The sequence below is a fragment of the Podarcis cretensis genome (genome assembly GCF_951804945.1).
Source record: "Podarcis cretensis genome assembly, chromosome: Z".
Lineage (NCBI taxonomy): Eukaryota > Metazoa > Chordata > Lepidosauria > Squamata > Lacertidae > Podarcis > Podarcis cretensis.
In genome coordinates, this window is record NC_137184.1 from 43,590,451 (window position 1) to 43,734,629 (window position 144,179).

Sequence of the window (144,179 nt, forward strand, 5' to 3'; positions counted from 1 at the left end):
CTTTTCCTTTCCTCCTTTAATCCCCACGATGATCCTGTGAGTTAGGTTAGGCTGAGAGGCAGTGATTAGCCCAAGTGAACTTCATGGTTGAGGGAATTTGTAGCCTGGTCTCCAGGTTCTAGTTCAACAATCTAGCCATTCTACACAACATATGCTGTGCACAGGAAAGTTTCTAATGCCCAGTGCAGTTAAGTAATGCAATGAGCATACAGAAGGAAATGGTAGAACATTGTATGTTGCACTCTAGAACCAGAAAATGATAATGGTAAACAAACATCTCCTTTCCCCAACTCTCCTCCAGCCCCACCTGTTTGAGAATAGATTGATGAATTCTGCTTTCCCTCTGTGTGTCCTTTGCTCTGTGTAAAACACTAAAATAAGAAAGGAGTTGCTTTCACTTCTATTTCAGAACAGCAGCTGTTCTGAGCTATTATACCCAAAATCAAAACATCAAAACCAAAACCTGTGTACTTATTGGAGAGTAACCCAACCAAGCCCAGTGAGGCTTACTCCTGAACAGAATTTCCTCCATAAGGTGGGGAAATCTAATCTGTGGCAGTCACGTGCAACACTACCAAATCATTCAGACAACCACAGTGACCCTCAACAACCAAATGATGCAAGTGATAAGTGCAAGGCACTGGTGTAAATGACAGGCTTTCATTGCACCTAAACGATGGCAGAGGTAGTGCTAGGTGGAGCTCTCTTGTGAAGCTGTGTCAGAGGCATGGGCATAGCCAAGAGGGAAGGGCAAGGGGCAGCTGCCCCCCTAAATAAATAAAAAATCAATAAAAATACTTAACTAACTGAGTTTCTTCCCCCCCCCAAACACTCCTCCCAACAAAAATCCTGGCTACTCCCATGGTCACAGTTGGGGTGCAACTGCAGAAAAAGGCTTTCCCTCAGGAGCCAATGACATACACTTAACTGGTGAGGGGCTTGCATGGACAATCTCATTAGAAAGGCAGACAGCCTCTCAGAGCACACATTGTTGTCGCTACTGTGCAAATACAGTTATGTCTATAGACAGAAACAGAATTACAGTGAAACTGACATTCTAAGACACATTGTTATGCTTTGCTTTGATTTTTTTTTGCTTCAATTTATCTGTTTATCTTCCCATTCCCTCTTCTGTTCATGTTTTGCACTTTGCCCACCCAACCAAAACTCAGGTGTCCTTCATCTTGCAGCTTCCTTTATTCCCTTTGTTGGCTGTCCTTAGTGGCATCTGTGTAATGCTGTGTTTTTAATGACACATGTAGCATGTAAATTGATAAGATAAGCTTGAGAAATGGCAGGAAAAAAAGGCAAGGCAAATCTGAACTGGGAAAAGCCTGTGGATTTTGCTAATGGTTGCCATAGTGGGACCTGCAATTTAACAGTACAGCTGAACAGACTATCTTCCCCTGTTTTCTGTAAATATACACATATTCTTACCACCCAACCCCAAGAAATCCCTAAATATTTAGGCTGCATGAAATACATGCTGGCTAAGCCTCTGAGTGCAGTCCTATACATGTCCACCAAGAAGCAAGTTCTAGTTGATGTCAGTGGGGATTAATTCCAAAGCAAGTAGGCAGAGTGAGGGTTTGAAACTGGATCTTGATTCTTATCTCCCCCACCCATCACAAATTTGACAGGTGAGTAGAGCCACCAAACTGTCAATCACCTGACATTATAATGACAATGTAGGCGTTGACAGTCAGCTGGTTGTGCATGGGTCTTTGGAGGCAGCGCCAATCAGCTGGTGAGCAATACCAACAACCCCCCATTTGGCTGATGGGTTGGGGGATCCCAGCTTGGGGGCATAAAACGGCTGAGCTAGCATGCAAACATACACTGCACCATTGAGTTTCAGCCTTTCTGGTTTGAGTGGAAAGATGCAGAACCATGTTCTTTATCACAGAAACATAGAACTGTAGAGTTGGAAGGGACCCAAAGGGTTATCTAGTTATTTAGCAGGAATCTCAGCTAAAGAGTCTTTGACAGAGCCAAACTCTGTTTAAAAGCTTCCAATGAAGGGGAGTCTACCACTTTCTGATGTAGTCCATTCCACTATTGAACAGCTCTTTTCATGAGAAAGTTCTTCCTTATGTTGAGCTGGAATCTCCTTGCTTGTAATTTGAATCCATTGATTTGGCTCCTGCCCTCTGGAACAGCAGAAAACAAGCATGTGCCTTCTTCCACATGACAGCCCTTCAGATATTCATGTTATTGTGTTTAATGATTTTGTATTAAGTTTTTATGTTTTACTGATTCACACTTAGATTTTTCTTGTTTCAAAGACAAAACACAGTTGCATATTGGCAAGCCTTCCAACAAATTCCAAAATAAACAAGTAATTTGATAACTAAAATTATTTGTAGTTGCAGTTGCTTTCATTGAAAGATAGTGCACATTGCACAATGACAACCAGAGGTTATGTTTTACTGTTGATGGAAATTTGTTTTAATTTCCAGTAAAACACAGTGAATCCATAATGTCATCATATCACGTCAGGTGTATCATTGTGGTGACAATAATATTTGTCAGCAGAGCCAATTTGGCAGGGTGGGCAAATTAGCAGAAGAAAAAATGATATTGAGATAAACAGCAATGAAATGATACAAAAGTATTCACCCTGGGTGCTGAAAGTGGCCCAGATCTGGTGGTGCTTTTCAACACACATGAAGAGAGAAAAATACTAATCATTTCAGTTCACCTCTAATTGAGTCCCAGTGGACTTGTTCACCTTGACTGGAAAGATGCAGTGAATTCCTAATAAAACTAAAACAGAAATCCAGGTAGGTAGACCTGCTTCTAGAGCCATGAGTGTTCAAATCTATGGAAATTTTTCTTGTGCAGATTTTAACGTGGACCAGAATGAGAGCACATTGATACACATTGCTGAATTTTAGCATCACAAAGATGATGCAAAACCTCCCAGTGAGTTGGACGAAGAGAGACATGTAATTGATTAGAACTCTCCATTAAAATTCAAGGCTAAAAGTCCAAATTGGTCACATTGAATGCCAAGCTAATAAATGATTTTATGTCTGCACCACCTTAACAGTGTCTCCAGACCTCACGTAGTGTTGCCTTTGAAAGCTGATATGTATTCCAAAAGATGCCCAAACTGAATGGACTATTTCATTAGGCTGATGAGCTTCAAAGCAGTCAGGGGGCACCTTCCAAGTTTGAAGGCCACTGAGCATAAAATTAATTCTATTGCAACTGCAGGTAAGTAGCAGATAACCTGTTCCCTATGTGAAATACTTAATATGATGCTTTGTGTGAAAGGGCGGGAAAGCAATCTATGACTCTTCTATAGTTATTTACATTAGGAGACCAGAAATAAGGAGGCAAGACAAAAGTTTCGGGGCAAAACTAGAGCCATTTCATTGAATAACATGAGAGCATAATGAATGCATAGGGGGTAAATAAAAACCATGTGTGAGAAGGAGCCCTGAACTCTTCAGGTTTTGAAGCCTGTTGACTAGATGAGCCTACCCTGAAGGGAGTAAAGGTGGCCCTAAATTCCAAGTCTTCCCATCTGCCACACCCTTAAAGTGAAGGAGATCTTCCTGATTCAGAATCCCACGGGGCTGTAAAACCCCAAGTCAGAGACACAGGTTAACTTCAGAAGTTATATATATACCCTGCCCCATATGTCACAAAGCCTTATGTGCAAGTTTATTGCATCACTATTCACGTTAAACATGCTGCAGATACTCACCATCTGTCTGAATCTCTTCCCTTTACCGCACACACCTTCCAAGTGACAAAGGCTATTAAACTAATCAGTCTAATTATCCAGCACCCACAGCTAACTGTTTCTTCCCAACAGTACAGTGTCGAATAGGCATTTTATTTTCACCATTTTCTACTTTTTCGTGCACTTTTGTACACATATATTTGTATGGATCACTACACCACTCAATTTGGAGAAATGCAAATAGGTTTTGTGCATTCCCTCCCCCTCCCCCAGGGCAGTGCAAATAAGGTAGGTTTGTACAGTAGTACCTCAAGTTACAAACACCTCAGATTACAAACTCCACTAACCTGGAAGAGATACCTTGAGTTGAGAACTTTGCCCCAGGATGAGAATGGAAATCATGTGCCGGTGGTGCAGTGGCAGCAAGAGGCCCCATTAGTGAAAGCATGCCTCTCGTTAAGAACAGTTTCAGGTTAAGAACGGACCTCTGGAACAAATTAAGTTCATAACTCAAGGTAGCACTGTATTAAAATTGGAACTGAACTGAATTTCTCCCCTCATCCCTAGATGTAAAGACAAGGTTTTAAGCTCTGGTGCACTGTTCAGTTTGCAGGAAGATGTGCTGAGAACTGCTCCCCTGCTCCTCAGCTGCAAAGCTAACTGTCTGTGCTGTCAGAAAGCTGGCCTTCCACCTCTCTGCTGACTTCCTCTCTGCTCCAAAGGTACTGTACTTTGGGCCTCGATGTCAGTTACATTTTGGAGAGATTCTGACTTAAACCCAGAGGCATTCTAAATTCAGGGGGAACCTCATCATTTCTTCCTCTCCTGAAATGTGATTCATGTCAACCGAATACAATCACCTTTAATTGGGGAAGCCAGACTTTTGAACTCTGAAAGGCTAACGTGTTGCATGAAAGATACTATTTCCCTAACATGTAGAAGCAGGAATCTCTCCCAGGAGGAAAGCAGCAAGGTGGATTCCTTTCATAATTATTCACGGCTCCTTACAATTCTGACAGTGGGGGGGGGGGGAGCACACTGCAGCATCTCCTGTACACCTTGGTAAAAAAAAATCTCTTTCGAGTGGGTCTGTGGAAATAGATATTAAAAAGCAACACTCCTGCTATAAAGAAATGCAGCACACTGCAGACAGTATGCCACACTATTTGGTTGCTTGAAATGTATTTTGCATGATGTGCAATGGCTCTGTTGGGCCCCACAGGATGCAAATGTTGCTTAAGAAGACATTGTGTGCACGTATTTTTAAAGGCAAATCAGAACTGAATGATCCCCATGCACGTTGCAGTAATCTAAACCATTGTGATAAGGCAATCACAATTTAAACCATTGTGATAAGGTTGCTTCCTCTGCTGTGAGAGACAGATATCCTTGCAGGCTACAAAATGCTAACTTTGAAGGAGTGAGGGGAGAGAGGTTTAAAAGTGAGAGAGATTCCAGTCTAGGAAGGTTAGAAAATCTGGTGCTGCCAGTAGGGGGCGAGTTTGCCCTCAGCCCCTCTTCCTCTGCAAATATGACTCTGGGGTTTGCGCCTGGAGGGAAAAGGTTGTGGGGGAGACAGGTGATGACCACCAGACAATGGACAGGGGTTTATGCCTGACACATTGGTGAATGAAATTAGAGCATTGGTTTACTCTAGGTCAATTTAGTCTAGACAGGGGTAGTAACCCTGAGGTCCTCCCTATGTTGCTCAAGACCAAATGCCATCAGCCTGCATGGTTGCATGGCCAGTTGTCAGGGATGATGAGATGTCCAAAACACACCTGGAAGGCTACAGGTGCCACATCCCTCATTTAGACTGGCAAGCAGAGATTATGTTGGGTTTTTGAAAGGGCCGTTTCCCAGCCCTGTCTGGAGATGCCAAGGATTGGATCAGGGACATTCAAAGCTCACATTCGTACCCTCCAACATGTCAAAGTGAAAAATCTAGACGCTGTCTTCTGGGGCCATGCTCCAGTGTGAGTTATGTGATTCACGCAAGATCACAGCCCCCCCAAAAAGTGCATTTTGGGTGTGAGATCGTGGTGTGCTCATGCACGAACAATATGGGATGTCCTGGGACCGTTGATGAGTATGCATCTTGTGGATCGTTTTCAGTTTAGTTTTCTTGATTATATGGGCAGGACTCTTGTGATGATGTAGTGACGTCTTTTTGTCTTAACCCTTGCCCAGCCTGTTTCCAGTTGTAAATTCAGTTCCTCACATTATCACTTTAAAAAATGTAATCAAGTCTATTCAGCAGCATTCTACTGCACATTTTAATGCAAGTTTTTCTTAATATACACATGCTTATATGCCATTTTGCTGAATAGATGCTTTTGCAAATCAATTTTCCCCAGCATAGTTCATTTCTATATGTTATTTTCACTGATATTCATTCTTATGCACACTTTATACCAGCACATGCATTTTTGTACATATGACTTAGGTGCACTGCATTGTAAAACTCAGAGTGGTGTGAATTTTGAAGGATTGAAATGTTTTGTTTCATGTTCTTTTTCAGAAAGTATGAACTAATAGATTTACATTTCCATGTGAACGGAATTGAAGTCCCTAGTTGCTTCTCTGAGCCATTCTTTTTGTTTTGCCTTTTTTTGTCACAGAGCCCTGTCTTCACTGCTATGTTTTCCAAGTGTATTGATATGAAACGGCAATCTTGAAATGTTTATGATTCCTGGGAATAAAAGACCCAATTCATCTCACTAAAAACATCTACAACCAGAAAAGTCCTCCAAAACACTAATTAAGATCTCATTTCACTTGACAGTTGAGCCACATTATTTGTTTTCTGTGCTATGTTGATTAAGAGGTCTTCACTTTGGTCAAACTTCACTGTTTTTTCCACGACTGACAGACAACAGAGATGACAACCATGGGAAGAGAACAGAATATACTGCATGCAATTTGTTGCTGCAGGCCTGTTCGTTTACTCTCACAGGCACAAATCAATACGTTTATAAGTGAATGTAGCTGGCTGCTAGAATATTACCCGAACTTCTACCTACGGTTGAGTTTGATCTTTCCACCATACTGGCATTCACTTTGGACACTTGTTATCTATTGTGCCTAGCTATATGTTTGTAAGTAAGCATTTCCAGAGAGCAAAATATTGATCACTATTTTTTTTTTTTAAAGGTACCGGTATGTATGATGAGATGGGGATAATGGAATTTAGAACTTTTTGTGGGATTTGTGGCGTAAGTGTGTCTCTGCCACTTTCCTAGTTGGACCAACTCTGAACTCCACAAAAGGCCAGGCATAGATGTCACTGACCCTGAGTTACACTTGGAATGCTGTGTAAAGTCCTGGTCATATCACCTCAGAAAGGTTCTTGTAAGGTTGGGAAAAGGTTTAGAAAAAAGCAACCAAAATGATGAGGGGGGTAGAACAAGTTCCCTATGAGTAACATTTGCAGTATTTGGGACATTTTAGTTTAGAGAAAAGGCAAGGAAGAGGCGACATGATAGTAGCTTATAAAATGATGCATAGCATGGAAATGGGGGATAAAGAAAAAGCTACCACCCCTCTCTCATAACACTTCTTTCTTTCTTTCTTTCTTTCTTTCTTTCTTTCTTTCTTTCTTTCTTGATCACTCATAGCCGAGTAAGACTGTCTTTCATGAACACTGTCTTAACAGTGAGTCCGTGACTGTGGAGGCTAATTCTGGATCCACACATCCTTCCATAGTAGGGACATAGGTTTCCGGGTGGGAGTTGATCATGGTGCGGATTTGCCAAACATGCCTTCCTCTTTGCTCATTTCTCCTTTTTGCCCTGAGTTCGTGCTTCTTCAAAGTCCACCTTTGGTAAAGGCTATTCTCCAACTGGAGTGCTCGCAGGCCAGTGTTTCCCAGTTATCAGTCTTTAAGTCTACATCTAGTCTACATCTAGTCTACATAAGTCTACATCAGTCTACATCTTTAAAATATATTTGCATTCAGAGCATCTTTAAACCTCTTTTGTTGTCCACCAGCATTTTGCTTTCCATTCTTAAATTGAGAATAGAGTAGTTGCTTTGGAAGACAATAAGCAGGCATCTGAACAACATGACCAGTCCAACAAAGTTGAAGTTGAATAATCATTGCTTCGACACTGGTGATCTTTGCTTCTTCCAGTACGCTGACATTAGTTTGCCTGTCTTTCCAAGTAATATGTAAAAAGTTTTTGTAGACACCGTTGATGGAATCTTTCGAGGAGTTGGACATGGCACTTATAAGTGATCCATGTTTCACAAACATACAGTAAAGTTGGTAGTACAATAGCTTTGTAAATGAGCATTTTGGTTTCTGTGCTGGTCCCGGGGGGAAGGTTACCGTTGGCGTAGTCAAAGTCCGGTCCTGGGTCAATAGCCTGGAAACAGTTCCGAAGGAGCGGGGCGAGGTCCGAAACAGGAAGCCGGGCGGGGACAGGAACACTGGAGGAACAGTTACAGATAGGTAGCCGTGTTGGTCTGCCATAGTCAAAACAAAATAAAAGAAAAAAAGCTCATACCTAGAACTAACCTAGTTGGTCTTTAAGGTGCTACTGGAAGGAATTTTTTTTTCTTTTATTTTGTTTTGACTGGAGGAACAGGACTGGATGCTGGCCGAAACAGCTCTTCATCGATGTTGCTCCCACAACCTGGGACCGGGCTGACTGGCCTTTATCTTCTCTGAGGCCGGGGGCAGTCCCGGCCCCCAGGAGACCCGCCTCTCCTGGCCTTAAGGCGAGCACTCCTCCTGGGAGAAACCAGTTCCCTTCACCTCTCTGCCCTTCGCCTCTGCAGTTCAGGAGAGGCTGAAGGGTTACTGGGCCCAGGGGGAGACTCACCTGCAGGCACTGAGTCCTCAACCACCTCTGGAGCCAGAGTGGAATCACCTGGTGCCTGCTCCTGAGGATCCGGCACAGGTGCAGGCGCTTCAGATCCAAGGCCCTGCCCCAGTTCAGCCGGCCCTGGAGGCGGGGACTCCTGTGCAGGCTGGGATTCCTCTGAATCAGCCTCTGAATCAGAATCCCAGGCCATCACAGTTTCCTTGTGAATGTCCTGATCCTCAAACACTCTGTGCTTCAATTGGGAGAAAGCTGCACTTGTAGAGCTCATTTGATGCTGCAATTCGGCATCAATGTTGGCCCTTGTGAAAAGATAACTGCCCAGCTAGGGCTCCAATAAAGCTGGATCTTAGAAGATTCAGGACACATAAAAAAGGAAGTACTTCTTCATGCAATGTAGAATTAAACAATGGAATGGAGTCCCACAGAAGGCACCAACTTGGATGGCTTTAAAAGAGGATTAGACAAATTCATTGAGGACAATATGATCCATGGCTACTGCTCTGTTTACAGAGTTAGAGGCAGTAATGCTTCTGAATAACAGTTGCTGGAAACCATGGGAGGGGAAAGAGCTCTTGTGCTCAGGCTCTGCTTGCAGGTTTTTCATGGGCATTTGTTGGCCAATGTGAGAACGGGAAGCTGGACTAGATGGGCTACTGGCCTGTCCCTATGTTCAGGGCAGATGGTGGGTCATTATATTCTGTCTCTTATCCATATGCATGGTATGCATGAACTCTAAGGCACAGCTTGTCTTTTCACATACTTTAGAAACTCAGTTATCAGCTTCTGATAATGCATTGTAGGGTAAACAAGACAAACAATTGCATGATAAATGAACCCAGCATGTTGGAGGTGGGGAAATATAGGATACACAAGTAAATGCAAAATATAGGATGTGGGACACCTAGCTTGACAGAAGGAAATATGAAAACCATCTAGGGGTCTCACTACACCACAAACTTAACATGAGTCAACAGTGGGATGCAGAAAGAAGAAAACTATAGCAATTCTAGGCTGCATTAACTGCAAGTGATTTTAAGTTTCTTGAACTCTTTTAGAATGTTTCTGTTTTGTACAGTGGTACCTCTCGTTACAAACTTAATTCATTCCAGAGGTCCATTCTTGACCTGAAACTGTTCTTAACCTGAGGTACCACTTTAGGTCATGAGGCCTCCCACTGCCACTGTGCTGCCACCACATGATTTCTGTTCTCATCCTGAAGTAAAGTTCTTAACCTGAAGTACTACTTCCGGGTTAGCGGAGTCTGTAACCTGTGTTCGTAACCTGAGGTGTTTGTAACCCGAGGTACCACTGTATATCTGTTTGATCCTCTGGACTCCTTCAAGATGAAGGACACGCTATAAATTAATAAATATTAATGATAATTATTCTTGGCTTTATCTATTCCTGAAATTCCATGGTTAGAAACAGCCTCTTCATTGTGAGTCTATATCACAACCACCATCAAGTGCTAATAGTGAACTTGTTCTCTATGTGGTTCCTTCTATAGTAAGATAGAGAGAAGTTCCTGCACAGGAATGACTTGGGGAAATACAGGGGGGGGGGGGGGACTTAGAAAAAAACTCTAAGGTGGAGGCATAAATTGACAATGAGCATGTTCAGTAGTCATGGAATGCTGACTGACAGGAGAAAAACAAGGGGGAGGAGGAATGGAATGGAATATCTTAGAAGAAAGTATGGCTGATTGGTTGAAACTATCAATCGAAACGCTCAACAGTGCAATGTTTTGTTGCAGGTCCCACTTATAGCTATTATTCTTTACATGAAAACATTTCTGTCAAATGTGTGTGTGTTGGAAGGGGGAGATTCCTCAATCCTCATAACAATCAGAATAGACCCATTGAAATTATTATACACTACTACTGATTGATAGACAGAATTCATTTCCATGGGCCAGTTCTGAGTATACAGAGGAGACACACTAAAATGAATGGATCAAAGGTAGACATGCTCATTGATTTCAATGGGTCTCTTCTGAGTAGGAGTGAATAGGCTTCAATGGAGGGAAGGTTTCTGTGTAGGGATATTTCTCCATGTGTTGCCGACATTGGTGGAATTTTGACTTCAAAGCCAAGCAGGTAACACGTCTCTGTGCCTAATGAAACCAATGGCCCATCTTTAACTAAAGTATCAGGTGTGGAATGGAAGAATAATGCCTGCAACTGTTCTACATCCGCTTTGATATACTTCATTTTTGATCTTCACCACCTGCTGGATGCAGCACCGGCTTTGTTCCCATTTTCTGCCTCCTGCTGAGAGATATTTAAATCAACCAATATGCCAAAACCCTCAAAAAGTGCAGCACGCCAAGGGAAAGGGGGTTCAATTTGTGGCAAAGATGAAGGCAAACTTTGTTTGTCATCTCTTGAGATAAAAGCCAAAATTTTCTCATTAAGATTCAGACATATACAAAGTGATGGCAATGAAAGCATCACAACTGGCTATGGTGCACATTGTTTTCAAAAATTCTAGATTGCTTCCATAAAATATTTATATTACATATAACAAAAGGAGATTAAAAACAAATGTATGGGTTAATGTGAAAATGTATTATGAAAATGAGAGGAGGGAGCTAATTAATTAGAATGCTGGTACTCTGTCACCATGCCACGCTGATTGCAACCCCCCCCCCACATTTGTGTTTTCTTTTAAACAATTTGAGGGATGCATTTTAATGATGCAGGCAGTGTAAATCCTGCACATGGGAAACAGGGCAATACAAGTGTGAGGGGTAATATAATCAAGACCCAATGCCACTGGAGAATGAAAATAAATAAATAAATAAATAAATAAATAAATAAATAAATATTTGTACCCCGCCTATCTGGCTGGGTTTACCAAGCCAATCTGGGCAGCTTCCAACAAAGATTAAAAATACATTAAAATGTCACACATTAAAAACTTCCCTGAACAGGACTGCCTTCAGATGTCTTCTAAATGTTAGGTAGTTGTTTTTCTCTTTGACATCTGATGGGAGGGCATTCCACAGGGCAGGCGCCACTACTGAGAAGGCCCTCTGCCTGGTTCCCTGTAGCTTTGCTTCTTGCAATGAGGGAACCGCCAGAAGACCCTCGGCGCTGGACCTCAGCGTCCGGGCACAACGATGGGGGTGGAGATGCTTCTTCAGGTGTACTGGGCCGAGGCCGTTTAGGACTTTAAAGGTCAGCACCAACACTTTGAATTGTGCTCGGAAACATACTGGGAGCCAATGTAGGTCTTTCAAGACCGATGTTATGTGGTCTCGGCAGCCGTCCCCAGTCACCAATCACGCTGCCGCATTCTGGATTAGTTGTAGTTTCTGGGTCACCTTCAAAGGTAGCCCCACGTAGAGCGCATTGCAGTAGTCCAAATGGTAGGTAGTCTAAAAGGTTACTTTTAGGGTATCCAGCATGGTGTCTCACCCCCTAGATGCCCTCTCATCAGCTCCATCCTGCATGACCAGTGGTCGGTACAGTGGGAGCTCTAGTCCTTGAACATCTAGAGGGTGCCAGGTTTCACATTTGACCATTTGATCTGTCAGGTTCCTTTTTTCATAAGCCAAAGCCCCAAACACTCAGGCCTTTCTTCAGAGCGGAAGCCCTTCAAACTCCTGTCTCTTTGTGCACCTTTTCAGTCTATGCAGATTTGTTTTGAAACGTGGCGAGAAAATATGCACACAGTATTCCAAATGGTCTCTTTCTCCTCCTGCCTCTTTCATATATGATAAGGAACATCAGGTCTGGAGGGCAAATGCTTTTCCATGTGGCCCTCAGTCCTACCCTGCAGCTAAACCCCTGACTGATCCTGCTATGCTTACACACAAAGGCACACACTCACACACCACATTTCAGCCAAAATCTCATAAGATGGGTCCCATCTTATAGTAGTGCATACAGTAGTACAAATCACAATAGAATCAAAACTGACACAGAACAAAAAAAGGAGGTAAATGCCATAATTAAAAAGCAGTGGCAATAAAACAGCAGTATTCAACTCAGCACAATATCATTAAAACAAACAAAACAACTGGCACCTGATGAATTAGCAGCAGAAATATTATTCTTATCAAGAGAAAGCAATTTGGCAGAAAAGGGTCTTGATTAACACATGACAAAACTGGGAGGTTTATTTTCAATCCCTTTCCTGACAACCCCTAGTATGGCGGTTGCTTTTTTCTCAGCTGTCGTTCACCAAGTTGGTATTTTCAACTAGCCACCACTGCCCAAAATCCTCTCTTTGACTAATCACCTTCAATATGAACCCCTTATTGGCATACCTAGTTTGGATTTGATTTATTATATTTCTGTGCTGCTTTCCGTTCTAGTGAATCCCAAAACAGTTTACAAGCAATAAGCAGCAACAGCAGCAATAAATGTAATCAAGTATCACAGCTTTAGCACAAAACATCAAAACCACGATACCTGGGCCAGAGCAAGCTGGCCCTCCCAAGTCATATAATCCCATTAACAAACAATAAAACAATTAAAAGTAATTATAATCTATAAAAGAATATTAATCTTACTTATGTGCAATACTTATATTTTTATGATGAATTGTAATTGATTTTTTCCCAGTGTGTGTGTGTTTGTAATTGCTACATACACCACTTAGGAACTTTGGTAATTAAGCAGTATAAAATAGCTGAATCAAATAAATTACAACAACTAAAAAGTAGGCTAAACAATGCATGTGAAATTGAAATGTGTTTTACTTTTATTGCTCCAATGTATACCACTTTATATTTATTTACACTTAACATTGCTTGTGATTTTGATGTCTAGCCTGGGGGGTGGGGGGTGGGGATAGAATTCTGGTCTTAATTTCCTCTGCTTGCCAGTTCAAGATACTTTGTGAGCTTTCACCCTAGAACTCATAAACATCTATTGACTGTTGGAAGATGCAAGGCAGATAAAAGAAAGTCCTTCTTCATGGAGGACATGGTTAAACTATGGCACTTGTTTCCACAGGAGGCATTGATGACCACCAACTTAGATGGCTTTAAAAGAGGACTAGACAAATTCATGGGGGGGGGGGCAAGGTTTTCAAGGGCTACTCACCATGATAGCTATGCACTGGCTTGGTTCAGCAGGCTCTTCCTTTTTACTGAAGCTGCCTGTAGGGTTTCTTGTGGGTCCTGTGAGCAAAAATATTATGAATCAATCCCCTGTATCCTCACTTTGCATATTTTATACAGAGCAGGTATGGGGAACCTCTGGCTCAGTGCCTGAATGGAGCCTCCCCCCGTCCCTCTATCTGGCCCTCAAAACTCTCTGAGGTCATACCCCTTCTCCTCAAGTCGCAACTACGCTTTGCATCTTCCTTGAGTATTTTTGCCTGCACCAAATGCATCCCTCTACCTGCCGGTCTCACAATCCAAATATAATGCATTCTCAGGAAATTGTTAGGTGAGTATTTCAACTGAGTCCTATGGGGAAAATTCTAATGTGTCCCTGACCACTGAATTTTGACCCCCCAAATGATGAAAAGACCTGGTAAGACCCGAGGAAAACATCTGGAATCTTGTGAAAGGCAAACAAGGAAGGAAACGGGGAGGAGGCCTCTTATTTCTCCCCCCATCCTGTTTTCTGGCAAAATGGCTGCCATGAACCAGCAAAACACAAAACGTTAGGCAAATAAGATAATTCCCCAATTTCCCCTTCCCCCTGATTTCCCTCAACTTCATCTTCTCACTTTTGATTCTCTTTCTGCCTACCACTGAAATATGGCCTACAGAACCATATTTATAAGGGAATGGGGTCCTCAGGTTGAAAAAGGTCCCCACTTGTGATCATGCCCATATCATTTTCCTCAGCTCTCAATTTCTTGAGTGCATTGAAAAGGAAGAGGAAGAAAAAAAGGGGGGAAAGGTGCCTTACACACCAACACCCCACTAACCTGCCTACAAAATATATCTATGCACAATTTGGTGGATTTAGTCCACCTTATAGTTTGCAAATTTCATCCACATGCACATTTGATGCTTGCAAATTTCATCCACTTCTGTGAATAAAGTTATGGCTGCTATACATTTCCCACCGCATTGCATTGAATGAGGGGAAATGATATTTGTTTTTAACAAATCTGATTAGGTCACAAATGACAAGCTGAATTGGAAAGGCACAAAATGGCTCAAAGCCAGCTTGGGCTGTTTTGCAAACAGATAAAAGTTGAAACCTGTAGCCCATATACACATGTATGAGTTGCTGTCTGCATTGTGCAGGAGTGTGACTAGATGACGACCATGGTGCCTTCCAACACTATAATCAATGCCATTTAGGATAATTTACAACTTGCTTCAAATGCTATTTTTGCTAAGAACAAAAATTGTTTCTGGGAATTGGTAACCAACTGTCTTAATGAATATCATTTTCCTGGAAATTCTGAATTTTCATGTAATGGCGCATGGAATAGGGAGAAAAAGAAGATTATCACCCTATCATCATTGTACCATGAAGGTTCTGCAGTAAAACATTCATATATGCAATTGTATTTCAAGCTACTTTTTATAATAGCATGGTTGGGAGGACTTTAGATATTATCTAGTCCACCAGTTTCCAAAATGGTATTTGATTCCCACAAGTAGGTTATGAGATGCTTGTGGGTTGATAGTTGGACTGTTAGCAGTGGGCATCCAAGCAAAAACTGCCAAGACAATATCACTCTATCCTTTATTATTTCAGCTTGGTCTATATGTGCAGCAGAACATGATGGTAAAGAGGGGGTATACTGGACTGTACAAATGCAGTCTACAGGTGGGATGTTACATTTCTGAACAATTCACTACAGAAAATAAAACAGCAAAAAACAGCAAACAGAAACCCACCACCATCAACAAAGACAGTAGAAAGCTGTCTGCTTTAGAATCTTTCCTTTCTGATGAACAACTTAAAAACAAAAACCAAACCAACAACAACAACACTTACAGGAAGGAGTTTCTATGAATATTTTTCAAAAATGGCACCCACCACTCACAAGCTAAAGTAATACATAAGAATAGTCCTGCTGCCTCAGACACAATTATACTCTGGTTTTGCCACCAATTTTTGGATCCTGCACATTCCTGAAAGGATCCGTAGCTCACTTGGTCTGGAGCTAGGGATGGGCAAATCTGTCAAGCTTGGTTTCTTCCAGTTTCTTATTTTTCCAGTTTTAAATTCCCACATCAATTTGTGATTATTATTTTTAAGTCCTCATTAAAATCCACCAGCATTATATCGCAAATTTCTCCCATTTCTGCAAAACAATTTCCCCGTATATATATTTTGTTTGTTATTTTCAATTATTTATTTATTCCTAATTTATACCCCACCATTGGGGGCATCTTGTCCAACACCCTGCAATGCAGGAATCTCAAGTAGATCATACATGACAGATGGCCAGCCAATTTCTGCTTTAAAATCTCCTCCTGAGGGAGACCATTCCATTGCCAAACAACTCTTACTGTTTGAAGTTCTCCCTAATGTTTCGTTGGAATCTCCTTTCTTGTAATTTGAATCTGTAGGTTCTTGCCCTACCCTCTGGAACAGAAGAAAGAATGCTTGCTCTATTTTCCATATGGCAGCCCTTTAGATTTTTGAAGGTGGCTATCATATCTCCTTTCAGACTCCTCTTTTTCAGACTAAACTTACCAAATTCCTTCAACTGTCCCCCATGAGGCTTGGTTTTTCAGACCTTTGATTAGGCAGAGGGGCTTCTGAGTAGTAGCACCCACCCTGCTGAATGCCCTCCCATCAGATGTCAGGAGATTGTTAACCTTTAGAAGACATCTGAAGACAGCCTTATATAGGGAAGCTTTTTAATGTGTAATGCTTTATTAGGTTTTTTATATACTGTATGTTGGAAGCCGCCCAGAGTGGCTAGGGCAATAACATCATCATCATCATCATCATCATCATCATCATCATCATCATCATCTTGGTTGCCCTCCTCCACACACTTTCCAGCTTGTCAGTATCCTTCTAAAATTGTGATATCCCAGAACTGAACATAGTACTCTAAGTGTGGGCTGACCAAGTAAGAATATAGTGGTACTATTACTTCCCTTGACAGGGTCACTAGACTCCTGTTGATCCTACCTAGAATAATATTAGCTGTTTTTGCTGCTGCATCACACATTTTTGCTCACACTTACCACTTATCTATGCATTTTTTATTTTTTTCATTTTACACCATGGTTGGAGAACTGCATTGCAATATTTGCAGAAGTGTGGAATTTGAAGGGCTGCTGTGGTTTGGTCCTTGTGTTGTGTACGAAGGTATGAATTAGGTAGGTTTGACTTTAAATGAGAATTGAATCAGATTTCTCCCTCATTCCTAGCTGAAACCTTTGTGTTGCAGCTTCCAAGGGATGTGACCCTTCCCTCACCAGCTGTCCAGATTTCTCTCAGCTAGGTTTTATTTATTTCTTTTCATCTTTATAGGGAAAAGCAGTAGAGTCACTTACTGGAAGTGGGGCTTTCAGTTACGACAATGAACATGTAAATAGAGTACTTATTAATTTTAAGTGGAGAAGACAGCTTTTGTAGTCTCGTTCCAAGCGTAAATCAGAGGTTCTGGGTGAGTGTGCAAGGGTTTTTCTTTTTAAAGAACCATTAAAAATGCTTGTGAATATGGATTATAAAAAAGGAAGATGAATTACTATTCCAAATATCTTCCCACAAGCAAACCTTGTAGGTCTAGTGAGGAGTCATTCACACAACCAGCAGGATGCATAAGTACACAAGGAATTTGCATGTGGCGACCTTTAGCTTTTAGCCCATGGTGAATTGGTTGTTTGACCATGACTTACAAGGTCTAACTATATACTAAATTGTGAAATGCATCACTACAGGGTGCCTGTGTTGGTCCGTGCATGTTTCCATCTTGCTTCATGAGGTTTTCAGCATATGAAAACAATTACAGAAGCCAACTTTGACTCCTGTCAACCCTGGCTAACATAGCCTGCATGGGAAGGAATTATAGTTCATTAACATCTGAAGGGCACTATGTTGGAGAAGGTTGGCTTATAGTCTTTCAAAGGGATCTCCCCTTCCTGAACACTACAGCATGTATGTCCAGCTTTGCCCCTGTTATGTAATGGAACATGAAGGTGGAATAAAGATGCCTACCTAGATAAGACAGAATAATACCTTTGTCCGGTGCTGTTTTATTGGATTGAAAATTGCACTTCACAGGTAGGGAACAGAGTACAATTTCCAACAAAAGAAAGCCTCGCATTATAATGAACATTAATTATTCATGGAACGGCATGGCGCTTCCTGGAGCAAATCTCCAAAATGATATCCCATTTCATGTAACTGAACCATTTCAAACGCCTTCAAAGGCTCCTTTGGAAAGAGCTCATTAACTCCTTATCAGAAGACAAACTGGATTGTACTGCTGCAGCAGCAAATATGAAAGCCCCCAGAGCTCTCTGCAATGAACAAAAAGGAAGAAAGTCCCACTTCTTTTGGATTTATTAAAGCAATTGTGTAGGGCCAAACCATACAGTCCTTAGATCTAAGGGACTCAATGTGGGAAGCTCATATATTTCCATTGCCTTCCCCCCTCCCCTTACTAGGGGATAGCTCCTGTGAACTCACTTTTTCTACTTCACCCCTCCTGTCGTCCCCCCCCCCACACACACATAGAACCTGTCTCTACCTGTAGTTAGCATGATGGGCTGCACTTTCTTTTGAAAGTCCCTGTCCCCCCAGTGCAGGCTTCCATTTTTGTAGTAGGTTCCATTTAAGAACCCAAGAAGAGACAAATCCCTGGACCACCGCTATGGCTCATTTAGCCATTACTCTATTCTCACTTCCAATGGCATTCTAGGAAAACCCCGAAATGGCTAATTCTAGGAGCAGCTGCAAAGTCAATGCTTTTCCTCCACTTTCACCAGCAGGAAGAATTATTGTAAGAATTAAAAAAAACCAGGGTGGGGTGATGACTCATAGATGATAGCGTGTTCCTTTACAAAATATTCATTCATTAATGAAACACAGAACAAACCACATATTCATGAAACAGTGGGTTCTAGTATGTTCAGTGGGAATTTGTCCCAAGGAAGTATCCACAGGACTGCGGCTTTCATAAGGTTCTATGTAGCAAGCATTAATGTAATTCCGAAATGGGGGGGGGGAATCATGCAAACTCCCTCCAACCCCCCACCACAAAATTCTTGGCTGCTCTGTTGCCCCAGTTCTCCTTTAATACAGATATGTTTTCTATTAATACCCATCTCCAACATGAATCCCACCAAAACAGATCTTACTGATGTTAATGTCTGTTAATGCAAAAAAAAATTTAAAATAATGAAAATGTTATCAAATGAAAATGCAGCAGCGGAAACCCATTTAGGATTTAATATGGATGTCTGTATCTTTCCGCCTTTTATTTTAAAATAGAACCCGCACACTGAAGGCCAACAAGGAATGTGGGAGAATTGGTCTTGGTTTCCCTGGGTCTCATCTAATCAACCTTGGTTTCAATCTAATGAATCCTATACATTCCTGAAGTGACCTATCTCGAAAGAGGTTACTGTGTGGGTGTATGTGGCTGAAGAAATGATTGGAGACCTAAAACAGATAATAAAACTTGTAGGGTGGGGGAGAGAACTCTCCCATGAACTTATGTCCAATCTTACACTGTTTCCTCATGTCTTAAGCAACTCTGAATCTTCCAGATAGAAATTACTCATCTGAAGTAAAGATTTTGGCACCAATTTACTTTACTTCTTACTGTGTTGCCTTTATTTGCTAAGTTCTTCTCCCAGCTCAATTGGATTTTATCTGCTGGAGCCCTCCCCTCTTTCTATATCATTTAAGAAAAATAGATTGTTGACACTTTCATCCGTTTAAGCTCCTTATCTCAGGGTCTTTGTACAGACTGCACTTTTTGCCTGCAGATTCCATTAAGAGACGCTGTTTTTTTTCACTCTAGTACATGTTGGTGAAAAGGCAGAGGAATGAGGGAATGCTCCATACGCTTTCAGAACAGGAAGTCTCCTAGGATGCAGTTGTAATCTGGCACAAGGGGAGCAGGGAGGCCCAAGATCCTCTCTCGGCCACTGGGCGAGGTTGGGCAAGTCACGCCCTCTCAGCCTTACCTTCCTCACCCAAATCATGGCTTTTGCCCTTGGATGCTAACCTCAAAATATAGTAACATTTTGATATGGGTGACATTAAAAAGCACAGAGAGAAAAGTTGAACACTTTGTTATAGGAATGTATTATTATTATTATTATTATTATTATTATTATTATTATTATTTCTATACTGCCCTTCATCTGAGGATCACAGGGTGGTTTGCCATATAGAAACACAATTTTTTTACCATAATACAGTTTAAATGGCCATAGATTGTTTAATTAGCCAAAGGCCTGGGTGAAAAGGAATGTTTTTGCCTTGTACCTAAAGATATGTAACGAAGGCTCAAGAGAAACCTCCCTGGTGAGAGTGATCCACAAGCTGTGAGCCACCACAGGAAAGGCCCAAGTGATCACCCTGGATGCCGCATCAAGGAGAGAAGGGGGTGGGGCTGGACGCTACATCATTCTAGAAGGAAGAACAGGGCAAAGGGAGAGAGAGTTTTGACAGGTTCTGCAAGATGGAGAAACAGAGGCTTGTCCTGCTCTGTACTGGACCCACAACTATGGATTGAGGAAGCTTATGGGAAGGCAATATCTGTTGTGTTAATGCTATGAGACCTTCCATCATATGTTCAGGTCATATGGATCATTAGGTCCAGTCGTGGCTGACTCTGGGGTTGCGTCACTCGTCTCACTTTATTGGCCAAGGGAGCTGGCGTACAGCTTCTGGGTCATGCGGTCAGCATGACTAAGCTGCTTCTAGTGAATCAGAGCAGTGCATGGAAACACCGTTTACCTTCCCACGAGAGCGGTACCTACCGTATTTTTCGACCTATAGGATGCACCGATCCATAGGACGCACTTATTTTTTTTGGGGGGGGAATAAAGGGGCAAAAAATTATCCCCCCCCCCCACAGCCCCAAGGAGCAAAGAAGCCATGACAGCGAGCAGGATGGATCCCGTTCGCTTTCCTGGCTTCATTTTTAGCCTTGGGGCTGGGGGTCCGGGAGTGAAGGCGAGGTTGCGCAACCTCACCATCGCTCCCTGAGCTTGTGGGGCTGGGGGCGGAGGAAGCCCGAGCTTCCCCCGACCCCAGCCCTCAGAACGGGTCGGAGAGCGATGGCGAAGCTGCGCGTAGCTTCCCCATCGCTCTCGGAGCTTGCGGGGCAGGGGAAGCCCGTGCTTCGGGCTGCAGGCTGCTGCCCGCAAGCCTTGCGAGCCCGCGGGAATCCCGCCGGGCTTGCAAGGCTTGCGGATAGCTTCCTGAAGCCTGGAGAGGGAGAGGGGTCGGTGCACATCGACCCCTCTCGTTCTCCAGGCTTCAGCGAAAGCCTGCATTCGCCCCATAGGACACACACACATTTCCCCTTCATTTTTGGAGGGGAAAAAGTGCATCCTATAGGGCGAAAAATACGGTATTTATCTACTTGCACTTTGACGTGCTTTAGAACTGCTAGGTTGGCAGGAGCAGGGACCAAGAAAAGGGAGCTCATCCCATCGCGGGGATTCGAACCGCCGACCTTCTGATTGGCAAGTCCTAGGCTCTGTGGTTTAACCCACAGCGCCACCCACACCCCATTTCAGGTCATATATGTGTGTATAAATAAAAATATACATTGTAAAGACACCACAGTCTCCATTGACCCTCATACTAAGAAAATCAAACCCTAGGTAAGTAGTACTGTAAGGGAAAGTTGAAAAGAACTTTGAAGAGAGTTCAAAGGGACACAGGAAATGTGGTGTACAGAAGACCCACTCCCCGCCCTGCTCTGGTGGGGGCCCCAAGTCCTTCTGATTATAGCTTGAAGCACAGCCCATGGACTGTGTGAGGCTGGTGGAGGCCCCTGGCATGCCAGGACTGCGTCTTCTCAGAATCGGGTTGCTTGGGAATGCAGCCCAAAGCTGGTGGTAAACTCCATCTAAGGCTAAATATGGGCACAAGACCAATAGTCAACAACCCTGGGTAAGTGCTGGAGCCCCAGAAAACTCTCACTGCACAGACATTGGGGTGCATGCAAATATACAGAGGCGTTGTGCTAAGTTCCTGCAATTAAAAATTGTTGTATGTACCAAATTGTAAGAAAGAGGAGGTGAACAGAAAGAGTCAGATGTCACAAAGACTCCTTGGGAAGCTTGACAGGCAATGGGATTCTCCCCCCCCCCCCATCTTTATTTTTCTCCACAATGGCAAGTAATTATCACAAAGGATGCTTAACTTTGGGGAAAGAAAGGAAGAAATGCTTTACAACATGCTGAAACAATTGTGACATGCTGAGGAGAAAATGAAGACATATGACATATGGGGATATGAAGAATGCAATATGCTTTGATAGACTTCATTGTCTGACAGTTAAATACACCAACTGTTTGACATAAATGGCAAGGCGCGTGGAGGTAGCAGAACAAGAAACCTGTCTTGTATTCCATGTGGGATTTCCTTATATAAATTGTACAGAATACTGTTTTTTTTTTAATGTACAGCTATGAGCTAAGGACATACTTGTAGGGTTGAGAGTTTCAGCAGGGCTCATGCAAAATGTCCCTCTGTGACTAAGGCTACCTTCACACCATACATTTAAAGCACTATCATACTGCTATTAAAAGTCACGGCTTTCCCCAAAGAATTCTGGGAGCTGTAGTTTCTTAAGGGTGTTGAGAGTTCTTAAAGGTAAAGGTACCCCTGCCCGTACGGGCCAGTCTTGACAGACTCTGGGGTTGTGCGCCCATCTCACTTAAGAGGCCAGGGGCCAGCGCTGTCCAGAGACACTTCCGGGTCACGTGGCCAGCGTGACATCGCTGCTCTGGCCAGAGCCAGAGCCAGAGCCAGAGCCAGAGCCACACACGGAAACGCCGTTTACCTTCCCGCTGGTAAGCGGTCCCTATTTATCTACTTGCACCCGGAGGTGCTTTCGAACTGCTAGGTTGGCAGGCGCTGGGACCGAGCAGCGGGAGCGCACCCCGCCGCAGGGATTCGAACCGCCGACCTTTCGATCGGCAAGCCCTAGGCGCTGAGGCTTTAACCCACAGCGCCACCTGCGTCCCTGTTGAGAGTTCTTAAGAGACCCCTATTACATTCCCAGAGTTGCAATGCGTGGCTTAACAGGCAATCCCTCTTTGCATTGAACTCTGGGAATTGTAGCAGAGGAAGAAGCCATGGTTCAGAGCCTTCCCAGTAAAGCCCCTTGGAGTCAGGCTCTCCACTGAGACTCTCTGCAAGTCTCACTGGCCAGTTTTCTCTTGGCGTTAGAGTGAGGAGGCAGAGTCATCCAATCTCAATGAGGCCTCTACTTTGTCATAGGTACCTGGTCCAATACTGTGGGGAAAAGGATGCTGGACTAAGTAGGATGCTGGACTAGAGTAGATCAACTTTTGGTCTGATCTAACAGAACTCATTTTATGTTCTGGTGTTTTCTGCCTAGATCAGCTCTGTTCTCCTTGTCTAAGAACAAATGTGAGCAGAAAAGCTGACTGCAGCTTAAGGTCACCGGGACCCCAAAGGACGTGTCACTAGTGCTTTGAATTTTCTTCCTTTTATTACCCAAAGGAAGCATAAACTCTCAAACCAGAAAGCAAATGTTTTGGTTGGGTTCATGGTGCGGTTAGCATACAATTTGACTTATAGAAATGCCCACTTCTCTGTGTAGCTTCCCTTCTCTCTCTCACATACATAGTCTTGGAACAGTGCAAAGTCTTTATGTGCATAGGATACATATGAGCTGAAGCAACTGCTTAGAATTTAAATGTTCTTCACAAATCTTTCAAGATCTATAGAAATACATCCTAAAGCGAAAGACTGCTCAGAGACCTTTTGTATCCCACTGTTACGCTGTTCCTTGTGAGATGGGTTAAATGTAAACTATCATTCTTTCCTTCTTAAAGCAGGCAAATGTGTGAGCTCTTTCTTGATTTATTGGATTCTTTTATGAACTCCATTCAATAGTAAGTTTGTTCACATATTACACTGAAGCATGTGCTGAAAAGGTACCTGCCTGGTTTCAACAGGCAAGGACTTCTTCTGAAGACTGATTTTGTTACAATGTGGAGCAAGTATTGTGAGCACCGGTAACCTTGCCATTTCTGTAGACTGAGGTAGTCATATGAGGAATAGAATTATTCACTCAAGAGGGAGAGAATTTTGTAAAGAAGACAAACTTTCAGTTAATTCATGTTTTCCCCTTTTCAAAAGTAGGGAGGCACAATACATTATGCACTCTTGATGTGGCTGTATGTTTGTCTGTGTTCCATGTGATTGTGTGCGGTGTTTTACCAACGTACTTGACTTCATTCAGATGCCAATGTAACACTGCACAAAAATAATCTTGGTGCAATGCTATGCTAGGTCACAACAGGACCAGTCAAAGTCATTATGCTGCCTGAGGCAAAGGACAGGATATACAGAAGCTGGCTAGACCAGCAGGCAATTCTTTCTTCAATAACTGAGGACATGCAGGGCAGGGTGTGGCATAGACAGGCCTGCCCTCTCTGCTGATGTCTCCTTGAATCACACTGAGATGATGATGATGATGATGATGATGATGATGATGAGGCACTGTTTTATCAATCTGTGTGCTTCAGTAACTTGTCGGGCAAGGGAGATGGTGGAACTGAAATCTGCATCAAATTCATGTTCAAATTCCATAATTCATTGTGGTAACAAATGAGGCATGCAAGAAATATAACAGTGCAGTGTGTTTCAGGGTTCCAGTCAATCAACTATGCTCCTTTCTAGGATACACCATTCTCTTTCTCCTCTCACCTGATCTTTGGTTCCTCACCATCAGCAAATGGTCTGCTGGTAATCTAGGCCCACTGAGCATGCTCAGTCCTCATTAGGCTGTTGCAGAAATTTCATCTTTCCCCTTAGTTTTCTTTGAAATAAAAATATTTTGCATTTCTGAAAAATATTGTGAATCCCTTGAACCCCATGCCCCTTGTCCTCAGGTCTTATGGATGGCTGTTGCTGTCTAATAATAATAATAATAATAATAATAATAATAGAACTTATATACCACCCTACACCTGGAGGTCTTGGCAGTTCACAGAATAAAATCAAAATAGAAAACCACAGACTACCATAAAAACAACAACCCAATAACCCCCACCCAAGCTATCAGGACCAGCCTTCAGCAAATTGTGGTTGCTGTTAGAAGGCTTTCCTAGGAAATTCAAGGGGAGTTGGAATGCCAGGGGGCAGAACAAACTCAGGAGACAACAAAGGAATAGAACTGGGGGGAAATTGCTCTTTCTAAACTGTATGTATTGAAATCTTGGATAATGCTCCAGCAAATATTTCACTGGTAACCTTTACTGCTTTGACAATGCTTGACAATTTATTGCTGAAAGAATAAGGCTTCTACGCAACTGTCAAGCAATTTTTCTACCTGGATTGCACTGCTTAAATATGTATTGTCTTAGATGCTTTATGCTGACCCAGTCAGGATTTTTCCTGTGCTCAAAAGCTTTGTTGGCTCTTCTGTATGCCTCTCCCCCTCTCCTTGAAACCTGCCTATGGTTGTCTGCAAAGTAGCTTTATTTTACATTTTGTCTTGAAAGTCACTCTGCTTCACGTGTGTGTGTGTGTGTGCGCGCGCGCGCATGCAAGCATGAGGAATGACACCTAGAATTCCCAGTGGGCTTCCTTCTTTGCTTCAAGGGAAATTTACTGTGCAAACTTCCATGTATGTGTTTAAGCAGCATCATGTAAGGTTTGTAAGAGAGGCAGACTTAGGCCATTCACACCATATGTTTAAAGCACTATGGCACAACTTTAAAGAGTCATGGCTCCCCTCCCCCCAAGTATTCTGGGAGCTGTAGCTTGTGCTGAGTGCTCAGAATTAACAGAAAGCCCCTATTCCCTTCACAGAGATATAATTCCCAGAATGGTTAAACAGGGAACTCCACAAACTGTACCTCTGTGAGTGGGATAGGGGTCTCCTAACAACTCTGAGCAGCCTTACCAAAGTCTGCTCCCAGAATTCGGGGGGTGGGGGTGGAAGCCATGCCAATTCAAAGTGGTATCACAGTGATTGGAATGTATGGTGTGAATATGGCCAGAGACACAGTCAGACACATATTTAATTGTCCCCAAAGATTTTAGAGCCCGGGTGGGGTGGGGAATGCGGCCCTCCATGTTTCTCCATTTGTCCCTCAGGAATCTCACCAGGCAATACATTCACCCTAGCCATGCCTCTTCATTCTAGACCATGACCCTCATCAACTTGACACATTGCTCTTCTTGAGTGTTTCTAGTTGGCTGGAACATGTCCTTGAACTCTTGTTTGCCTGGATGGTGGACAGAGTGGTGTGGGTGTATAGAAACCAGACTACTGTACAAAGGTAAAAAAAAGAAAAAAAGAATTCATTGCTCCATACACTTTTGCCTCTCGCATGCTGCCCCTAGAAGGTTGTGAAGAAGGGAACATGACTTAAGTCATGTTCACTGAAAAAACAACAACAACAGCCTGAAGTCCATTCTCTTCAAAAACAACATTTGTTCAAATTTATTTAAAGTTATTGTTTATTCATGGCATATAGAAATCTCACCCTTTTAAAAAATAACTCAGGGACCTATACAAGGGCTTCCTTCTGTTTATTCCTCACAACAACCCTGTTAGGCAGCTTAAGCTGAAATAATGTGATGGTCCCAGGTCTGCTTGTGAATCCCATGCTACCTATATGAGGATCTGAACTTAGCCCTTATGCATCTGCCTTCCCTAAGCTACTATATCAATTAGAAAACCACATATTCACAGCAGGTCCATGTTGCTACAAAAAAGCTGATCCAGCATAATTACTGAGACTTAAAAAAAAAGAAAAAAGCTAGCTGGTCAAGATTCTCTCAGCCTCCATACATCCCTTTCTGCAATATTAGATTTTATTTAATTAGTCTAAAAAATATTTATATGCTGCTAGTCATAAAAAAACCCAGAGTGGTTTACAACCGTTATGCATAAAACCATACAACAAAAACCATATAAAATAGTTCAAGTCAGAAATTTTCTAACTCTTGTGGAAAGATGTATTTTTAATTGCCTGAATAAGCCTGATTGAACAGAAAAGGTTTCAGAAGGCATAAGTTGGCATGGAAGGTGCCCGCTGAATATTTCTCAATAGTGGGCCAATGACATTAAAGGCTCAGTCTCTTGTTGTTGCTAAATAAGCCTCACAAACTCAGGGAATATTAAGCAAATGCTTCTGCCAATGATATCAGTGACTGAGCAGGGATATAAGGGTTCAACGGTGGTCCTGGAGCTGACACAGGATCTTGGGGTATGGGAACTAGGCACGTCCCCCGTATGCGCCCAGCACCCTGGCACACAAGCGCGCGCTGTCAGCGGTGGAAACTGGGTGAGTGCAGAGGACTTGCTCTGTGTGTTCACCCAGCCCCTGCCTGGCACGTGAGCACCCTCTGCATTCTGTCCCCACCTTAGCACCGGGAGGGCATGGAGGGTGCTCTTCAAACTCTGCCCCCTGCCCCCACCCAGCTTGTGAGTGCCAGCCCATTAGTGCCAGGGCTAAGTGAGCATGCAGAGGGAGCCCCCTGTGCTCACCCAGTCCCCATTGCTGATCAACATTCGAAACTCCCATTGTTCTAGGGAATTTCATTAATGCGAGCAGTTTCTGAGCTCTGGGCACAATACCGTGCCTAAGATTTAGAATTAGGATTAGAACTGCCAGTGCTGGAAGGGCATTTTCAGCCACTCTCTTAAGATTGGAGAAGGGACCCTCTTAAGACTATTAGGGGGTGGGCAGGGGAAGTATGGCTTTGTTTTTTCCAGTCTTCAGCCGCAGTTCATTCATTTCCAGCTTGTATTCTTGTTATAAAAAAAGTGCACCCAGGTACTATGTTGGGGGACTCATAACTTAGGTTTAATGTGCCATTTAGCTCCTAGCTTTCATATCTCAGTTTCTAACACTGCCGCTGATGGGCAGTCACTCACGCACCAGGGATGGGAACAGGTGCAGAGGAAACTCTGCCACCATTTGGCAGCGGCAGCAGCCTTTGTCCCTTGACAGTGGGGCGTGGGGCAGTAGCCTCCATCCCCCCATGGGAGAGGATGCTCCTGCTCGTCTGCTATGGGTGCTGGGGTGTGTGTGCTACACCACTGCAGCCAGTGTAGAAGTTTAAACAATGGTAGCACATGTTGTTGGCCAGATGTCCCTGTTGACAATCTGCCCACTGCATTCTCCGCCAAGTGTAGCTTCTGAACAAGACCCTGGGGCAGTTCCACACCGAGCACATTTCAGTAATCTAGCCTCAGAGTTACCAGTGCGGGATTACAAAGTTGAGGCCATCCTGACCAATATGTTAATAATAAAACAAATAATATAAATCCCAGAACATTGTGAATATGTTGTAAATCCTAAAACACTGAAGACTATAATCAGCGTAGTGATATTTATTATAGCTAATGAGACATGTTTTGATCATTTTTTCATTAAAGGAAGCAAAAAGGAAACTAAAATAATTATAATAAAGCATCGCACAACCACCCATCCCAGAGTATAATTCCTGCAAACTCCTGGGCATCAGAATGTGGAAGATTAAAATATGTTTTATTTATTATCTCTCACATTAAAGTAATGTAGGGACCAATTATGTTTTGTAGCACATAGCTGAAACTTAAAAGTCTATGTGTGTGTGTTGGCTGGTTAGAGCTTTTTGTAAGACTGATGCTAGGGTTAGAGTCTCAGTGATTAAGATTCTGCTTTTGAAAATGTGGAAGGTGCAATTTGTAAATGTAATTTTATTTCCTTGTCATGACAGCAAGGCAGAATGAGTAATACGGTTCTTGGTGGACTTCCCCATGGTGAAGGTGGGCCTCACTGGGTCATGTAGCCTCCTCTCGATGCTCATGATGTTGTGTGTGTGTGTGTGTGTGTGTCGCTTGTGTGACCTTACACAAACATGACAAGCCCTCCCACCATGTCAAGCAGAACTTGGTGCTTCTGCCTGAGGGTCATCTGGTCCACACCCACCCACCCACCCTGCAGTTCAGGAATCTCAACTAAAGTATGAGCAATATTGTGAAGAGTTTGGAGGATCTGCATCTGTACCAAAGGGACATGGTTGTCATGTTCACTTCATGGCACTGTATGTTCTGATAAAGCAATGTCTGACTGGCTTTGAAAAAAAATATGAACAAAGTTCTATTTGGTTAAAAAAAAAAATGTTCGAAATGCCATGTTTAAGTACCTCTGCATTGGGTAAAACCATGAAGTTTTATATGATTTCGAATTTTTCATATTGAATTCGCAATATGATCTTGATTTTTCCATATAATATTAACACATCACCATGACAAATTGAATTATTGTTGAATTGGTTAAAGTAATAATGAGTGAGCTCAACTAGACTCAAATCATATTGTTTCTATGGCCTCCCAGCACCACTGGAGGACAATAGGGACTGAAAGAAACTAGGGTCCTTAATCTAAAGAGGATTCAGTTACTGAAGCTGCCACACAGATGGAGCTGCAGCTCTGTTTAAGGACCCAGCCTGAGTTTGCTTGTAATTCAGGTAATGCTTGAGCCTGAGAGTCATACAGACTACGTGTTTCACTTTCAGCAGGGACTGGCTGTACAGATGACATCCAGTGCAGTGGCATAGTGTGGGTTGCCAGTGCCAAGAGCTAGGGAAGCATTGCACCCCTAAGACAAGTAATGTGGCCCCTAACCGGTGCCTCCATGCAGTGCTCCATGCAGTGCTGCTGGATGGAGCTTTGGAGCAGTGTTGGGACATGTGTGTACGCATTCTTGGGCTGGGGTGCCACCACCACAACTGCCACAATTCTTGCTGTCCTCCTGCCTCCCCAGCAAGCAGGGGATGCCACATGGCCAAGGAATACAAGGGCCCATCCTTTCTCAGCTCCTGAAGTGAAATAGGCAGGCAGGACACAGAGCGCCTCTCATCAGAATGGCAGCCACAGAGGTGCACCCATAAATTTCTTTGTGCTCAGGGCAATCACCCCAATATGACCCTCCCCTCCCACACACCACACCTCTGGTCCAGTGTAAGGTTGGGAAACACTGTTCTGAGAGTGCTCCAATTGGAGAATAGCCTTCACCAAAGGTGTCATGGGCTTTGAAGATGCTCAAACTCAGAACAAAAGGGAGAAACGTGCAAAGAAGAAGGCATGCTTGGCAAACCCTCACTATGAACAACTCCTGCCCGGAAACCTATGTCCCCACTGTGGAAGGATGTGTGGATCCAGAATTGGCCTCCACAGTCACTTACCAACTCACTGTTAAGACCGTGTTCATGGAAGACAATCTTACTCGGCTACGAGTGATTGCTGAAGAAGAAGACGAAAGAAGGGGTGGGTATGACTCAGGGAAAACTTCTAATTGGGCAATCTTAATCATGCCCATGGGCCAGAAATTCCCACTAATGAGAAGGAAGGAAGGAAGATAAAAGGTGCCATTATATTTTGCTTGCTTGTTTTCCTATGCTTTACAAGATATCAGATTATAGGAGAACATGCATTTAAGAACCAATGAAAGAAAGAAAGAAAGAAAGAAAGAAAGAAAGAAAGAAAGGGAAGTCTAGGCTTCTATTCCATCCAGTCACAGCAAGTCCCACCCTCTCCTCCTTCTGTACCTCTTATGTACCAAGAAACTTATCTGGATTGCAGCACAGTGAGATTCTGAGCTGCATTTGTGTGACCCCAAACTGGACTTTGCAAGAGCACTCAAACTGCAAGATCAACCAAATTGCAAGATATTAACTTAAGGAATTCCCCACCCTTTTACCCCTCACCCCACCCCACATTGTTTAAAAACATTTTGAACAGCCACAATCTCTTCCTATGAAGATGTAAGTCCAGGTAACAATTTCACACACTACGGCAATTACTCTTTTGTGGCAATCATGTTAAAAAATGCATTTAACAATCCACACACCTTTAAGATTAATGGCAGAGATGTGATACCAGGAAAAAAAAATTCTAAAGATTGATGTCAGATTTAAAGGAGAGGTCAGAGAGAGAAGGAAGACCTTTTCTCATTAAATGAGAGTTGAAGGATGAATATCAGGAAATAATGAGGGAAAATAAGCCAGATTTTATGGACAGTGAAAGCTTCGATCTTTTAAAGTTTGATAAATAGGCATAGCAGGGTGGTCTGATCAATGCGGATTAATAATGATGCCTTTAAAAAAAGAGGACACGGAGTTCCATGCATATTTCTATGACACATAAACATTTATAGAAAAAATGAAGCATGGTATCTTAAATATAAAGTGATGGAAAAATAGTCGTGTTTTTATTATGAGATCACCACAAGGCCCTCACACTGCATTAATAAGAACTTGGTTTGCCGCAAAGAATGTCCCATGTAATGATGCAGCTTATTTTCAAATAAGCTAAACTCAAAGATCAACATGAGGGATTAAACATTCACAATGAATGAGGAAGAAATTCAGTTCACATTTAAAGGAAAAGTATTTTTCTGAAACAATATGCAAACCCAAACACAGCTACCCTTCATAATTCACACTTACTGGGATGAAGGGTTAGCATGCAAGCCTAATGGCTGCCTAGTTGTTCCAATAACCACAGGAATTCAAAGTCTTCTGTGAATGATCAAACAGAACAGACCTCGATTAAAAAGAACCCACAGGATTGGAAAGGGGATGCAGAAGAGCACGAGAACCCTGCAAGCAAAGTTGCAGAAACTTCACTCAGACCAACGTAATAGAAAAGCAAACCACAATGGTGTGAGGTGGCTCAAGGGCAAGGCAGGGCTTGAAAATGACTTACATGTCAGATGAGCCAGTGAATATATTTCATAGGTTAGGCATGCTCCTAAAGCAACCTGGACAGAGGCCTGTCAGAATCTTGAAACTAGAATAGAAACCCCTTCAGCTAAAATGCTGGATGTAACTAAGAAAGCTAATGGATCTGGAGACAGTCTGAAATGGAGATTCTCAAAATGACAGTGCAGGATCTAGAGCTCATGCTTGAAGATCAAATCAACTGTGAGTGCCTCAATAACTTTTGCTTTGGCGTGCACGGCAGTGTGTGTGTGTATGTTTGTGTGTGTATGTGTGTGTTCTATCAGATGCAGGGGGAGAGGAATGCTTTCTTAGTAACATTAATCCCAGAACTCACCTCATTCTGATTGATATTGAGAGAGTGTTGGACGTGTCTTATAAGGCCAAATAGTGGTCTTGTGTATGGGACACAGCACTTTCAGAACACTTAACCCACCACTGTTTAAGGGAATGGCAAAACATGACAGCATTGACAAAATTTGATTTCCTTTTATCCGCTTTAGAAGCAAACATAATATAAACTGTTGCCCTCCAGGGACTCAGACTTCATACTGGAAAGATTTTCTTAAGTCATGACTGGGAATCAGCTTTTCTCATCTTGGTTGCTTTAATACAGTGTTGTGCTTGTATGTTTATGAACTGTTGTTCATGCAGTGCCCGTGTTATGTTTACTTGTTTTATTAAAAATTAAAAACAACACATTTAATAATAATAATAATTAACACTTATCTGGATTTTGCAGTGCCATTCTCTGGTCAAGCAATGTGTACAAAAATGCATATTTTAGCTAAACTAACATACAAAGATACATTATTATATTAATGAAAATGGGTTTACTAAAATGTGTGCATTGTGAGAAAATACAAGTGTATTTTAGAATAAATCTACACCAAAATGTTGATGAATTTCTAAAGATTTCTTTTTAAAAGGATGTAAACTGGTGTGAAAATGTGGAGCACAGAATTTAAGATTGGAGAAATGAGAAAATGAGAGAAATGCAGATTGACAAATTTAGATTTAGGTGGGACAACCAACTGATTATGCAATCATTTGATAGGAAGTTATCAAGTGCCATAACAGATAACAGAAAATTAAATGTATGTATTCATTAGGTCTCTCAGGACGAAGTATAGATTTAGTTAAGCTAATAAAAGCATCATGTAAAAGACAGAGAACTTAACTGTTCCATTCCTAACTGGGGGACCAGATTTATGTTTGATGCATTTATGAGATGTTGGGCTCTGTCAAACATGCATGCCCTCAATAGCTTCAGATCAAATTTGTAAAAAGTCTCCACTGGGGGAAAAAATGAGTTGGATCCAGACCTGCAGAACAATGCTAACTATGCCTACTCAAAAGAAGTTCTATTGAATGCAATGGAGTGTACTCCGTGGTAAATGGAGTTAGAATTGCAAACTATATTAATCATACTTTAGTCCCATTGTTTCAATTAGTCTGAGATTATATGGAAGTTGTACAGTGGTACCTCGGGTTACAAACACTTCGGGTTCCAGACTCTGCTAAACTGGAAGTAGTACCTTGGGTTAAGAACTTTACCTCAAGATGAGAACAGAAATCATGTGGTGGCAGCAGGCCCCATTAGGTAAAATGATACCTCAGGTTAAGAATGGTTTCAGGTTAAGAACAGACCTCCGGAACAAATTAAGTTCATAACCAGAGGTACCACTGTATCTATGATTCAGGTAGGTAGCTGTGTTGGTCTGACACAGTCAAAATATATAAATACTATCCCATGCTTTTTCCTGTAGGACTAATTGCAGTAATTAACAGTCGTCAACAGGTTTACCATACCCATTGAGTCAATCACCCATCTCTTACTACCCGCCTGAGAAAAACCCCACCCCACCCTCCCACTATATATAAAGGTCTGGTGAATTCTGTTTTAGTGTATCTGAAGAAGTGTGCATGCACACAAAAGCTTATACCCAGAACATACTTAGTTGGTCTCTAAGGTGCTACTGGACAACTTGTATCTATGATGTTTAGCTGATGTTGCAGTAAGCATTCATACATATATTAACCAACCTTGAGTTCTATGGAGTACTGTGTCCAGTTTTGGGCACCACAGATTAAGAGGGGTGTGAACAAACTGCGACATTTCTGGAAACGGTAACAAAAACAGTGAGGGCTCTGCAGATCGAGATCTCTGAAGAAAGAGTGAAGGAGTTGTGATTTTTTCACCTGGAGAAGAGATGATTAAGTCATCATCTAATATTTGAATGTCTGCATTTATGACTGAGCAGATTTGTTTTATGTTGCTCCACAACGCAGGACACAAAGCAATGTGTTCAAATTACCAGAAAAAAAATTGAAATTAAGAAGTATTAAAAACAAAATCATGATGGCGAGCACTTTGACAGTGGAACAGAATGCCTTGTAAGTTGTACTTTCCTTTATTGGAAGTTTTTAAGCAGAAGTCAGATGGCCAGCAGTCAGAAATGCCATAGTGGTGGATATCCAACGTTAACTGGGTTGAAAGGTGGATTAGATTGCTACTGAAGTTACTTCTACTTCACAGTGCAATCCTATGAGTGCCTACTTAGAAGTCTGCCCTTTTGAGTTCAGTTAGGTTTACTTCTAGGTAAGTGAGTATAGAATTTCAGCTTCCATCTCATTGAAAAAAGTAGGACTTAGTGAAATAGTTACGACTGGCTTGTAATCTTGACTTCAAAGACACTGGGCTATGATTTAATTAGCTGTCTCTGGTTCAGTGCCTGGGAGTTTACCCATTTCCTCCCATTGGCACTTGTTTACTATTATAACTAACTTTTCTAGAACAGTGCCTTTCCTACGATCCCCCTAGAGGCAAGGAAGCCCGATTGCCAGCTTTACCAGTTAAATTCATGCCAATAGTCCATTCTTGCAGATTTGGGAATGATGATGTGTTTCTTTCAAATGCCTAAAAAGGTGCTTGTATTGGTGCTGTGGTGACATGCAAGTGTATGTTTTACATTTAAATGAATAACTCATGATGAAACAATTGTATATGATTAATTTTTCATTAGTTGACAGTTCTAATTAAAAAGAAAATATACATTTTCAGTCCATGCTCAGGAGGCAGCCACTGTTGGAAACAGGGTCTGACCTTTTTGACTACTTAAATATTTATGGCTGTACAGTGAATTTCTGCTTATAAAAGATGGATTTAGTGCATACAAGGACCTGGACGTGTCCTCAGGCATGTTGCCTACAAAGGAAATATTTCACTCCCACCCTGCACTTGCCAGCACACTGATAGAAATCATTTTGATAAAGTTAGCTTGTTTCTTTAGTTTGTTTTCCAAAAGTCAGGCCAATCTGAATCCTTTTTATCTTCTGTTTTATTCACATACCTCACTCTAGTTAAAATACTTGAAATGTAACTATTCGGCAGACCCTCAAGTATGATGAAATCCTACTTGCATAAAAAAGTCCACCACGTGATAAAAAAAACTTCATTGCAAAATGGGGAGTAACCTCTTCTTCTGAGACTTGGGGCTAGAAGATGAAGCGAGAGGAATAAGCAGAGCTGCTTCCAAGCAGGTCAAGTTGGGTGAGGCAAAGTCTTGGCAAAATCAAATGAGGCAAAGTCAAGACAAAGCTTTTTAAGGAGTTCAGGACCATGGTCAGATCCCTGTAGGCCCTGCTAGCTGAACTGTGAATGATCTCAGCCAAAACCTGGGGCCATCTGAGGCTTTATATATGCTGGCAAGGGCTATACTATTGTTGGCCTCATAGTTGCTAGTTTTGGTGACTGAAAGGATCTTTGTCTGATTTTACAGGCCCTGGCAGGTGCCAGGAGGAAACTGGGGGAGGTACAGAAGTTCTCCTAGTTGAGCAGACTGCATTTTCTCCTCGTTTATATCTTCTGCAGGGTAGTGCTAAGTTTCAGTGGGCATGACTGGCAGTGTTACTTAAATGTTCACCTCAAGTCTACTATCAAAGGATAGTCTTTCGAACTGCTTTTTGTGAATTTTTCAAAATGGTTTCATAGCCTCATCATGGATGTGATGAAATTGACTCTGCTAGTCCACAAAGGTTAGATATTGACAATACCAATATCTTTTAGTCCTGAAGGTGCCTCAAAAATTCCTTACTGTTTCATCAGTCACTATATCAGTTCATTCAAAATTGGTTTATTAATCCCTTGCCTAAATGGTGGTGGTGATGATGATAACAACAATTGCTTATATATAAGTTCTACTTATTCCGATTTACACATATGGTTGAAAGGTTCACACATTCACTATCCATGGTTTTTCCAGTATGTGAAAGAGTTGTATGCATGTACCAAAGTGTATGCAACCATTCAAAGAGGGACCTAGACCAATCAAGGCCATCTTCTTGCATAGAGGACCTCTATGTATATACATCAGCACATAAAAGAACCCTTTTCATGCTGGCCAAACATGCATTGGTGAGGAGGCATTTCTCCTGCAGGCACCAGTGCGCACACATCTTCACCTGGCCTGTGCAGGCCCCTCACACATTTCTACACATGGGAGCAGTTGTGTGCAGCATATGCACTCTTATGTCATAGGCCTGAGCCCCAAGTTAAGGACTTTGCAACATTCCTGTCTCTGGGTAAAAATGTGCAAAATTCTTTTGAGAAATCCCACACCTCTTACATAGAAACTTCCATGTCTGCCTCAAAGGCTTGCTTTATGTGAGATAGCAGAGAAACTCTAGCATACACATTTCAAAATGATTTGGCACACTCTTACAAAGCCCTGCATGATTTCAGACAACTCAGGCTAGCTGTCCTTTCCTGGGAATGCACTATTGTTTAATGTACCTTCATTCAGAACAATCCTATTCTATAAATTATGTATAAATGAATGTCTCAACTGAATGGACACAACCTGCTTGAGTTTCATGTCCAGACACCTGCATTTATCCACAGAAGTGTTGGGATATTTGGTGATAAGGGTCTATAAATGATGGTTCCATTGTACAAGCTGTCAGTCAGCTGAGTTGTGATTAACCCATAGAGTTAAGAGTATGTTTTCCTGTCATGTACTAATAAAGTCATTTGTCACTTTTTATTTTGTACCCCAGTAGGCACAAAAGAGCAACTTCCCCCTTCCTGTTTAATTGCACACCTACCGTTATTCCATCTGACAGCCAACCTAAAAGAAGAGCAAGCAAATTTTGTGGCCAGGTAGGTTTTGCTAATTAGGCCATGCTATGGATGTTTAAGTATAGGGAATCACAGAAGGGCTGAGTTTAATCCATAGTGGTTCTAGCAGAGCAGACCTTGAAGCAGATGCAGCTGTAATGTAGAGCCTGGCTATATATACAATTGATTGTTTGGTATGTTTGGGATGGTAGCATGTAGATATGTTTGTCTATAAGTTGGTCTATAAGGTGCTACTGGACAATATTTTATTTTTTATATACATATTCCATAGTCACCAGCATTCCATGCTTCTTCAGAAAAAAACAAACAAACATAAATAAATACAAACAAACATAAATAAATAAATCAAGCCAATGGCCCATCTAATCCAGTATCATGCACAGAAGTGGCCAGCCAGATGCCTGTGGAAATCTACAAGTAGAACGGGAGCACAAAAGCACTCTCCCCTCTTGAGGTTTCCAACAACTGGTACTCAGAAGCATCAAAGCCTCCAACCAGACTTGCTGCATCTTGTGCCTCTCAGGATACTTCAGGAGACCATCTCCTTCCCTCCTTCTAGCCTTCCTTCCATCCCCTCCTGAAAATTCACCCTTTCCATGATTTTATTTGTTAAATTTATATATACCAGCTTTCATATGTGTATCACAGGGCAGTTTAGAGTAAAGCCTTTTGAATTGCTCACTCATCCCCACAGCCATAATGCAACTTCCCCGACCAACCTTCAGAGGTTTTGAGTCACAAATCCCATCCGTTCCAGCCACCATGGCCTATCATTGGGATTGATGGGAACCCAAATCCAGAAGCCTCTGGAGGCACTGGTGAGCAAAGGCTCCCTACCTGTATTCAATTCTAAATCCACATAGCTGAAATAACTGGATATGTTTACACTGTTCCTTCTTCCTCTGTTGCTTTCCTTTTGACTATTTTTATTTTTTTATAAAATTTTTATTAGGTTTTCACATTTTATAAAACAAAAACAAAAACAAAACATATATATTTTTAAACTCTTATTTTCATTACTCTCCTTTTGACTATTTTTAGTCTTGTGGGGGAGTGACCTGTTCTTTCCTCCTCTTCTCTGCCATTCCTTACCAGTGATAATATACAGAAGTGTCTAGGGCATAAGGATGAAGACTCCATCACCACTACCTGCTGCTGACTCCCCACCATGGATGTAAGAATTAGAAAGGGGAGGGGTTTATAATCACCATTAGCAATCTTATTCTGAACTAAATCAATTCTTTGGACCGACCCTGATGCATTTGTATAGGGACAGGGGGAAAATCCTCTGAATTTTAGTTTCAGGTCCCCCCCCCCATTCTTTCCCATTTGCTGCCCTCTGATGTGAAGCTGCCCTATGCCAAAGGGCAAATTGATGGGGGGCCCTCCCTCACCTGGTTGGTAGTGAGAAAGACAAAGGCCAGAATAGTGAGAAAGAGCTGGCTAGAAGCAGGTAGAAGCCTGAGAAAGAGAGACATGCATGATTTCTTTTCAAACCCCAAGGAAGCAAGACCTTCTGGTGTGAGCCCCTCCACCGTAGGCTCAGGTTGTATGTATGTGTAAACCTGATATCATAAAGGCATTACAGTCTCTGCTGTCCCTCATTCCAAGGAAACTGAGTAAGCCCCTGGAACCCCTGGAATCTCACACCTCTCAGACATTTCTGGAAGAGGAATGAATAGTGTGGTGGGGGCATCACCCCAGATGCTATGAGTAACTGCCACTTCTCAGGATAGAGAGGGGGAGGTGAGGGACGTGGTACAAATGTGCCACCCTCCTCACTAGATTGGCTCTCCCAGCAAGGTGCAAGTGTGTGGACCTCACCACTGCCCCTCCCCTCCCTCTATTCTTCCTGATACATTGCCATGACTAAGGTAAACAGAAATCAAGTGAGCAGTACAACCTTACCACAATAACTACTGTGGTATCAGCTATGCAAATGCATTTAATGCACACTCCCCCCTAATATATGCATTTTATAGGTATGCGTATTTGGTTGGAGTACTGTATAGTCAAATTTGTAGAAAGGTGAATTTAGGAGGATAGCTCTGTTTTGGTTCACACAGTGTTTTGGGAAGTGTGAATTAGGCAGGCAGGCTCTCATTTGAATATGAACTGTACCAAATTGCTTCCCCATCCCTAAATTTGTATTCCATGCCCATTTGTTTCTGAGATGTGGTGCGTCATGATCTTATATATAAATTACTATAGCTTGATACTCTTTCTTCTACAGAAGTGTTTGACAAATGTAATTTTCTTCCCTGTTCCATATCTCTGCTATATCTTGTTTCTCCACAAATTCTTTTGCCCGAGCTTTCAGTCTATGCAACTTGTTTGAATTTATTCCCCCCTCCCTTGCTCTCTTTCTTTCTCTCTCTGATAAGTGAATTAAAATGACAGTAAGAAAACCAAAAGCTCAAGAGGTGAAAGAAAGAGGCAAATGAAATGGCTTTATTTCCCAGACACCATAAATCAGAGCCTCCCTACTTATAATGTAGCAAGATGATCAACCGATTCCTTCATGCATCCTGGGCTTATTTGTCTTTTCCAAACCATGGTACTTCACTTCCTCAGAACATACATTGAATAAAATACAGTGTAAAATTCAGCTAGGTAAGGCTGAGAGTCAGGGACTGGTCCAAGGTCACCCATTGAATGGGATTTTGAACCTTGGTCTCGCATGTCCTAGTCCAACACATAGTGGCCTTTTCACAGAATGACAGCTATCCATCTAACACCTGGTCATGCAACACATTTCCATGTGTTAGATTGTGGTTACAATTTTTCAGCGCATAAAGACTGGGGCAAGTCTGTTTCCCCTTCAATTCCTTGTTGGAAGGACTGGCCCTACTATTAGATAAAACAAGACAAATACCTCTGTCAGGAAATTCTGGGATGGTAGTGACAGCACAGTGCTGAAAGACAGAGCTTTATGGAACGTGTGACCTGCTCTGGGCCCCCAGAATTTGCCTGCTACATTCAGGTTCAGTGGAGGGTGCTGTCTTATGAGGGTGCTGTCTTATTACCAGTGCTGAAGTAGAATTCAACTGCCAGTGCAAACAGGTTTTGTACAGGGATCTGTGGTGTGTGTATGAGCATGCGCACACATGTTTGTGCATGTGTGCACACCCTGTCCTGGGCTGGGATTCAACATATAACCAATGTTATATATACATCATGGGACGCAGGTGGCACTGTGGGTTAAAGCCTCAGCGCCTAGGGCTTGCCGATTGAAAGGTTGGCGGTTCGAATCGCTGCGGCGGGGTGCGCTCCCGCTGCTCGGTCCCAGCGCCTGCCAACCTAGCAGTTCGAAAGCACCTCCGGGTGCAAGTAGATAAATAGGGACCGCTTACCAGCGGGAAGGTAAACGGCGTTTCCGTGTGCGGCTCTGGCCCTGGCTCTGGCCAGAGCAGCGATGTCACGCTGGCCACGTGACCCGGAAGTGTCTCCGGACAGCGCTGGCCCCTGGCCTCTTAAGTGAGATGGGCGCACAACCCCAGAGTCTGTCAAGACTGGCCCGTACGGGCAGGGGTACCTTTACCTTTATATATACATCTGCCCTGGCACAGTCCTCAAGCCCTGCACCTCAGGATAGCCACATTGACAGCCTCCCCTTAAATCTGACCAGGGACCCCATTTTCAAGCACAGCACTGTTGAAATCATAATTCAGCAAAACATCACAAATCTAATGATGCTTCTCACATGATTGTATCATAAAATTATCCATAAACTCACATATGTTCCTCAACTTTAAAAGGCTTTAAGAATATGGGCAGGATGGTGATTCATTGCCTCGTATCCTTACACCAGCATCCTCTCCCTGGTTGTAATAAGTGCCCAAGGCCTCAGTTTTTGAGAACAGAACTGCAAGGCTTCACTCTCCCTTACATGTGCAAAATCCACAGAGAAATAATGCCACTCTGATGAGCAACATCATAAACCATAATGACAAAAAAAAGGACTAGAAAGGACTGTTCAAACAGCCAGTAGCAGATGTTGGAGAAATAAGCCTTATGGATTTATGGTCAGTTAAGTCTGACAGATGGAGATGAGAGATTAATCCTTTTCTTCCCTGGCAGACTCAATCCCTTTTCCCTAGCCCCTCATAATTGCCTTTCATCAATGGTCTTAGCATTTCAACCATTTCATGTGATAGTTCTAAACTTTAGTTAACATTAAACAGCAACATGATTTTGCCTCAGGTAATTAAGAGCAGGTTGATATGCCAACTTGAGCAGGTAATATCTGGGAAAGCTGGTGTCATGTTCTAGTATACAGATTCAGTGTAACTTTTTGCATAGCCTATGGGGAGCTGAGGCTTGCTCCAGACCTTGCAAGTGAGTAAGTGCTAACAAGGCTTAAATGAGGATGGACTAGCATCCTAACAACTGCAACTATCAGACGCAAATAATATTGTGAGTCCAAGGCGGATTCTGATTAGTGGTTTTTTTAATTGATGCCCATCTCCCCAACAATGTGTGACAAACTTTGGAAATGTGGAAGAGTTTCAAAAGCCGATTGTGATAAAGAAAGAAATAGTAATCATGGGGGACTTCAACTTCCCCGATATTTGTTGGGACTCAAACTCTGCCAAGTGTATAGTCTGACAAATTCCTCCAATGCATAGCTGAAACATTGCTATACAGTGGTACCTCGGGTTAAGTACTTAATTCGTTCCGGAGGTCCGTTCTTAACCTGAAACTGTTCTTAACCTGAAGAAAAAATAATCAAGAGATTGCTTGCATTGAATAATATAAATGATGTTGAAAATATGACATCATTTTGTAAAAAATACTTTACTGATAATCCTGAAGAATGGCAAACTTAACTCAACTGCTTTGTCCTGGAGGGGCAGAGGGGGACGAGGGGAATTTTGTTTTTGTATCCTCTCTTTTTTTGGATTTATTTATTGGAAATCAATAAAACTATATTTATTTAGAAAGAAAGAAAAAAGTTTTTAAAAGCCCGCAAGCCCTGCAGAGGAGCACAACTCTTGCTCTGTAAACTTAGAACTCATCAGTTGATAATGCAACAAAAAAGAGCATTGTAGAGTGAAATTTGCTTACTTAACAATGAGTTGAATCCCTTCATCCTCTCTGACTAATATCTACACCCACCACCTTGATATTTCTTGTCCAGAGGAATTGGTGAGCTGTGTTGTTGCCTTGATCTGCTATATTATGTGATGTGAACCATGCAAGTGAGATCATCCAGGGATGGGTGTCCAGTGAGCATTTCTCTCTTACAAGCTGGTCTCACTTTCAAATGCCAAATGTTCATGAGGCCATACAAACATCATTTGTTAGATATATAGCATTGACTTCAAAGCCCTGAGAGTTGTGAGTAAGGGGTTGTCATTAATCTTCAAACAAATGCTGAAAGAGGCTACTTTGGACACAACTAGATCTTCCCCTAACATACTTTGGAGGGACATTGCTGTTTGATATGACAACTAGGTAACAGATTAGATTAGGATCTGGGAAACATGGATTCAAGTAGAACTTTTGCCAGGAATTCATTATATAGGTTTTTTTGACACATAGTCTCTCAACCTCAGTTTCCCAAATGCAAACTGAAGTGAATTTGGCATATTAGGTTTGTAAACAATCAGTGGTAGGAGTCTTGTTTTATGGGGAGCAGTTGCTATACATTTTTAAATACTATAATGTCATACATTAAGATCATTTTGAAACAAATTGGGCAAGGTCTTGAAAGCTCTATTTGAAATCACAAACACTTCCAATTGCACATTAAGACTTTCTCTGCTAGTGGACCCGTTTCAAGCTTTTTGTGTTAATTCACAAACTACAGAACAAATTGCCTTAAGGACTATCTGATTCCTTATGTTCCATCTTAGTCATTGAGATCCTCTGCTGTGGCATTTATTGTGGTTCCTTATGCCCCCAAGGGTTGCTTGATCTTCGTTAGGGACAAGTGTTTCATGTCTCAGGCTCCACTATGCAGGAGCACCATCCCAGGGAGCTTAGGCATAAATCATCCTTGCCTTCTTTTAGACATCTCCTAAAAACTGCATTTTCCAGACAGACCTTTGTAATGTGATTTTTTTTTTTGACCAGCTAGTATTCATAGATGTTTTAATTGATATTTTTATTGTTTTTGTTGCAATTTAGCATGGTGTGTAATGCCTTTTCACATTTTCTTTCACAAAACTGTGGCTTATAAATATTTAAACAAATAAGGGAGCAAGGGGTTGGCCCATAGCTCAGTCATATTTCACATGCTCTGGAGGCAGCAAACTATGGATCCAATCTCTTGCAAGCTCCCTCTGTCTGAGAGTTGCCTTCTGCCAATCAAGACAAGCTCTGGTTGCACAGGCCCAACGATCTGATTCAAGTTAAGTAAATTTTTAAAAATTCTGCTCCAATATGGCATTCAAGAACACTTCAGAGAGTCTCCTGTCCTGGAATGCTTTTCCAAGAGATGCAATGGGGGTGTAAGCCTTCCTATACAGCTGTATTGCTCATTTAATCATATTATTTTTAAAGTCATGAATGGAAAACTCTGTGGCGCTCCAGAAGTCAATGGACCAACTCCCACCAGTGCCAGTCAATATGGCCAATGATGTGGAGTGAGTTGTAGATGAAGAATACATTCCTCATCTCTGTTTTAACTAATGAGCAGCATAGGATACAGCTTTTGACGGTCAGATCCTCAATCCATCTAGTCACGTTTTGTCTGCTTCCTCTGTCCAGCAGTTCAGTAAGCAGTAGTGGCTGGTGTCCTTTGGGATGCAGAAAGCAGGGAGACCAATGGTAGATGGACTCAAGGACAGACAGAGACAACTAATTCTAGTTTTGCCCTGTCCTGCTGTGTTATATATGTGCAACACTGAGTGTAGAGGATGGAGTTGACAGTCAGCATAGCTTCCTGGGCTGGTTAGTAAAACAACAGGTAGTTGGGTGTGAGATGAGGGCAGACTGAGTTTTGTGGGAAAGTATCCCATTCTTCCTAATATACCAGCATCCACTATGTAAAAAGAACAGGATTTTGCCAGTCCTGCTGCTTTAGGTTCTCCTAACTGGAAATGCCAGGAATTCAACTCGATGCCCTCTGCATGCAAAACATGTACTCAGTCACTGAGCTATGCAGCCCCTTCATTGGTTACAGCCATTTCTATCTTGCATGGGATACCCACTTTTTGGCAAGCACTTTTAAATTAAGGGGTGAACAACAGAGATGGAAAGTCACATTGCCATTCAGAATAACTGAAGCAGTTAAGGAGACAGGGCTTAAGCTCAAGCATGACTCATTCCCCTGTGCATTCAAGTTTGTTCCTCCATAATTAAGACATGCAAATTGGTTTGCATAAGTTTCAGAAGCGTGTCCCACAACCTGCATCTTTGTTTCCGCACTATTTGTAATGTACTGATGCTACTAATGTGTATGCATTAAACTCAGCTTTGGGCTGGCCACATTCCAAGAGTACATAAGCATAGAGAACAATTATAGGAAGGGTTCATATGAATAGCATAGGACGTGGCTAATATCTCTATTATAACTTTCTGAGAACTATGCAATTATTTTGTCTCTGCCTTTCAAGTCACCTATGTAAAGGTCAGAAAAATACAGGTGTTCTCTTCTTTAGTAGGCAATGGTTCTTTACTTGACAAGAGAAGGAACTGATTATTCAATTAAGTGTGAGTAAATAAATGCTACAAATTTCCCATGATCCCTCTTCTATCTTCCAAAATATATTCACATGGGGTAAAGCATCAGAATTTTCTAAATTGGGGATTACCAATGTGATGCTATCCAGATTTTGCTTGATTTCAACTCCCATAAGCATGGTCAATGGTTAGGGATACTGGAAGTTGTAGTCCACTAACATCTGGAGGGCTTTCCCTGCTTTAAATGGTTCTGGAGGGCTTTCCCTGCTTTAAATGGTTAGTTTGGTCAGAATCAAGTATATAGTTCCAGAGTTAACACTAAATACATTACTTCTGGTAAATGAGCCACCATGGCCGCTAGAGGGCCATGAAAATTTGTATCCTGGCCTTTTTAGACTTGTCTAGCCATGTACTGCTCCTGCCAACCTAGCACTTTGAAAGCACGTCAAAAGTGCAAGTAGATATATAGGTACCGCTCCGGCGGGAAGGTAAACGACGTTTCCGTGCGCTGCTCTGGTTCGCCAGACGCGGCTTAGTCATGCTGGCCACATGACCTGGAAGTTGTACACCGGCTCCCTCGGCCAATAAAGCGAGATGAGCGCCGCAACCCCAGAGTTGGTCACGACTGGACCTAATTGTCAGGGGTCCCTTTACCTTTACCAGTACCCATGTACTATCTGAAACCAAAGGGGTGCATTGGTTGCCAGATGTGAAATATATTGGCATTATTTTCAGCTCTCCTAACTACTTCCCCCTGCATGAGATGGACCTCTGTCCATTGTACAGACAGAAGGATTATAACCTCAGCCTCAGCTGTTTGGGGCTTTAGCTTTAACTTAATTATTTCTTTATTAGATTTATATAAACCCTTAGTCCCAAAGGATCAGCAAGCAATACAAATGTTTCAAACAACCGTAAAACATCCTAAAAACAAATCTAATACAGATCCAGACTGGGAAAGGTATTAGAAAGACTTATTGGTAGAGAAAGTTCTTCAGTAGGTTCCAAACACAACAGCAGCTGCCAGAACACTAGAGGACTGATTCCTACACTGTGTGGAATGAAAGGACCTCCTGAAGAGATGCTATCTTCAGAAGCCCATCTCCAGCATAGTATAGTGAACAATTGGGCATCTAAGGGGTGACACAATATTTCAAGTGCTTGGTTGGTTGCCTGCAGGCTTGCACAAATTAATGTAGGCCCATCTCCAGCAAGAATTCAGATGGCTATTCCCATATTTTCTTTACCTTTAAACTGCCCTTAAATTTGTTGAAAGACCTTTTATCTGAGTGCTCTGCTACTGTGACATTTAAAAATAACTGTCATTTAAATAAAGTTATAATGTGTGATCAGTCTTTTCCTAAAGGGGCATTTTCTCAAGGTTCACATCAACACAAAATGCAAGGATCTTCTCAACTGAGCACTGCTAAAATATTTAATGTTTTTCAAGAGATGGATCCCCCCCCCCAGGTGAAATTGCTCCTGGAAGTATTTTATACTAAAAATGACACTTTGGTTGAGTGATAGTAGTCTGGCACTAGCATTCTTCATTCTGCACCTCCTGAAAGAAGAAATGATTTTAAAAGCAGTGTCATATAGAGAACATCACAGTTTTCCATTCATTAAAGAGAACAGAACACAAGCGGTAGTTCCTAATTTAACTATGGGTGAATATGGTGCTAGTTTACCACTGAGGGCATATCTGTGGTGAGAGGTGAGTGGAGGGTGGGAATTAAAGGTGGACAAACCATTTGGTAGGCTGGATGTCAGGAGCTCTGTTGATGAGACAAATCTGGGGATATGGATGCATGGTAGGTGAAGTGGGATTGTGTCTCCTGGCCCTGCACCTGATTTGCACATATTCACCTCAAGCTCTAAAATCAGCTCTAGAATTGGAGCACATGTGACTTTCTATATCCTTGTTGGCATCCATCTGTCTCAAGAGCCAATGGAGGGTGCCTCCGGGGGTGTAGTCAAGCCACTGGAGAATCACTTGTAGAGGGGCTGCAGAGACTTGTAAATCATAACTGCTACCTCTTGCATTGTTTTTCTGTGTTAGCAGCACTGAAGTGACCTCCCAGGCATGGAGATCCTGGGCTGCCCAGATAACAAGAGCCCCCTCTCCAAACAAAGACAGAGAAATATGTTTTGTGCCAGCTTGACTGCAAGTATTACCAGAAGGAGGCATACAAAGCCTTTTCTTCTCCCAAAGATATCCCACAAGGCAGTGGGACCAGAGTTTTCCTTCTCCTAGATGAGCTGCCTTCATATGTTGATGAGCCCCATTTCCCCCTCTCTACAGCACATGCAAAAACCCACCACTGGTCTCCTCTACTCAATCTGCCAGAGCCTATTTTCTTGTGGTTTAGCCAGCCAGTCGAAGCAATTCCCAAGGTGTGGCCACTGTCACTGAGTGCAAAGTGAGGACCAAAGGTGGTGTGCACAAGAACTTAAAATCCACAATACAATATTAAAACAACATTAAAACAAAATTACACAATTTTTTTAAAAAAATAATTAAGAGGGGTGCAAGTATTTGTCAAGCTCGATATTTTAAAATGCTTGGGGTTTGTTTTTGTTTTGTTTTTTTAAAAAATACTTTTAACTAGCCCCCAAATGAATACAGTGTTAGTAATGGTTGTATGTCTTATGAGAGGACATTCAAGATCAGGGCACCACTACAGATAAGGCCCTTCTCTTATGCACTTGTATAGTGAACTTTGTTCTCTTATATACATGAAACACAGAGAAGGGCCTGTTCTGAAACAACAACAACAACAACAACAACAACAACAACAACAACAACAGAGAATTCCTAGTGCATCAGTTTCACCTTGGAAACAAGGCAAATTCAGATTCCAGAATCTGGGTAGAAGTTTGAATATATCTTTAGTGTGGTTAGATAATTCTACTAGTTCAAGCATTGCCATATGCCATAATTACTTGTCCTCAGAGAGGGAAACCTATCTGGACATACCTCTTGTAGAAATATAGAACAGTAGTAAGCTTATCTGAGAGTGTAAAGGTCAATCTTTTCAGCTATAGGAGTGAAGTTCACTTCCAATTTGGATTCAGCAAGAAGTATCTTATAGCTGTCTAAAATCCAGATAACACTGTTCTAGGGATTTGCCAATGGTCAAAATATGGCAATTGGGAATAATAATAATAATAATAATAATAATAATAAATTTATTTGACTATTGCTTCACAGGGTCTAGCGTGAAAAGAGGAGATGGTTATTAGTGTACTGTTAGTAGTGTACTGCCCTTCCAGAGTCTCTACTGTGAACAGGATTGGCCCAGGCTCAATGGTGTGTTATCATAAATCTATTCATTATTTCTTTAAAGGTCTGATCTTGCACTGTCTTCACTGAATGAATTGCAAGAATGTCTGCTGAGTCAAAGAACTCAAACCCAACTGTAGGGTTGGGGTGATTAAGGGGAGGTGGTGCTTTAACTCAAATCCTGCAAACCTTATAATTGAGAAATAATTGGATGGCCATTGTAGCTAAGCGTTACATAACAATTTATCACCACATCTACAGAGATTGGAGGTTTAATTACTAGAAGTAATAGATACTTAAACTGATCAATTGCAAATTGGTAATGAAGTTTGTTCTAATGACAATAATGTTGAACTTTTCATTAACGCTGAATTAAATCCTCATGATAGAGTGTTGGAAATTTTAACTCCCAATATGCTAGCTTGTGGACGCAGGTGGCGCTGTGGGTTAAAGCCTCAGCGCCTAGGGCTTGCCGATCGAAAGGTCGGCGGTTCGAATCCCTGCGGCGGGGTGCGCTCCCGCTGCTCGGTCCCAGCGCCTGCCAACCTAGCAGTTCGAAAGTACCTCCGGGTGCAAGTAGATAAATAGGGACCGCTTACCAGCGGGAAGGTAAACGGCGTTTCCGTGTGCGGCTCTGGCTCTGGCTCTGGCTCTGGCCAGAGCAGCGATGTCACGCTGGCCACGTGACCCGGAAGTGTCTCCGGACAGCGCTGGCCCCTGGCCTCTTAAGTGAGATGGGCGCACAACCCCAGAGTCTGTCAAGACTGGCCCGTACGGGCAGGGGTACCTTTACCTTTTTATGCTAGCTTGTGCTTCAAAGGTTTTGAAAGAACTCTCAAAAGGGCATGTTGATGGACAGAGTGTCATAGGATGGACTGTGAAGTTAAGAGGTTAAGAAACCTCCCCATAAGATAATAGAAAGGATGAGTAAACTCTCTTAGGGTAAATCCATTACTTATAGTGAGCTAAATTTTAATGAGTTTGTGTAATAGTTTACTTTTTAAGTTCTAATGTTTAAGTGCATGAACCCTGAAGGCCAGTGCAGTTCCAGCAGAGGTGCAGTGTGTGTGTGTGTGTGTGTGTGTGTGTGTGTACATACTCAAGGGAGGGTAGCTCCAGGACTTTTTCAGTACACAATCAGTAATGCAATCTGTTGGAACGCCAGGGTAATTTATGGACTATCTTTGCTCTTGCAAGGAAATAAGGTGGTAATGTGGCTTTCAAGTTTTACTGTGGCTTGTGATAAGCATAAGGGAAGTCAGAGAATGAGGACAATAATAAAAGAGACTGGATATACTTTCCATCCTATTTTTGGATGGGATTCCAAATTCAGCAGCTTAAATGGAAATGCCTCTTTGCAAGAGTTTTTTTTTTAAAAAATAAATAAATTATAAATGTTATTATGCTTATATTAGTTAGCACAAAAGTATCCATCAAATATTTCATATATATTTTTCTAATTTAAAAGTTTTTCCAGTTTGAACTGCCTTTTGAAATCAACCTCAGTCTGGTCTTTGAGGTGCACAGTTTAATGTCATCTCACCCCATGGTCAGATGCCTAGGACTCAGCATCTCATGTTGTGGGGGGGGGGGGAAATGGCCTTTTGAAGTATATTGTGTGGCCTCTTATGCATGGTCGAAAAAGGGGGGGAGAGGAAATGCATAAGAATAAATGAGGACAAAATGGAATTAAGATTTGCATGTGCTAATCTATACATATGTGTTTAGAAATAAATAAATAAATAAATTGAAATACAATAAATCCCATCCTATTGATGAAGACTGACCAGGTCGCCTCTGTGTCTGCTTAGTACGTTCTTCATCTTTAAACTGGATTTGGACTGAACAAATATTTGAAGACAGAAGAAATTTTCTGAGAGGTCTTCAGATGGGAGGGACTGTCCTATGTAAAGCAGGACACATAATCACCCTTGAAGATCAGTCAAGCCTCTGGGTTGCATTCAATTAATTGTACCCAGAGCAAACCCACAGAAATGAATGAACCCAAGTTAGTCATGCCCATTAGCATCAATGGGTCTATTGTGAGTAGACTAGCGTTGACTATCCTTCTTTGTCTCCATAATGCAACCTGTAGAGAATACTATTGGTGAATTTGACTGTACCTGTTTTATTTTGCTTTGCTGGTAAGTGACATCAATAATAGATGAGGTTTTCCATGGAAGAGCAGCTTCTGAGACATGAACTGATAATCCCTAACCACATGCTTGGTTTTTGTATGTCTTGCACACGATTCTTCCACCTCACCAACAGCCATCTTCAGGGCTTGAATTATGTCAGTGATCTCCAGCACTTAGCTCCAGGGTGGAATCGTGAAACATAAAAGACACTAATATAGAAAAGCAATCTCTGAACAGACAAAGAGTGATTTCCCTCTAACCACCGTGTAACTGCAACAAGTATCCATACATGAAGGGTTGAGCTTGGTTGAATTAAGTTAGTGTAATTGGTTTTCTACGCATCCCCAACTTGAAGTGGTATCTTGAGTCTTCCTTGGGGTTGGTGTGATGGCAGTCCAAGCTCAACCCTTCTGCAGAACCAGGAAGCATTCTTCAGAAGGGTCAACGGATTCATAAGCCACAGACGTTCAGTTAGACATCCAAGGCTAAATGTTTGTATTGCAATAAATCTTCCAGCTAATTACGACTTGAGTGCTGTGTTATCAAGACAGTAGCCTGGTCTCCTGACATCTCCCTCCCAACTCCTGAGGCAATGGAAATCACAACCTGTGTCTTGCAGGAAGGACTGGAAGATTTTTTCTCTCCTTGCTACCTGAGCCCTGGGTTTGTGAACCAGACAAAGACATCATGGCCCCACTAGCTTGGCATTCACCCCACTGTGCATGCCCAGCCCATAAAGCAACCCTGTCACTCACTAAGCAGATATAGTGTAGGGAAATGCCAGAGTGCCCTTATCTCACGATGCCTCATGATTAAATGTCCCCAGATCTAAAGCCTTTTTTCCTGCCTAGACCAAAGGCCAGATTAAGAAATTACACCACTCTTAAAATTACTCCCAACAGTGTGTAGTAGGTAAAATGGGGAGCAATTGGGGGCTCCCTTCAAAATACATACTCAGCCCCATCAATAGGTGACTGGCAAGCCCACAATGCAAAAGGAGGGAGGAGGAGCAGGGCTATATATACCAAGACAGGTCAATTCTACCCCAACACAACACTTCCCTAACACTTTGGACTGGGAAGTCATCTGCATTGGCTGTCATTTATGCATTGGCTGTCACATTTATATGAGAATACACCAAAACATTATCTCCCAGTGAGTTTGGTAAAAATTTGATGCATCCATTTACTGCAGAAATACTTTCTGGATATCATACCTCTACCAAAGTTATAAGCCTCAACATAGATGTAATTGGTGGACTTATAAATCCAGTCATTGGGGTATGGGATGGTTATGTCTCTGCAATGTTACACTTAGTCAGCCTCTGTTACTTTTTGGATTGCTGTGCATGCACTTCTAAATTCTTTCAACTGTCATACAAGCCATTAGTATCATCTGGATTTTCTTTGCAGAATGTCAATTACAACCTTGTATAAGAAAGTCAAAGTATTTTCTCTGATTGCATGGAGACTAGAAGGTCTTGCTAATAAAGTTCCTGTTCATTGCCTCTTGTTGTGTTTATTAGCTCATTTGGTTCAGTGTACAATCCTCTGCAGAGATATTATTAAGATCATGGAAGCAAAGATGACTGTTCTGAAGTTCAGAGAAAAAACTCCGGAGTAAAGCTGTGTCTTGAATAGAATGTCACAGGGTTCTGCTCTAGACCCTGCTCTCGTCAATGTTTTTTTAGAAATGACCTGGATGAGGGCATGGGAGGGATACTTATCATTTTTGCAGATGACACAAAAGAACAGAATAGGATCGTTTCACCCTTATATACCATATCAATCACTTCACTCTGAAGGAAATGACATTCTACAGACACCAGCTTATCAGTAGTTCTGCTCCATATCATGTAGGAATCATGCATTTCATATGTATTCCAACCCTCTGTTGTTGTTTTTTAAATTGTAGCATCTATTGAAGGCCTCCCTTGTCCAACATGCCTTTTAAGTGGATCTCTTTATCCTACTATGCACTGAATTTGTCTAATCGTATTTGAAAGAAATCCAAGTTTGTGGCCATCGCTGCCAACTGTGGGAGCGATTTCCATAGTGCTGTGTGAAGAATACTCCCTTCCTTTGATACGCCCTGAATCTTCTAACATCCAGCTTCATTGAATGCCCACAAATTCTAGTGTTATGAGAGAATGCCTTACATAATTTCTCCATGCCTTACATAATTTTACAAACGTCTGTCATGTCAACTCTTACTTCCCTTTTCTCTGAACTAGTGGTAGCCAAACTTGGCCCTCCAGCTGTTTTTGGACTACAACTCCCATCATCCCTTGCTAACACGACCAGTGGCCAGAGATGATGGGAATTGTAGTTCCAAAACAGCTTGTAGGCCAAGTTTGGCCACCACAGCTCTAAACTAAGAAGTCCCAAATGCTGCAAATTTTCATCAGAGGGAACTTTTCCATCCCCTTGTTCATGTTGGTTGCCATTTTCTGAACCCTTCCCATCCCTACAATATCCTTTTTGAGATGAGACAACCAGAACTGCACACAGTATTCCAAATGCGTTTGGAGTCCAGACTCCATGTCAAATTACTATATATATATATATATATATATATATATATATATGGGACGCAGGTGGTGCTGTGGGTTAAAGCCTCAGCGCCTAGGGCTTGCCGATCGAAAGGTCGGCGGTTCGAATCCCTGCGGCGGGGTGCGCTCCCGTCGTTCGGTCCCAGCCTAGCAGTTCGAAAGCACCCTCGGGTGCAAGTAGATAAATAGGGACCGCTTACCAGCGGGAAGGTAAACGGCGTTTCCGTGTGCAGCTCTGGCTCGCCAGAGCAGCGATGTCACGCTGGCCACGTGACCCGGAAAGTGTCTCCGGACAGCGCTGGCCCCTGGCCTCTTAAGTGAGATGGGCGCACAACCCCAGAGTCTGTCAAGACTGGCCCGTACGGGCAGGGGTACCTTTACCTTTACATACATACATATATATATATATATATATATATATATATATATATAGCCCTATATGCATTACCTTACATGGCTAGTCAGATCCCTAAACTGCACACCCCACAGAGGAGAAGCTTACTTCTTTCTCTGGCTCTTTAAAGTGTTGCAACATGAATGGTGTTTTGCAAAGAATGTGTAATAATGAATGCTCCGAGATCAGGACTTTGTACGTGTTTGATTCACTGTGCTTCGGCTTTCAGGGTGAAAACATACTTTGTATCTGATTGCTATAAACAACTCATTAATCTGTCTTTAGCTAGCAGGTAAAATGCTGATAAAATATCTCACATTTTCTCTGATGTATGGTTGTGTTTCAAATCTCTAATTGCAATATCATTATAATCCACATGCTTTTTGGGAAGCCTTACAAATCAATGCTGGGGGCTGTGATCCAATTTGTAGGCCAGGCTGATTATATGCAATTGTTTTTGTGGCAATTTCCGCTTGGAAATTCAAATGGGATATAAATGCATATCAAAAGTCCAATGGTGCCTATTGTTCACTGGCATAATTTTATTCTGTAATATGATTTTCTCAACTTTTAAAATCACATTATCTATTCTGCATAGATTCCCCCCACCCCCGGAAATCTTTTTGGCATCACACTGTGAACCTACCTCCTCGCGGCCTGGAGAACAGCAAGTTAGATGAAGCTATAAAGGGCATGATTTATAAAGCAAAAGCAGAAAACTCGTGCTGTTAGATGCATTGATTGTGCTTTGAACAAACCCACACATGGAATGCAGCAGAAACAAATCCTTTCTCAGTGCTCAGAAGTTCCCTTAAAAGGCCATATAGATCTGATAAGGTCATAAGAATTTGCTCTGTTTTATCATTCCAAAGATCCAGATAAGTTGGGGACAATTTAGGAACATAGGAAACTGCCTTATACTGAGTCAGGCCATTGGCCCACATAGCTCAGTAATGTCTATGCTAACCATGTTTTTTAGGCAGGGGATCTCTGCCTAAAAGGTGTTGGGGATGGAACCTGGGACCTCCTGCATGCAAAACAATGAACTTTGCCATGTCTTTCCCTTGCACTTTACATCTCAAGGGCCACATTCCACCCTGAGCAACTTTCTGTGGGCCATATGCCCTTGGTGGGCCATAGCCAGATGCAAAAGTGGGGAAGTTCCTTCACACTCCTTCACACTCACGCACCTTCCATCTAGGCAAGCAAAAGGCATTATAAATGTATAGCACTTTTGATGGCTATGGTTTCCTGCAAAGCATCCTGGAAACTGAAGCTCTATTTCACTTAGGGAGCCAGTGTGGTATAGTGGTTAAGAGCAGTAGTCTCGTAATCTGGGGAACCGGGTTCGCTTCCCTGCTCCTCCACATGCAGCTGCTGGGTGACCTTGGGCCAGTCACACTTCTCTGATGTCTCTCAGCCCCACTCACCTCACAGAGTGTTTGTTGTGGGGGAGGAAGGGAAAGGAGAATGTTAGCTGCTTTGAGACTCCTGAAGGGCAGTGAAAGGCGGGATATCAAATCCAAACTCTTCTTCTCTACTCAACAGAAAAACGAAGACAAAGAAGGGAGAAAGATTGGATAATATCAAAATTATTTATGGTTTAGTGTTCCTCCAAGGAACTACAGTGGTACCTCGGGTTAAGAACTTAATTCATTCTGGAGGTCTGTTCTTTTTTTTTTTAGAAGACATCTGAAGGCAATCCTGTTTAATGTTTGATGCATTACTGTACTTTAATATTTTGTTGGAAGGCGCCCAGAGTGGCTGGGGAAACCCAACCAGATGGGCGGGGCATAAATAATAATAATAATAATAATAATAATAATAATAATAATAATAATTCCCCCGGGCATCCCTCCATTTCTCCATTTTCTTTTTTTAAAAATAATATTTATTACTTTTAAAGCTTACAAAAAAGAAAGAAGAGAAAGAAAACAAAAAAGAGAAAACAATACAATACAATATATAAACAATACAAAACACAACCTTAACACATTAAACTAAACACAATAAACTAAACAAGACAAGACAAAAACAATTTAAAAGCATACATCATACCTTTTCCATACTATATCTTTCATTCCCTTGTTTCATTGACCTCCTCTCACCTCCCTCTTTGTATTCCACTTCCATTAATAGTTTCAGCAATTCCTTTCTATTTTTAATCTTATTTCCATTAAAACTAGTATACTTATTTAAGCTTAACTCCTTATAACATTTCTACTAAGGCCATAAAATTTCATTCCAACATTTTTCTATCACTCATTAATTATACAATATTTCTATATATAGACTTTAAATTTTCCAATCTTCTTCCACCATCTCCTCTCCCCGGTCTCAGACTCTTCCAGTCACTTCCATCAACTCCATACAGTCCATCAACCTGGAGATCTTATGTCCGAGGCTCTTAACTCTTTTCCAAGTCCTTTCTGCAGGTCTTCTTCATATTCTTTGATGCTATAGAGCAGATCTCGTGGAAACTCCGACCTAACAATACTTTTGTTCCTTCTCGACAGGTCAGCCAAATTTCCATAGTTAAAGCTAAAATCCATGAAGTATTTCAGGACATGTTTCAAGATTCCTCCAAATCCAAAGGCCCCCAGAACTCCAGTCTCCGCCTGACCCAAGTCCATGTCCCAAAAGTCAGTTAATCCCTGCATGGAGGGATCTTTCCAGCTTTCCTTCTCCAGTCCAGGCCGGGCTCCGATCCTCAAAATCTGACTTTTTCTAGATTCAATCATAAAAGGCCTCAACTTATAGTCCTCAATTTGCCTCTGTAAGGCTGAGGCTCCCACTTGTATTACTTTAGGTTCGACAACAACAACTTTCTCCTTCTCCTTCTCCACATTTTGTTCTGCTAAAGTAGATTCCTATAGCAAATCCTGAATAATTTCTGTATTGGTGCTCACTTTTTGTCCCAAGTTAATCACTTTTTGTCCCAAATTATCAATTTTAGTAGCCATAACATCCGTTTTCTTGTGAAGCTGTTCCAACGAATAGCTTATCTTGCATAATGCAGTCACTAAGGCTTCTCCTGTCAACATTCTTAAATGGTCCAAGGTCAATCCTTGATTCTCACAGTTCTTATCCTGCAGCTGGAGATTTCCCAGCTCCACTCTTGTAACAGTTTCAAAAGCTCCCTCTAGAGGGAAACAGTCTCCACTTGTATCAATCCTTTCAAGAACAGTTCCAAAAGTAAAGTTAGTTTCAATTTTCAGTTACTTTTCCTCCTTTTTAAATGCAGAAGAGGGCAATGGAAACAATATATTTCTCTTATTTAACTAACTGTCAACATATGTTTTATTCACAGTCAATGAACTCTCCCAAAACGTCAATCTACTGGCAGCCCGTTTCCAGGTTCAGAGCAGTGGTAATTTATTTTTTATCACTCTCTCCTGCAGGCTTACATGATCCAAAATTTCCCCCCTCTTCTCCTGCTTCCAAGGGGGGTTTAATGATTTTAATCGATGGAAGTTTAATCCTTTACATAAGGCTTTCCAAGACCTTAGCTTGCAGCTTCTTTGTTTCAATCTATTTACAAAAGGGGAAGGTGGACTTCCTGTTTGAAACCTTCCTGTTTCAGTACCAAATTAAGACGTTTGTAAATCCAATTTTCCGTTCTACTCACGGGCAGTTGTTTAGAGTCAAATTGTCCGCAGGAAAAAGTCAGCGCTCTCCGGCAACAGCAATACGGCTTCCCTCCGTGAAAAAAGCAGTCAATTTGAAGCACCGCGCAACTCACCCCACGTCACTCTGGATCCCCAAAACTGGGTTTCCCCGCAAGCAGGGGAGACGCAAAGGGTGCCAGCCAAATCCCACATTCACAAGCTTCTCCCGCCTGTGATTTTAGTGGGTCTCCGCCTTCGCTGTGGCGGTCAGACCCTGATTTCCACGGAGCAAATTCCTCCCGATCAGAGGGACTTCGCCATTGCCGGAGGTGGCAACCCAGAAGTCCCATTCTGGAGGTCTGTTCTTAACCTGAAACTGTTCTTAACCTGAAGCACCACTTTAGCTAATGGGGCCTCCTGCTGTTGCTGCACCGCCGCTGCACGATTTCTGTTCTCATCCTGAAGCAAAGTTCTTAACCTGAGGTACTATTTCTGGGTTAGCGGAGTCTGTAACCTGAAGCATCTGTAACTTGAAGCGTATGTAACCCGAGGTACCACTGTATAAGGGATAAGCATGGGGCTGTCTCATAATCACCTTAAAGGGTAGCTATGAGACTGGGAGATGATGACTGGTTCAAGTTTACACAGTTAGCTTAACTTCTGATTGTGGATTTGAACCTAGAATTCTTTCTCTCATATCCAATACATTCTACCCTACTGGCAGTTCAATGAAAAATCAGATTGCAGTTTCACAATGCCCACATGCTACCTAAACAGGGCTCTCCAAATGCTTTTGATCTGTTCCTTGAAAAAGCAAAGCTAATCATTTCAAGGCATCCATTAGATTATGGATTCTTGGCCATTGCCGCTGCGTGTGATACCACATCAATATAAACTGGAGGTTTCTGTGTGTGTCCACGAATATTTTCCATCCCTGATGTGCAACTATTTTTCATTGCTGTTTCGCTACCTGAAAAGCTTGGTTTGTGGACTGATAAAATGGATGCTTTTTGTTGTTTTTTGTGTGTGTGTGTTTTTTTTTAGAGGAGACTAATAAGGGCACACTTGATCTCTGTCAAAACATTTCCCTCTTCCACTAGTCCTTCAGTGAATCAGGTTGAGTGATTGCTCAGAGGTTGCTGTTCCATTATGGATCATTCTGCAGGATAGTTCCTAATGCATACTTACAAAAAATATAGGAAATTCAAAACCATGATGGATTTAGACTTGTTATTGAATCCCAGAGCTAACATTAGAGTTGCATGTGGTGTATTGGCACAAATATTTCATCAACTCTTAATGTAAGGTAGAAAAAGTTCAAAACTATTGAAAGTCACCTTCCTTCTGCAAGGTACAATGAATTCTGGAGGTAGCTTTCTCTAAAAGTATGTTTGATCCATTATCTCTGGGAATGACTAAAGATAAATTACAGCAGTCCATCCATTGACACGATAGGGATGGATCTCATATTATTGTTGTTTTTGTAGGAGACAGATTTGGCCCACTGAAACAACCATTACTTTCCGTCATTCATCTTCTGTAAAAATTCCCTGTTTAATTGTCTTTACAAATCGTGCTATGTATTTATTATTGGAATGAGTGACTTTTCCTCTTTTGACAGTCTTTGGGTGCATGAGTGGATGAGACCAGGGTGTGAGTGGATGCATAACACTTTACCAATAAAATAAAACCCTAAGTATAAAATAAAAGAGAGGATAGAAAAAAGAGTGAATATAATGAGCAATTGAGCAGTTGAGAGTATTCAGACTGTACCTGGCTGAAGGATGCCATCAGCTCTCAGGCATGTGGTAAAGCCCTGGGACAGGGCAGAACTCAATAGAAGTGCTGACATCTGGCTTCAGTTCCTTCCTCATGATATACCTCCATGGCTTCCTCTTGCACTCTGTTTTATGGTAGGGAGACATGGGCAACATATATCTTCCAGGACTGCTGCCTCAATGACTTCCACATGTGACCTGTCAGCAAAATTGTGAGTGTCACATGGCAGGACAGAGTTTCAGACAAAGAAGTGCTCTCTCAAGCCCACATTCTCCATAGCCCTTTCTCAGTGACATCTATGATGGCTTGGACATTTCTTCAGAAGGGAGGATGGCAGGGTTCCAAAGACATGCTTTACGGGGAGCTGGCTTCAGGCACCAGGCCCATTGGAAAACTGACCCTGCATTACAAAAATGTCTGTAAAAGTGCCATGAAGGCTGGCAACATCAGCCTCACCATGTGGGAATCCCTTGCAGATGACTGCAATGCCTGGAGTCAGTCAGGTTGTGCATCCATAGCAGTGACCAGAGGAGGGATGACCACTGGGAGGAGCACAGAGAAAATGAATGCCACAGTGCATTTGCATCCGCAGAAGCAGATGTCTTCATCTGCCCCAGCTGCAACAAAACATGCCTCTCCTATAGCAGTCTCTACAACCACAGCAGGTGCTGCAACCTTCCAACAGTTTGACCTCACCCCCAAAGGCATACTCCTTCATTCACTCATTCACTTCATTCATGCCAACAATCAAAAAGAATAATCTAATAATTCTGTTTTTATGTCTTAGGAAGATAGGAAGATGCCTTGTACTGAATCAGATCATTGCTCTATCTAGATCAGTACTGTCCCCAGTTACTTTTCCACCACATGTAAGTGTGGATACACCCTAACCGGGAGCAGCTCTCTAGGGTTCCAGGGAGGGAACTATCCCAACTCTACCTGGAGATTCTGGGGATTGAATTTGGAAGCCTCTGTAGGCAAATCAGATGCTCTGCAACTGAGCTGTGGCCCTTCCCTCAAATGACTGGATGATAATTATACAACCAGCTTATTTCTTGGGGAATTGTACTTCTGTAGCTGTTCATTCTTGGCCTTAGGAGCTTCCAATTTTGTTAAGAAATGTGTCGCAATGTGCATTGGTTTCATTATCTGTGTTCATTATTTATGTTTCTGAAATATTTTACATACAGGGGCACTGTTAGATGTTTAAAAGACGCAAAGAACAGGGCCCATGAAACAAATCTGAATAGAATGCACATATGCTGATTTGCATATGTAGATGCCACTAGAAAATTAAAATGGTAAGTTGGAGCCCCCTAATAGAGGGTCCATGTTGTGCTCGGCCCCTGAAACTCTTCCCCAACCAGCTTGTGGCCGGGCTTGCCCTGCTCCAAGCCAGTGGTGCCACAGTTATGCCACTGGCCTTTAGCCAATCGGCATCATGGCAAAGGTTGGGGGTTGGGCGTATCTATTTGGCAGCACAATGTAGGGACCTCCTTTTGCTTTGCGCTGCCGAACACCTGCCCACCCATCCGCTAATTAGGTCCTGTTTGGCCTTGCTTTGGACTTTGGTTGGTCACCTGTTTTGGAACGGGGGCCGGGTAGGAATATTTCCCAATGTGGCAGATTGGCTGTGGCCACTTGGTTTTTGCCTACCTCTTAGCAATTGTGACAACTTTGTAAGGTTTGGTGGTTAGACATTGGTTTAGGGGAATGTGAGGAGGGGAGGTGTGGCCATCACCTGTCCCTCCAATGCATAGGGTATTCCGTTAAAGGAATCCGGGGGTCTGGATCTCATCCGAAGCCCAGAGAGGGGCTAGGGCCATGCCAGGACCCCCGGGAACCCCAAGGGTAAGCACCAGTCAATATACATTGATGGAGCTCCCCCTGCTGGTTGTTTACCCTTACAGGCTTCCTGCAGGGTGGGGCAGGAGCCAGATATAGTTTTGATACCATTGCCTAAGGCAATACCAGTCACATTTGTGTATTCAATAAAGTTGTGGCCAAAATTTGCCCATTAACATTTAAACTAAATTCTGTCTCCACTGTGTCTTTATTTCCATGAGGGATGGGTTTTGGGGATCGGAGCACACATGGTTTGGCTTTGCACTGGGTAAAGTTTTATTTTAAGCTTTAAAATAGAGAAGAGTCAGAAGGTCCAGGGTCCACAATGAAAGGCCCTCATCAGAGTCCACCTGATAATGTTCTTTGTCTGCATGATTAGAAGCACACTATCTCCTATACTCAGCCAAATCTTCCACTTTTAAACTGCCCAGGTTTTCCCTTACTACAGCCTGGGGCAGCAAATGGCTCGACTGTGCATTGTGTGATGAAAATACTTCATTTTCTCTGTCCCAAATTCTGTTTCAGCTTGAATTGCTATTCTATGTTTGAGAATTTTACCATGAATACTGTTTTCCTTGAAATAGATATTAGGCCTGTAATTTCCAGGATTCCCCCTAACAGAAGGGTCCATTTAAAAAAATAAATCCTTTCATTGGCTACTTTTCTAACTTCAGTGATGGAAGCCATTTTTAGGAATAAGTTTTTCTGTGGGGGGGGGGGTCAGAATACAGTGGTACCTCGGGTTAAGAACTTAATTCGTTCTGGAGGCCCGTTCTTAACCTAAAACTGTTCTTAACCTGAGGTACCACTTTAGCTAATGGAGCCTCCCGCTGCTGATGCACCGCTGCCGCCGTGTGATTTCTGTTCTCATCCTGAAGCAAAGTTACTAACCTGAGGTAATATTTCTGGATTAGCAGAGTCAGTGACCTGAAGTGTCTGTAACCCGAGGTACCACTGTACCAGCAATTTCACTTTTGAGTTCTTTACAAACTCTTGGATGATGGCGTTACGCATGGAACTTAATATTGTATCCCTGGAAAATGCTCTGTGGAAGCACATACTTTGTCACTGGTTATCTCTATGGCACAATCTCCCAAACTTGTACTTGATACAATGTATGTGGAGAGATGATTTCCAGAGCCCATGGGTAAAAAATTTACAGCTGAAAATCACGGCAATGGGAATCTCCCCATCCAAATTACTAGAGCAGGACATAGTCCCAGCTAAAAGAACAGTAACCTGTAAGCTAGAGGAGATGGACTTGCAGCAGAAAATGGTCTTGGGCAATGGTACCTGCTCACCTCTAAATCTTGGTTTATTACCCCTCTTAAGGCTCCCAAACTATTTGAATTCCTTAACTTCCTCAGCTCATAGATATGCCTTTGTAAAGGCAAGATTCAACACCTTCCCATCGAATGTGCTGAGAAATAGATTCTCCAATGGACAGATATCGCTCTTATGTGATTGTAATTGTGGGGCACCAGAATCGTTACATCACATAATTTTTGACTGTGCTTTTCACTTACCGGCCAGGAGCAAGTTTCTTGCTCAATATCTTAAGGGAATTGCTGATGATACGATTGAAGCCAAACTGAGATATCTACTAATTGACGATGACCCCCTTAGATCACTCATGGTTGCCAGATTCTTGATCAGCGTCCTATCCCTAAAGAAGAGAAACGGTCTCCTGTGTGGCTCGGATAACCCCTTTAAACCATGATCTATGTTTTAGGTGATATCACCATTGTTTTAAACCATGATCTATGTTTTAGGCGATATCACCATTGATATCCTTGATTAATATATGAGCAGAGGGCGATGTATAGGTTACAAATTTATTGTAATGTATGATGGTCATCCTTGTTTTTGTTTTGCTTTGGTTCCTGTTTGTCTTTTGTAAGTTTAGGCGATTTTAAATTTGGAGGTTTAAGTTTAATATGTTGGTATGGGAAACTGTCGTGTAACGGGCCAATGGCCGTAATAAAGTTCAATCCAATCCAATCTTGGATGATGCCATCTGGACCCAACGATCTTTATATTTATGTTTATTTCTCAGTGAGGCCTATGCTTTTGTCTCTTGCCTACAATATTTTTCTGACTTCCTAAGAAAGTTAGCTCATGCACATCTTCAGTGAAAACAGATTGATATAATATGTTCTGCTTCTCTGCAATCTCCTTTTCTATATTTAGCTCACCTTTGACTCCCTTGTCATCTACAGGTCCAAACATTTTTCTAGCCAGTTTCATGCTTCTAATGTATTAAAAGATGACATAGTAGTGGTAGTGGTAGTAGTAGTAGTAGTAGTAGTAGTAGTAGTAATGTTTTAGCTATTTGCTGCTAGAATCATAAATTGAAACAAAGTACACAGCAGCTCAGAGGAAAATCAATTTGTTTGTTTTTAAACAGAGCACAAATACAGATACAAGGCAAATATTGGCACCCACGCACACCCTTAATACAAAAACATATACATGCATGCAATGGTAAATCAGCTTTAAAAATATTGTAGGCCACTTACTGCTTCAGAAATTGAGGCAATCTGACTTGATTGGATTACACATGGTTGAATTTTCCTAAGCAGTAAAAGAATCAGTCATTTTCACCACTTAAAATGTGGACTAGATTTTTTGGGTTTTGATACATGTTTGCTTCAGTAAATGGGATTTGTATAGAGAGAAGATATTGGTTTTGTCAGATCACACCACTTCCCTTTGTGCATTGATAGATCTCTTCTTGTTTTGCCCAACATGACAGAACATGGGGCTCAGTGTACCTCAGATGACAGAATTGCCAGTTTCAGCACCAGCACCAGCATCTCTGAGCAGCTTCCAATGGCCATCTACAGCTGATCCCATAATATCAAGCCTAACTGTTTTTAACCATGGCATCTGCAGGCTTCATGGATTAGGTGGGAATGACCGCTCCCTGCATAAAACGGGGGGCGCCCTTTGCGTGGACACGCGCAGCCCCTGGATCTGGAGCGGCTCCATCAGCATAGGCTTGGCTTCGCCTTCCCTCAGGTGGAGGTCTCTCCACCTGGAGGTCTCTGCCTACCTCAGTCAGTTGTCCAATCCCGCTTGGGGGAAGCGTTGACAAGGAGACCAGGCCAGGTAGGGGAGGATCTTAGCTGGGAATCCTCACTTGGCTCCAGAGCTTCTCCCACCCTACCCACCCTCAGTTAAGTCTTATTTTGCAGGTTAACTTTTATTCACAGGTAAGCGGGCGCTGCTACGTCAAGGTCGCTGTTAAAGGGCCGGAAAGGAATTTCCCTGCATTGGCAGGATTTGCCTTTCCCGTAGCAAAATGTCACAACTTTGGCGGTATCAGGCCTTGGGCGGAATTCTTTAGTCTATCTTCCCCTTTGCAGCTGTGATACCAGGGAGGCTGAAGGGAGGCTTTGACTGTATGCCGAGAGGTCATCATTGCTCTCCCCTGTGGTGGCGTCGTAACGGGGGCAGATATCTCTGCTTGAACATATGTTCTCCACAGCTGGCCCATCCCCCCCCACACTGGATAACCCTGATGCTCCATAGGTCCCCGGCTGGGGACTGGGGAGGGATAACGCCCAATGCCTGAGCCAAGGTCTACCCACATTTGAAATTTAATAAAGTTGTGGCCAATTTAATCCCATAGCACATTGTCTTGAGTCGTTATTCCATATGACGGGGGGGGGGCACTCGGGATCTGAGGGACTCCACCTGTCCACGCAATGAGAATAAGGAACCAATGGTTCATTGGATAGCACTTCTGTAATTTTTTTCCTCACCTCCACTTGTTAGAAGACTATTGCCACTAGTGTTTAAGACTATGGATTTCTAAAGGATTAATTTATAGTACTTTTAAGATACAATTGCTGGCATAATGTAGTCTCAATCCCACTGTGAAGGGTTTCACTGTCCTCCAGGAGGTCCAGGAGACAAGTATGGCTCTGTGATGCTGAGCCAAGCATCCTAGAAATAGGTGAGCAGATAAGAAATGCCAACCGAGCCTCCAGGCCTGGCAGGCTGAGAGATAAAGCCGTGGAGGTTTGTATAAGCAGTGGGAATATGGAAAAGCCAGTATGGAAAGCAAAGGAATTGGAAGAAGAAAGAGAGGGCATGTGAGAGTACAGCTGAAACAGGAAGTGAGCAGGGTTGAGAAGCAGAGAAGCCTTCGAGTGACTGATACAGTGAAGATGAAAGACTGAGTAAAGAAGGGTGAGTTAAGAAGGATGGGTGGGTGGGTGTTCCAGCAGATGGGAATGAGAGCATGAAAGGGAGGAGTGTGTGTGCAGCTGGCAGGGAGAAAGATTAAGGAATGGATGCAACATTGTTATACAAGTGTGTGTGTGTAGAGTGGAAGCAGAGTGCTTGCAGTGCAGATCTATGAGGGAGCTATGAAAAAAATGAGCAGGAAAGAACTGTGTAAAAGGCCAGTGCTCTTTTTCCAGGAGGACACAGGGGTACACATATCCCTAAACATTTTGTGAATCTTTGTACTTTTGTCCATTTACCGTATTTATTTCGCCCTATTTCAAGTATAAAATGGTGATTTTCTTGAGTCAAAATGAGAGTATCCCTAAACTTTTTTTAAGGGAAAAAAAGCAAAAGGGGGAGTACATAGAGCATTTTGGTAGTGTGTCATACAGGTGCAGAATAGTGTTAGGAAATGAGGTTTCCGAACCTAAACAGAAACAGAGTGTCTGGAACACAGAAATTCAGTGATGTATCCCAATACTGTACTTAAGGGTGAGAGGAGCCCAGAGTTCAACAGAGTGAGAGGTTCACTGGGTGTTGCAGATAGAGAAGAAGCATACAGGGGCTATGAAGCCACATGGAAAAAGAAAAGCTGCAGGCCCATTTATCCTGTTGCGTCAGTGATTTGTGCCCCCCTATACTACCTGCTGTTTCATAAATTCTAGAAAGAATTGTGAAGTTACTGCTCTATCTGTGCCTCTGATATAAACCAAAAACAAGTTTGGCTCCTGACACAATCTGCTTACCACCATTCCAAAAAGGAAAGCTTATGTTGGAGTTCTTTTTCTCCTCTCCACTAGAATGGAACAGTGGCTATAAAAAGCAGAATGACTTATAACTTCTCCTGCTGCAATCAATTCAATAAGCTTAACTACAGTAGAGGGAAGTGCAGTGCTAAAGCTATGCTCATAGTGATCAAAGCAATACCCATCCTGCCTCTAACAGGCATTCTCAAATTCTTGGGTATGTGCTCTATCTATCTCTCTTTCTCTCATTTTTGTCAGAGGGGGAAAGGTTTATGAATTTGTGCCAACCAGCACACATGGTCCAAATGCAAGCAATCTGCTGTATACAACCAGCATGTCTGGGGTGGTTCTTCCTTCACTGTGCCTTCCTGTGAGTGTTCAGAAGTCATAAACAACTACAGTGGTACCTTGTGTTAAGAACTTAATTCATTCTGAAGGTCCGTTCTTAACCTGAAACTGTTCTTAACCTGAAGCACCACTTTAGCTAATGGGGCCTCCCACTGCTGCTGCCACACCACCACCGCGCAATTTCTGTTTTCATCCTGAGGTAAAGTTCTGTTTTCATCCTGAGGTAATGTTTTCATCCTGAGGTACTATTTCTGGGTTAGCATAGTCTGTAACCTGAAGCGTATGTAACCTGAGGTGCCATTGTAGTTAGGAGTGACATTCCAGGCTGATTAGTTACAGCTGGGGGTGAAAATAAAAAAGAGGAAGTTGCAGGTTGGACTTGCCTGCACGAGAAAAGGGTATCCACACACTGTGAGTTTATACCGTGGTGGAAGGATGTTATGTAAATCGATTTGTATATAGTCACAACTAAAATGCTTGTGAACCAGCCAATAAATAAAGTAACCCTTGACTGAGTATTTTGCACAAGTCTCGTAGTCTCTTGCCATCTGCCGCCAGGAAGAAACTCTGCTTCAAGCTGTTTAAAGCGGTTTTACAGAGGAGCCACCACACCAGCAGCAAGCGCAGCCGAAGTGTGTGGGCAGCAACCTCCAATATAAAATCATCAGAACATAGTTATCCTTCAGTTTATACACTGTCCCAAAATGTAATGATACAGTCCTCAGCTCAAAGCAGTGAGTAAACTTGCAGAAAGGGTTTGTTTGAAGAATACAAATAGAAAATTTCCAGTTTAAGCAACCACCTCTTCAAAGCCAATAGATATTTCAGAGTAGTAAATATAATGTTAAGATGTACAAGCACTGCAAGATCCAGAGAGCGAGAGTGTGTGTTATTATTTATTAATTAAATTTCAATCCTGCCCTGACTCCCAAAGGAGCCTAGGGTGGCAAATAACAAGAAATCAATCAATCGAAACATCTTAAGAACTTTTGATGTGCACTGGAATAGTTCTCAGCTTAAAAGGTTTGTTGAAAGAGGAAGGTCTTCAGTAGGTATTAAAAAGACAACAAAGGCAACATCTGTCTAATATTCAAGGTGAGGTGATTCCGAAGGGGATGTATTTCAATAATAAAGGCCCAATTCCTACATTGTGTGTCATGGACCTAACTATATAATGGTATCTGTAGGAGACTCACACCTGCAGTGATCAGCTGGGTTTATAAGAGGTGAGACAATCTTACCTATCCTGGTACCTAGATGTATAGGGCTTTAACATTTTCATGAGGATTTAAGTCAGGGTTTCCCAGACTTGGGTTTCCCATCATCCTTAGCCAGCAGGAACAGAAGCCATGGATGATGGGAATTGAAGTCCAAAAACAACTGGAAACCCAAGTTTGGGAAACCCTGATTTAAATATACACACACATCACAAATTGCAATGGAAGTGTGAAGAACTGAATTTAAGATTGGAAAAATGAGCAACAGAAGGAATTAGAATGAGCAGATTTGTCCATCCCTAGTCTCTCTAGGGACGCAGGTGGCGCTGTGGGTTAAAAGCCTCAGCGCCTAGGGCTTGCCGATCGAAAGGTCGGCGGTTCGAATCCCTGCGGCGGGGTGCGCTCCTGCTGCTCGGTCCCAGCGCCTGCCAACCTAGCAGTTCGAAAGCACCTCCAGGTGCAAGTAGATATATAGGGACCGCTTACCAACGGGAAGGTAAACGGCGTTTCCGTGTGCGGCTCTGGCTCGCCAGAGCAGCGATGTCACGCTGGCCACGTGACCCGGAAGTGTCTCCGGACAGCGCTGGCCCCTGGCCTCTTAAGTGAGATGGGCGCACAACCCCAGAGTCTGTCAAGACTGGCCTGTACAGGCAGGGGTACCTTTACCTTTACCTTTAGTCTCTCCCAAGCTATGCCTGGGGACTGAGCCTGGGACTTTCTGCCTGGAAAGCACCTGCTCTACCAATAAGCAAGTGTCCTCCCCCTTTCTTATTCTAGGGAAGAAAGAAAAAGAATCTGCAACTGTGAAGTATAGTTAATTTTTAACCACAATGTGAGAGAAAAGAAGTTCCTAAACTCTTGGCATTATAATGACATTTGAAGTTGCATCTGTTTTCACAGGCATTGCCTTGACTTCTTGATCTGGACTTCCTGCCTTTCATGATTGCTTTATTGTTTTAATGGTGTTGTTTCTATTCTGCATTTTGAATGTGGAAAGTTATATTTTAATGGTTCTGTTTATTATTGCCTTTATAGTTTGTAAACTGTTTAGAAGCCTACTCTAGCATTAAGCAGTGTAATGATGATGGTGGTGGTACAGCTTATGGCCAAACAAATCAAATGACTGTTTGACCCACTGTTGAACAAATTAAAAAGCAAAGCAGGCACATGAACTCACTTTGAGAAATCTGGCTTTTGCTTCCTGATCTAATGTGATGATACATCAGTGCAGAGCATCAGGCAATTAAAGTAAATTGCATTTGCCATCCTTATTGGTGAAATTCATGTGCATTAGGAAGATGGCACCATCTCCACATGCTGGTCAGAGTGACTGCCAACATTCCTAACAGCAGGAAATCCATTTGTACCACCACACTAAGTAGGTATAAGATTTCCTCATTTTGGGATGTCTGGATAGTGATATCAAGTATCAGTTCAGTTGTGGCATCTTAAGACTGGAATTCCGTTCCTGAGGAACCTTACTCTCTAAATGCTTTCCTGCCTTTAAAAAGTTGATCCAAATATTTCTCTTCCACAAGGGCTGAGGACTTGTGGTTTCTGCTACCGTTATGCTATTACACTGGTACCTTGGGTTAAGAACTTAATTTGTTCTGGAGGTCTGTTCTTAACCTAAAACTGTTCTTAACCTGAGGTACCACTTTAGCTAATGGGGGCCTCCTGCTGCTGCTGCGCCGCTGCTGCACAATTTCTGTTCTCATCCTGAAGCAAAGTTCTTAACCTGAGGTACCATTTCTGAGTTAGTGGAGTTTGTAACCTGAAGCATCTGTAACCCGAGCTACTACTGTAGACTAATACTGTAAAGGTAAAGGTAAAGGACTTCTGACCATTAGGTCCAGTCATGACCGACTCTGGGGTTGCGGCGTTCATCTCGCTTTATTGACCGAGGGAGCTGGCGTACAGTTTCTGGGTCATGTGCCCAGCACGACTAAACCGCTTCTGGCGAACCAGAGCAGTGCACGGAAACACCATTTACCTTCGCACCGAAGCAGTACCTATTTATCTACTTGCACTTTGACTTGCTTTTGAAATGCTAGGTTGGCAGGAGCAGGGACCAAGCAACGGGAGCTCACCCCATCACAGGGATTCAAACCGCCGACCTTCTGATTGGCAAGACCTAGGCTCTGTGGTTTAACCCACAGCGCCACCCGCATCCCTTCGAATAATACTGTACCTAGCATTTATTTAGAGGTTTCAAATATATACGGTACATTGGTATGTGACTAAGTGCTTCTGCCAGCTCAAGAGAACTTTCCCTCCTTGTCTTCTACTTGTGTGTGCACATTTGTGCATGCAGATACACACACCCTTCCCAAATCTCTTGCAGAGGCATAGGGAAATCTCCACAACAGATGTAGGTGTGTGGGAATTTTTTTGGGGGGGAGGAAAAGAAGGGGGATGTAGCACAGCTAAAAGTTCTCTCAGTAATACTAGCAGAAACACTACATTGGATACTGCCCACTCTGTGTGTGTGTGTGTGTGTGTGTGTGTGTGTGTGTGTAAAACACACGTACGGGGGGGGGGGGAGCCCTGGCCATTAAAAATAGCCTGGCTGGATCAGGTCAATGGCCCTCTTGAGAATCCTCTTCTCAAAGTAGACAACCAGATCCCTGTGGGAAACCCACAATCATCAGAGTAGTCTTCCCTTCCATGATTTTCAGCAACTGGCATTGAGAAATATTACTGCCTTGAGCCTCGGAGGCAGAGTACAGCCTCCTCTTCCTCCATGAATGGCCTTCTCTTTCATGATGACTGATTTGTACAACTTTGTTGTGTCCATAGACTCAACACCAGTGGCATAGCGTGGGGGGGTGCAGGGGGGGCCGGCCGCACCGGGCGCAACATCTGGGGGTTAGGGTTAGGGTGTGCAAATCCACGGGTTAGGGGGCGCAAATTACTTGCCTTGCCCCGGGTGCTGACAACCCACGCCACGCCACTGCTCAACACTCCTTGTACCTTGCATTTGAACAACTGTGAAGCTCATCTATTTGTGTACAGAGGTTTTACACAGAATGTAATGTGTGAACACCTCTTAGGTAGTGTCCCATCAAACTCAATGGGAATGAGATCCAAATAAACAGCCATAGGACTGCTCTGCACATTGCTGACACTTTTCCTCTCCTTTTATATGGTAATCCTCACCACCACCACAAACCTAACAACATAGACAACCCTGCTTCTGCAGAGGCACAAAGACTAAGAAAACTATCAAATATGTGTGTAAACTCTGCGGTCAGAGGTACTACATTTTAAAAAGCATAAATATATAGTGATTATATAGATAATGAGCACTCACACTTTACATTGTGGGTGCCCTTTGCGGGCTCACGCATGGTGCTACAGTTCCCAGGGAGCTTACTGGCAAACAGGGGCTGGCTTGCTTTTCAGTGTTAATTTTTGGAGGTTCATGCCCAGCCTCAGTAATCAAGTTTCTTGCTGGGAGGTAGGGCCAGCCCCATTTATAAATAGGGGGTGAAGCCAACAATAGTCAGGCAGTCAGCTCAGGAGATTTACCCTCCCTTTGTTTAATGTTTCTTGTTTGCAAGTTAACTTTTTCTTCCTGTTTAGTGGGTGCTGCTATGGTCTTTGACTGGTTGCTGTTGAAGGACCAGGAAGAAATTTTCCTGCATTGACAGGTTTTGTCTTTCCCGTAGCAATTCGTCACAACTTTGACGGTTATGGCCGTGGGTGGAATCCTTTAGTCTTTTCTTCCCTATATGGGGGGGCGTGAAGTGGTGTTTCACCTCCCTGTGGCGGCGATTCCAGAGTCTCCCTCTTAAAGGGGTTATATATATGGGTGTCACTGGCCATACACTGAAAGGTCATCAGTGAACTACCCTGCATGCGGGGCTTGGCTGCCTGCTACACTTAAGTCTCGTAGAGCACCCCCATATCCCATTTATCCTGATGAGCCCCAGTTCCCCCCAGCTGGGGGGGGGGGAGTGATACAAACCCAAGGCCTAAGCCAAGGTCTTCCTACATTTGGAAGTTTAATAAAGTTTTGGCCTAATTTTAATTCCATATAACGTCAGAGTCTTTATTCCTTCCTTATGATCCCTGATGGCTGGGGCTGTCACTGCCTGATCACACAATCTCTGTAGGAAGATGTGGTTAAAGTGTGTGTGTGTGTGTGTGTGCGCGCGCGCGCATGCTAGCAATTCAGTATTTTTGTTTTCTATTGAGGTTCCCCTTAGGGTGAAGTTTGGAATGCACACCAAATGTGTCTGTTGATATTAAAGTCATTAAGTAGCCTTTGGAGGTTTAGTGCAAGGCAAAATCCTTGGCCGATGGCCAGACAGAGCCAACATCTTCTTTTTCTTTTACAGGCACTATAATAGACTCTCCATTTCATACTCACAAGGTTTAGAGGTTGAAATTCCTTTATTACAAGTTGGGATGGGTTGAGCAACTTACTCCATCCCTGTTTGCTCCCTCTGGCACTCAGCCATTGGATTGTTGCTTTCTGTTCTGTCCCGCTATATCTCATTCCTTACCATTGTAGACTGTTCCACCTATTTGTGTACATTTTGTATGCACTTCTTATGTAAGATTTGGACTTTTGATGTAAAACGCACACTTTTCAATGCTGCCCAATGCATTCAACCATTGAACTTTGGCCCATCTCTCTGCAAGTCCAGCCAATGGGTACACACTGGGACTTCATGCTAAAATGAAATTGTTCTGCCTTGCAAAGAAACAGTCACATCATCTGACTTCTAGGCTGCTGGTAGTCTAGCAAAATGCTCACTTTGTTTTCAGTTATCACTAGAATAATCTCTTCTACTGAGCATAAACATTATTAAATATTTACTTTTGGATAAATAACAATACTCCCCGCCCCCCCCCAAAAAAAAAGTTACCAGGAGAATCAGCCTTAGCGTTTTCTTCTCATTAGCCCTTTGCTTGTTGCCACCTGCTTATGAAACAAGAGCTAACTAGGAAGTGCTAAAGTGTTCCCACTTGGCTAATGAGAGGAGACAACAGAACTCACTCCACTAATTATTTTTTTGCCAGGAGCAAATCTAGGGGCCTTGCTAGGTGAAGCTGAAAGCACTCCAACAAATTATATGTATGGAGACCAGTTCGGTGTGCATTTTAAAATCTTCCCACTGTTTTTCCCATTCCTTGAGGGCTTTATTCTTAAAGGCATCATTCTTTATAATAACCATCATGTGGTCCATTTTTGTTTTTGCTACAGCTTGTCTGTCATTCCTTGTATTGCCTCCCCCTTTCTTTCCAACTGACCCCCGAGTGACTGTTCTGCCTACCTATCTCCTTGAATAAAAGCATGGAAGGAACTGACCCTAGCATTACCTGTAATTATATAACAAGTTTAAAATTACAAGCTTCCTTGTGGAAATGCTCATTAATCTTTCTGGCAATAGACTTCTTTTGCTGTGGAATGTTTCCCAGAGTGCTGGAAGTTAACTAGATGTAAGAATTTGGCCTTGGTTAGGTTTATTGGTTTCTTATCCATTGCTTCCATTCTCTGAGGCTTGCTACTTGCAGGGGGTCACTTTGGACTGATTTGCATAAGTATGCTCTTCCTGTTCATACCCAGTGCTGACTTGCACAAGTGAAATTCCAGTAATTGCACAGGTAAATTTTTCATGTCACCAAGCATCACCTCACACATAATGGTTTGGAACCAGATTTTATCATGCATAGAGCAGAACAATTGAACTCACTTTAGCAACAATGTATCTACTTTAAGCATGATGGGAAGCTTGGATCCAACCCAGTGAACAGATGGGTGACATATACCCCTTAGCTTCATTTAATTCCTTTAGATATAAGCCCTGGAAGTGGGTTGCGGACAATGAAGTGATAGCATGCCATACCTTTCTGTATGCAAAACTATTATCATTAGTTGGCAGAAGAACTGAGGTACGTTTCACATCTACTATTTGTGACTGAAGGAACAGAGAGAGTGACATTTCTCACAGTCCCTTGAAACTATCCTGTAGAATTGCAATTGCCACCTCAGGGTGTGTTTCTCATGCAAATGTTGAAATGGGCTGTCTCTATAATCCCATGTCTGTAGCATAACGATATGGACCTACAATTTGTACATGGACCTCAGGCAATGCACATGCATTGTTATGCTTGGAGAATTCCTACACATAAAACTTATTAAATGACAAAAAACCCCGAATAAACTCCCCCCTCCAAAAAAAAGCTTTAAAGGTATAGGATCTCACTCCACCCCCCGTTAAATCAGTGGGTGAGTGGGGAGAATAGGGATTGTACATGTGGGAGAACAAAGAGAGCTCAGACCCCAGAATTGAATTGTACAACCTCCAAATTGGGCTGAGGCAAATCAGGCTGTCTTGCAAAAGAACCAGATAGGGGTCCAAACCAAAACTTGCAATCTGCACACAACACCCCTCCTCCTGATTCCCAGCTTGCTTCCAGCTTTTAGAACCAGGACATAACATTTCATGAAATGTCTTTCCCTTGTACCACTTCAATAACAATTCCAGAATTGCTGGTTTCCACCAGCGATTTTTTCTCCTTCCTGCTGTTTCATTCTTCTTTCTGTTATCTCTTTCCTTCTATTATCAGCTCTGTTAGATTACCGTGCTGAGATTCGCAGGGGCTTCTAATCCTGGGCTAATGTAGGGCTGCTCTTCACCTCCCTCGCCTTCATTTTATTTTTTAATATCTAGGACAAAGGAGGCTCTTGTTTGATGTTATATTTAATTACTCGGTAATGACTTGAGGTGAGGAGCAATCTAATTTCTGGAATGCTATTGGGCAGCCAGTCACTGACAACAGCTGAAAAGAAATCACATCTGCTGTGTGCAGCACACTTATTGTCTTCTGTCCCATTTCATGTGGACAGAAGGTGCTGCACACACAGATAGCCCATAATATGTAGCCCTGTTGCGCAGCATTTCTACTTCTTCTTTTCCTTGCCAGTTAGGCTGTCTCCATATTTGTAAAGAATTGTATAAAAAAGGAAACAGATACCACCCAAAGGAGAAGAAGGGGCAGCTGTTCAAATGCAGTTTGTTTTTTGTAAGGGTCCTTGTCCCTAAAGGTGGAGTTGGTGCACAACAGCAGTTTACTATTGCCATTTTGACACAGTCAAGCTGGGATTTTTTTCTACACACTTACCAGGAAATAACTCCCATTGAATTCAATGAGAGCTTCCTTCAGAGTAGAAGTGCACAGGATTTTAAGGCTGCAGGCCCAACCCTGACTTATCAGGATAAAGCCCTATTTAGCTTAGAGGGACTTGTTTTTGAATAAAACATATGTACAATTTCACAGCAAGATAGCTGACAGCCTCTGTTGGCTGTTTCTATGTGACCTTGGCCTTTGACACCTGAGGTGTGTGTTTTAGGACAACCCTATTCTTGTGACCGTGAGATGCATTAACTGTTTTTAATATTGATTTTTAAATTGTTGTTACCCTGTTACCCTGGGGAAGGGCAGGTAACAAGAAGAACAGCAACAAGAACAGCAGCAGTATGGCATTCTCTGCTCTCTCAAGAACAGTAACTAATCATAGAACCATAGAATCATAGAATTGTAGAGTTGGAAGGGACCATGAGGGTCATCTAGTCCAACCCCTTGCAATGCAGGAATCTTTTGCTGATACGTTTAACATCATACTTTGGGATTGTAGGTATATTCTTCTTGTGTTTTCTTTTTTCTTTTTCTTTGATTGTAACAGCCTTATTTTATGCGTGTACCTATAAGATATGGAGCTTTAGTGAATTTCAATAAAAACATTCCACCACTAACAACAACATCCAAGTTAATTAATCAAAGAAATGTTATCTAAATAATTAGATGATTAAATCTGCATAAATATGCATGTGAGGGAGGAAATCTTGTTCTAAAGTTTAGGAAGATAAGAAGCAGCTTTATACTGTACCATACATTTAATGCACTGATCTGGGAATTGTAGCTATGGGTAGAGAACAGGGGGCCTCCTAACAATGTTCAGTACCTGTAACAAACTACAATTACCATAATTCTTCAGGGGAAGCCATGACTGTAATAGTGGTATTATAGTGCTTTAAATATATAGCATAGATGTCAGAGGTGCCAGTTTGTGGGGGAAAGTGGGGGGGGGGCACTGTGCACATGACAACAGGACATTAGGAGGAGCTGGGGGAGGAGCTCAACATGACGGCTCTGCGACCTAATGGCCAGCTGCTTCTCTGCCTCCCACTGGTGCTGTCACCAGTGGGAGGTTGCTTCAACCCCCATTCTCCTCTGTGGCAGGAGGAGGAGCTGGCCACTGGAGGCATGCCATGCTCGGATCTGCATTTCACCTCCATGCTTTTTGAGCATTGAGGGGCCCCTGGTCCTCACCCAAAAAAAATAGGGGGGTAGCAAAAGATCTTGGCTCCCATGAGCTGGTGCCCATGAGAGATGTTGCCCCAGACACAAAAGAACTTGAATGAATGAGAACTAAACATCCGAGATAGGCTTTCCCCACAGTGTCACAAACATATGGTGAGCAGGTGTGCATGTGCCCACAGAGGCCTTCCCTAACATGCCATTGAGTCTTCTCCCCTCCATGGAAATTACGCTGGGAGGGCAGTAAATAATAGATACACATATGTGCAAGCATATTCCTAGACAGAGGCTACAGTATATTCACAGTATGATTGAAGCACTTTTATAACACTTTTCAGGAGACATTGGGGCACACACACACACACACACCCTTTGCAAGGGATTAGGAAGATACGCACAAACCAAAAAAGAAATGGGGACAGATGGAAGTTGTTAAGTTGACAATAATGTTGAAGAAGCATTACAGTGAAAATTCAATTGAAGGAAACTGGCTGCACAAGATCTATAAAGGGAACTGGAGGTTGTTGGAACTGGAGTGGGTATTATGCTGGTAGTAACAGTAATGCAAGGAAAGACAAAGCATGACTTTTTAATCATCTATGTGATATTTATGTATTGTTGCCATGAAATATTAGTTCTCTTAGTTAATTGGCGGAGCTCACCATGCGGAATCTCTCCATATATAGAACTGTAATGAATATATGTGAAGAAGGAGCCAAGGACGGACATGAGTCTGACTGCTGTACTTGACTCCTGCAGGTTGTTGCGTGTCGAGGTCCCCAAACCACCCCCAATAACTCACACATCACACATCAATTTTGGTTTGGGTTTTTGGCACGATTTTGGCCACAACTTTATTTAAATACAATCCAAGTGAGTGGTTGCTTAGGCATTGGTTCAGACTATCTGTCCTTGCTGAGGGGACAGAACTGACTTCCCGATCCCAGTGAAAGCCAGTGTGGGAAACAAATTTTGGGGAGAAAAAATGAAGCTGGGCCTCAGTCCCTCACTTCTCCCCTCATGCTCCTGGTGGCTTGCACGGCCCAAGTCCGATGCCAGGGACAAGGACGAAAAGAATGGCAAGCCCCTGGATTCCTTTAACGGAATTCCCTTTCCGCACCACCATTGGAGGGGTAGGCACTTACCCCTCCACCAACCAATTTGAACCAATGCCTAACTGCCAACCGTACAAGTTGTGACAATTTGCTACTCAGTAGGCAAAACCAAATGGCACCAGCCAATCAGCCAAATGGACAAATTCCTACCAGGCCCCTGCCTCAAAGCAGACGACCCCATGACAGGCATAGCAAGGTCAAGCCTACAACCCCCCCCCCAAATACAGGGAGGGTGGGCGGGTGATCCAGTGCAAGTAGCCAAGAGAACGTTCAAAGTTGGGCGGGCGACCAGTATTTAAAACCTCTGACCCCTCCTTCAAAATTGGCAACAAGCAGTTCTCCCCAGTGACCCAATTAACCAATTCACTGCCTGGGTCCCTCCATAAATCCACCCAGCAACAATGGGGTGGCTTGTATCCCCCACTGCAACACGTGCTCTCTACTAGGGAGAACACGTTTTGTGGGAAGGAAGTGGGCTGGGAAGGACACTGCCATACCCCTCTGGGTGTTCTTTCATGACAGCCCAAATGCAATACCATATGGGTGCCATAGGGACGCAGGTGACGCTGTGGGTTAAAGCCTCAGCGCCTAGGACTTGCCGATCGAAAGGTCGGCGGTTCGAATCCCTGCGGCGGGGTGCGCTCCCGCTGCTCGGTCCCAGCGCCTGCCAACCTAGCAGTTCGAAAGCACCTCCAGGTGCAAGTAGATAAATAGGGACCGCTTACCAGCGGGAAGGTAAACGGCGTTTCCGTGTGCGGCTCTGGCTCGCCAGAGCAGCGATGTCACGCTGGCCATGTGACCCGGAAGTGTCTCCGGACAGCGCTGGCCCCTGGCCTCTTGAGTGAGATGGGTGCACAACCCCAGAGTCTGTCAAGACTGGCCCGTACGGGCAGGGGTACCTTTACCTTTTACCTTTATGGGTGCCATAAGGAGATTGGGTCAGGGGGCACTGCAAGGCCAACTTGGAGCAAAACCTGTGAACTATATTTGGACAGAGCTAAATATGAAGTGTGGGAGTGAGAAGATGAACTTGCAGAACCGCAAAGAAAAATTATCCCAAAGTGATACTGAGGTGGGATAAACCTCTGGCCAGATGGATGGAGTTTGGTGGGTCACAGCCTCTGGAGTATGGACACTATCTGTCATCTATCTATATCATCTATCCAATTTCTATACCACCCTTCACCAGAGGATCACAGGGCAGTTTACAATATAAAAACACAAAAACCCATAACATAGTAAAAAAAACAACCACAGCATTTTTTTTAAAATTAGCACAATTTCCTGAGCATTTGTGTGTTGCAGTAGTTGTTGTTTTTCCCTCCCTGAGGTAGCTCAGTAGTGAGCCAGTAATTTGCTTGACTTTCTTCTTTGTAAAGCCAACCTGAGGAGTCACAGCATAGACCTCTATCCCCTTTGGGCATTGAAGACCCAGCAAGTGAACCTGGAGGACAGGGAATGCTCTGGGGCTCTATTGTCAACTGTGAGTAGTGCTGCCCTATAATTGTGCTAAGGTGGCATAATGTAAAGAAAGTATATACTGTTTGTATTAGTGACCGGTGGAGCTTCTAGCAAATGCTTTCATTCTTTTTCATCTTCATCTTCAGTTCTGATAGGTCAAAGGGGAGATAAAGCCACAAAAGAGATTAAGAGATTTCTTTAACACATTGCTCATGCTTGATTTTTTCTCTGCTTTGCAAATGGATGCAAGACAGTAAAAGATTTTTGCTACAAAAGAGATGTGAGACTAGAAAGCAACCTTAGCTTTCTGATTCATGGTACATTAAAATGCCTCAATTTGCATGCTTCAGAACCTCCTTCCATGTAGACACATCTCTTCAGTTGCTCTTCAGTTGCCATGCACTTCCCTTTGGTCTGCTGCTTCAAAGGGACAGTTTGGTCCTCTGCTTCAAAGGGGCAAAGGGAAAACCGATGATGCCTGCAATCTCATGGAATATTTGGTAATTACTATCCCTTTCAGAATTGTATTCCTTGTGAAGGAAGAAGAGAAAAAGGCAACAGAGATGTATGTGAGCACTGAAGTTCCTCCAAGAATAACAGATTTGTGGTAAGCAAGAAAGAATTTCAACAAGGCCACCATTTTTATCTACAGGTGGGGTGTGCATATTCCTTTGTGTACACTACATTATATGAGGATGAGCATAAGCATAAGCATAAGAAGAACCTGCTCAATCAGGCCAGTGGCCCATCTAGTCCAGCATCCTAAACTCACAGTGACCAATCAGATGTCTATGGGAAGACTGCAAGCATGACCTGAGTGCAACAACACCCTCTTCTCATGCAATTTCCAGCAACTGGTATTTGGAACCATGCTGCCTCCAACAGTGGTGGTAGAGTTGGAGACTTCCGCTAAGGCAAATGATATCCTCTTCTACCAAGGACCATTACCCCACAAGAAAATTCACCTGAAGGCCACAAACAATTAGCCAATTACTCCAATTGCATTAGGCAACAAATTGCATTTGTGAGAGAGAGAAAATATACAGCCTAAGAAGATACTACTGTGTATTGTTGCCATATCCTGAAGCTCTTGCTACTCTGATGCTGATCTGCTTAAATGACCATGACAACTACACTTGGAAAGCAGGGATGGGGAGCTGGTGGCCCTTTAGATGTTATTGGGCTACGACTCCCATCTTTCCAGATGATTGACCATGCTGGTTAGGGCTGATGGTAGTTGAGTCCAAGCAACATCTGGAAGGCTGCAGGTTCTTTACCCCTGCTGGAGGGAAAGGTGGGTGAAGGCACGTGCTAGTTCCTTCTACCAGGACTGTTGTTATTATTTGCCAAAGCAAGCAGGTGATGAAGGGAGGGTTGGATGCTGCTGTAAAAAGTGCATGAAACACCTTGCTGTAGGACCACCTGCTTGGCCACTCTCTTTGCCAGCCCTCCCCACTGAGTAAATGGAGAACAGCTGCTAGGAAATGCTTCAGGACAGCATGAAATTAAGGGGAGGGATGCAGCCAGCTCTTAGCTCAGACAGTCCCCACACATGGGCCACAACAATACATTTCAAAACTTTTGAAAAAAGCAAAAAATTGTTGTATCCCAAGGAAATGTTTCTTAAAAAGTGCATTGTGAGGAATGAGTGATCTATAATAGCTAAAACAAAAAAAATCCTTCCAGTAGCACCTTAAAGACCAACTAAATCAGTTCTTGGTATGAGCTTTCGTGTGCATGCACACTGACTTAGTTGGTCTTTAAGGTGCTACTGGAAGGAATTTTTTTGTTTTGACTATGGCAGACCAACACGGCTACCTATCTGTAACTGGAACTATAATAGCTAGTGTGGTAAACCTGGTTGTATGCTGGGCCAAAGAGAAATGCTGCCCCCTCCCCCCAGCTCACTGCAGAAATTAGGACGGGGGTGAAATGCAGCAGAACGAAAAAAACATGGGGGTTATTGGTGGCAACATGCAGAACTACAGTCTACTCAGAAGGAAGTCCTGTTGAGCTCAATAGAGCTTACAAACAGGTCAGGGTACAGGAGTGCAGCCTATGTCTTCCAAGTTTCTTCTCCTGATATAGGCATTATTTAGGAAACCCATTATATTCATGAGAGCATCTTTACCTAGATGTCTCTGTTCCTTTTCATATGTTGATTATCCCTCAGCGGTAGGGTACCTGCATTGCATGCAGAAAGTTCCATCTTCCATCCCCAACAACTCTAGGTAGGGCTAGGATAAGATCCTGCCTAAAACCCTGTACAGCTGCTGCTAGTCAGTGTAAACCAGGGTTTCCAAACTTGGGTCTCCAGCTGTTTGGGGGCAATAATACCCACCATCCCCGACCACTGGTCCTGATAGCTAGGGATGATGGGAGTTTTAGTTCAAAAACAGATGGAGACCCAAGTGGACACCACAGATGGAAACTGTGGTTTAGATAATACTGATCTAGATGGACCAAAGGTCTGACTCAGTATAAGGCAGCTTGTTGTGTTCCATTATGAAGATTCTCAAGAAACCAAGATCCCACAGGCATAGTTTGCTTCTTTTTCCTGGTGTGAAAGGCTATGAACTTTTGTGTTTTCTTTCGTTCTACCTACCGCAAAAAAACCCAGGAACTATTGTTTTTCTTACTGGATCAATATGTTGAAGTTGCTTAAATAAAATATGAAGACTACAGTTGTGTGGTGTTTGACACACTAGGTTGCCAACAACCTCAAAGGAAGTGTTGACCCATGGATGTGAGATTCAGTCTTCAGTATATCTGGCTTCCACAGTCCATCTAAGCCCAAAGGATATGTTTTTATTGGTTTTTATCATAGTGAGAATCTGACCCTGATTTCCCCCCCTACTTCCTATCTCCCTTGATATATTATGGATTAGAAGACCACATTTACATTTGTATGACAGCTTTGAAACATTTGGTCTTGCTGTCGGCCTGGAGAGTGAAATTTTATTTTATGTACCGTATTTTTCGCCCTATAGGACGCACTTTTTCCCCTCCAAAAATGAAGGGGAAATGTGTGTGCATCCTATGGGACGAATTCAGGCTTTCGCTGAAGCCTGGAGAGCGAGAGGGGTCTGTGCGCACCGACCCCTCTCGCTCTCCAGGCTTCCCGGACCTCTCCGCCAGCAGCAGGAGCACTCCCGCTGCTTGCGGAGAGTTGCCTGCATGCCGAAGCCTGCGCCCACTGAGATCAGCGCATCCAGGCTTCGTGGACCTCTCCGCAAGCGGCGGGAGCCAGCGCTGGGCTCCCACGGCTTGCAGAGAGCTGCCTGTTTGGGGACTGGGGTCGGGGGAAGCTTGGGCCTCCCCCGCCCCAGCCCCGCGCCTGGGGGAAAATATTTTTTTCCCCTTTATTTCCCCCCCAAAAAACTAGGTGCGCCTTATGGGACGGTGCATCCTATAGGGTGAAAAATACGGTATATATGAATTTATCAGTCATATAGTGTTAGCTGCTGATGTAAGAAACAAACAGATGCGGGTCAACTCATAGGACAATTCCCCAAGTAGCACAGTATGGGTCAGATGTTTCCCAAGGCAAAACAGCAGCAGTGAGGAATGTCAGGCCTGAGGGACAAATGTGGTATGCCCTCCAACATGCCACAGAGGAAAACTGGCATGCGCATCTTTTGCATCCGTGCTCCTGCATGAGTCGTGTGACTCGCATGAGAGTGCCCCCAAATGCATGTTTTGGGGGGTCATGCTCTCACAGGAGCCAGGTGACTTACACGAGAGCACCCCCCCAAAAAAGGGGCATCTTATGGGGCTGTGCTCTCGCCGGAGCCAAAACAGGACATCCTGGGATCCAATAAGAAGCTGGGATGACTTGTATAATTCTGGGATGTCCTGGTCAGATTGGGACAGTTGAGGAGGTATGCTATGGGCCTCCAGACAACTCTATCTGGGCTGGATCTACACTGACCTGTTTAACAATATTAGAATGATATTAGATATGTCGTTCTAAAATGTCACAGAGCATACTTGTAAATTAAAGTGTTTTATCTTGGTTTTTGTCCATCAAAACGCTGTCTCCCTGGCCTTCACAGTTGAAAGAAATTTGCTTCTGAATGCTTCTAGTTGCTCATTTCCCATAGGCATTTGGTTGATCACTGTGAGAACAGGATGCTGGACTAGATGGGCCATTGGCCTGATCCAGCAGGCTCTTCTTGTGTTCTTAATTTCAGAGGGGGTGGGGGGAAAGCAAGAGAGAGCTTTGTCGCTGATTCAAGCAGCACTGCTTTAGTAATTAAGAAGAGAATACTCTGTGGGACACAGCATCAATTGCAGGAATAGTCTTATAAGAATAGAATTGTAGTGTTTGGAAGGTACCCTGAGGATCATCTAGTCCAATTCCTTGCAATGTAGGAAACCTTCAGCCTTGGAGTAATCAGCATCATGCTCTAACTGAGCTGTCCATTATCAATACAGTAGGTGAGAGAAATTTAGTTTCTTCATCTGACCAAAGCTTCTGCATTGGAATCACAGCTTCAATGGGGGCATCAATTTCTGCATTCTCCTTTCAGAGTCATTCTTACTGCGTTGCTCATCTTGGGACCCCTCAGAAACTCCCATGGTGCACTTGGTCCTTGTCGGTAGAACAAATAGTCCAAATCAAACAATAAATCCTTTCATGCACTCTGCAAACTTCTTATTGGGTAATATAAAGGTAAAGGTAAAGGTACCCCTGCCCATACGGGCCAGTCTTGACAGACACTGGGGTTGTGCGCCCATCTCACTCAAGAGGCCAGGGGCCAGCGCTGTCCGGAGACACTTCCGGGTCACGTGGCCAGCGTGACATTGCTGCTCTGGCGAGCCAGAGCCGCACACGGAAACGCCGTTTACCTTCCCGCTGGTAAGCGGTCCCTATTTATCTACTTGCACCCGGGGGTGCTTTCGAACTGCTAGGTTGGCAGGCGCTGGGACCGAGCAGCGGGAGCGCACCCCGCCACAGGGATTCGAACCGCCGACCTTTCGATCGGCAAGTCCTAGGCGCTGAGGCTTTAACCCACAGCGCCACCTGCGTCCCATTGGGTAACATAGTGGGGGCAAATTGCTGGTAGCTGCATGTTTCATTATTTAGCTTAACCTAGAGGTGGGAGGCGGTAACTGGTCCTCCAAATATTAGACTACAACATCTATCAGTCCCAGTGTTCATGGCCAATGGTCAGGTAAGTTAGTAACTGTAGTCAAGCAACTTCTGGAGGTGCTTCAAGTTTTGCACCTGTCTGGCTTGTTGCTTTTTGGAAATAATACAATCCATATGAGTTTACTTTCAGCTGCTCTCTTCCTCTCTGCTTGGGCCAGATATGGACTGAGAGGCCAGCTGATAGGTGGGAGATTGAAGCAGATGCTGGAAACAGGATATACTTCCCTGTTTTCAAGTGTAATTGCTAGACTGCATCCTAAGAAAGACAACTGACATTCAAAACGATTCAGATGTTATCTCCTAGTGGCTAGCCTTATAGCTCTGAGGCCTTCTCCTTGGAGCTTTGATTAGCTTGTCACTCTCCAATAATTGAAAGCTGTGCGGGGTCATGAAATGGCATTTCTCTCTGAGTCTCTCTGCTTGTTATGGTATATCTCTGGTATGCTACAGAACAACCTTTCTCAGCCCAGTACCCTATAGGAGTTTTGTACTCCCAGAAGCCCTCCCCAACATGGACAGTGCATGGGGATGATGCGGAGCATCAGGGGAGCATCAGGGGAGCACAAAGTTGGGGAGAGCAGCTACGGAACTCACTTAGGCTCCAAGCCTACCAAAAATGAGTAGATGGACATGGGATAAGATCTGAATATCATATCATATATATATATATATATATATATATATATATATATATCAAAATTTATATATAGCTAGTTTGCTATTGTCCATCCATTGGTAGCCTTACAGATTACTGCAATGTGCCCTAAGTGGAGCTATACTTGGGGTTGGCTTGGAGACTGCAGCTACTTCAAAACACAGCAGTTAGGTTTCATATGGCACAAACTACCACTTGCTTGTGAAGTTATCCCTGGTTTATCCCTTAGCTGCCTAGCAGGCCATGGTGGGAAGGTGTCTTCTGCAAGTCCCCAAGGTCTTAGAAGCTCACTCTGCAGTAGCTCAGAGCAGGGCTTTTAGTGTGGCTGCCCCTGCTCTGTGGAACAGCATTTATGTTGAGGCATGTCAGGGACCCACAACTGGAAACAGTTGAAGAAATTTTTGTTCCGACAGGTTTTCTGAGCTGAATAAATGAGTCTTTGCTGTGAGTGTCTATTATGTATTGTTTTTGTTTATTTATTGGCTGTGTTTTTAACTGTTTTCTCCCCTTCTGTTTTTATTGTTTATCACCTGGAAGGCAAATGATGATGATAATAACTAATAAATAATTTATTAAACATGTTACTTGCCCCAAAGGCTTCCAAGCAACTAGCAACACATTTAGAAACAAAATAAACATATCATACTATAAAAACAAGTAAACTCCATAACAGTTACTGGAAGCTTTGGCAACCAACTGTATAGTTTTTAGGTTTCATTTCATTTCTAGGGGAAGTGTAGGATTGACTGATGTTGCTCAGAGACCCAGAACATTTTAAGAAATTCATGAGTGGAGATGGAAAAAGACAACTGGATAAATGCTTTTTTTCACCCAACCCCATTTTTCTTCGCTTATGTATGCTCTGCGGATATTTCAATGAGTAGACTCCTTAGAGTCATTCTTTAAGGCAGCTACCCCCAGCCTGGTGATTTCTGGGGGTTGTTGGACGACAACTACCATAAGTTAGAACCATTCCCCATGACCTAGCACCCTTGAGTCTTTTCTTTTATTATTATTTTTTAATTTGTGTTTTATTGATCATCAGTTACAAATTAATTAGATGTAAAAAGAAGAAAAGAAAGAGAATTATATCAACAACAACAACGAAAAGGCAGAGTGCAGAGCCATCACAAAGAGGGAAAAATATAACAGAGGCAATCTCAGTTGAGGATCACTGGATGTACAGTATTCAGATGAAACTATCATTCCACAATGTTTTGTGCATTGCTGGCAGATGGAAGCCATACTCAATAAATTGTGCATATTCAATATGTTTCATAAAATTTTGTGTTTTTCTTTCCAGTACAATTATGAAATGTCCAGTCCAATTAGACCCCCAAATATCTCTATTATTTTATTTACATCTAGAAGCTCAAGGAACACCTAATAAATACCTTATTACCCTTGATTCTTATTGGAGCAGTCCCTTTATTTTTCAAAAGGAGAGCAAATCCCTTTAAAAAAAAAAAAGCATGTGTGACCTACATAACATTAAAATCTTTGCTGCATGGATTTTTTCGGCCAGTGAAGCAGCAGGAGAATCTGCATTCGGCACAATGTTGTGCCTTAGCTCATGCAACAGCTGTTCTATAGGGAAAGCTATTTCGACTAGTTAGATTTCTGACACCCCTTTGAATGGTGGCTGGCAGGGAAAGACTTGAGCTGTCACAGCTTGGCTGCAGGGATTCAGTCAGAAGACAGAGAGTGAAGAAAAGATGGTGCATTCAAATAAATATAAACACTGCGTGGATTGATTCTTGCTGTGCATGCTTCCAAGTTTCCACTTTTTGTGAATCATTTTTCTTCTCCAAGATTTGACGGTCACCAGTAGTTAACTTCAATTTCAGAAATAGCCAGATGGTTGTACTTATTTCAGGCAAGGGAAGTGAGTGTTATATATTTGCAGTCAGATGAACAGGGATATCCTCTGGAAGATGATAATGTCCTCCCCCCATCCCCCCATCTCCCCTTTCCAAAATATTTCTCCACATTGCTGACAACTCTGAACCTGAACACCATATCGCTATATATAGTTGAGAGTGGGGAGCAATTGCCCATATCCCTAAGCCATGGTGGTCAAACACGTGACCCCCAGGCACACATGGCCCATGAGGTCTTTTGGCAGCCCTCAACAATGTCAACATCAAGTTCATTATCAGGAACGAGCTGGACGTAAATGACACCATGCAAGTTGCAGTTAATTCTTTTTTTCTTTTTCAAAATTGTTTTAAAAAGTAATACAATGCAATAGTATGCAAGACAAGGTTGACTACCAATTTTACTACCATTTTTTAAACTTTGCTCAAAATCAAGCTTTCATTGAATCCAAAGAAACATTAAATATGACTGAACATTTGACAATATCAGCTTTTAAAAATCTAACAATAGTGGCATTCATCTACTGCTTAAATTAGAATACAGGTCTCCCAACAATCACATTACCTATACACAATTCTGTACTGTTTTTATACTGAAGCTAACAATGAGCTGCATTCGACTTCACATTCTTAGCAAAATCATTGACTTTTGAGCACAAAATCTTTACAGCAGTTTTATAACGCCACTCTTCATCTTCATCTTCCTCCTCATCTTCCTCCTCTTCTTCCTCCTCTTCTTCTTCCTCATCATCATCTTCTTCAGGTTCTACTTTCTTCTTGGAGCCATGCTGGCCTACCTGGACCTTTCTTTCCTGCATCACCCTTCCCCTTGGCACGATATGCTGCAACATCCTTCTCATACTTCTCCTTTCGTTTTGCTGCCTTCTGCTCAAAGGGCTGTTTGTCTTTTGCAGTTTGCTCAGACCACATTTCGCCTAGTTTCTTTACTGTATCACCAATAGACAAACCTGGGTGGTCGCTTTTTATCTTTGGGTGATGCTCAGAACAAAACAGGAAGAAAGCAGATGGTGGTCTTTTGGGGACATTGGGGTCCTCCTCCTCCTCCTCCTTCTTCTCCTCCCCTTTAGGAGGAATATAACTTTTCATCTCCCTATCATAATGAACTTTGTCACCCTTTGCCATGTTTTCAAACTTGCCTTTTTCTTTTGCTGACATTGTCCTCCATTTCTCGGAACATTTCTTGGAGAAGTTGGAAAAGTTGACCGAAGTGTCCAGATGCTTCTTCTTATGTTCCTTGTGGCACATTTGCATGAAATAAGAGTACGAGGACATCTTGCCAAGGGGCTTGTTCGGGTCGCCTTTGCCAATGGCTGCGGTAACAGTCCCTGATTGGTGGGAAAAGACGTTTGTGGTACTTAGCTCCTCACCTGGTGGAGCTGAGGAAGAGAAGCAGTGGCCATTGGCGATGTTGAGAGGGGGGTCAAGTAAAGTGCACGGATCACCTTCCTTCACTGCAGTCGAATGGGTTGCAGTCAATTCTTCATTAGCAAAGACACGATCTGCACAAACTTGCTGGAGTTGCAGGCCTAATGAGAACAGCAGCTCATCCCCAGTAGGTCTGACCTCCATGAAGCAGTTACTGAGACTGACAATCTCTGCCTCCCCACAGCTGTCTAAGACCCCTCCTCTTCAGAGCTTTTTCCAAGCAGTTGGAGATTTCACCTGGGTGAAGCCATCCTTTCATCTGCCCTTTTCATGTCTCTTCTGGTTCTGGGAGGGAAGCTTGTTGCAGCAAGAGGGGGAGACACCTGCAACTCTGCACCAGTCTGACTCATTTCTGCCTCTTGGCCTCCTTTGTCCCATGTTCTTCCTTCAGCTTCTGCCTCTGATTCTGGTCTTTTTCTCTGCTCCAGACTCTGCCAGCTCACTAAATCCTCTTACCTCTTCAGCACCTCCTCCTCCTCCTAGTCTTTTCTCTCTACTCCCTCTGACCAATCCCTCTTGTCCAATCACCAACCCTTGGGCTCTGAGACTTCTTTCCTTCAAGGTTCCCCAGCTGGTTCCTCCCAACATTCCTCTGCATCTAACTAGTCCATGATATGCATGTACAGTGCCCTCAGACCTACTGCCTCCAGATCACCTTTTTTAAGGGATTGAGGGAAGTGGGGAATTTCTTTTCAGCCCCTTTTCTAATGATCTCCAACATAAAATTTACAGTTTTCCATAGCTGCCTCACAATGGTTCAACATCTTCAATTAATAATAATAATAATAATGGCCTCCAACAAAATATAAAAGAACATATGATACATCAGACATTATGACCCCAAGGTCACATTCCAGGTTATAGAATTATAGAATCTTAGAGTTGGAAGGGATCTCAAGAATCATCCAGTTCAACCCCTTGCAATGCAGAAATTTCAACTAAATCATACATGTCAAATGGTCATCCAACTTCTGCTTAAAAACCTCCAAGTAGAGTCCACAACCCTCTGAGGGGGGTTGTCACAGCACCAGTGGAACCACCAGTCACCACCAGTTCAGTCCCATTAGTATATATGGGAATTGAGTGTGTTTTTGCCCCAATGTGCATCACTTTACACTTACATACTTTGAATTGAATGCACCATTTTATTGCCCATTTACCAATTTAAGAGTTCCTTTTGGAGTTCCTTGCAATCACTTTTTGTTTTAAATGCCTTGAACCATTTGGTATCATAAGCAAACTTGGCTACTTCATAGTTGATCCCCAACTTGGAGTGCTTTAAAAGAGGATTAGACAAATTCAGGGAAGATATGGCTACCAGTGGCTGCTAGTTATGTTCTTCTTCCACAGTTGGAGGCAGCAGTGCTGTTGAATACCAGATGCTGGAAACCATGGGGGGTGGAGTGCTCTTGTACTTGGGTTCTGCTTGCAGGTTTCCCACAGGCAACTATCTGTTCAGCCACTATGAGAACAAGATGCTGGACTATATAAGGCCACCAGCCTGATCCAACAGGCTCTTCTTAAGTTCTTACATCCTAATCTTTCTGGGTCTCAATTTCTACTTTGGAAGAACTGTTCATTTATTCCTCAAGTGTCTGTAGATGTACCTTCATGGAACTCCATATATGTGGGGTTGGTGTGTAATTTTTTCTCTGGGTTTCCACAAATGCTTGTTCCCAATTTCTGGATTTGCTTCATTAAGTTGATTCACCCGGTCTTTGGAGGCTGCTTAAAGGCCTAATAGCATATTGAAGAAGAAATCTGGTCTGAAATTCATTGCAGCCTTCTGTGTTTTAACCTGGTTTCCCCTTGAAAGCCCCCAGGAACATACAGGATTCAATATGAGAGAGAACTCCAAATAGCATTTCTTTTCTGAGCTCTGTTTGAAAGCAGGAAGAAGGCATATCATCTAAAGCTTTTGAGAATAAATATAGGGAGAGGAAGGCTCGGATAACCTCAAATGGCTAAGATGTACAGACTTTCCCCTCCCACCTCACTCCTGAAAACCCATCCGTGATGCTAGTTATACCTGTTAACATCCACCTTGACAGTGCAAACCAGTTTCAAATGCAACAGAAAAATGGTACTAATTACCAGAATTTCTGGCTGTGCCTATACTAGATTCTTCATTGGCAGGCTAATGGGTGACCTGCTCTGCCTTGGCTTTTATATCTGTAGTATGATTAGGAGGCTCATAAGCCGCATATAATATAAAGCCTTCTAAATTTAGCCCAATAATTGAGCCATGTGACATTACCTTTCCACTGATGAGAGGAGCTGGAAATCAATGCAATTGATCGATGTGATTTGCTGTCTTCATAATGAGAAAGGGAAATGTGAGAACCCTTTTTCATCATTGCAGAAGCTCCCTGAAGCACAGACTCCAGCAAAATGTCCAAATGGTTCCAGTTTTGGCCAGGTAAATTCAGAAATCACCACTGAAACCATAGAATCAAATATCATTTTGGGTAAGAAGAAAATGTGCTGGTTTATGGTCCTCCTCTAAAAGAGGAGTGGGAAATACAGAAAAAAACCTAGCACTTGTTGCAGCTGGTCCATCACCTCCCGACATGCCTATCTCCTGCCAGCTGTTCTGTGGAAAGATCCTTATTTGCTTATTTTTGATGTTGATCATTGTGATTTTTTGATTGGATGCTGATATTACTTGCAAGCCACTGAAGAATGGGCTTGTGTACTGAAAGGCATTTGTAAATGACTGCAGTAACTAAATACAAAATTGAGTTTATTTTAGTCCTCTTTGAATAAAGTGTTGATTTAGATGCAGCCTTAAACAGACTCAGTCTACTGACCCAGCCTGTTCCACTTTGCCTTCACTGATTGGCAATGTCTTTCCGGAAAGTTCAGAGAATTAGAAACTTGGGGCACTTTGAAAACATTCCTGAGTTACGACGGTAATCATTTTGAAGTTCTTGGATTTTGAAAACTGTTCCCATCTGGACTGAAAAAGGAAATGAAGGGAGTGACACATGCTGGTTTTGTGTGGCTTTTGACAATGCACCTGTCCTGGGGATTTTGTGCCATATGGTGCTCTGCCTCAGGCTGCAAGAGAGAATGGGTGTAGCTCAGTAGCAGAGCAATTGTTCTGCATACAGAAGGTCCTAGGATCAATCTCCAGCATCTCCAGTAGAGGTGGGGAAAGTCTCAAGTCTTTTCTTTTTATTAATAGTTTGTATTCATGTTAATATAAATATATAAAAAATTAATTGAAAATATGAATAGAAACATGTATTAATAAGAAAGGAGGAAGAAATGAAGGTGGAAGGTGGAAGGAGGAAGGTGAATTTAATATTAAATTAATGTGAAAAAATATATAAGGAGATATATTGACTGCTGCTTTGTCAGAACTCTATAAACGTATACCATCTTTTGATAAATTTGTTTTGATCATTGCTATAAATTGTCCCCCCCCCCATTATATGTTTGCTTTATCTGCAAGTCCATTTCCCAACTTTAGTCATTCCATAACTGTTGGGGGATTTGGGGGGCAATGGGAACTCACAGGCAACATTTTGGCAACTTCTGGGATAAAGGCTACCTCTGATTTTTTGTTCTCATTCCTTCATTCAAGCCCCTTCCTTTGTGTCTGTATCAATGAATATCTTTTTCTTTTGTGTTTTAAATGTTAGAATTAGATTTTAAAATTCACTGTACTTTCTGTGTGATCATGAAAAGCATTATTTAAAAAAAAAATACAGGATGAAATGTAGGAATGATTTAATGAAATGGATCCCAAATTCTCAGTAGGAATGTATGCGGATGTGGAGAACCACATACTAAATCACTCCAGGTAATTTTCTTTTCTTTTCTGGCCAGGTATGTGAGGGAAAGAAGAGGAAAGGGCAAGAATGATCAATGCCTCACTGAAATATTTATAGAAATCTACAGCCAAATTCTGCAGCTGCTTGAAGATCAAGAGTGCCTCTTATCTCCCTCCATGGGTCAGAGAATCAAGACTTCCTTCCTTATTAGCTTTGGAGACAAAGGAACAAGGTCGTCATATTCATCTAAATAACTCAAGACACCTGAATAACTTCAGGGGGAAGGAGAAAGTGACATGCTGTACAGTGTAGACCTGGAGGGCTAGTACTGAATACAGAGTCTGGGCAGATGGCTATCCTGTCTCACAGCTGCACCAGATTCATGAGTAAAGATGCCACTCAATGGTCAGCAGGCTACTGCAGGTGACACAGAAAATCCAACTTTGGGATATTTTGGCCCATGGGAAGCCTACAAGCTGGACATGAATGCAATGCTCTCCGCTCCTGCAGTTTCCAGCAACTGGTATATGGAAGCAAAAAAGAAAAAAAGAAAAAGGGTAAAGGACTCCTGGACTTCTACATCCAGTCAAAGGCGACTATGCCACTCATCTCACTTTCAGGCCCAGGGAGCTGGCGTTTGTCCACAGACAGGTTTCCGGGTCAAGTGGCCAGCAGGACTAAACCGTTTCTGGCACAATGGAAACACCATGATGGAAACCAGAGCGCACAGAAATGCTGTTTACTTTCCTGTCACAGTGGTACCTATTTATCTACCTGCACTGGCATGCTTTCGAACTGCTAGATTGGCAGGAGCCGGGACAGAGCAACTGGAGCTCACTCCATCATGGGGATTCAAACCGCTGACCTTCTGATCAGCAAGCCCAAGAGGCTCAGTGGTTTAGGCCACAGCGCCACCCTATACAGCCTCTGACTGTGGAGATTCTAACGTTCATCTTTATCCCGCTTTGTTTGTTCATTGACCCTGGCTACTAGTTTCTCCCATGGCTTCTCAACTTGTGACTCACCTCCAACAAGATTTCTAAATGGTGATTCTGTGAAACAGGATGCTAGATTAGATGGGCTTTTGTTCTGATTGAACAGGGCCATTTTTTATGTTCATCATTCACACACTTATTTAATTGGTGATTTTTATATGGGGGGAATGTTGCTTTCAAACAAACACCACAAGCTGCTTTGAAAAGCCCATTCTTTATAGTCAATCCCATTTCAGCTAAGGTTTTGGGAAAATCTATCAATCAATGTCAGTGGTTTTTAATCAAATCCTTCATTCCAGTGCACAACAAGTGTTCAACAATATACGCCCCCCAGGCCCCCAATAGGCTTCAGTGCTAACAGGTTACAACAAGGGCTCCTCATGGCAGACGTTTTTGAAAGAAGACATTATTGTATTATGAAATTATTTTGCTGTCCTCTAAATGCTAGTCTAAATAAATGAATTTCATTTGTTTCATTACTTCTAATTATGAAAATGAAGTGTAATTCAAATGAATGAACTCCACGTTTTTCATTAGATTCTAATGGAAGGAGAAACTGATATTACCATGGAACAGCCTATACAGAACAGTGAGACAGAGCAGGAAGGGGAGTGAGGGAGAAAAAGGTGTGTGTATGTGTGTGTGAAATTGACAGGTATATATTGTGTACAAAATGGAGAATGGTGGTCTTCCCTACAGGAACATTTGCAGGCCCGAAGCCCTGGGGGAATAGGGTAGTACAGTCATACTTCAGGTTACAGACGCTTCAGGCGCGAGTGATCATGCTCTTCTGAAGTTTACTATACAGCGGAAAGGAGCAGCCAAGCATACTAGGACTCAATTTCTTGACTTTAAGAAAGCTGACTTCATAAAACTTAGGGAAGGGCTGGGTGAGATCCCATGGACAGTAATACTAAAAGGAAAGGGAGTTCATGATGGCTGGGAGTTTGTTAAGAGGGAGATAGTAAAAGCACAACTTCAGGCAATACCAATGAGACAGAAACATGGAAGGTGCCTAAAGAAGCCAGGGTGGCTATCTAAAGAACTTTTAACTGAGTTAAGATTAAAAAAGGATGTGTACAAAAATGGAAAAGGGGGGAAACCACCAAAGAGGAATTCAAACAAATAGCCAGCACGTGTAGACACAAAGTCAGAAAAGCTAAAGCACAGAATGAACTCAGGCTTGTTAGAGAGGTTAAAAGCAACAAAAAAGGCTTTTATGGGTATGTTCGTAGCAAAAGGAAGAACAAAGAAACAGTGGGGTCACTCAGAGGAGAAGCTGGTGAAATGCAAACAGGGGACACAGAAAGGGCTGAACTCCTCAATGCCTTCTTTGCCTCAGTCTTCTCCGATAAAGAAAACAATGCCCGACCTGAAGAATTTGGAACAAATGATTCAGCAGAGGAAACACAGCCCAGAATAACTAAGGAGATAGTACAAGAATACTTGGCTAGTTTAGATGTATTCAAGTCTCCAGGGCCAGATGAACTTCATCCAAGAGTATTAAAAGAACTGGCAGATGTGATCTCAGAACCACTGGCAGTCATCTTTGAGAATTCCTGGAGAACAGGCGAAGTCCCGGCAGACTGGAGGAGGGCAAATGTTGTCCCTATTTTCAAAAAGGGGAAAAGAGAGGACCCAAATAATTACCGCCCAGTCAGTCTGACATCAATACCAGGGAAGATTCTGGAGCAGATCATTAAGCAAACAGTCTGTGAGCACCTAGAAAGGAATACTGTGATCACCAATAGTCAGCATGGATTTCTGAAAAATAAGTCATGTCAGACTAACCTGATCTCGTTGGTAGATGAAGGGAACGCAGTGGGTGTAGCCTACCTTGATTTCAGCAAGGCATTTGACAAGGTGCCCCGTGATATTCTTGTAAAGAAGCTGGTAAAATGCAGTCTTGACTATGCTACCACTCAGTGGATTTGTAACTGGCTGACTGACCGAACCCAAAGGGTGCTCATCAATGGTTCCTCTTCATCCTGGAGAAGAGTGACTAGTGGGGTGCCACAGGGTTCTGTCTTGGGCCCGGTCTTATTCAACATCTTTATCAATGACTTGGATGATGGACTCAAGGGCATCCTGATCAAATTTGCAGATGACACCAAACTGGGAGGGGTGGCTAACACCCTAGAGGACAGGATCACACTTCAAAACGACCTTGACAGATTAGAGAACTGGGCCAAAACAAACAAGATGAATTTTAACAGGGAGAAATGTAAAGTATTGCACTTGGGCAAAAAAAAAATGAGAGGCACAAATACAAGATGGGTGACACCTGGCTTGAGAGCAGTACATGTGAAAAGGATCTAGGAGTCTTGGTTGACCACAAACTTGACATGAGCCAACAGTGTGACGCGGCAGCTAAAAAAGCCAATGCAATTCTGGGCTGCATCAATAGGAGTATAGCATCTAGATCAAGGGAAGTAATAGTGCCACTGTATTCTGCTCTGGTCAGACCTCACCTGGAGTACTGTGTCCAGTTCTGGGCACCACAGTTCAAGAAGGACACTGACAAACTGGAACGTGTCCAGAGGAGGGCAACCAAAATGGTCAAAGGCCTGGAAACGATGCCTTATGAGGAACGGCTAAGGGAGCTGGGCATGTTTAGCCTGGAGAAGAGGAGGTTAAGGGGTGATATGATAGCCATGTTCAAATATATAAAAGGATGTCACATAGAGGAGGGAGAAAGGTTGTTTCCTGCTGCTCCAGAGAAGCGGACACGGAGCAATGGTTCCAAACTACAAGAAAAAAGATTCCACCTAAACATTAGGAAGAACTTCCTGACAGTAAGAGCTGTTCGACAGTGGAATTTGCTGCCAAGGAGTGTGGTGGAGTCTCCTTCTTTGGAGGTCTTTAAGCAGAGGCTTGACAACCATATGTCAGGAGTGCTCTGATGGTGTTTCCTGCTTGGCAGGAGGTTGTACTCGATGGCCCTTGTGGTCTCTTCCAACTCTATGATTCTTTGATTCTATGATTCTATGATTCTATGTTGCATTTTTTCAGGTTACAGATGCGCCAAAACCCGGAAGTACCGGAATGGGCTACTTCCAGGTTTCAGCGGTCGCACATGCACAGAAGCGCTAGATCACGCTTTGCACATGCGCAGAAGCACTGAATTGCATGCACAGACACGCTGCTGCAGGTTGTGAATGCTATAGGTTGCAAACGTGCATCCCTCATAGATCACATTTGCAACCCGAGCGTCCACTGTACAGTGTATGAAAATACCACACTCTTTGGATAGAAAGCACCAAATTTACAGGCAGCAGAAGGTAGCAGAAAGGACTTACCATTGTGGCAGAGAGTTTCCTTCTTCCCCCCATCTTCTTTTAAAACAAGCTAAGGCACTTTTAAAAGCAGGAATCCTTGGTGGCGGCATTTTTGCTGATATAATAACAGTGGAGCTCTGGCCACTCTCAGCACCATTCTTAGTTTCCTGAAAGCCTCTAAGAAGAGCACTTGAATGCATGCACTTGCATGGCAGTGAAAGTGACCAGAGCTTCACAGGCGCTGCTGTACCCTCAAAGCTGCCAGCAACTCACCCCCTCCACCCAAACGGCAACCAAAACAGCTTCCCCTCCAGTTCACCTCTTGTGGGTGGGAATAACACAATGGGACAAGATTGCATTCATGCATACATAGATGGGATTTTCCTAATTTGTGCTCCTAGCTGGACATGTATTGGACAGCCCATTGGAGGGTTCCTCATCTTCATGTGTGACTTTTGGTGGCTGAGGCTGGGTTGGTGCTATAAGGAGGGGAAAATCCACACATTCTGTTGCATCTTTGAATCCTGGCCATGGACCTGAGCTCACCCTCACTTTATAAGGTGAACCATACTGTTCAGTAAGCTATTCAGAAGATCCTATGATCTGGGGAAATGGCTGGAAATGTAAGTCATATTAAAACCTTGCTGGAGGGAATAATTGAATCTTTGAAGAAAAGTAAGCTTGTACAATGAGCACTCACACTTTACATTTTGGGTTCCCTTTGCGGGATCGCCTGCAGTGCTACAGTTCCCAGGGACTGGCCTGCCTCTCAGTGTTATTATTTGGAGGTTCATGCCCAGCCTCAATAGTCAAGTTTCTTGCTGGGAGGTGGAGCCAGTCCCATTTATATATACAGTGGTGCCCCGCAAGACGAACGCCTCGCAAGACGGAAAACCCGCTAGACGAAAGGGTTTTCCGTTTTGGAGGCGCTTCGCAAAACGAATTTCCCTATGGGCTTGCTTCGCAAGACGAAAATGTCTTGCAAGTTCCTGCGGGGTTTTTTTCCCTTCCCCCCCCCTTTTTCTAAGCCGCTAAGCTGCTTATCAGCTGATCCGCTAAGCCGATAAGCCGCTAAAAGCCGCTAAAAGCCTCTAAGCCACTAATAGCGCTAATCCGCTAAGCCGTCAATGGGCTTGCTTCGCAAGACGAAAAAACCGCTAGACGAAGAGAATCGCGGAACGGATTCTTTTCGTCTTGCGAGGCACCACTGTAGAAGGTGGAGCTGACAGTAGCCAGGCAGTTGGCTCAGGAGATTCACCCACCCTCTCCTCCCTTAGTTTAATGTTTTTGTGTTTTCAGGTTAACTTTTTCTTCCTGTTTAGCAGGTGCTGCTGCGGTCATTGACTCCTTGCTGTTGAAGAACCAGGAAGAAATTTTTCTGCATTGGCAGGTTTTGTCTTCCCCGTAGCAATTTGTCACAACTTTTATGGCTATGGCCTTGGGTGGAATACTTTAGTCTTTTCTTCCCTATAATGGGGTGTGTGTGAAGTGGTGACTCACCCCCATGCGGCGTTGATTCCAGGGTCCCCTCTTAAAAGGGGTTATATATATATGGGTGTCACTGGCCATACATCAAAAGGCTGTCAGTGAACTACCCTGTGTGCGGGGATATGGGCTGGGCTGCCTGCGTACACATACATCTCATAGTGCACCCCTATATCCCATTTGCCCTAATGTGCCCCAGTTCCCCTGGCTGGGGGGCTGGGAGGGATACATGCCCAAGGCCTAAGCCAAGGTCTTCCTACATTCGGAAGTTTAATAAAGTTGTGGCCTAATTTAAGTCCATAACACGTTGTCAGAATCGTCATTCCTTTCCTATGATCCCTGGGGGCTGGGGCTGTTGTGGCCTGGTCACACAATGAGTGTCCAGGACCTAAGAGGTGAATTAAATTGTTGTAATAGTTGTAGTTGTAGTTGTTGTTGTTACCACTAGTACTACTACTACCAGTAATATATTTATCATTTTCTAAACCACTATCTTAAAGCGATTTACTCATACAATAATTAAAAGCACTTAAAAATACAAAAACAACAAATACTTTAAAAAAAATATTAAATCCCTAACAAGTGGAAAGCCTGTCAGAACAAAAAACATATTCAGCTGTTTCCAGAAAGTACAGGATCATGGGTGCATGCAGTATCTTGATGGAACTTCTGTTTCACAAAATGGGGAAAACTGCATCGTAAGTCCTTCTCTGAGTTACTGGAATAGAGAAAACATATCATTCAGCTCAGAAGCAAGTTGCATTAGAATCTATATGTTGTTGTTGTTTAGTCATTTAGTTGTGTCCGACTCTTCGTGACCCCCTGGACCAGAGCATGCCAGGCACTCCTCTCTTCGCATCTATATGTAGAATCTCTTTATATTCAAAATTGAGATTGATTCAGCAAAAAATATTGTTCCAGGTATGTTGGACTCCACAGTGTCTGTATAGGAAGGACCTGGGTGGTTTAGATAACTCATAAAATCATATAATTGTACAGTAGAAGGGACTTCAAAGCTGGTAATGTAATGCTGCAAGTGCATCTTTGAAGGATATGATTGGGGGTATGTCCTGTGTTGCTGCCTTTCTGGTCAGAATTTTTTTGTTCATTGTAACTTTGTTTTGGAAAAGGTCTTTATATTTGCAGATGTTCACAAACTCTTAAATTATATTGTTGTGGTGTGGGGGCTAACTAACAGACAACAAAAATGTGCCCCACATGCTCATGTGATAGGAAAGAGATTTATATTGCAAATCTATTTAGTTGTTGGAAGATCTCTCTGTCCTTTCTACATTTGAATGCCTGATTATAATCATCAATCTTGTTTAGATACTCATCTGGACATCTGGACTGCCTTGTATTCTTTTATATGTTTAAGTTAGGATTTATGGGCTTTTTATTGTTAATGTTAGATGATGATGTCTCTATCTTGCCATCCATGCTATAATCTGTAAAAATAAAATAAAAAGTAAATTAGAACACTAAATAAAATAAATAAATAAGATTTAAAAACAGCAGTCTGGCAATTACATCTATCTATCTATCTATCTATCTATCTATCATCTATCTATCTATCTATCTATCTATCTATATCATCTCTCTCTCTCCCCCTCAAGGCAAAATATCAAAATAGCTTCAGGGATGGCAGGTCTTATTCCTGACATATTATCTCTGATCTTTTCAAACTTCATACCTCTCATAAACACAGTTTTCCCCCACTTGTGTTTCCTTAAGCGTGGTGTGGAAACAGCTGTTCTGGAAAAGAGCAGCACGTTAATCGATGTATAGTTCTGCTCACCTTATCTTGGATGCACAGAAGCACAAAGGACGGTGACATTTTACTCCCTTGTGCTTTGTAAGTTGCGTCAAATGCTGTCGCACCAATGGTTTTTACAGGTACAGGGGAATGAGGAGAAGGAGGATTAAGTGACCAGAGATAAATCACCCAGCCAGGCGAGGCTGAGTTGAACCATATAGTTGGCAAAATTTATGAAGCATTTGTACATAGGTATAAATATCCCAACTTAAGATGAGCACCACAGATGAGGGGTTCTCCAACTTTGTCCTTGGAGGCTTCCTCAAGTTTTGGGAAGCAATGGCCTAGCTCTTTCCAAGTATGAATAAGACAAAGAAGGGACCAATATATTGCCCATCCACCACATAAAACACGCGGAAAGCTGCCTTACGCTCATTTGTCCATCTAGCCCAGTGCTGTCTACACTGACTGGCAGTGGACTTTAGATAGAAATCTTTCTTATCATCTGCTACGATTGGAGAAACCAGTTATTGTTGCCTCAACTCCTAGCTACTTTCTTTCTTTTTCTATTTTTGCCTTCCTCTTATCATCACACAACGACTGTTACATCAAACTGATGGTGTCTATGTGATTTAAAAAAATTATATATCACATATCTATCTCCAGCCTCTGCCCCGACCAGAAATGCATCATTGGCAGCTAATCATTCAGCTTTTGGATGGTCCTATAGCCAGAACCACTAGCAGAGGTGGAAACAGAAGGTTTTGCCACTCTTACATACACACTGAAGCTGTCCATGCGCATGTATGAGAGCCTATGTCTGTTTGATTTGGGATTTCAATGTCTCTCAGACAAAATGTCACAACTGGGTTGGTGTCTTTTGTTGTTGTTGCTGCTGCTGTTGTTGTTGTTGTTTAGTCGTTTAGTCGTGTCCGACTCTTCGTGACCCCATGGACCAGAGAACGCCAGGCACTCCTGTCCTCCACTGCCTCCCGCAGTTTGGTCAGACTCATGCTGGTAACCTCGAAAACACTATCCAACCATCTCGTCCTCTGTCGCCCCCTTCTCCTTGTGCCCTCCATCTTTCCCAACATCAGGGTCTTCTCCAGGGAGTCTTCTCTTCTCATGAGGTGGCCAAAGTACTGGAGCCTCAGCTTCACAATCTGTCCTTCCAGTGAGCACTCAGGGCTGATTTCCTTCAGAATGGAGAGGTTTGATCTTCTTGCAGTCCATGGGACTCTCAAGAGTCTCCTCCAGCACCATAATTCAAAAGCATCAATTCTTCGGCGATCAGCCTTCTGCTGCTGCTGCTACTGCTTTGTTTATCCATATCCATAAAAGGAAAAGGTACGCAGAAGAGCTCCAGTAGCTTCTCTTTACAAGAAATGGAGGGGTGCCCTAATAATCCTAGTCCCAGTGTGGGGATTTGGGGGGGAGGGGCTGCACACCCCAGTCCTTCAAAGAAACCTTCTGGGGGACACATGCCAATGGTTGGTTAGTCCAGAGACAAAGGATTGCAGAGCAACAAATGAATATTGACTTTTACATACACCCCAGCTCTATACTCCATCCAGGCAAGGCAGAGGCATTGCCAGAGTTCAAGAACACATTCCAGCCAGCCACAGACACTCAAGGAAACACTTGTGTTGGTGTAGAAATGTGGCCAGCGGGAGGGGGGGTGTATGTCTACCTTGTGGAAAGTTTTGAGGATCAGAGAGGTCCAAAGGGTCACATTAAGTTCCAGGACTTATGTTCCCCACCCCTGTGCTGGACAAAGTACCTGAATTTGGATGTTCACTTTGTATGTGAACACACAGGGGACATATTTTATTGCATTTTATTGGTTTGTTGGTGTGTGTGCCCCCCCTTTCTTTATCATGCCCAGTCACTTGGTTCAGAGATGACTAGGCTCTGCTGACTCATTTTGTGAGAAACTTGAAGGAGATGGCTGATAATCACAAATGTTTCTCCGAGCAACTACAATTTAGGATAGCAAACTTGTTGGGTCTTAGCCTTAATCCAAGCTGAGAGAAAACCAGAGTGCAATAATGAATAGAATTGGATTTTGCTAACATGCACTATGAGTAGAAGGAGTAAAAAAACATCAACAACCACCTCATTTATAGCTGTCCTCACCACTCACAGCCTTGGATAATGGCAATGCTGCCACATTTCCTGAGATCCCAGAACTGAGGAATAGAAAACAGAGGTAAACTATTAGTGGGGGAGATACAATTGGGTCCCCCCCCCCACATCATTCAACATTGTGGCATTTGCAAACCACTATACGTAAGCCATTGGTGGGTGGTTATGTAAGTGAGACCATCAAATATGTACACTATTAAGGATGTTTCTAAATCCTCCTCTTGCTAATATCTCCATGAATTTTTCAGTTCCAAGTGGCATGGACTTTGTTTCAAAAGTCAAACCAGGCACATTAATAATCTTCTAAAATTAATGGTGAAGGGAAAACAGTTGCTTTTTTTCAACACGGAACATTATGTCACTTGCCAAGCACTATGTGCAACCTATTTCTGGGTGGCAGTGCAAAAGTGTATCACAGGTTGCATTCAAATCATAGTATGTTCCATTTCCCCGAAGTTTCTCTAAACGTTAATTTCTGCATTACATTTGAGCTTTCACATTATGTAAAAACCACTTGTGGAAAACTAATGGAATACAGCGTAACCTTAGTGCTCATTTTCATGTTTGATTCCAGAAAAAAAATCCATTTGCAACCCACTTAACCCAGAGAATCACAGGAGTAAAGTGACAAAAATTTGTGTGGTATTATTATTATTATTATTATTATTATTATTAGAATTAGAATTAGAATTTATATACTGCCCTATACCTGCAGGTCTTAGGGTGGTTCACAGGATAAAATCACAATATAAAACCACAAAGTACATTATCAAAATAATAATAAAAAACACCCAATAATTCCCCTCCCAACATGCCAATATGTATACCGACATGCAGTTCTTTCCTTTATGGGGGAAATCATGGAGTTTTTGAAGCACACTTGTGGAAAGCATGGGAGAGTAGCAACATTTTCCAGTGATGTCCTTTGTTGCATCACACCAAACCCAATGGGGTGAAGCACTTTTAGCCTTGAATAGCAGTATATTGGTCAAAAAGCCACAGTGTCATAATACAACAAGTATTTCAGTGTGAAAGGTATGTTCTGAGACAGAAGTGCAAGCATTATAAGGGAAACTAACACAATTTTCCCATGTCTGAATGCACCCATGCTGTATTATGCACAATTAAGGAAGTTTCGACAATTCTCATCATCCCAGTTTCTTCCTGAATGTTTCAGACCCAAATGACATGGTGTTTGTTTCAGAAGCAGAACTGAACAAATCAATAATCCATTTAATACCAACAACAACAATCCCAATTTTTGCACAAGGCAATCAATATGGCACCAACATTTTCACATCAGGCACTTCACTTTCCCCTTCATTACCTGCTATATCCAACTTGGTTTTGCTCAGAGTAGACTCATGGAAATGAATGGATCTAAATTAGTCATGTCGTTCCCCACCCCAATTGGGTCCACTTTGAGGAGAACTAGCATTGGATTCAACCCCGTATGTGTGCAATGTTGTTACACTGCTTCTGTATCAATATTTTTCCATCCATACACAGGATAGAGGCCATTGTGCAAACTGGTGAAACACCACACAAAAATGATATTGATGCAGTTTTACTGTCATGTGCATCCCAATCTCTGAACGGTGAGATATTTTAGGAGTTCTAGTGTGCACCCTGGGTCAGTTTCCTTCCAGTATAGTCACTGGAGACTTGTCTTGTTTCAGTGAAAGAAAGTTTTGTTTACATGTTCCTATATAGGCTGAGCATAGCATGGGGTTCACAACATCAAGCCCACAGACATTGCTCTTCAGCAGCTTTCTAATGCAACTCTTGATGCTCTAGCTTTGGATTCTCGCAAAGAGAAAGTCAGGCCTCTGTCTCTTCCAGACTCAGTTCTCACAGTGCCAAACAATTGCCCCTTTCACACAAAAATACCACCTGAAGGCATCACCTTGAGCCGGGGAAGAACAATATGCCCCCTTTCAGAAGAATCTGACTTTTTTTATGGTGACAAATCATTGGTACATGCCCCTTTATTTCTGTTATGTTAAGTTCCTTTTCTCCAGCAAACCTGCTAGGCTAAGCTGATCGAACTAGGGACAGAATTTTCTGAAAATCTGAAAATTGAATTTATCTACTTATCCTTGTGAGGATTTGTGACTGAAGATAAAAGCAGAGAGGGAGGAAATAATAGATGCCACCTTGAACTCCTTGGAGGAATGGTGGGATATAAATGTAATGCATATGTATAAAGTAAGCTAAATTGCATGGCTGGATGTCTTATACTTGATTCGCCACCCCCACCCCACTCACTCCAGGTAGGCATCAGGGGTTGGCATCATTGGACCTCTGGTACTGAGCTGCTTTCCACAGCAGGGAGACCATTGACCATCCCAAGAGCTGCTTGAACTGGTCCAGGTCTGAAGGCACATGAGGCCATCATGTTAAGAGATATGGGTATGGTCAGTGCCTTTATGGGAGGCCACTGGGGAACCACATGTTTGCTGCTGTAGACTCCAGGAGGGAAGGAGAATTAGAAATGTTAAGACAATAAATATAAGAGATACTTCTTGTGTCTCATAGCAAGTGAGGAATGAGATGAGTCAGGAAAGGAAACAGTAAATCCAGCATGCCTTTCCATCTCCTTCCTGGTGATTTGGTGTATTTATAGCAAGTGAAAGGAGAGCTGCTAGGGCAATGAGTGTGGTGTAGTGACTTGTATTTGACTAGATCCTTTGAGACCAGGGTCCAAATCTCCTTCAGCCCAGTCACAGCCTTTTAGCCAGAAGCTACCTCACAGGGTTGTTGAGAGGATAATAGAGGGAAGAAGCAGCTATGTCACTCTGAACTCACTGAATGAAATATAAATAAAAATAAAAATAGAGGGGGTGTAATAGTCAGGAAAAGAGGAGGGAAATGAGAGAATCTGGTCCAATGATCCTTCCATATCTACTGACATCTCTGTCTGTCTGTCTCTCTCACACACACTCACACCTCTACAAATGTGGAATCAATAATAGTTGCCCATTAAATGTTAGTGGCCGCTCAACTCTGCAAGCTGCGTAAAAAATAGATGGGAAGCAATTACTTTTAATCTTGCAATATTTTTCAGCTGCATAATCTAATCCTCCCCAGAATGAGAAGAAGCCCCATTTCAGCACTTCTTTGCACTCAGCCTCAGTGGTTGCTACGGCAATCTCCAGGCTGGTGAGGCAGCACTTTTTTTGCAGCTTCCCACCTCCCTCCCACCCCACACCCACCAACACCTCCTCCTCCTCTAAATATATTCAGAGCAGTGCAAGGAAAGTCCCAAGCCTGCATCTGCAATTCTTTTTAAGTGCATCCCAGTCCCCTGGTGGGGCTGAAGAAGCCTGCACATTTTTCATAGTCCCTTTATAGCTTAGGAGTGATTGAGGCAATGGGGACTACATAATGACTTTGTGACTGCTGCTCCACATTCATGTTCCAGGGGATGATCTTTCTTGGTCTGTTCTGTACACACATTTTCTTTTCCATTCAGAATGCAAAAAGCACCATCATAATATCACCCCCTTCTTTGGGAGCAGGAGAGAGAGAGGAAAAAACATTAGATTAATTACAGAGCCTTATTTTAGAAACTCAGTCCTCTGCTGTGTGATATGTGAGGCACCACAACATATCCATTTGCCATCCCAAGGAGAATGACCCTGCCAGCTGAATTTTGGAGCAGTTTATTTCTTTAATTGTTTCTTAGACTTAGAACCCATATCCCAAGTTGAAGCTGCCCAAGTGGTTTTCCTGGCATTGTGCAATACAGCTGTGTGTGTTTTAAGTAGCCATTTAGTGTGATTTCACTTTAAGGGATGTGGCACAGATGGCTTCGGGGCAGAATGTGACTATGTTTGTCCTCCCAGAACAGAAATTGTTGACTAGAACACGCTTTCCAAAGGCAGCATCCTTCAGATATCTGTTTTCAGCACAAGTCATTGTGGGATAGCAGAGTCAACTCATGTAGCTTTCTCTTCTTTCTTTTTTTCTTGGATTTTTGGATTAGGCAACCAACCTTTTCAAACCCAGCCAACCTTTTTCTTTGAGGAGTCGGATGCCAGAAATCCCTTACAGAATTTTGGGAGCTCTTGTTCTTTAAGGATGTGGAGTTGTTAGGAGACCCCCATTCCCCTGCAAGAACTACAATTCCTAGGGTGATTTAACAGCCAATCCCTTTGCACAGGGAACTCTGAAAATTGTGGCTCTGGGAAGGGGAATAAGGGTCTTCCAACATCTCTCAGCACCCTTATTAAACTACATCTCCCAGAATTCTGCAGCGGAAGCCATGACTGCTTAAAGTGGCATAATGCTGCTTTAAATGCATGGTGCAAATCTGCCCATAGACATACTCAGGGCACACACAGGCACACAGCCCGCCTCCACAGCTGATCAACATAGGGTTAGGTGAGAATTTGATTCTGTTCTCAAATCTCTCAAATATGCATTTTCTGGAACAATAGGATAACTGGAACACAACCATCACTTGAAATTTGCACTTATCTGTATTTTGTGACGCAGATCTCTAGCCACTGTCTGCAAAAATATTCATCTATTAGGGAACAGTGGATAGAGATGAATATATTAATGTAAATAACTTCCAAATGTGCATTATTGTATTAGGAGAAATTGCTTGCAAGAAATGTGTGCATTAGGCAAAACTATGTACAAAAAGGTGTGCACAGGTTACAATTTGCAGTAAAATTCTTATGAATTTTCATGAATATTTAAAATAATAACAATGCAAATTGCTGGAAAAAATGTGAAGAGCTGAATTTAAGATTGGAAAAATGAGGAAAAGAGAGAATTGAAAATGGCACATCCTTCCCTCTCTAGCTGAAGAATTGGGTTATATTGTCTGTTCTCTGCTCATCAAATAGTCAATCTGATGACTGGGGAGAGATGATGGGCATCCCCAACTGGGCTTTGGACTCAGCCTACTCCAGTGCTGTATTTTTTCTCCTGCTACCAAAATCATTAAACATGAGGAAGGGCCATAGCTTGGTGGCAAAGAAACTGCACTGCATGCAGAAGGTCCCAGGTCCAGTCTGTGAGATCTGCAGTTATAGAATCAAAGAATTGTAGAGTTGGAAGGGACTACAAGGATCATCTAGTCCAACCTCCTGCAATGCAGGAATATTTTGCCCAATATGGGGCTTGAACCCACGACCCTGAGATTTAGAGTCTCATGCTCTACTGACTGAGCTACTCTCATTCCTGTCTGGGAGAGATGATAGTACAAAATCTTTGAGAGCCACTGCCAAATCAGATTAGACAACACTGTCTAAATAGACCAAAAACATGACTCAATGTAAGGCAGTTTCCGATGTTCCAGTCAGATGTGCTGGGCTATAGCTCTGTGGCAGAGCATCTGCTTGGAATGGATAAAGTCCCAAGTTCGATTCCTGGCATGTCCAGGTAGAGCTGAGAATGGCCCCTGCCTAAAAACCTTGGAGGGCAGCTGCCAGTCAGTGAAAACAATGCTGGGCAAGATGGACTTTCAGAAATGGACACTAATCTCTCTCCTTTTCCTCACGTGGAAGAAGGAAGAAAAAAATCACACAAGAAAGGGGTAAAAAAACAACAACCCACAACTCCTCTCCAATTTCTCTGTACTGTATTGTATTTATTGCTATTCCTTGCCCTGTCCCTTTAACAAGAGGCAGGTGATGCAATTATTTGTCTGCCTCCTTCGTTAGTGGCTTTGAAGGAAACGCTATGGCGCTAAAGAAAAACCATAAAGGGGAACGCAGGATCAGATGATAGTGGAGCTAAAACTGCAAGGCTGAACAAAAGCGAATTTCCCTCCTTCCCTTAAACACACTGCAATTAGGACAGGAGAATGACTAGCCCAGCTGTCGTGGGAGCCTGATGTTCGAGTCGAGTTTTGAAAAAGAATATATTATGCTTTTTATAGCTACTGTCAACAGCTATCAGGAGAAGGAAACAACTAGAACAGCTGGCAGGGGAGTCTAATGTCAGAGCGCAATTTAAGAAAACACACTGTTTGCTTGGGCAACTGTCAGAGAAGGGAAAACAACAAGCCGGCCAGTGGTGTAGGGGTTCATGGAATGGCACAACCCCCCTTGTAAAAGAGAGGGCAGGGAGTGGAAGGGGGAAATATAAAAAAAAGGAACAGCACAGTTTTGAGGAAGAAAGGGAAACGTTTGGAAAGGTGTGCTCTTCTTTTGTGTTCCACCATGAGAACTTTAGATGAAGGGTGGTACACAAATTTAATAAATAATCATAATAATAATATGGTGGCTCTCATACAGTCAGTGCTTTCATGAAGCCTACCACCATGATTTGATGGGACCTTCCAAAAGGAAGGGGCCATACCTCCAAGGAAGAGCATCTGCTTTGTATGCAGAAGGCCCCAAGTGCAATCTATGACCTCTACAGTGGGAAAGCCCTCTGCCAGAGACAACCACCACTTCAAAACAACCATTTTAAAACAAAAGTTCTCAAACCAATACAAGGACAAGGACAAAGCAACAACAAAAAACAGCACAGATGGATTCAGAAAGTAAAACAAGGGGCTTGGCCATTCAAAACCTGAACCTAGCATGTTAAAATAATTTACTTGTTAAATGCATGTGTTCATTAAAGAGTTATTTTAGAAAGCATACTAAGAATTTATCAAGAATGTATAACTTGCTGTTAAAATGGAATACACAGGATGAAACGGTGAAATCAGCTATGATCAAATGGGCACAAGATATAGGTCATGATATCATGTTTGCTGACTGGGAACAATTATGGACCACCGGTATTAAATTTACTGCATGTAATGCTTTAAAAGAAAATATTATGAAAATGATCTACCGGTGGTACATGACCCCAGTCAAGCTAGCAAAGATTTATCATTTGCCTAATAATAAGTGTTGGAAATGTAATGAGACTGAAGGCACTTTCTACCACCTTTGGTGGACCTGCCCAAAGGTTAAAGCTTTCTGGGAAATGATCTATAACGAAATTAAGAAGGTCCTTAAGTGGACTTTTCCTAAGAAACCAGAGGCTTTCCTTTTGGGTATGGTGGGCCAAGTGGTGTTAAGAAAGGATAGGACTTTCTTTATGTATGCCACTACAGCAGCAAGAATTCTACTGGCAAAGTATTGGAAGACGCAAGAATTACCTACTCTGGAAGAATGGCAAACAAAGGTGATTGATTTTATGGGACTGGCCGAGATGACGGGCAGAATCCGGGACCAGGGGAAAGAGACAGTGGAAGAGGACTGGAAGAATTTCAAAATATATCTTAAAAATAATTGTAAAATTGAGGAATGTTAAGATGTCAGGGGGTAAGAAGTAAAGAATTGCAGCAGTAAACAAAAAAACTTAAGAAATATTTACGAAAAGGAATTAAGACAATGGACTTAAGGGTTGCTAAAGAATTATTAAACAAGGATGCAGGGATGGGGAGGTATGGGGAAGTCAAAGAAAAAAGGTTATGAACCGATGAGTATGAAGTTATATTGTGTTATATTGCTGTTTATTATCTGTGTGGAAAATTAATAAAAATTATTATAAAAAAAAAAAAAAAGAAAGCATAGGAGGAGAGCAACTCCCAAAGCCCCACCCCACAAAATAATATTGATTTACTGAGGAAGAGGGATTAGAAAACAGAGACTGTGTCTATAAAATAAAAGTGGTTGGAATGCATGGGATTTTGTTGTGGGAAGAGATTTACTGCAAGATTAACACATGAACCTGTCCTTGGATGTAGGTATCATGTATTTGTTGCTTTTTATACCACATTATGCTCAAAAATCTAGATGCATCTTCAGACTCATACTCTTTGATCTGAAACACAGGTGTCCTCTTGTACACATGTGTGTACAACCTCCCCTATTTGCATTCCAGTTATTTGAAAACAACAACAAACAACAGAAACAACAGTGTCTGTGAGCATATGAATAGTTGTTATTGGCAACAGGAGGCTGGACCAGATGGCTCATGCTTTGATCCACCAAGACAAGTCTGATGCTCTTATGGAGCACATTTAACAGACTATCATGCCTCTAAAACAGGGGAGACAATGTGGTGCGCACCAGATGTTGTTGTACTCCAACATTGGTCATGATGTATTGGTGCTGATGGAAGTTGGAGTGAAGCAATTTTTGGAGAGCATTAGCTCCTGCTCTAAGCAAACAAGCAAAGACAACAACAGCAACAGCAGCTTAATTCCACCTCTTTAGAGATGGAACGTATGACTCTATAGTAAGCACCCATCCATACTATTAACTGGACCTCACCAGTTTGGTGTTCTGCTTATGTTATGGATTACAACACAGTTACGCTGGCTGGAGCTGATGAGAGTTGTAGTGCAGAACATTTGGAAGGTGCCAGGTTCGCAACAGCTGCTACTGATATTTCAAGACTTGAATCCCCTTTGATCCCAGTTTTATTTTTATCCTGCATTCCATCTCACTAAACTATCCACCTTGCCAACACTCAGAATTAAAATGGGCAACACGTTCTCATTTGACTAATACTTTCTTGTCTTTCATTACAGTTTAACAGCAATGGCCAGACTAAAAATAACATCTTCCTATTTCTTACATATCTATAGGTAATGAAAAGCTTTGCACTGGAGAGGTCACTTCAGTGCTGCTAATGCAGCAAAAACAATGTGGAAGATAGTTGCTACAAGTTACGGGTCTTTGCAGCCACAGCAGGTGCTGTGATTCTCCAGTGGTTTGACTTTGCACACTCCATTCTCTTTCTTTTTTTATATAATAATTTTTATTAGTTTTCCAATTTTTAAAACAAAACAATAACAATGACATAAAAACATCCACCAATACAAACAAACACACAAATATAAATTCTTAACCTCATTTTCATAAGCCTCCTTTCTCGGACTTCCCCATACCTCACCTTTTTTGCATCCTTATTTTACAGTTTTTGAGCAACCCTTTTAGCCAATTAAATTTAAATTTGTTATCTTTCTCAATTTCGCCTTAAATAACATTTTCAGCTGCAATTCTGCATCTTTCTTCCCCTTGACATTTTAGCACTCATCAATATTATAACAGTTCTTAAGATAAGCTTTAAACTTCTTCCAGTCTTCCTCCACCGTCTCCTTCTCTTGGTCACGGATTCTGCCAGTCATTTCTGCCAATCCCATAAAGTCAATCACTTTCATCTGCCATTCTTCCAGTGTGGGGAGTTCTTGTGTCTTCCAATACTTTGCTAGAAGGATCCTTGCTTCGGTAGTGGCGTACATAAAAAAAGTCCTATCCTTCCTTAACACCAATTGGCCGACCATGCCCAAGAGGAATGACTCTGGTTTCTTGTGAAAAGTACATTTAAGTACCTTCTTAATTTCATTATAAATCATTTCCCAAAAGGCTTTAATCTTTGGGCAGGTCCACCAAAGGTGAAAGAAGGTACCTTCAGTCTCATTACATTTCCAACATTTATTATTGGGCAGATGATAAATCTTCGCAAGCTTAACTGGGGTCATGTACCACCTGTAGATCATTTTCATAATATTTTCTCTTAGGGCATTACATGCCGTAAATTTAATACCGGTGGTCCATAACTGTTCCCAGTCAGCAAACATAATGTCATGTCCAACGTCCTGTGCCCATTTAATCATGGCTGATTTAACTGTCTCATCCATTGTATTCCACTTCAGCAACAAATTATACATTCTTGATACATTCTTAGTATTGGGTTCTAGCAATTCTGTTTCCAATTTCGATTTCTCCACCCGGAAGCCAATTTTCCTGTCTTGTTTAAAAGTTTCCATTATTTGATAATAATGAAGCCAATCTCGCACCTTGGGCTTTAATTTCTCAAAACTCTGTAGTTTAAATTCACCGCTTTCTTGTTCTAAGATTTCAGAGTATTTTGGCCATTTGGATTCCATATTAAGTTTCTTCACCTCCTTAGCCTCCATAGGTGATAACCACCTAGGAGTTTTATTTTCCAACAAATCCTTGTACCGAATCCAAACATTATATAATGCTTTCCTAACAATATGGTTTTTAAAACCCTTATGAACTTTAACCTTGTCGTACCATAAATATGCATGCCAACCAAACCTATTATCAAATCCTTCCAAATCCAGAATATCTGCATTCTCAAGAAGTAGCCAATCTTTCAACCAGCAGAAAGCTGCCGATTCATAGTACAGTCTCAAATCCGGCAGGGCAAACCCCCCTCTTTCTTTAACATCAGTAAGTATCTTAAATTTTATTCTGGGCTTTTTGCCCTGCCAGATAAATTTAGATATATCTTTCTGCCACTTCTTGAAGCAATCCAGTTTATCCACAATTTGTAATGTCTGAAACAAAAATAACATTCTAGGCAATACATTCATTTTAATCACTGCAATTCGGCCTAACAAGGAAAGCTTCAAATTCGACCATATTTCTAGATCTTTCTTTACCTCTGTCCAACATTTGTCATAATTGTCAATAAATAAATTCACATTTTTAGGTGTCATGTTAATCCCCAAATATTTTACTTTCTTTGCCACCATTAACCCAGTTTCATTTTCGAATCTCTCTCTTTCAACATTTGTTAAGTTTTTTTCCAGAACTTTAGTTTTTTGTTTGTTCAGCTTGAATCCTGCCACCTGGCCAAAGAATTGAATTAACTCTAAAACTCTTTTTGTACTAGTGTCTGGCTCTTGTAACGTCAATACTAGGTCATCTGCAAATGCCTTCAATTTATAATGTTTAGCTCCGACCTGAACTCCTTTTACCAGCTGGTCCCCCCTGCTCATGTTCAACAAAACCTCCAGGACTGATATAAAAAGTAATGGGGATATCGGGCACCCCTGCCGTGTCCCTTTTTCTATGAATAGTTCATCAGTAACCACATTATTTACAATTAACTTAGCCTTTTGTTCAGAATATATTGCACTTATACCATTTTCAAACCTTTGGCCTACCCCCATCCCATGGAGATTCTTCTTCATGAACTTCCAAGAAATATTATCAAAGGCTTTCTCCGCATCCACAAAAATCAGGACTGCCTTCGTGTTAATATTTACAGTTAGCAGTTCCATAATATCAATTATGTTCCTTACATTATCTGATAAGTGTCTTCCTGGGAGAAAGCCTGCCTGGTCCTTATGAATCTCCTCCATTAACACCCTCTTCAGTCTTTTTGCTAAAATGTCAGCAAATATTTTGTAATCCACATTAAGTAATGATATAGGGCGGTAGTTCTTGATCTGGTTTTTTTCAGTTTCAGTCTTTGGTATAAGTGTGATAAAGGCTTCTTTCCACGATTCAGGTGCCTTTCCCCCCTCTAATATTTCATTACAAACCTCCTTAAGCGGCTGTATTAACCATTCTTTCAATACTTTATAATATCTGGAGGTTAGTCCGTCTGGTCCTGGAGATTTCCCTAGTTGCATGTTTTGAATGGCACCCTCCACTTCTTGATCTGTTATTTTCTCATTTAAAATCAACCTACTTTGTTGCGAAATTTTTTGTAATCCATATTTCTTAAGAAAATCTTCCATGTCTCCTTCATTTTCCGGCCCTTGTGAATATAATCTCCTGAAATAACTCTGAAAGCAATTACTAATCTCATTTGGTTTAAAAATGTTCTTTCCATCCACCTCCAAACTTGTGACTGTATTTAATTTCTGTCTCTTCTTCAATTGCCATGCTAGAAGTTTCCCACATTTATCCGCTGATTCAAATGTCCTCTGTCTCATTTGCTTAATTTTCCATTCTATCTCCTGGTTCATCAATTCCATATATTGCATCTGATAAAACTTAATTTCTCTCAGAATCTCATGAGACTTTGGTTTAGACCTCACTCCATTCTCTTTCAAGACAGATGGATGCCAACAACATGAGATAATGAAGAGCACAAAGATTTCTTCGATCTTCTTGCTTAGATTTATGTCTCTTTCTGTTGGCAGACATTTTCTCCTCCAGGCAGGCTTGAACCATCTTTAGTTATATCTTTAAATATTTATATCTCATCTTTCTGCTATACAAACATCTGAGTTGCCTAACAAAATGTTGACCTGGAAATAAACAAATGTCACATACTAAGAGTTATTTGTGAAGAGGGATAGTTAGACCACACTAAGAATTTTGGGTCTGGGAGGGAAATATGGTTCTTCTAATAACTCTCCACACCTGTAACTGACTACAGCTGCCAGAATTCTTTGTGGGGAGCCATGACACCACAAAGTGTCTTGAAATGCATGGTGTGAATGGGACCTTAGGAGGAAGCATGCATGATATATGGAGATGTATCACTATCTCCTTGTCAATGTTGTTTTGTTTCCCTAAAGTTGTATAAAAAGAATGGGTGATAGTCAATGTTAGTCATAGTCACAGTAGATCCTTCGAAATGAGTGGACTTCACTTCATTAATTTCAGTGTGTCTGTTCTGATTATATCATTGAATGTAATGCCTTTTTCAATATGCAGAAGGGCTACGGCCTACATCTGAACAACCCAATCCTCCCCCAATGCTTCATATGTGAAAGCTCATCTCAGGCCTTCTTGAGTTTAGTGTGAAGGTCTGATGAAGGTATCTAACCCTATTCATTGGCCACATGCAATATTAAAAAGACATAGGCAGAATTTTTTTTTTAATAAACTGAAAAACCCAGGTTGTGCCACATGACCACTACCAACAGAGAAAGTGGGAAGGGATAAGTTTTTTCTTCCTCTGTGATTATAATACTCAGGGTTGGCCAATGATGCTGCAGGTTGGAAGTTCTAGTACAGACAAAATGAAGTACTTCATAGTTAAAATATTGATCCCCCACACAGAAGCAGAAATGGCTACCAAAGATTACACAAAAGGGGATTACACAAATTCATGGTGATTAAGGCAATTGGTGGCTGCTAACTATGCCTCTGAATACCACTTGCTGAGAATCAGAAGTGGGGAGAGTACTAGTGGTGGCTTCACTGAAACATTTGGAGGTTGCTGTGAGAACAGGGTGGTAAACTAGACACATGTTTGGCCATCAGGACTCTTTATGTGTTTAACAGTAGTACCTTGGGCAAGCAGTTGCCTCCGTGTGCTATGGGATGGTGGGGTATCCAACTTAGTCTGAGGTGTGGTGATGATGGTATCTCTTGGGATCTCAACAGGAGGAAAGTAGATATTTCAGTCCCAGGTTCTAGACTTCTCTTCCTCTTTTGCAGCAGTGCCCGTCATCATTGGCAACTTATTGATGCAATGTATATCAGGGATGGGGAACCTGTGACCCTCCATTTGTGTTGGGCTGTGATTCTCATTCGCCTCAGCCAGCATAACCAGCGTGGCCAATGATCAGTCAATATCTGGGGGGCTGTAGGTCCCTCCTCTTAAGTTAGAAAGCTTGGGAAGCCAACAGACACAAAATCCATTGATGGAAAAATTGAGTATTTACATAATGTACAAGAATGTACAGGAATTCAGGCAACTTTTTCCATGTTGGAAATAATGGTAAAATACTATGGTTTATGCATGTGTTGGTTTATTTACTTATTGATTTGGAGATCATTAAACTGTTTTTTAATAAATTTATATATTTATATATATAGAGAGAGAGAGAGTCAAGCTATCCCACGGTAGTTATGTAACAGGAAAATGTGGTTTCTTACCGAAGCTACTTCTAGTAATCAATTCCGTAATGCTCTGAAATGTTGCTGGAGTGATTAGTTTGGAACTTCACACGGCTCTGATAACCTCTTGCCTCATTTTATGGATGCTATTTCTTTTCCCTGCCTTTGAACACACTGCCACCCCTCCTATTGTATCTGTACTGTCAGCACAACAGCTACAGAATCTGCTAAGTGATGTCTTCTAATGCAGAGCTAATTAACTTTCTCCCTTGGAGACAGCCTTCCTTCTATGAAAAATCCTTGCTCTAAGAGCAAGTCTTCCATAACTGACATCAGACAAAGAGACCTTCTGTGATCTAAGTCGTTTAACCCACACTTATCAGACATGCATAGAGTCAACATTATTCTCAGTATAAAGGTAAAGGTAAAGGTACCCCTGCCCGTACGGGCCAGTCTTGACAGACTCTGGGGTTGTGCGCCCATCTCACTTAAGAGGCCAGGGGCCAGCGCTGTCCGGAGACACTTCCGGGTCACGTGGCCAGCGTGACATCGCTGCTTTGGCGAGCCAGAGCCGCACACGGAAACGCCGTTTACCTTCCCGCTGGTAAGCGGTCCCTATTTATCTACTTGCACCCGGAGGTGCTTTCGAACTGCTAGGTTGGCAGGCGCTGGGACCGAGCAGCGGGAGCGCACCCCGCCGCAGGGATTCGAACCGCCGACCTTTCGATCGGCAAGTCCTAGGCGCTGAGGCTTTAACCCACAGCGCCACCTGCGTCCCATTCTCAGTATATATATTGCTAAATGAAATCATCAGATGATAGCACTTGCCAGTAAGATACATAGGCAGGTAAAGGACTCCATTGGTGGTGCCAAGTAATGACTTTTTGTGGGCACCATCAACTCAGTAACATTAATAAAGGACCTCCTGGAGTTGACCAATGGTCATTCTAGTACAGCAGAGTCAGCAAAAAGCAAGCAAGCAAGAGGAGTTGCTCTAGTATTATTGCAAACGGTGAGCCACACTTGAGATACTGTTGGCAAATTTCTCCTTCTCCCGAAGAAATGTAATGAAATAGTTTCACTGATATCCTTGCCCATATATAGGGTGGACTGCTTAAAAGGAGATATATGACTGCCTAGGTATGCAGTCTTGATCCTCAATTTCCTATTGCCCAGAAGACCTAACAGCATTGTTAAGGAGCACTGGTTAAACACTGCTGAACAAAGGCCATATTTGGGGAACTTGTGGTTCCTAATGGGAGGAGAATGGCTTCTTTAAAAAACTAAAAGGGAGTTTCCCACTCATGGGCACTCCTGTGGTGCAGCAGCTTAACAATTTAAATAGCCTATATATGCCTCTGAAATACTAACACTGTGCACAAATAAATGGGCTACTAGTGATTGATGGACTAACACAGGCCCAGCAGGAGTGAGAAGACTAGCAACAGATTCTGTTTGAAATCAGTGCAGGCAGAAAGAATTTTGCAACGGCCAGCATGTGCAATCTGAGATCACCACCACTGCACAATAGGTGATCATGGTTGGACATTCAAGCAAAGACTCTCCTCCCTGCAAGAGAGGGGAGTGGTTGTGGGCGGGAGCCCGAGCTCCGCCCCTAGCAGGGGGCATTAGCCCCCTGCCATCACCTCACCTGGCTGGCGCCCACGCCCCCCAGCAGGCATCCAACCAGGTGCCTGAGGGGGGCGTGTTCAGCAGCCTTTTGCTGCGGCGGCAGCCTTCACCCGGCCTCATTCTTCGTCCTCTCACCACGAGTCACCCACCCTCCACTCCCTTTTAGTTAGGGCTTGGGTCACTGGCCTTGCTATGGACCTTAGGTTGGTCGCCCTGGTTGACTAGGGGGCCTGGTAGGAGTTTTTCCATTTGGCATTAGGCCTTTTTGGTTTTTTCGCCTACCTCGTAGCAATCGTCACAACTTTTTGTGGTATTGGTGGGTAGGTTAGGCATTGGAATAATGTGTTGTGCTGTGTCGAAGAGCTAGGTGTGGCCATCGCCTATGCCTTCAATTTTTAGGGGTATTCCGTTAAAGGAATCTGGCGGTCGTGTATTCTGTCCGATGCCTGCTTGGCGGGAGGCCATGGCACGACCCTCGGTGACATTAGGGGTGAGCCTATAGTTGGATCGGCATCAACTGGCTCCACCTTCTGGTGAATAAACCCACTTGTTCAAATCCAATGCCTAAGCCAATACCTTTTCACTGCTGTAATCAATAAAGTTGTGGCCTTTCCTTGCCCATTAACCTTATATCACGTGTCCGTGTGTATTCTTTCCACATTGCGGGGGTTGGGTCCTCGAACCACAACACACACACACACACAGAGAGAGAGAGAGAGAGAGAGAGAGAGAGAGAGAGAAAGTGAAGCCCTGGTACGGTTCAGAAAAAGCTACATCAGTTATCATACACAATGCTTATAATACTAAATGACTTGCAGACACATTTCAGTTTCTGGAGCAAATGGCTAAAGGAAGGACATGGTTCTTCAAGGATTTCAAACCTCCGAGCAAAAGTGGTCTTCTCTGAGGAATGCTTTTGGTAACAGAAAATGTATATAGCATTTTAGTGTGTTTGCAACCCATGAATATCATATTTTAAAAGTATTCAAATGCTTCCTTGTTCTTCTAGTAAGAAAGGCATTGGCATTTCATACGGTGTTGGATCCTGCCATGTGAAACCATAATCTCTGATCCAGCACATTTCAGTTTAGTTTTATAAGATGGAACTTTTTTAAAAGTTTTATTTTCTTTCTCTCAAGGTGTCCTTGTATTTGCTGGCTGCAAGTAGTTTTTCCCCCACTATAAAAATATGTAATTATCAAACATATTGATGTTATAAATCAACTGTGTTCATTAATTCTACAGCAAATACAAAAGTTGCATTTGGAGCAGGGGTGTGCGTAACAGGATCAGCATACTTATTTTCAGAATTATTTGTATTGATTTTTGCATTTTACCATTTTTTTCCTGGTCTCTTTTCATTGCCCTTGGTTACTGTAGAGGCTGTTTCCTTTCTTCTTGAGCCTACCTGAGTTTCTGAGATTCTGCTACTCCAGAGTTTCCCTGGAGAAAATTTCATTTAAAGTTTGCTCACGGCAGCTGATGAAGAAGACAAGAGCACAAGAATGTAAGACATGCCTGCTGGATCAGGCTAATGACCCATTTAGTCTAGCATCCTGCTACTGCAGTGGCCAACCGAATGCCCATGGGAAGCCCACAAGCAGCATCCTAAGACAACAGCACTCTGCTCACCTGTGATTCTGAGCATCTGGTATTCAGATACATGGTGCCTCAGACAGTGAAGGCAGAACATAGCCATTGGGACTAGTAGCCTTTGATAGCCTTATCCTCCCCAAATTTGTCTAATCCTCTTTTAAATCCATCCAAGTTGGTTTGCATCACTGCTTCCTATAGGAGCAAGTTCCATAGTTTCACTATGTGCTGAATGAAGCATATAGTTCTCCATGCATTCTTTTTCCTGTTCTGAATCTTCCAACAAAGATGGAGGCTCACCTTGTTCTGTGGTGGTTTGATGATACCAGAGGAAGCCTGTCCTCCTGTGTACTGAGCAGATAGTAAGGTGATGAATGAGATAGACCCAAAGTTCTAATTTGAGGGCAAAAAGATCTGGGAAGCACCTAGAACCTTGCAAAAGAGTCAGGATCTTCTCTTGAGATAATGAGGCTTTTAATTGTAAGGCTGAATTGCAACAACCTCCCACACTTATGCTTTGAAAAGAGCTTTTGGGTGATGTTTCATGGTGGGGTTAGCATGAAGAAAGGGTGGAACACATTCCGGGGTTGTCTAGGCAACCCTCTGTTTTCACAAAAGAACCTTATTGGCTACATAGTGTGTACATCATCTAAATGAATACTGATTGGTTAGGCTCACACAGTGAAGAGGAAAATAGAACAATGCCAGACATGGCACTGGGAAGTCTACTAGGATGTGAATTGTCATGGTGTGAGGGGGAGGACGACAAAGTAATATGTGACTTTCCTCTTTACCCCTTCTGTAGTTTAGTTCAGTCCTATTAAATAACACAACACTTCACACTTTCTAGAATGAGCTGATGATAACAGGGGAAAGGGCATCTGTTTAGCGGGGCTAGATACAAGACTTGAAAAGAATGCCCACTTTTAAAAAGAGAGAATCTAAGATGTTCCATAAGCACTTGCCCCCTTCCAAATTATCTCTGAAGTAACCTCATTCATTTACATTGTTCCCTTGGGTCATATCTACAAGTGCATGATTTCCCCCAAAGAACGGTGGGAACTCCTCATGAAGTTCCCCTTCACAAAGCTGCAATTCTTCGCAACCTTAACAAATTACAGTTCTCGTTATTTTTTACATGTGTGGTGTGGATGTGACCTTTCTCTCCCTCTCAGCTGATTTAGATGTGGTATAATCATGTATCCCAAACTGATTGGCTTATGTAGCACTATAATGTCACCTCATCCAGCATGTGATCCCTGAATTACTGGGATCATTCATTTTACCATTCTAAGAAGAATGGGAAGGGGGACGTGCCAGAGGAGCAATGACCAGTGGGCAGGAAAAAAGTGAATTTTTGGTTGATCTGTGCATGTTGGGAAAATGCTTTCCTCCCTTAAAATAAAAACTGGAGGATATTTTATTTACTCTAAATTCTTTTTTTTTCTTTTTGCCTGTTGCAAAATTGCTTTTGCCCAACTTCTGTTTCTTTTCTAGTGTGCTGCCTGATGAGTATTCACAGCAAGGCAGATCTGCTTGCTTGGCTGTAGCTGCTTAAATTTCAAGCCATCCTTCCATTACCTGTCATTACATATTGATTACATAAATAGCCTTCCAGCTTGCTGTATGATACAGTGAACTGGAATTAGCAGAAGTGGCAGTGCTAATCCATTCTGATGTCAAGGCAGTAGTTGCTTGGTGTACTTCCAGCTCCTTCTTGAATATCCCCTAGATGTCCTTCTATCGACATTTTTCATCTGGCATTCTCTTGTACTATTAAGGCTGGAGAACCAAGGGCCAAAACCTCTCTCATTGACGATAGTTTTCTAAATTAGTTTTTTTGAGGGGAGGGCTGAGGGGAAATTGTCTAATCTTCAAAGCTCTAACACAGCCTACGCTAATCTGGTCCCCTTCAGAATAAATCCTGGCCTGCAGCAGGAGGCATGGTGGGGCATAGGCACTTACTTCACCTCCTAGGAGGTGAATCACTGCTGCCTACTGGGAGACAGGGAGAGAGGGTGGGGAAAGTGAGAGCAGGACAGTAGAAACTCATTGACAGTACTGCCAGACTAGCTTGCCTGGTGTGATTGCATCATGCCAGCCTTGCCAGCACCTCATCCCTCCCAGTGAGCATTGGTGACTCACTTGCTAGGTCAGGTAAGCACCTCTGCACCAACACTTCTTCCACAACTTTCCCATACCGGGGTGAGGGCAATTACAGTATAGTCCTAAACATCTGGATGGCACCATGTTAGGGAAGTCTCCTCTAACATGGCTGTACTTTCTGACATCCCCCATGAGCACTTAAATTTTTGCATCTTGTTGGCTTCAGTTGTGTTTTGTTAAGTTGTGTCTTCTTCACGCCTTAGGCACTCTCACCTTGTCAGACCAGAGCTGAGGAACATGTGACCCTCTATATGCTATTGGACTCCAACTTCTGTTAGCCCAACTACCACGAGCATTGGTCAGGTATGATGGAAGTTGTAGACCAACAACAACATTGGGGCTGGGGGGAGGCAAGTTCTTCATCCCTATTCTGAGGCAGAGATAATCCAATGAAGCAGTCTGAAACCCATTTGAAGCCTCCTAGAAACTCTAGTGGAGGAAAGGACACACCATCTGATGCATAATGTCCAGGCCCCAGATGTGAACTGATGAGACATGCCAGGGCTTGATTGGTAGCTTGATTGATCCATGATGATGACAGAGGCAAGCATGCACGGGAAGCATGACATTGTTGCTTAGAAAAACCACAGAATCCCTCAACCTCCAGGGCAGATGATCTACAAACATTGTAAGCTGCCTCAAGTCAGGTCAGTCTGCTAGTCCATCTTGACAGATGTTGTCCATTATAACTAGCAGTAGTTCCCCAGGTCAGAGGACTTTCTCAGCCCAGCTGCTTGAGATGGAAAGGATTGAACTTGGGACCTTAAGAGCTCTCCCAGGCCGCCATGACCTTTGGTCTTTGATTGTGATAAATGATGGGGGGCAATTTTCAAACTGGGAGAGTACAGAAAGTACAGAATATAAGCTCCACCATTTGGGAATGATTCATAATATGAAATGAGCCTTGCTTTAGGTGAGGAATGTTAGGCTGTGGGTGGGGCATATGGATCCCTCCATGCCTCTCTCTCTTGCTCTCTCTCTCACTTGCTCGCTCTGGCTCATGGAATACTTCCCTGACCAAACTATGTCCACATTTCCTTTCTCCAGGTCACCCCAGTCCCACCAGCCCTGCTTTTCCTTGAGTATTTTACCTGGCTGAAATCAGCGGTGGACCTTGGTAATGTGTGTCATATGGACTTGTACTCGGGCTTGCTGACCAACAGCATTGTGAGTGAGCCTTTCAAACAGGAAATACAAAATTATGCAATACTTCCCCAGAGGTGGATTTTGTTTCTGTTGATGTTTTTTTATCCAATCACCACATGGCACACTTTAGCCATCTTTTCATGTGCAAACTTGAAATTGTGTTCCAGGCAAGCATCTGCTGAATGCAGAATCTAGGTTCTCTCCCCTCCCTCTGCCTGCCCATTGCAATTGCACGAAATAAAAATAGTAATTATGTCTGGTGGCCAGATGCAATAAAGTATGCTAATGGAAATTTCTAGATAACTTTATTTGATGATAAGCTGAAATGATCTCCATTAACACATGCAAAATTAAAGGGTAATAATAACAACATTTGTTGTGATGTGAGGAATGAAAGCTATTTTGCTCTCTTTATGGTCAAAGAAGTCTGCTAAAAGGTAGCTGGTCTTCTCTTGCAATTGTTCCATACCCACTTCTCTGAAATGGGATCCCCCCCTTCATTTGAATGACATCCTTATTTTTATTTTATTTTGTAGGAAATGAGCATTCAAGCTGGCTTCTCTCTGTTACAGCCTCAGCGGGAAAATAAGGCAAGATCTAAAAATTCCAGAATTCATTTCAAGACAGAAATAATACAGAGGAAACAGCTGTATGGTACGGTTGGTGCCCCTCAAGGGGTTTCTACTATGTCTGCAATTTAATTCTGTTACGGGGTAAATAATACTGGCTGCAGGCCAGTATGTGGTTCTGCCAAGCACGCATTTAACTCATCCACGGAGATCCATGGGGAATGAAAGTGCTTAACTTTGAGTGGATTGTGCCAATATTGTGACACCGAGAAGAGAGTTCAACTGGAAAAGCAAAGCAGTATAAATGTTGTGACCATCCCTATCATTTCCATTCATTTCCATTATACAAGAGTAGGAGAGAGTCAAGTGTCTTCTAGCAGGGGCAAAATTGGGGGTGAGCAGATTCTCCAGATAAATTATTGCAGAACTGAAATATTTAACCATCTGTGGTCTTGCTCGCATGGACACATCAGGCTGCATTGTACTAGCCCATTTCAGACATTCACTCTGCTGAGAAAGCATAGTATTGTTAGGCAAAATAGGCAACGGATTCAGGCAGCAAGGGGTAGAGGCCAGGGGTGGTGCTGGCAGCCCTTTGCTAACTAAGTAATTCCTTTTGTTTATTCAGGCAACATATGCTCTGTTCAATTACCATCATCTCTGAGATCTTGCGATGAAGGGCAGTATATAAATTTAATAAATAATAAAATCGCAAAGTGGTATACAGTATACTCAATAAACTGAAAATATTTTAAAAATGAGGTAAAACTTAAAATTAGAATTCAGTTAAAACGCCAAGAAGAAGAAGAAGAAGAAGAAGAAGAAGAAGAAGAAGAAGAAGAAGAATTTTTATTTATACCCTGCCCTCCCCAGCCAAGGCTGGGCTCAGAGCGGCTTACAAGCAATAATAAAAACAAGTTGAATGATTACAACTTAAAAACAAAATTAAAATACAACATTAAAATAAAAGAAGAAGAAGAAGTCGTCAGTAGGAGCCAAATGTTCAACAGGGAGAGGGCCTGTCTACACACTGTACTGAACACATGGCTCTAGGTGGATACAATCCATGGAGGATCACTGACAATGATTAGACAGGGATATAAGAAAATAGGCAGTCCCAGTGGTGCGGTGCTCAGGGATTGTGGGTTGGTCAAAGACTCATTACTGTTTCTGCAGCAGGATCCTTGCCTCCCACATCCTAAAGCTGCCAATCGGCATGAAGGGGGAGTTTTTTTCCATGACTGCATGCTCCAAAGGCAAGCATTTAGGAGCACAGAAAACACAAGGAGTTTCAGTTTCAAGAGAATGGTGTGCAAGTTCTGCTATGTGCAATGGAACTTCACCATAGGAGCCAAGTTCTAGGAACTGAGGTCCCTTCAGTCCCCCAATAAAATATTTGAGGGGCCACACAAACACCAAACTGATTGACATTACCATTCAAATGGTGTGTGTTTTCCGTGTCTTGCGAATGATTATGCAGGGCAGGGAGCCCTGCCCCCCCCTCAGTATTTTATTCAAGTCCCCCCCCCCCCCCCGATACTTCATGGAAAGCACAACTGAAGTCACTCTGAAAGAAGATATTGGAGCACTCCAAATAATTTGCCCATGTGCATGCGCAGAAAATGGTAGATCCAAATGAAAGGCAGCACATTGAGATCTGCACTGATCATTGCAATGGGTCCCTTAATACTATTATTGTATAATGATAAGATTAGTGTAGAATCTTAAAATGAATGTGGCTGTGAGGGGCTTGGCTCTGTGAAATGTGAAGTTACTGTTCTGTACTTCTGAATTTGGCACTACATTATTGAGTAGCCCTTGAGCTTTCATGGACCCAATTTGTTAAGAACATTGTCAATTAATGCAAGATGATCTTAAGTTCTCCTGGCCATTCCCCTCTGTTGGAGGACTGAGCTGTGTATACCAAGTGGCCTGACTTGCACATTCCTAAACCAGCCTGCTGCCTCATATGTAGTGGAAGGCACTGTGCAAGCAAGAAGGAACTGCATCTGGTCAGTGGAACAAATCCTCATCCCCTACAGGCCAACTTTGACAGGATAATGTCATGTGATGGTCAGTTATCAAAGTTCAAAGGAGGTTACTGCACCCATGGTCATCAGCTACAGCAACATCCTTTGAAGATGCACCTTCAAAGATGCCTGCTGATTGGCAGTTACAGGGAGCTGCGAGACCAGATCACTGCCCTTTCGTCTGGTCCAGCAGTGCTCTTCTTATGCATATAGGTTCAATCAGACCACTGATCCATCTGTTGCCCTTGTTCTGTCCACTCTAAATGAAAACAGTCTTCATAGATATAGAAAGAGGAATTTCCCAGCTCTGCCATTTAAAATCCTTTTGGATTATGATATGGGGAATCAGAGTCACCTCTACTGGCACAGGACAGTCACAACAATTAGGGAATCACCTTGAAATGACATTGAAATTATAGCCTTGTTTTTTAGTCTTGCTGGCTTGAAAAAAAAAATCCCTACACCATGACTTTGAAGTACTTGGGGGGAAATACCGCAATATATTTACCACAAAAAACAAAACAAAAAACCCCCCTATTTTTGTCTGGAATTAACAAGCAGCCCACTCATTGAAATTGCAATGGTTCTTTTTTTTGTTGTGGTGGTGGTGAAGTTTTAAGTCTACATCAGTTAACAGGATGTTTACGCATGTGTTTTTATCTCAAATTAAATGCTAGCAGCCAAGATGCTAGGGCAGCAGTTCAAATTGCTTAACTCACTGGAAGAAATCAACGTGAGGGAGGTTGTTAAAGCTGAATCATCCTATTAGGTTTGTTGCTGGTATTCAGCTGTCTGCAGTCTAATGGGCTCGCCAGTCTCCTCCCGCCGATAAAAAGAAATAATATGTTTTTATTTCCACGGCCAACCACAACTTCGGAAACAGCAAATGTGACATCTTTCATGTTTATTTAGCTGCTTGCTTCTTCTTTTTTGCCTTCATGGATTTTTAATGGGTAGATATTTGATTGCCCTGCACACACACACACACACACACACACACACAATGGCTCAGTTATAGAGCATCTGCTTATGCAGAAGAACATAAGAAGAACCTGCTGGATCAGACCAGTGGCCCACCTAGTCCAGCATCCTGTTCTCAAAGTGGCCAACCAGATCCCTGTGGGTAACCTGCAAGCAGGACATGAGTACAACAGCACTCTGCCTACCCGTGATTTTCAGCAACTGGCATTCAGAAACATTGTGGCTGGTAGACATTAATAGCTTTTTCTTCCATCAATTCATCCAATTTCCTTTGAAAGCCATCCAAGCTGGTGGCCATCATTGCCTCCTGTAGGAGCGACCTCCATAGTTTAACAATGCAGCAGGTCCATGGCATCTCCAAGTAGGGCTGGGGATGTCTTTGCTTGGAGAGCTATTACCAATCAGAATGGACAGTACTGAGCTACATAGGCCAATCGTCCTACTCAGTTTGAAGTAGCTTCCTATGTACCCTTGTATAATTAGGACAGTTGCTTCCATGGGCCTACTGGGGTTGTATCAAAATGAGATTATAAAGCCATAGCTTTCTGCTTTCCATGCAGGAATTCCCCATTTCCTGGGTAGAGTTGGAAGAGACTCCTTCCTGAATCCCTGGTGATTGATGCCAGTCAGTGTAGACATCACTGAATTATATGGACCAGTGATCAGACTCAGGATAAGGTGCTTCCTATGATACTTTAATGTGTGTGCTTGCATGTCCACATGTGCATGCATAGTTTCCTTGCCATAAGGAAGGGCCATACTTGCAAAGACAGACAGCTTTCCTTGTTGGGATAATAATATGCAGAGGGGGAGAATGCCTCCTCAATCTCCTTAGGGAAAAGATGGGATATAGGCAAAATAAAAAAGCCAAAATGACTTGGTCTGATCCTGAGGCTGTTTAGTACTCTCAGATCTGTAGCTGTGGTACTAGTGGTGGTATAGGAATGAGTAATAAATATTCTTGTGAACCAACCTAATTCACACTTCTGGAACCAATATGCAAACTGAAACACAGCTCTCCTTTGAAATGTGCACTTGTCCAGATTGTGCTACGAAGCTATCCAACCACAAATGCTTTCAGAAATAATAATAATCAAAGTATTGGGGGAAGAAAATGCTTTTGTTATAAAATGCACACACACATAATGATTATGTTAGGAAAAATAATGTGCAAACATGTCATATTAGGAAAAAATGATTGGAAATAAGTGGGATGTGGCTCCAAAGGAGGGGAGGAGTTGTAGAGGGCAGAGGGAGATATGGAGTGGGGCAACAGTACCATTATCATCAACGGAGGCACAACAAGAGGGTGCTGGTTGCACCCATATTCTCCCCCTATTCAAATAGCCAGGAAAGTCTTAGCAACAGTCCACCGAGTTGAAAATGCTGCTGGTCAATGCCAGGTCAGTGAATGGCAAAAGAACAGCTATCCAGGACTTGGTTCTGGAAGAACATGATGAACTGGCTTGTATTGCAGAAACCTGGTTTGATGAAACTGTTTGGTGGTGGTGGTGGTGGGGTAATCTCTCTCAGCTTTGCCCTCCGGGATTTTCTTTCTTTTTTTTTTTAATAATATTTATTGAACATTTTCAAATATAACAGAAAAATGAAAAAAAAGAAAAAAGAAAGAAAAAGAAAGAAGTTTTATATCCTTATTTTCATTAACATCCTTCCAGGACTTCCCCTCCCCACCCCCTCTTGTATTCCAATTCCTTCAAATAAATTCAACAAGTTCTTACCCCAAATTTTAAACTTATTACAATTAACCCAATGTTAAAAATGTTTTTCCCTCCCCTAAAAATTGACCTCGCTCCCTTCCACGAGTTCCCCTTTTAAATATGCAGAACAAATTAAATTAAAAGAAAATAGAAAAAAGAATAAAGTATAATTTAACACCCTTTGGATTCCAAATTTCCCTCCCCCCTTTTCCGATTGCGTTCCCCAATGTCCATCAATGCCTGTTGTCATCCTGGAGATCCCACATCTAGGCCGAGATCCTTGCCAAGTCCACTTTGCCGTCTTTTTAATAGTCTTTGCCGTCTTTTAGATCATCTTTAGTTTCGAACGTCCAATCTTGGAAAGACATTATCTCAAAAAGGACCATTTCTTCCATCCAGATCTCTATATTTAAGAGTAGAAACTCCAATTTTGTTTCTTTAGACCTTTCAAATCTGGATGTCCCAAATGTTCCCACTTCCAGCTTTATCCAATTCTTGTTGTTCATATTATTCTTATTATTCTCTCTCCTCACTTTTCTCCAATTTCTTTTCCTGCTCTCCTGCAAAAATGTTCCAATTCCAAAAGCTTCTAAATCCCCTACAGAGGCTTTGTTATTCAGGAACAAAACTTTACGTCAAGTCCCTTCCATTCTTCAATAGATAAGTCTATTGTCTCCTTTAGTGTAGAGACCTCTGTAGACAAAATAGTGTTCCATTTCTGCAGTTTCCCAGGAGATAAAAAGTCCAATTCAAATTCCATACCAGCAATGCTTGTAATGTCCCACAGCCCCTCTAAAGGGATTATAATAACTCAGTTTCCTTCCAGATCACACCCAACAGTCAAAATAGCTTGTTATTCCTTGTTTTAAACAATTTATATCTAATTTGTAACAAATGTAACCGGCAAAGTCCTCGTAACAAAGTTCTCTTTTTTTTTTATTCTTCAGCTTTGACAGCTCCTTTGACAGCTGTCAAAGCCTCTGTTTCTCCTCTCCCGGCACTCTCACGGTCCGCTCCCGGTTCCGGGGGGGGGGGGGGGTTGCATTTTAGCTCAGGTTCTACTTTTCTCCTCCAGCCCAGTCTTATAATTTTCCATCGTGAAATTAATAACTTTATCAAACTTAGGTAGCACTCGATCTTAGTTGTTAACTCCTTTGCTTTAACTCCTCTACAACAGGGGGGAGGCTGACTTCCTTTTTGCACCTCCCCGCTCGCTCCGAATTTAAAATTTAAAATCTTTTCCCTTTTTAAGTCCAGTTTCCAATTACTCACGGGTTGTTCTTTTAATCCGAATTTTCAATAGAAGAAGTCAGCGCTCTCCGCCAAATGGCATGCGGCTTCGCTCGGCAGGGGAAGCGGAGGTCTCATAGCACCCCCCCGGCACCCACTCCGTAGCCTTTAAAAAGGCTCCTTCGTGAGTCGGGGGGCGCAAACGGTGCCCGCCGAGTCACCATGCCCATGGGCTTCAGCGCACATCGTTTTTGAGGGTTCCGATGCGGTAGAATCCAGCCCCTGCCGAGCAGGCTCCCTCCAGAGCTCGGAGGGAGTCCGCCATTCGGCGATGGCGCCAACCCGGAAGTCCCTCCGGGATTTTCTGTACAGCAGCAGGCGAGGTCTGGGGTGTAGAGTGGCAGTGTCTACCATTGTTGCATCCCCCTCACCAGGTGCCCTGCCCTGCACTCTGCTGGGTTTATGCATGGATCTGAAAACAAGTACCAAGGAAAGACTGAGGATCCTGTTGGTGTACCACCAACCTTCCTGGGCGAGCTTGGGGTTGGTGCTGGAGTCCCTCTGCTTGTTGTGCTGGGGGCCTTTAACATTCATGCTGAGGCTACCCTGCCAGGGGTGACTCAGGATTTCATGCCACAACAACCATGGGTCTGTCCAAAGCAATTTTTGGCCCTATCCATGCTGCAGAGCACACTCTGGGCTTTATTTTCTGTGCTGGATTAGATGATGGTGATCTTAAAGTAGAGGGATTCCCTTTAGTTACATTGTCATGGTCAGATCACTACCTGGTGTGGTATAAACTCACAGGCTTTGGTTACCTTCCTGGATGACTTAATGCTGGGAACTGGACAAGTGGAATGTGTCCCTGTTGGTTCTGCTGGACCTCCTGGCAGCTTTCAGTACCATCAACCATGGTATCCTTCTGGGCTACCTTGCTGGGATGGAACGTGAAGGCACTGTTTTATAGTGGTCCAAGCTCTCTAAAAGACTGTATGAACCTACTCAGGTTTCAAGATATTTGGGGAAGGCTCTTTTCTTGGTCCCGTCACCCTCACAGGCACACTTGGTAGGGACATGGGAAAGGGCATTCTCAGTGGCTGCCCCCAGATTCTGGAGTTCCCTCCCTGGAGAAGCTAGAATGTGTCGCCCCTTGCTGTCCTTCCATGAAGATCTTCTTGTTTCAACAGGCTTTGGAGAACTGACAGCTCTTAATGAAAGGGCTGGTGCTGTGCTATTTTTATTGTAATTATTGCAGATTTTTAAATAATAAAAAAGATGATGGCATAATGATGATGATCATCATTATCACAAACTGATGTGGCAATGTGGAGAACTGAACCTGAGGTTTGAAAAATGAGAAAATGAAATATACCCATCTGTATTTTCTATGCTGGCCAGCAGCAGCTTTCCAGTATTTCAGACCAGAATTTTCTCCCAGCCCTACCTTGAACCTGGGACCTTCTGCATGCAAGGAAGATGATGTACCATTGAGCTATGGCTCTTCCTCTAAGATAGCACTTGGTGCCTCCCACTTTCTAAGTTTTGCTTGGTCATCTCTCCCCCCCCCCCCTTTGTCTTCTATAACTCCATACATCAAACTTGTTTGTCCAGCTGTTCTGCCTTATTTTTGCATGCTAAGCAATTGCTAGGAATATCCTTCTTTTAGCTAATTCAGCATCCTTCTGGTGCTGCATAAGTGAAAAAGAAAGTCTGTTTTAATACAATGCAGAGTATATTTTTTTTGGAAAAAACAACAACAACCTAAACAAGTGTTTGTTGCTAAAAAGAAGACAAAAATGGACATCAGCAGTTTCCTCTCATCCCACTCTCATGCAATGATATGGGAATCCTATGGAAATGAGCCAGCTTTTCTCTCTCTCATCTCTCTCCTGTAAATTATTTATGATGGCAGATAGCTACTGCTTTTCCTTTTTTAACCAAACATTGCTCAACTAGGAATGTATTTAGTAGAACAGCTACTAAAGGCAGAACGAAGAGGAAAATAAAAGGAAAGCTCCCAGGTGAGAGCTGGGAGGGTCCACCACTTTCTGTGTGAGACAAGGATTAAGAGCTACCTTTGAGAGAGGACTTTGTGTTTCTCTCGCTGTGTGTTTTTGTTTTTATTTAGATTAGTTCCTTTTATGTTATTGTATTATGAAAAAACTTTAATAAAATCTTATTTATTTGTGTGTGGTTTTTAAAATGAATTTGGGGACAGTTTAAAGTGGCATGATATTTCTTTAAATGTATATTGGAGATGGGTCCTAAACTGAGCTTGAATGTAGACTTATATAGTTGATGCCTAGGATGCCTCCTATCATGGATGAAGGAGGCAGATGTTGTCATGCTGCATCCTCATGGCCTGTTTCCTTCTTCATGCTGTATCTCAGAAGTGGAAAACTCTGAACTCCAGGTGCTTCTGGACTGCCGCTCTGATCATCCCTGATTATTGGCCATGCTGGCTGGGAATGATGGGAACTGTAGTCCAATAATTCCAGAGAGTCTTCTCTGTACCAAGCCTCTTCCTTACTTGATGAGAGATGGCCATGGAATGGAACAATCAAATGTTACCACACTAGTAACATTATGTTTGTGCTTAGGACTTGGACTATAGTATCAACTCAGCAATAGAAAAAGAAAGAAACTGAGGAATGAATGATACTGTAATAAAGGATTTTTCCACTGACAAAACACTGAAGTTTAAATTAGTTTGCATCACAGTCCTTTCCTTATAACATTCTACTCAGTTATCAATCCAATTGCAAGGCAGTTGGAACAGCAATTTTATAGCACGTTGTCAAATATTTTTTCACAGGAGTCCACATCAAATTTGATCGGGTCCCTTCCTGACAGACAGTCACTGGCCTTTATCATGCTGCTCAAAATGAGTTTCCTTGGCTGGTGTGATGGCCATCTCCAAGGCTGATCACTCCCCATGCTGTTCCGTGGCTTGCTTCATTCACTTTCTCAAGCACTGGAGCACAGAAGCATGGATACATCCCTCCTCATATGCTCCCTTCCGTAAGTGTCATTAAAGACTAATTTGCTACAGTCATCCGCCAAGAACATCTACTCCTCTCCAGCAGAAAACTGTGCAGAGTTGGAAGCTGTGCTCATAGTGCCAAAAGAAGTGGGGAGGGGGAGCCACAGTTAATTGTTGCTGAGGGGAATTGAAAATATTTTGTGTCCTGATCAGATTTGCAGCAGCCCTTTGTTATTCCAATAATCCAGTTAAGGTTCAAAGTGTTTGTCTACCTATGGTCTGTAAAGTCAACCTGTGGAGTTATTGTGGATAGGGAATATCTTGTGTGCTTGCCATGTTTAGATGCTACTATCTGCTGCAGCAGTCAGGGCAACTCCCTTTTTTAAATAAATAAACACAATCCAAAAGAAGAAAAGGCAGTGTGAGAAAAACATGGAATTGAGGCTATTTGCATGGCCATTCTATTATAGGAGAAGCTGAATGGCATTTTACTAGAGTCTGATAGGCTGGCCATGTGTTCTAATTTGCAGAAGAAGGACCTGAGCGCACCTAATGCAAGGAGGACAAATGGCAGGTAGTTAATTTTTTTATTGACAGAGCACATGTGGTAGCTCCTAAAGTGCACAGAACATGCACACACATTTCTGGTGACCAAGTAGCTGGTATTCCCTTCCTAGGCTTGTGCTGAACCTGGACTGTTAAAGCAATAGCATGACCACCCCTCCATCCAAATGGAGGATGCACACTAGCAACCTGCAACTTCTCCTATGTGGAAGTTGCTCCTGTGTCTTTGTCTTCAAGCCCCTCATGGTCCTGGGGGACAGCGGAGGAAGGGAACCACCTCTCAGACAGCATCTTTTCCTCCACTCCTGGTGTGTCCTGCCCTTCCTCCAGCCTTGGCTTCTGTCCCATGTCCTGTTTCTGTCCCATCTCTTCATAAGCTCAGACAGTTCCCCTCCCTCCAGCCCTGGCTCTTCCTTCACGGGAAGCACAAGACTCCATGAATCACTGTCCTTGGCCCCAGGACTAGGGGTCAGATGTGCCTCTCTATATGGCCCACAGAACTCTCCCATAGGCCATGCTTAGCACCCAGACTATTTTGTCCTGGCTGGAATATTGTCTTGAAATTAATCATTGGGTAGTATTTATTTGCACACACAGTGTGTGCCACAAATATAGGAAAATACTGTCATCCAACCTTCAGATCCATTGGTATCTGAAGTACTTTTGAAGGGAGAGAGTTAAATTTTAAAATAAATTTTAAAAGACAGCAATTGAGGTTGACAACTCAAAGAGTTCGCCTGGAGCCATGCCATATATCAACGTCAGCAGAATGAAATATGGCTCTTGCTATATTTTCTTACAGAACCAGGCTTTAAACTTGACCTAGTCCTGAGGTGGAGATGAGCTTTTGCTTATTGTGCTATGCTATGTGTCAGGGAACTGCCATCAGGGCTGGAGGGAGAGAGCGGGCTCCAGAGGGATTCCAGAGAGCGTCCCGGGATGGGGAGAGGCAGCCCATCTTCTGGAGAAGGGAATCAGCGTAGCACCAGTGGAGAAGGGGGGCAGATGGGGGAATCGGCGAGGCGGTCCCATGACTCCTTGCCGGGGACCAGCGGGGAGAGTAAGGGTCCTCCGCTGCCCACACCCTCCTTGCGCAGAAAGAAGGCTTCCGTGCAGGGCGAGTAGGAGAAGACTAGGCGTCAAAGAGCTTCTTTGCTGGAAGAAATTCAAGAAACGCCCACTGACGGATTCTGCCAGCAATTGAGACAGCCATGGGCGAGTGGCTGTCCAGACAGAAGAGGTTCACTCAGGCAACCCAGCCAGGTGTGGCGCCGGTTTACACACGAGCAACCCCTAGAACCAATACACTATGCATATGCTCAAGTACACCTTATACTTGCAATTTCACAGATCACCTTCAGCTCTAGGCCTGTCACAAACAGGTTCCACCTATTAAGGTGAAGGCTGCCATTCAATTAATCATATTTCGATCTGGGACGAAGTGATGCATATTTTCCATTGTACCATTAGACCCAATTTGTGTTCTCTTCCATGTAGTTAAGAGGCCTAATCTTGTTTTCCCCTAAATCAAATACAACACACAAAATGTATCCAATTTTAGAAGGGAAAAAGGAGACAAACAACAATACAATTTCCTGTTCAACTCAGTGGAATTGGATTTTATTGAAACTAACCAGACTAATATTAGAAAAACAAAAAACAAATCCCTAAACGGTTCAGAGTTGCAACATGATTGTCTGGGTTGCTATACTCCATATTCAATTCAACATGACCAGAAACTTAATTATAGCAGCTATAATCACTGTGTCAGACGAGTTCCTCACCAAAGTCTTTTACTGCATTAGTTCTCCATGAACTAAATGTCTTCTTCATCTTATGAGAGAACTAGAAATGAATGGAGTGGCTTTTACAAATTTATGACTAACTCATTCTGTGTGACGTGACAGTGTCAAATATTAGTGTCTTACAAAACATTATTGTCATAGGGATGCGGGTGGCGCTGTGGTCTAAACCACAGAGCCTAGGGCTTGCCGATCGGAAGGCTGGCAGTTTGAATCCCTGTGATGGGGTGAGCTCCCATTGTTCGGTCCCAGCTCCTGCCCACCTAGCAGTTGAAAAGCACGTCAAGTGCAAGTAGATAAATAGGTACCGCTGTGGCAAGAAGGTAAACAGCGTTTTCATGCACTGCTCTGGTTTCACCAGAAGCAGCTTAGTCATGCTGGCCACATGACCTGGAAACTGTCTGCGGACAAACGCCAGCTCCCTCGGCCTATAGAGCGAGATGAGCGTGCAACCCCAGAGTCGTCCGCGACTGGACTAATGGTCATGGGTACCTTTACCTTTACCTTTTTATACATTGTCATAAGCCCCATGGAGGCACCATGGAGAGCACAGTTAGATGAGGATGGGTGGGAGGAGATCAGGAAAGTGGAGGAGTCTGATTTAGGGAGATATCTTAGTGGGCTGGGGTATGGGGATTCCAGACCACAGAGGAGTCTGATCCTGAGGACGGTTCCTGTAGCGTGAGAGGTGGAGATTTTGATTGAGGGGAAGAACCATGAGAACTTGAAAGCTGAACTTTTGCTTGATGCCACACCAGAAACAGAGCATTGTAGTTGGACAAGAACATAATGCTGAGAAATCAAATAAAGCAGGAACACCTCCTGACAAAATGGAGACAAGTCTGAAAAGGTTGGATTTGGCCTCTAGCTCTGGAAAAGTACAATAATTACCCCAGAGAGGGAGGAAAAGGCAAAGCAAAAAATTCCCGGGTGCTGCAGCATACAATGCATTAGGTGATGCATATAAATTCATCTAGGGCAAGACTGATGGCTATGTTCTACCTCCACTGTTGGAGGCAATATGCCATTTGCTGAGAATCACAAATGGGGAGATCACTGATGCACTCAGATCCTCCTTATGATCTTCCCTTAGGTATCTTGCTGGCCATTGTGAACAGAGGGTGCTGAATGAGTTGGGCCTTATGCAAATATAATGAACAACATCATCTTGCAAAGAAGTGATGTTGGAACGATAAAATGGAATGAGCCAGGTTGAGTCCAAAGAGGGGAAGGCACTTGATTTCACTGACTGATTTTGCTTTAAAGTTGTACAATCATCCGCTTTATGGCTCTGTTGGGAGGTACAGTGACATGTACCAAATATACACTGAGCACAAAAACAATGACTTTTTTTTTTGCTCAGAGGCTGCATGGACCATTTTCCTTTTTAAAAAGTCCCCATTGTTGCTTTCAAAGCCAGCGAACCAGCAAGGACTGCTTCCCCTCTGCACCTTTCATCAGGCATAGCTTTCCTCAGTAGAAATTTCACACTGAAACATTAGCAAGCAGTTCACGCCTTTTGATCTACAGTACATGTAGAAAGTATCACACCAGTGGCCATGTTGACTGCTGGGTTTCACTCAAGCATCCTCTGTAGCTGGAAGCAACATACTAGACGAGATAAGTATTTGGCCTTGAATAGAGGACAAGGAGTCAGGGTAATCTTGTGTATTCAGTTTTACTGCTGCCTCATTGTAAAGTTGGAGGTGGAGGGTAAGTTGGAGGTGGTCAAAAATGAGATGGCAAGAATAAATATTGACATCCTGGGCATCAGTGAACTAAAATGGACGGGAATGGGTGAATTCAGTTCGGATGACCATCATATCTACTACTGTGGGCAAGAAACCCATAAAAGAAATGGAGTGGCCCTCATAGTCAACAAAAGAGTGGCAAAAGCTGTACTGGGATGCAATCTCAAAAATGATAGAATGATCTCGATACGAATCCAAGGCAGACCTTTTAACATCACAGTAATCCAAGTTTATGCACCAACTACTGGTGCTGAAGAAACTGAAATTGACCAATTCTATGAAGACTTACAACACCTTATAGAAGTGACACCAAAGAAGGATGTTCTTCTCATTATAGGGGATTGGAATGCTAAAGTAGGGAGTCAAGAGATAAAAGGAACAACTGGCAAGTTTGGCCTTGGAGATCAAAACGAAGCAGGGCAAAGGCTAATAGAGTTCTGTCAAGAGAACAAGCTGGTCATCACAAACACGCTTTTCCAACAACACAAGAGACGACTCTACACATGGACATCACCAGATGGGCAGCATCGAAATCAGATTGATTATATTCTCTGCAGCCAAAGATGGAGAAGCTCTATACAGTCAGCAAAAACAAGACCTGGAGCTGACTGTGGCTCAGATCATCAGCTTCTTATAGCAAAATTCAAGCTTAAACTGAAGAAAGTAGGAAAAACCACGGGCCGGTAAGATACAATCTAAGTCAAATCCCTTATGAATACACAGTGGAAGTGAGGAACAGGTTTAAGGATTTAGATTTGGTGGACAGAGTGCCTGAAGAACTATGGATGGAGGCTCGTAACATTATACAGGAGGCAGCAACAAAAACCACCCCAATGAAAAGGAAATGCAAGAAAGCAAAGTGGCTGTCCAATGAGGCCTTACAAATAGCGGGGGAGAGAAGGCAAGCAAAATGCAAGGGAGATCGTGAAACATACAGGAAATTGAATGCAGATTTCCAAAGAATAGCAAGGAGAGACAAGAAGACCTTCTTAAACAAGCAATGCAAAGAAATAGAGGAAAGCAACAGAATGGGAAGAACCAGAGATCTGTTCAAGAAAATTGGAGATATGAAAGGAACATTTCGTACAAAGATTTCCATAATAAAGGACAAAAGTGGAAAGGACCTAACAGAAGCAGAAGACATCAAGAAGAGGTGGCAAGAATACACAGAGGAATTATACCAGAAAGAAACGGATGTCTCATATACCCCAGGTAGTGTGGTTGCTGACCTTGAGCCAGACATCCTGGAGAGTGAAGTCAAATGGGCCTTAGAAAGCACTGCAAATAACAAGGCCAGTGGAAGTGATGGTATTCCAGCTGAACTATTTAAAATTTTAAAAGATGATGCTGTTAAGGTGCTACACTCAATATGCCAGCAAGGTTGGAAAACTCAGCAGTGGCCAGAAGATTGGAGAAGATCAGTCTACATCCCAATCCCAAAGAAGGGCAGTGCCAAAGAATGCTCCAACTATCGCACAATTGCACTAATTTCTCACGCTAGCAAGGTTATGCTTAAAATTCTACAAGGAAGGCTCAAGCAGTATGTGGACCGAGAACTCCCAGAAGTGCAAGCTGGATTTAGAAGAGGCAGAGGAACCAGAGACCAAATTGCAAACATGCGCTGGATTATGGAGAAAGCTAGAGAGTTCCAGAAAGACATTTACTTCTGCTTCATTGACTATGCAAAAGCCTTTGACTGTGTCGACCATGGCAAACTATGGCAAGTTCTTAAAGAAATGGGAGTGCCTGATCTCCCCAGCTGTCTCCTGAGAAATCTCTATGTGGGACAAGAAGCTACAGTTAGAACTGGATATGGAACAACTGACTGGTTCAAAATTGGGAAAGGAGTACGACAAGGCTGCATTTTGTCTCCCTGCTTATTTAACTTATATGCAGAATTCATCATGCAAAAGGCTGGGCTGGATGAATCCCTAGCCGGAATTAAGATTGCCGGAAGAAATATCAACAACCTCAGATATGCAGATGACACAACCTTGATGGCAGAAAGTGAGGAGGAATTAAAGAACCTTTTATTGAGGGTGAAAGAGGAGAGTGCAAAATATGGTCTGAAGCTCAACATCAAAAAAACGAAGATCATGGCTACTGGTCCCATCACCTCCTGGCAAATAGAAGGGGAAGAAATGGAGGCAGTGGGAGATTTTACTTTCTTGGGCTCCATGATCACTGCAGATGGTGACAGCAGCCACGAAATTAAAAGACACCTGCTTCTTGGGAGAAGGGCAATGACAGGCCTAGACAGCATCTTGAGAAGTAGAGACATCACCTTGCCAACAAAGGTCCGTATAGTTAAAGCTATGGTTTTCCCAGTAGTGATGTATGGAAGTGAGAGCTGGACCATAAAGAAGGCTGATCGCCGAAGAATTGATGCTTTTGAATTATGGTGCTGGAGGAGACTCTTGAGAGTCCCATGGACTGCAAGAAGATCAAACCTCTCCATTCTGAAGGAAATCAGCCCTGAGTGCTCACTGGAAGGACAGATTGTGAAGCTGAGGCTCCAGTACTTTGGCCACCTCATGAGAAGAGAAGACTCCCTGGAGAAGACCCTGATGTTGGGAAAGATGGAGGGCACAAGGAGAAGGGGGCGACAGAGGACGAGATGGTTGGATAGTGTTTTCGAGGTTACCAGCATGAGTCTGACCAAGCTGTGGGGGGCAGTGGAGGACAGGAGTGCCTGGCGTTCTCTGGTCCATGGGGTCACGAAGAGTCGGACACGACTAAACGACTAAACGACTAAACAACAACAACAACATTGTAAATGTGAAGAGAGAGAAGGGGGTCAAAGAGAAACCACAGCTTCAGATTAAGCAACAGAATTGGAGACAGTGTAGAGCAGTGGTTAGAGTGTTAGACCCAGACCTGGGAGACAAGGGTTAAAATCCTTATTCAGCCATGACACTCGCTGGGTGGCCTTGGGCTAGTTTCACAGCTTAACCTACTTCATAGGTTTGTTGTGCAAGTAAAATGAAGGGATGGGTGAGAACCACATACACTGCCTTGAGGACAGATAGCATATATAAATGCAATAAAAAATAAATTGGATTAGTGAATGTGATGGTTAGAAAGAATAATTCCATTAGGGCATGTCAATTTGTCCTTTGCAAGAGAGTTGGTAAAAAAAATGCCCTCAGCAAATTTAGACTTTGGGCTTCAGTGAAATATTTGAGAAATTTAAAGAGAAGTGAAAAGGGTTTCTAATAAGGCTAGCAAAATTTTGTTGCAGAGTTCTGCACACCATGCAGATGGTTAATTTGGTAATTGTATTTGGATATCACAACATTATCCAGTCATTGAGACAGTGTATGTCCAGATTTCTCTAATTTAGGGCTTTGTGTTTCTGCATTGGGGCTACCTATCTCCCCACATGCTCAGTTTACCCAGTTTGATGGCATATGTTTGGTAGACTAATTGCTTTTCAAAGAGCAGAGCAGGTGCTTTCCATGAGAAAGGTACCAGGTTCAACCCCCAGCATCTTGAGACAGTGTTGGGAAAGACTCCCATCTGAAATCCTGGGGAGCTACAGTGTAGACTACTCAGCACAAATGAAATGTTTTTAGTCAAATGTCCCTGACTTTTGGCCATGGATATATTAGTATATGAGCACATGCAAAAATGTGCATATGAGTGAAAATAAGATGCAAAAAAAAAAAAAAATTGCTTGCAGATATGGATATAAGAAGGAAATTTGCGCACACACAAATATGTCTGTTTGCAGAAATGTAAGCAGAAATACATACAGAAGTTCATACAAACTTCTTTTTTTGCAGGGGCAAACATATGTGGAAATGGGATGAGCCAAACGTAACTCTGGATAAATGATAGAAACCATCTAGGTTCATCTTGCCTATACTACATACCGTAAATTCCTTGGTTGCGCAGAACAACTTTATACCTCCCTGCTACTTGAAGATAAAAACCCAGATGTTACATACATGTTGCTAGATTCTGTGCTGCCATGATGGATATTCATTGAAGGATGGTTTGTGCCACAAACTGGGCCTGAAATGCAAGACCTGTGCTCCTTCACGCTCCCTCCCTTATAGTAGCTTTTAGGTGTTTGACCCTGTTTCTATCTTTTTAAGTATGTATGATATAAAGGTAAAGGTAAAGGTACTCCTGCCCGTACGGGCCAGTCTTGACAGACTCTAGGGTTGTGCGCTCATCTCACTCTATAGACCGGGTGCCAGCGCTGTCCGCAGACACTTCCGGGTCACATGGCCAGCGTGACAAGCTGCATCTGGCGAGCCAGCGCAGCACACGGAACGCCGTTTAGCTTCCCGCTGGTAAGCGGTCCCTATTTATCTACCTGCACCCAGGGGTGCTTTCGAACTGCTAGGTTGGCAGGCGCTGGGACCGAACGACGGGAGCGCACCCTGCCGTGGGGATTCGAACCGCCAACCATGCAATCGGCAAGTCCTAGGCGCTGAGGTTTTACCCACAGCGCCACCCGTGTCCCTATGTATGATATAATCACCTTTTAATTACTAGTTTTAATCCATTACCTGTTTTAAGTCTTACGTGTTGTTTATCCATGTTTTATCTTATGCTGGTCTGTGACCGAAATAAAGTTTGATACTTGATACTGATAGAAAACAAAACTGACAGAGCTGTCCATATTTAGAATAGAACGGCATGAGGCGGGACATCTGTTAAGGTTTTCCAGTTTTCCTCTCCACAATCAGTGTGCCATGCTCAGTCCATATAAACCCAAGAATATAATAGAAAGTAGCAGCACATGGCGCCCCTGCATGTGCAGGAACTCCCATAGACCGACAAGGGCATGCAATATGCAGTTGTCCCAGGAAGCAGTTGTGAAATTGGGGGCTGGGTAAAATCATAGCCCCATTTCTCAGTTAACATGCATTTGCCCTGCATTCATGTGAAAAGGGCTATGGTAGCAATTGTTTCTAGATGTTATAAAGGCTCCTGTAAGAATTCAAAAATTATGACAAATCATTTTGACAAAGTTACCATAGAAAGAAAGAAAGAAAGAAAGAAAGAAAGAAAGAAAGAGGGAGGTATGAATTTTGTACACCTCCAATAAATTACCAAGAACAGAAATTGTTAAAATAAACGAGTAGAAATAATATTCTGTCTTGCCAAACAGAAACGGAATTCAGATGATGAGAAGCACTTTGACTGGAAAAAAACATTCTGGACTTGTCTTTTGGCATTAGAATGTAAAACTGAAATCTTCTTATTTTACATACTAAAAAAAACATAGAGATCATTCTTATGTTCAGTACCACCTCTGAGCAAAATTAAAAGTTGCTCTTAAAGATTTTTTTTTAATTAAAAAAATTACACCCACTGTGCACCCAGCCTTGCTTTTACTTAGGTGCATCAGGCAGATGCTGGAGTACAACACTAATCAAAGATGGGTTACTTAGGATTTCATCCTGTGCTCTGGGGAGTTTGAGCCCAACACAAAAAAGGGGGGGGGGGTGGCACACATGTACCATAGAAAACAAGCCATAATAAATATTCCATAAAATACCTTATGTTTTTGGACCTTAATTCCCAGCAGCCCCATTTGGCATGACAAACAATCAGGGATTATGGGAGCGGTAGTCCACAACATCTGGAAGGTACATTGGCTGGACCTCACCCAGCAGTAGGAGGTAATTTGTAAAGTCTAGTACTTGATCACCTCTAAAGGGCATATAATGACATTGGCCCTCAGACTCAGCTGATTCGGGTTGTACCCCCAAATAAGGTAAGAGTAGAGGAGTGAAACACATACATGATTGGTTAAGCGTTTTAATCCATGCTGTTCCTGGAAGCAGCAATACAGAGGACAAAACATCAGAGTCTAATATTGTGCCCAGAAGAGCCATTTAAAGCTGAGATCAGTATACCTCTTAAACTTCAGAATCTTAGTAGAACACACTCTGAATATACAGTGGTAGCTCGGGTTAAGTACTTAATTCGTTCCGGAGGTCTGTTCTTAACCTGAAACTGTTCTTAACCTGAAGCACCACTTTAGCTAATGAGGCCTCCTGCTGCCGCTGCGCCGCCGAAGCACGATTTCTGTTCTTATCCTGAAGCAAAGTTCTTAACCTGAAGCACTATTTCTGGGTTAGCGGAGTCTGTAACCTGAAGCGTATGTAACCTGAAGAGTATGTAACCTGAGGTACCACTGTAGTCGAATAAGGAGATGTAATTCCTGCTAGATGGTAAGGGGAAACATCCACACTCAGGCCAATGAAGTAAAAGAAAAACTTGGATGTAAAGCCAACATTATACACACCTGGTTCTTTGTTATGGTTATTTTCTTCTCCTCTTTTAGTTATTATTTAACTCAGAACTACACCAGGGCTTTGCTCACTACATCTATCAAGAACACTTCTGTTTCACTTTGATCACCACAACGCAGGTTAATATTACTTTTGTTCTTCCATCTGGGATTCTGCAGCAATTTTCTGGAATCCTGGGAGGTAGTGCCATTTTTAATAGCCCAATTGTTGCAAGTTGAAGCTTGTTTCTTGTTCGCCACAGGTAATAAAGAGCTAATGCAAAGGAAGCATTTCCTGTTTGTGGCTAGCACTGATGTGAAGTGTCATGAAGTAGTGATCCTGTGAGCAAGTACCGCTGGGTGGGGCCCCTCAGGCAGGGGGGGAATAATTAGTCCCCAAAGTGGGAGCATGTTATGGGGCTGGCTGGTTGTCAGCATTCCCCAGCACCTATAAATCTCCCCCCCCCCCTGCTGGGGGCCAAATAGAACACACTGTGTTTTAGACTTGATGTTCTGTAGCTGGTGGTAGAGAAGAAGCCAGAAAAGAAGCCAATAAAGACTGGTAAACCATTTGGTGATTGCATGGGATTGACTGGTAGCTTAGAGGGAGGACTTGGAAAAGAGACCCCCTCCTTGACATTATGGATGTTCCAATGTCTGGCATTTCCAGGTGGGGCTAGGAAAGGACTCCCGACTGAAACCCCAGAGAGCTGCTGCTACTCATTGTAAACTAAACTGGGTGGGATGGACCAACAGTCAGCCTCCGTATAAAGCAGCTTCCTGTGATTACAGTGGTACCTTGGGTTACATACGCTTCAGGTTACAGACTCCGCTAACCCAGAAATAGTTCCTCGGCTTAAGGACTTTGCTTCAGGATGAGAACAGAAATTGTGCTCTGGCAGCGCAGCAGCAGCAGGAGGCCCCATTAGCTAAAGTGGTACCTCAGGTTAAGAACAGGTTAAGAGGTTTCAGGATAAGAACAGACCTCCAGAATGAATTAAATTCTTAACCCGAGGTATCGCTGTATTTAAAACGATGCTACCTGTAATTCAGTGGTCCAACACATGGGGCAGCCACACACAGAACCAATAGCAAACATAAGCAGCACAAGTGAGAGCATGCTTTTGCACTTATGCTCCTTTATATGCTACATATAGGCATCTGGATGAGAACACTGTGGGAACAGGATGCTGGACTAAATGGGCCAGCAGGACACTTCTGATGTTGTTATGCACTTACTATGGCACAAAATAAGAGTAGGTTGCTTGTGCTGGTGTTTGAAGAACAGTGGGTCACTGAAGCCCTAGATAAGTAATGATCAAGTCCAACACAGTTCACCTGGCTATGGGGAAGTCCAATTACAATCCTATATGGAAAAGCTGCCAGCAGTATTTCCTTTAAGGAATAAGCCTCTATGCATCACATTACTGAAGATCCACACTGAGTTAAGCTGTTTTATGTGATCATCTGGTTTACTCTTAGAGGAAGATTAGTGCTAGTTTCTTCAGAATTGCTTTGAGGTATTCTGACATAATATTTAGGGAATCGTCATGCATCAAGGGCACTTTGCGATAGGCTCTCTTGAGGATGAGAGACAGTCACAACACATATCCTTTACTTAGCTTAACATGTCCTGTAGTAACTAGAGGCCCAGAGGAAGCTATCAACACCATTTCCACTGACAGTTGTGGAAAACAAATCTCCTTCATCCAATGATATTCACACTGGGGAGTGGCTCATGAAAATGCTTGCATGCAAAAATGACAGAGTCTTGGGGCAACTTTTATCCTAACACATTTCACACAGCAGAAGCCACTGTGGATCAGTGCCCATTTCTGACAAAAAGGATCCTAGTGCACAAATGCCATTGCCATTCTACAGTCAAGGCAATGATAGAAAACCTTTTTCAGCCCAAGTGCTACCTTCCAGGGAAAATTTGGGGGCTGGGTAGCAGTGGTTGGTGGGGGCTAAAACTGGGTGGAGCAATATATGTGACTCTTAGCTTTGTACAGTAGGCTACATTCTGACCAGACACAAACCAGTGGTTTCTATACAAACACAAATCTTTTCATCATCTATCTAGACAAGACAGAGGCACATCCCAGCTAGGCCAGTACACATGAGGAGAATGTGGAGCAGGACTGCTGAGGGGATGTGGCCTAAGGAGAGTCCTGAGGGCCACAAATAGAGGCTTAGAGGGCTGCATATGGGGCCCAGGTCTGATATTCCCCAGCTCTGGCTTAAGGTGTAATGAGACCCTTTGTTCTTTCTGTTGTAATATACAGTTACTGACTCACACTTGCATGCATGAAAGGGTTAACCCAGGCATCCCCAACCTGCAGCCCTCCAGATGCTTTGGCCTACAACTCCCATGATCCCTAGCTAACAGGACCAGTGGTCAGGGATGATGGGAATTGTAGTCCAAAACATCTGGAGGGCCGAAGGTTGGGGATGCCTGGGTTAACCTGAGCCCTGAGTGGGTGAGGCTTGGAAGGCTCACAGCAGCCTTTGCTCCCCCACTTTTACTTGTTTTCTTGGTGCTTCCTAGAAGAAGGAGCCATGTGGCATTGGCTCCCAGCTCAGCTGATCCTGCAAAGGAACTCAATCTCTCAAAAACTGATAATTTAAAGCCTGCACCTAACCCAAATATTGCATGATCCCTTTTGTAAGGAAACCAAGTACTTTTCCTTTTAAGTTGTTTAGAACGAACACACACACACACACACACACACACACACACATACTGTCAATGGATGGAGACTTGTTTTCTGGAAACTCTGATACAAATATTCACTTATTTTATAAAGCTAAGTGTCTCAGATTTATTATAGCCTAAGTATATTGTAGGGAATGTGTATGGGTGAGGGCAGATGCAAATCTAACTAAGTTTTAATGTGCCTGGAACAATCTCCATTGTGATAACTCTGCTACAAGAGAGTAAGGATCTCTCTTCCAAACCTCTCTTCCAAATATTCTCACGAGGAAGCTGGTAAAATATGGGTAGAACAAGGTAATGGTTAGGTGGATTTGTAGCTGGTTGACTGACCAAACCCAAAGGGTATTCATAAATGGTTCCTCATTATCCTGGGGGAAAAGTGTTTACCCTAATATATGCCTCCGTCAAAGATAGAAATGAGATTCATCTGGCATGACTTGTTTTTGAAAAACTCATTCTTGGTCTTAGTAATCACAGCATCTTTTTCTAAGTGCTCACAGACTGACTGTTTAATCATCTGTCCTAGGACTTTTCCTGGTGTCAACATCAAGCTGACCAGTCAGTAGTTATATGTGCCATCTTTCTTTTCCCTTTATGAAGAGTGAGACAACATTTGCCGGCCTGCAGTCTGCAAGGATCTTACCTGTTTCCCAAGAATTCTCAAAGATTGTAGGCAGAGACTACAAAACTGGTTTACTACATTGAATGGGTTTGCTAATATCATTTCATTATTATGTACTGTAAAATAATACATTTAAAATTTTACCCCCACCAGTGACCCTTTTTCAGCTTCATTGGATATCCACAAGTCCCAGTGTTAAGAAATGGAGAAAAGCTTCTCTCTATTCACTTTCTCCATGCCAAGCACCTCTTACTTACCTTTAAACTAAGTAATCCAAAATGCTGCAACCTTTCCCCATTGGAGGAAAGGTTTTCTGAACCTTTTTCAGCTCTGCAATATCCATTTTGAGGTATGGCATACCTCAAAACTCAGCACCACATTCTAAATACGGTCACAAGAATATCTGGCTTGTTTTATAACATGAACAGTAAAATGATCTCCACACAGAATACATCCTTAATTATATTACTGAAATGAAGAAAGCTTGGCAGGAATTCTTTCTCTTGTGAGCTCCATTCAGTTCTGTTATTAGCACAGATTCCTGGGCTCTGAATTATTTAATTCTGGCTTTTGCACCAGGCTCCAGTTGGTAGATACTGAGTCTCTACCAAGCAAAAAAACAAAGGACTGAAATCTGCCCACTCCTAAAATATAAGAACATAATAAGAGCCCTGCTAGATCAGGATCCAGACCCATTTAGTTGAGCATTGTCTTTTCACAATGCCCAGCCAGATACCCAAGCCATGCTCATAAGAAGGACCTGACTGCAACACTCTCTCCCCACTTGTGATTCCCAGAAAATGGCATATTGCCTCCACAGTGGAGTAGAACACAGCCTTGTCCTGCTTTACTCTATCTAAACCTCTTTTAAAGCCATCCAAAATGGCAGCCTACACCACACCACCCAACACAATATATGCTGCAACACCCATGAAATTTCCCCTTAACACTGTTGTTCCTGTCTGGGTCAGATGTTATACTTCTCGGAAGTTGGAAGCCAAAGACAACTTTTTCAGACTTCTCTCCATTTTGTCAAGAGGTGGGTTTGCTTTACTTAACTTTAATGACAGCATTCTGTTCTTGCCCAACTGTAACGCTTTGTTTCTGGGGTGGCATCAAGCAGAAGGTCAACTTTCAAGCTGCG

The 144,179-nt window shown here is 42.7% G+C and overlaps 1 long non-coding RNA gene and 1 pseudogene across 2 annotated transcripts; one reads left to right on the plus strand and one right to left on the minus strand.

Annotated features, from left to right (window-relative positions):
- The first annotated feature begins 31,423 nt into the window (after positions 1 to 31,423).
- LOC307208336 lies at positions 31,424 to 91,454 on the plus strand. The gene is made up of 3 exons (XR_013835105.1): positions 31,424 to 31,565; positions 77,706 to 77,792; positions 90,153 to 91,454. It is a non-coding gene; the product is annotated as an uncharacterized lncRNA (long non-coding RNA).
- On the minus strand, positions 85,566 to 86,282 carry LOC307208292 (high mobility group protein B2 pseudogene; annotated as a pseudogene). The gene has a single exon. The product of its transcript is annotated as a high mobility group protein B2 pseudogene (transcript).
- Positions 91,455 to 144,179: the final 52,725 nt, after the last annotated feature.